The 144,179-nt window shown below is 43.3% G+C and overlaps 1 protein-coding gene across 1 annotated transcript; it reads right to left on the bottom strand.

Annotated features, from left to right (window-relative positions):
- Positions 1–31,295: 31,295 nt before the first annotated feature.
- Positions 31,296–100,206, bottom strand: LOC122939530 (highly reducing polyketide synthase PKS6-like). Its single transcript, XM_044295597.1, is given in 8 exon segments — positions 31,296–36,488; positions 36,491–36,925; positions 37,723–37,904; positions 57,924–58,127; positions 66,717–66,877; positions 74,074–74,227; positions 95,488–95,549; positions 98,462–100,206. Coding segments are annotated over 8 exon segments (7,980 nt in total). The 3' UTR covers positions 31,296–31,451.
- Between the last annotated feature and the right edge of the window lie 43,973 nt (positions 100,207–144,179).

Below are 144,179 nucleotides of genomic sequence, written 5' to 3'. Positions count from 1 at the left end.
ATGACTGTATTTCAAATGCCTTATTCAAACCCCTGTATGTAGAGGTGGTATCTCACAGGGCCTGAACCTCTGTAGGCCTGAAGTAAATATATTTTTGCACAAAATGGCTGTATTTCAAAAAGCTCTATTTCAAATGCCTAATTCAAACCCCTGTATGTAGAGGTAGTATCTCAGAGGGCCTGAACCTGTGTAGGCCTGCAGTAAATATATCTTTGCACAAAATGGCTGTATTTCAAATGGCTGTATTTCAAATGCCTAATTCAAACCCCTGTATGTAGAGGTAGTATCTCACAGGGCCTGAACCAGTGTAGGCCTGAATTTATAATTGGTGCACCAAATGGCGGTATTTAAAATCTCTGAGTGTAACCCAAATGTACAGTATTAACCACCTCCGGACCGCCTAACGCACATGTGCGTTCCGGAGGTGGCAGGGCTGCGCACAGTCACGCATATACGCGTCATCTCTCTATACGCGAGATTTCCTGTGAACGCGCGCACACAGGCGCGCGCGCTCACAGGAACTGAAGGTAAGCGAGTGGATCTCCAGCCTGCCAGCGGCGATCGCTCGCTGGCAGGCTGGAGATCCGAATTTTTTAACCCCTAACAGGTATATTAGACGCTGTTTTCATAACAGCGTCTAATATACCTCCTACCTGGTCCTCTGGTGGTCCCTTTTGTTTGGATCGACCACCAGAGGACTCAGGTAGGTCAGTACAGTCGCACCAAACACCACACTACACTACACCCCCCCCCCCGTCACTTATTAACCCCTTATAAACCCCTGATCACCCATGATCACCCCATATAAACTCCCTGATCACCCCCCTGTCATTGATCACCGCCCTGTCATTGATCATCCCCCTGTCAGGCTCCGTTCAGACATCCGCATGATTTTTACGGATCCGATCCATGTATCCATGGATCCGTAAAAATCATGCGGAAGTCTGAATGGAGCCTTACAGGGGGGTGATCAATGACAGGCGGGTGATCACCCATATACACTCCCTGATCACCCCCTGTCATTGATCACCCCCCTGTCACTGATCACCCCCCCTGTAAGGCTCCATTCAGACGTCCGCATGATTTTTACGGATCCGATCCATGTATCCATGGATCCGTAAAAATCATGCGGACGTCTGAATGGAGCCTTACAGGGGGGGTGATCAGTGACAGGGGGGTGATCACCCTGATTACCCTGATCACCCCCTGTCATTGATAACCCCCCTGTCAGGCTCCATTCAGACGTCCGCATGATTTTTACGGATCCGATCCATGTATCCATGGATCCGTAAAAATCATGCGGACGTCTGAATGGAGCCTTACAGGGGGGGTGATCAGTGACAGGGGGGTGATCACCCTGATTACCCTGATCACCCCCTGTCATTGATAACCCCCCTGTAAGGCTCCATTCAGATGTCCGCATGCGTTCTGTGGATCCGATACATGTATCCATGGATCCGTAAAAAATCATGCGGATGTCTGAATGGAGCCTTACAGGGGGGGTGATCAGTGACAGGGGGGTGATCACCCTGATTACCCTGATCACCCCCTGTCATTGATAACCCCCCTGTAAGGCTCCATTCAGATGTCCGCATGCGTTCTGTGGATCCGATACATGTATCCATGGATCCGTAAAAAATCATGCGGATGTCTGAATGGAGCCTTACAGGGGGGGTGATCAGTGACAGGGGGGTGATCACCCTGATTACCCTGATCACCCCCTGTCATTGATAACCCCCCTGTAAGGCTCCATTCAGACGTCCGCATGCGTTCTGTGGATCCGATCCATGTATCCATGGATCCGTAAAAAATCATGCGGATGTCTGAATGGAGCCTTACAGGGGGGGTGATCAGTGACAGGGGGGTGATCACCCTGATTACCCTGATCACCCCCTGTCATTGATAACCCCCCTGTAAGGCTCCATTCAGACGTCCGCATGCGTTCTGTGGATCCGATACATGTATCCATGGATCCGTAAAAAATCATGCGGATGTCTGAATGGAGCCTTACAGGGGGGGTGATCAGTGACAGGGGGGTGATCACCCTGATTACCCTGATCACCCCCTGTCATTGATAACCCCCCTGTAAGGCTCCATTCAGACGTCCGCATGCGTTCTGTGGATCCGATACATGTATCCATGGATCCGTAAAAAATCATGCGGATGTCTGAATGGAGCCTTACAGGGGGGGTGATCAATGACAGGGGGGTGATCAGGGAGTCTATATGGGTGATCACCCCCCTGTCATTGATCACCCCCCTGTCATTGATCACTCCCCCCCTGGTAAGGCTCCATTCAGCCATTTTTTTTGGCACAAGTTAGTGGAAATTTTTTGTCTGTTTTTGTTTTCGTTTTTTCTTACTTAGGCCTCTTTCACACGACCGTTTTTTTTTTCCGTTTTGCGGGCCGTTTTTTGCGGTCCGTATACGGTCCGTATACGGAACCATTCATTTCAATGGTTCCGCAAAAAAAACGGAATGTACTCCGTGTGCATTCCGTTTCCGTATTTCCGTTTTTCCGTTCCGTTTAAAGATAGAACATGTCCTATATTTGGCCGCAAATCACGTTCCGTGGCTCCATTAAAGTCTATGGGTCCGCAAAAAAACGGAATGCATACGGAAATGCATCCGTATGTCTTCCGTATCCGTTCCGTTTTTTGCGGAACCATCTATTGAAAAAGTTATGCCCAGCCCAATTTTTTATATGAAATTACTGTATACTGTATTTGCCATACGGAAAAACGGAACGGAACAACGGAACGGAAACGGAACCACAACGGAAGCAAAAAACGGAACAACGGATCCGTGAAAAACGGACCGCAAAACACTGAAATGGACATACTGTCGTGTGAAAGAGGCCTAAGTCTCATATTCCACTAACTTGTGTCAAAAAATAAAATCTCACATGGACTCACCATACCCCTCACGGAATCCAAATGCGTAAACATTTTTAGACATTTATATTCCAGACTTCTTCTCACGCTTTAGGGCCCCTAAAAAGCCAGGGCAGTATAAATACCCCACATGTGACCCCATTTCGGAAAGAAGACACCCCAAGGTATTCCGTGAGGGGCATATTGAGTCCATGAAAGATTTAAATTTTTGTCCTAAGTTAGCGGAAAGTGAGACTTTGTGAGAAAAAAAACAAAAAAAAATCAATATCCGCTAACTTATGCAAAAAAAAAAAAAATTCTAGGAACTCGCCATGCCCCTCATTGAATACCTCGGGGTGTCTTCTTTCCAAAGTGGGGTCACATGTGGGGTATTTATACTGCCCTGGATTTTTAGGGGCCCTAAAGCATGAGAAGAAGTCTGGGATCCAAATGTCTAAAAATGCCCTCCTAAAAGGAATTTGGGCCCCTTTGCGCATCTAGGCTGCAAAAAAGTGTGACACATCTGGTATCGCCGTACTCAGGAGAAGTTGGGGAATGTGTTTTGGGGTGTCATTTTACATATACCCATGCTGGGTGAGAAAAATATCTTGGTCAAATGCCAACTTTGTATAAAAAAATGGGAAAAGTTGTCTTTTGCCAAGATATTTCTCTCACCCAGCATGGTTATATGTAAAATGACCCCCCAAAACACATTCCCCAACTTCTCCTGAGTACGGCGATACCAGATGTGTCACACTTTTTTGCAGCCAAGGTGGGCAAAGGGGCACCTTTCAGATTTCGCAGGCCATTTTTTACACATTTTGATTTCAAGGTACTTCTTACACATTTGGGCCCCTAAATTGCCAGGGCAGTATAACTATGCCACAAGTGACCCCATTTTGGAAAGAAGACACCCCAAGGTATTCCGTGGGGGGCACGGTGAGTTCCTAGAATTTTTAATTTTTTGTCACAATTTAGCGGAAAATGCTGATTTTTCTTTTTTTTTCTTTTTTCCTTACAAAGTCTCATATTCCACTAACTTGCGACAAAAAATAAAAAATTCTAGGAACTCGCCATGCCCCTCACGGAATACCTTGGGGTGTCTTCTTTCCAAAATGGGGTCACTTGTGGGGTAGTTATACTGCCCTGGCAATTTAGGGGCCCAAATGTGTGAGAAGAACTTTGCAATCAAAATGTGTAAAAAATGCCCTGCAAAATCCGAAAGGTGCACTTTGGAATATGTGCCCCTTTGCCCACCTTGGCAGCAAAAAAGTGTGACACCTCTGGTATCGCCGTACTCAGGAGAAGTTGGGCAATGTGTTTTGGGGTGTCATTTTACATATACCCATGCTGGGTGAGAAAAATATCTTGGTCAAATGCCAACTTTGTATAAAAAAATTGGAAAAGTTGTCTTTTGCCAAGATATTTCTCTCACCCAGCATGGGTATATGTAAAATGACAGCCCAAAACACATTCCCCAACTTCTCCTGAGTACGGCGATACCAGATGTGTGACACTTTTTTGATGCCAAGGTGGGCAAAGGGGCACATATTCCAAAGTGCACCTTTCGGATTTCACCGGTCATTTTTTACAGATTTTGATTGCAAAGTACTTCTCACACATTTGGGCCCCTAAATTGCCAGGGCAGTATAACTACGCCACAAGTGACCCCATTTTGGAAAGAAGACACCCCAAGGTATTCCGTGAGGGGCATGGCGAGTTCCTAGAATTTTTTATTTTTTGTCGCAAGTTAGTGGAATATGAGACTTTGTAAGGAAAAAAGAGAAAAAAAAAAAAATCATCATTTTCCGCTAACTTGTGACAAAAAATAAAAAATTCTAGGAACTCGCAGTGCCCCTCACGGAATACCTTAGGGTGTCTTCTTTCCAAAATGGGGTCACTTGTGGCGTAGTTATACTGCCCTGGCAATTTAGGGGCCCAAATGTGTGAGAAGAACTTTGCAATCAAAATGTGTAAAAAATGCCCTGCAAAATCCGAAAGGTGCACTTTGGAATATGTGCCCCTTTGCCCACCTTGGCAGCAAAAAAGTGTGACACATCTGGTATCGCCGTACTCAGGAGAAGTTGGGCAATGTGTTTTGGGGTGTCATTTTACATATACCCATGCTGGGTGAGAAAAATATCTTGGTCAAATGCCAACTTTGTATAAAAAAATGGGAAAAGTTGTCTTTTGCCAAGATATTTCTCTCACCCAGCATGGGTATATGTAAAATGACACCCCAAAACACATTCCCCAACTTCTCCTGAGTACGGCGATACCACATGTGTGACACTTTTTTGCTGCCAAGGTGGGCAAAGGGGCGCATATTCCAAAGTGCACCTTTCGGATTTCACCGGTCATTTCTTACACATTTTGATTGCAAAGTTCTTCTCACACATTTGGGCCCCTAAATTGCCAGGGCAGTATAACTACCCCACAAGTGACCCCATTTTGGAAAGAAGACACCCCAAGGTATTCTGTGAGGGGCATGGTGAGTTCCTAGAATTTTTTATTTTTTGTCGCAAGTTAGTGGAATACGAGACTTTGTAAGAAAAAAAATAAAATAAAAATCATCATAATTTTCCGCTAACTTGTGACAAAAAATAAAAAGTTCTATGAACTCACTATGCCCATCAGCGAATACCTTAGGGTGTCTACTTTCCGAAATGGGGTCATTTGTGGGGTGTTTGTACTGTCTGGGCATTGTAGAACCTCAGGAAACATGACAGGTGCTCAGAAAATCAGAGCCGTTTCAAAAAGCGGAAATTCACATTTTTGTACCATAGTTTGTAAATGCTATAACTTTTACCCAAACCATTTTTTTTTTGCCCAAACATTTTTTTTTTATCAAAGACATGTAGAACTATAAATTTAGCGAAAAATTTATATATGGATGTCGTTTTTTTTGCAAAATTTCACAGCTGAAAGTGAAAAATGTCATTTTTTTGCAAAAAAATCGTTACATTTTGATTAATAACAAAAAAAGTAAAAATGTCAGCAGCAATAAAATACCACCAAATGAAAGCTCCATTAGTGAGAAGAAAAGGAGGTAAAATTCATTTGGGTGGTAAGTTGCATGACCGAGCGATAAACGGTGAAATTAGTGTAGTGCCGAAGTGTAAAAAGTGGCCTGGTCATGAAGGGGGTTTCACCTAGCGGGGCTGAAGTGGTTAAGGGTGTATCTCCCAATGACATCTGCATCAAAGGCTGCCAACTAAATTTTTTGTGCCCAAATGAGTGTTTGTTTAAAAACTGAATTTGACAGCAGTATATAAGCCTGTAATTTCACACGTGCTGATGCTGCAAGGCCTGAAAATAGTGTTTTTTGTCAAAAGAGTGTGTTTTTCAAACTCCAGAAAATGATGGGTGTATTTCTACCTTAAATTGCACACTGACTAATCCAGATGTTGTAGATTGCCAAAAAAGTCTTTTTTTGCTAACAGAATATGAAAGCTGTATATATTAAACTTGAATTTAACACTTGCAGTTCTAGAAAATACAGTTTTAAAAAAAAAAAAATAGTGTGTTTTTCAAACCCCAGAAAATGATGGGTGTATTTCTACTTTAAATTACACACTGACTAATCCAGATGTTGTAGATTGCCCAAAAAGTCTTTTTTTGCTAACAGAATATGAAAGCTGTATATATTAAACTTGAATTTAACAGTTGCAGATCTGGAAAATACTGTTTTTGGGAAAAGAAAGTGTGTTTTGCAAACCCCGAAAAATAATGGGTGTATTTCTAGCCTAAATTGCACACTGACTAATCCAGATGTTGTAGATTGCCCAAAAAGTATTTTTTTGCTAACAGAATATGAAAGCTGTATATATTTAACTTGAATTTAACACTTGCAGATCTGGAAAATACAGTTTTTTGAAAAAAAAGTGTGTTTTTCAAACCCCAGAAAATGATGGGTGTATTTCTACTTTAAATTGCTCACTGACTAATCCAGATGTTGTAGTTTGCCCCCCAAAAAGTGGTGATTTGCAATGTCTCAAAAGCTCAGATGCAGTGCTGGTGCACTGAGCATGTATAAAATGGCTGCGGCCGCTGCCGCCGCCACCCACCTAACTAACTGAATTCTAAAAGTTAGTATTTTTTGGTCAATGAGCTCAGGGCAGGGTAAAACGATAGTGCCCTGCACTCACACAACTATTTGTCTGTAGATCACTAAGTTAGATTCTCTCTTATTCTCTCCCTGAAATCACAAGTCCAGCAGCATCCTCTCCCTACACTTGTAACAGCAGAGTGACGTGCAGCGCTATGTGACTCAAGCTTATATAGAGCCTGGGTCACATGCTGCTCTGGCCAATCACAGCCATGCCATTAGTAGGCATGGCTGTGATGGCCTCTTGGGGAAAGTAGTATGACGCTTGTTGATTGGCTGCTGTGCAGCATTTCAAAAAGCGCCAAGAAAGCGCCTAACACCAAACCCGAACCCAAACTTTTACGGAAATGTTTGGGTTCGGGTCCGGGGTCCAAAAATCCTAAAGTTCGGGTTCGCTTAACCCTACTCACTTACTCTCTTCTGAATCACCAACTCTTATTATGGGTGATTGTAATATCCCCATTGATGATCCTATCTCCCCCTCAGCCGCTCACTTTCTTTCTTTAACCTCCTCTCTTGGCCTATCACAGCTCACTTCCTCTGCCATGCATGAATAGGGCAATATATTTGATCTAGTATTCTTCAGTCACTGCTCAGTCTCAAACTTTAGTAACCTATCCTTCCTACTTTCTGACCACAATCTTCTTTCATTTACCATAAAAACCTCTCACTTTTCTCATGACAATCCTGCTTTTCACAAAACCTACACACCATTAACTGCCAGCAACTTATTAACACCTTACAACTATCTCTTACCCCAATCACTTCCCTCCCCTGTCCAGACTTGGCTGCCAATCATTACAACCAGACTCTCAAAACCACCCTAGATGAAGTTGCTCCAATATCAATCCGACCCTCTCGACACAGAACACGGCAACCCTGGCACACATTCACCTGTAGCTAATCATAGTAATCTGACTGGGTATTTCAGGGCGATAGTCGCAGATATTACTCTGGACTGCATCTATTCAGTTGGGCCATCAAGATATAGCGATTTCGCATCGAGACGTATTTTTATCATTTTTGTATCCCCTGATGAATCTGGTAACATAGCTTATCAGAGGAAACGCGTCGGGACTAACATTAAACATTTGGCTATGCAGGCACTGGGAGATTTGTCTATAGGGTGAGAATAACAGGGTCAGTCACCGATAAGTGGGGTCGCTCCCTTGGGGGTGATTCTCCCGCATATAGGCGGGAGACCTTTCCGCTTTCAGGCAGGGCTCAAATAGTTGGTTAGGGATATATCTCCCCTTTACCTACCCTTCTTTTACAAAAAGAGCCAGTTACCATTTATTTGGATCATATTTACAGCGGATAAAGCAATACCAGCGGACTCAACCAGACTACCTTGCTGCAAATACGTCCACCCGCCTTGGCATCAAAACCTCCACAATACCGTACATCAAACCGTGAGTGGTGAGCATAAGGTGTAAGCTGTACTCTCATCTGTTTATTCAGTGCCGTATACCTTTGTATATTTGTGCATAAGCCTAATTTATCATATGCAGTCATCTACAATTACTTTGTGGGACTTATTTTAACAAATGACTAATATAAAAGTTAAGTTTTAGTAGGATAACTAATCAGTGATTTACAACCCTGGCACACACCTGAAACATGTTTTCTCCAGCGCTGCTCCAGATGTGCAGAACGCTTATGGAGAAAATCGCAAATATCAGCAGACTTCCTCTATTATAAATTTATGCTCAAAACATATATAATTCGGCTCTCAACATTGCCAAACAAAAGTACTTTACCTCTCTCATTTCCTCACTCTCAAATAACCCAAAATGACTTTTTGACACTTTTCACTTTTTTCTAAGCTCTAAAGTTCCTGAACCAGTCACTGACCTCTGCGCTGATGGCATGGCCACTTACTTCAGAGACAAGATTGTCAGTATCCGGCAGGAAATAATCTCCCAGTCCCCAAATAATTTCAATCCTCCTCCCTCCAATTCCTCCACATGCTCTCTCTCAGAAGTTTCCAGGCTTCTCTCTTCTTCTCGACCCACGACCTGTAGCAGTGATCCTATTCCATCACACCTCCTCCAGTCCCTCTCCCCAGCTGTCATCACTCACCTAACTAAAATTTTTAACCTCTCTCTCTTCTGGTTTCTTTCCCTCCTCTTTCAAACACTCTATTATAACCCTACTACTAAAGAAACCATCTCTTGATCCGACCTGTGCTGCTAACTACCGACCTGTTTCTAACCTCCCCTTCATCTCTAAACTCCTTGAACGTCTTGTCTACTCTCGCTTAATAAGGGGTCTCTTCTTGACCCCTTACAATCTGCCTTCCGCCCTCTTCACTCTACAGAAACTGCCCTTACTAAAGTGTCCAACGATCTCCTAACAGCAAAAAGAAATGGTGACTATTCTCTACTGATTCTGTTGGATCTCTCTGCAGCATTCGATACCGTAGACCATACACTTCTCCTCACCATGCTCCACTCAATTGGCCTTAAGGACACTGCTCTCTCTTGGTTCTCTTCCTATCTCTCTGGCCGCTCCTTTAGTGTATCATTTGCTGGCTCTTCTTCTTCTCCTCTTCCTCTTGATGTTGGAGTTCCTCAGGGCTCAGTACTAGGTCCTCTACTCTTCTCCCTCTATACAGCCCCCATCGGACAGACTATCGGTAGATTTGGCTTTCGATACCATCTCTATGCTGATGACACCCAACTATACACTTCGTCCCTTGACATCACCCCTGCTTTACTCCAAAACACCAGTAATTGTCTGGCAGCTGTCTCTAACATCATGTCCTCTCTGTATCTAAAAATGAACCTCTCAAAAACTGAACTTCTTGTCTTTTCCCCATCTACTCACCTAAACTTGATATCTCAATTTCGGTCTGTGGCACTATCATAACTCCTGTGCAACATGCCCGCTGTCTTGGGGCCACATTTGACTCCAATCTCTTCTTTGTTCCCCATATTCATTCACTTGAACGCTCTTGTCGTCTGCACCTCAAGAATATCGCCAGAACCCACCCTTTTCTTACGGTGGAAACGGCAAAAACTCTTGTTGTTGCCTTGATTCATTCTCGTCTTGACTACTGCATTGCATTAATAATCGGTCTCCCTCTCACTAAACTCTCCCCCCTTCAGTCTGTTCTAAATGCTGCAGCTAGGCTCATCTATCCATCCAACCGCTACACTGATGCTACTCGTCTGTGCCAGTCACTTCACTGGTTGCCCATCCACCACAGAATACAGTTCAAACTTCTCACCATCACCCACAAAGCTCTCCACAGTGCTGCACCTCCATACATCTCCTCCCTCATCTCCATCTACCACCCTACTCGTGCTCTCCTTTTCTGTTAGCGACCTAAGATTAATACCCTCCATAATTCGTACCTCTCACTCCCTTCTTCAAGACTTTTCTCGAGCTGCACCTACTCTCTGGAATACTCTGCCCCGGAATACTAGGTCAATCCACAAATTCTCCACCTTCAAATGTGCCGTAAAAACACACCTTTTTAGGCAGGCTTATCAAGCTACCTAAACTGACTATTCCCCGACTAAACCTCCCGCCACCAACTCCTCTGGCCTAAACTCGATCTTCTAGTAGTCCCAAACCCAAAGCAGATCGGCCAGCACCACTCCTGTCAGTTCAATAATGGCTCAAATCCTACTTATCACAAACAACTACCTTATGTGTCACCCCCAATTCCTCATAGATTGTAAGCTCTTGAGAGCAGGGCCCTGACTCCTAGTGTTTCAGTTGCATAGTATCCAGTTATTTTTGTTTTGTATATGAACCCTATGAACTTGTAAAGCGCTGCAGAATATTGTGGCGCTATATAATTTTTTTTAATTATTATTATTATGGCTCTAGGAAGGCTGGGAGTAAAAAATGCCCAATTGCCCTGAAATTGATATATAACACACTCTAGTCTCCTAGGGCTCAGATTTCTTTTTAGGAAAATGGTATCTTTTTGTTAATTCTTTTTACACATTTTTGCTCTCTCCCCCCACCCTAAGCTCTTGAACGCAATGACAGCAATAGCAAATAATGTCAGAGTGACACTGACAAAAATAGCTGTGGGTAAACACATGTTTGACAGTGTTGGCAAAAAGACAGTGGCTTGTTGGGACCAAGCATCCAATTATTCATACATTAATGTCAGAAGTAAGAGTGGCGGTAGGGGTGTGTGTGGTTGGGGTCGTGTTTAGATGCCAAGCAACACCTGCCCAGCACCAGATGGAAGACCTTCCTCCAACCTCCTCACCAGATCAGCATTCTGCTAAGTCCATGGCTGAGTTCCCCTAGGTCCCCAGTCGGCTATCCCCTGCAACAGATGTCTTTAGGCTGGCAGCGGCCTCACGCCCCATGGATCCTCAACCCCTGGAGATTCAACCGCTTCCCGCCAAACCACAGTAGTGGGGCTCAGGTACTCCCAATAAGACCACATGGGCCCCCTCTTCACCCCATCTGCAGATTGACCAACAGCCATTAACCACCCAGGCATGCTGGGCAGACCTCCCTTAAGGCATCCCACCCATCCTGTTGTGAGATGATTCCATGGCATCCCCTACCATAAGCTCATGGGCCAGCTCTACTGGTTCTCCTCCTGCCTCATCGGGTCAAGTCCCTCCCTGGGCTGTATACTTTAATCAATTTCCTACAAAAGAGGACTTTAAGGCTTTGATTTCTGAAGTGAAAGAGACCTGTAGAGCTGAAATTGAAACTGTTCATACTGATATTGCGGAAAGAGTGTAGTTTCACAGGGCCCTGAAACCTAAAGGTTCAATTGCACGTCCTCATGACATTATTTGCTGTGTGCATAACTATTCCCTGAAGGAGAATATTATGACAAAAGCTAAGACTATATGTAATTTTCTGAGTTTGATGGGACACCCCTTCTTATTTACCCGGAACTGTCTTGGGTCACACTGCAAAAGAGGGGCCACCTACTGCCCCTGCTGAAACTTCTTCAAGATCTCCAGATTGCTTATAGGTGCAGTTTCCCATTTGCCCTCTCAGTACGTCATCACGGCCAAGTGTTGACTCTGCGCCTCCTCTACCCAGGTCTGGACCCTGGTTCAACAGAAAAGGAAGATTTGTTATTCATCAGGGTCATCTGCATCCTCCAGGATACAACCATCTTCCCGTAATCGTCCCCCAGATTGATCATGGGACACTCTACAAGTCATGAGCACTGCAACTTGTCATGGACCTTAGTTAGGGTCTAGGGGGTAGTTCATTGGCTCTGCATAACCCATTTTCCCATTAGCATTCTTTTTTCTTTTGTTCTACATAAGTGCCATTTATTTAGTTAGCTATGGTGCTTTTGTTTTCTCTATTTATAACATTTTAGGCAGTTATTATGCACTTAACTAATGTATGATGCAAGCCAGGATGTGTATTTGCCACCATTATCTACTTTGATTCTACTGTAGTTTTTTTCTTTTGCTCCTTGCTGGTTGGAGTCCAACACTCCGACCCTTACTGAGGCTTGTATCTTTCTCTTCCCTTGCGCTAGGCCGCAGGGAGACTTATATTTGGTATAGTCGTATTGCCTTGACTTAGTGTCACGAGGGTGTCAAGAGCCACGCCTGACTCCGTTGTACCCGGGGTCAGGAGGTCGCAGCGGTTGGCTGCACGCTCTATTTAAGATAGGGATGTTTCCTTATTGTAGCTTTCTGGTTTGCTTTGCGAACCCTTTTGGCTCACTCAGGGATCCGTAGCTCCTTCTCTCAGCTATTCCTTGTCCAGCACTCCCAATCCTCCTTATATTCCCCTCTCACACTTCTCTGGTTGCCAGATATAGAGCTTCCTGCCTGGACATCTATTCTGACCCACTGGAGCTGTGTTGCTGCGTTCTCTGGTAGTTGATCCAGAACGCTACCCTCCGGATCCCTGTTGGACCTTTGTGGACAGTTGTTGTCGTCCACCTGGGTGTTTGTGTTTGTCTGTGTTTGTCTGTCCTCTCCCTGGTGTTTCCCTCTTAGTGTCAGTGGTGAGGACTAGCGATCCCACCGGCCCGTTCATTATCTAGGGTTCATTTCAGGGAAAGCCAGGGTTTAGGCACGTGATCGCCGCACGGGTGAGGAACCCGTCTAGGGACGTCAGGGCAGTCAGGTGCCAGCCGCAAGGAGAGTTAGGGGTCACCACCTTTCCCTCTCCCTTGGGCAGGACTTTCCCTTTTTCCTCCCTGTGCGTGTTGCCGGTCATTACATTATATCTGGCCCTTATTTTTGTGTAGGTAAAAAAAAAATTTTTTTTTACCTACTTAGAATCCAGTATGGATCAAATTGCTGCTCTGTCTGAACAATCTCATGGCCTGTCTTTGGAGGTGGCAGGATTGAAGGCGTCGGTCCTCCAGCAACAGCAGCAATTACAACAGACCGCAAGTCCAGCGGTTGCTACTGGTAACCAGGTTGCTGCGGAACCCAAGGTCCCTCTCCCTGACAGATTTTCTGGGGGAAGGGACAAGTTTTTGATTTTCCGTGAGGCCTGTAAATTATACTTTAAGCTGCGCCCTTACTCCTCCGGTAATGAAGAACAGCGGGTGGGGGTTGTTATTTCCCTGCTGCAGGGGGACCCGCAGTCCTGGGCGTTCTCTTTACCTACTGATTCTCAGGCGTTTCGGTCAGTGGATGAGTTTTTCCGGGCCTTGGGTCTCATATATGACGACCCTGACCGAGTCGCACTGGCTGAATCAAAATTACGGAGACTCCTACAAGGAGAGCGGCCGGTAGAGGAGTATTGCTCTGACTTCCGTAGATGGGCTACGGATACCCAATGGAACGACCCGGCTCTCAGGAGTCAGTTCTGCTCTGGGTTATCCGAAAGGGTTAAGGATGCGCTTGCATTGTATGAGACCCCCTTTTCCCTTGATGCAGTTATGTCCCTTTCTATCCGTATAGATAGACGTCTTAGGGACAGGTTGAAAAAACGGGAGCCATTGGTAACCCCTCCCAAGCAGCAGTTAGTCTGTACGGACTTAGACGAGCCAATGCAGCTAGGAGGAACTACTCGTCAGGTCCGTCCTCCTGAGGTTCGCCGTAGGCGTGGGGTTTGTTTTTTTTTGTGGGGAGAGGGGTCATTTCATTAATGTCTGTCCTTCTTTCCTCAGAAACAAAAAAACCGTCGGAAAACTACTAACCCCAGGCTGTGTGGAGGATGTCAGCCGGGGGGTATACGTTTCCTCCATACGTACATCACAATTTGTGTTGCCAGCGGTTATTGTTTTTGGTGATAAGACAGAGACTATTTCTTTCTTTCTAGACAGTGGAGCAGGGGTAAATTTGATAGATGCCCATTTTGCCTGCACTATGGGTTTGTCTCTCTGTATACTACAGAGACCTATTCCCATATTTGCTATAGATTCTGCTCCTCTGTCTCAGAGAAATCTCACCCACATTGTTCATAAGTTACACCTTCGGGTAGGGGACCACCATAACGAGATGCTCTCATGTTATGTTCTGGAGGGGCTTCCCACTCCGTGCAGAGAAAATTGCTTAAATAGCAATTGCTTAGTCGCCTCCATAGCTACCCTACCTACTTTTGTTTATATAATCTTTCAGGTCCAGAGAGACAAGCCATGAAGGATTATATCTCCGAGAGTTTGGCTAAGGGACACATCAGACCCTCTTCTTCACCCGTGGCTGCAGGGTTTTTCTTCGTTAAAAAGAAAGATGGGGGCCTGCGTCCTTGCCTAGATTTTCGTGAATTAAATCGGATAACCATCCGAGACCCATACCCTCTTCCTCTCATTCCTGACCTGTTTAACCAGATTGCGGGTGCTAGGTGGTTCTCCAAACTCGATCTTAGGGGGGCCTACAATCTGATTCGTATTAAAGAGGGGGATGAGTGGAAAACAGCTTTTAACACCCCTGAGGGGCATTATGAAAATCTAGTTATGCCTTTCGGCCTGACCAATGCTCCTGCCGTCTTCCAACATTTCGTTAATGACATTTTTAGTCATCTAATCGGCAGGTTTGTGGTAATATACCTAGATGATATCTTAATTTATTCATCTCATCTGAGAACACATGAGGAGCATGTCAGACAAGTACTACAGGTCCTACGGACGAATGAATTATATGCTAAAATTGAAAAATGTGTTTTTGCCGTTCAGGAGATACAATTCCTAGGTTATTATTTATCTGCGTCAGGTTTCCGTATGGATCCTAGGAAGGTCCAGGCAATTTTAGATTGGGATCTTCCTGAGAACCTCAAAGCATTACAACGGTTCTTGGGCTTCGCGAATTTCTATAGGAAATTCATTAAAAATTATTCGGTGATCGTAAAACCCCTTACTGACATGACTAGGAAGGGGACTGATTTTTCTAAATGGTCTGACGCCGCTAAAGTTGCTTTTTCCTCTCTAAAAGAGAGGTTTACCTCGGCACCTGTACTAGTCCAACCTGATGTCTCCCAGCCTTTTATTGTTGAAGTCGATGCATCAGAGGTGGGAGTGGGGGCTGTACTGTCTCAGGGTCCGTCTCCTGGCAAATGGCGTCCTTGCGCTTTCTTTTCTAAAAAACTATCTGCAGCAGAACAGAACTACGATATTGGCAATAGGGAACTGTTAGCTATTAAACTTGCGTTTGAGGAGTGGCGTCACTTCTTAGAGGGGGCAGTCCACCCCGTCACTGTGTTTACGGACCACAAAAATCTGCTGTACCTCGAATCAGCTAAGCGTCTCACCCCTAGACAGGCTAGGTGGTCGCTATTTTTTACCAGGTTTAACTTTGTGATTACCTATCGTCCTGGGGCAAAGAATACCAAGGCTGATGCACTATCTCGTTGTTTCCCTGGAGGGGGTAATGTGAGTGATCCGGTGCCCATTCTTCAAAGAGGAGTGGTTGTCTCTGCGGTACACTCTGCTTTGGAGGGGAAGGTGTTAGAGGCCCAGGGGGACGCCCCGGTCTCTTGCCCCTCAGAGAAATTGTTTGTACCGTTGAACCTACGTCTCGAATTATTAAAGGAACATCATAATTCGGCACTTGCTGGGCACCCGGGTGGTAAAGCAACCTTGGAGCTATTGTCACGTTGTTTTAGGTGGCCAAGGTTGCGTCAGGATGTATTGGATTTTGTGTCTTCTTGTTCTACCTGTGCGCGCGCAAAAGTTTCACATACACGTCCTGCAGGGTCTCTATTACCACTCGTCATTCCCAATAGACCATGGACACATCTGTCTATTGATTTTATCACTGACTTACCTTTGTCTGCAGGTAAAACAGTTATTTTGGTAGTAGTGGACAGTTTTAGCAAAATGGCACACTTCATTGCGTTACCCGCACTACCTAATGCTAAAACTCTTGCTCAGGTATTCGTCAGTGAGATCGTGAAGCTTCACGGGGTCCCCTCCGATGTTGTTTCGGATCGGGGAACCCAGTTTATTTCTAAATTTTGGAAAGCTTTTTGTTCCTGTTTGGGGGTTCACTTGTCCTTTTTTTCTCAGCTTTCCATCCTCAGTCGAATGGACAGACTGAGCGTACCAACCAAAACCTGGAGACATATCTAAGATGTTTTGTGTCTGAAAACCAAGAGTTGTGGTCGTCATATTTACCCTTAGCTGAGTTTGCCATAAATAATCGTTGTCAGGAATCCACTGGCAAGTCACCATTTCTTGGTGCATATGGTTTTCATCCCCAATTTTGTACTTTCAAAGAGGGGGGGTCTTCTGGGGTTCCCGAAGAGGAACGGTTTTCGTCATCTCTTTGATCGGTATGGCAGAAGGTGCAAGCTAACTTGAAAAATATGGGAGGTAAATACAAATGCATGGCTGATAAGAGACGGTCGCCAGGTCCGGACCTAGGAGTGAATGACTATGTTTGGTTATCTACTAGGAATATCAAATTGAAGGTTCCCTCTTGGAAACTGGGTCCTAGGTTTATTGGTCCGTACAAGATTGTAGCCATCATCAACCCCGTGGCTTTTCGCCTGGAGTTGCCTCAAACTTTTAAAATCCATAATGTCTTTCATAAGTCGTTACTCAAAAAATATGTTCCACCTCTAGAACCGTCACCGCTGCCACCCCCTCCTGTTGTCGTGGATGGTAATTTAGAATTTCAGATATCCAAAATTATTAATTCTCGTCGGGTCCGCCGCTCTCTCCAATATCTGGTGCACTGGAGAGGTTACGGTCCCGAGGAAAGAATGTGGGTTCCTGCGTCTGAGGTAAACGCCGACAGGCTGGTTCGGATTTTTCATGCCTCTCATCCTGAGAGACCTGGCCCTGAGTGTCCAGAGGCCCCTCGTAGAGAGGGGGGTACTGTCACGAGGGTGTCAAGAGCCACGCCTGACTCCGTTGTACCCGGGGTCAGGAGGTCGCAGCGGTTGGCTGCACGCTCTATTTAAGATAGGGATGTTTCCTTATTGTAGCTTTCTGGTTTGCTTTGCGAACCCTTTTGGCTCACTCAGGGATCCGTAGCTCCTTCTCTCAGCTGTTCCTTGTCCAGCACTCCCAATCCTCCTTATATTCCCCTCTCACACTTCTCTGGTTGCCAGATATAGAGCTTCCTGCCTGGACATCTATTCTGACCCACTGGAGCTGTGTTGCTGCGTTCTCTGGTAGTTGATCCAGAACGCTACCCTCCGGATCCCTGTTGGACCTTTGTGGACAGTTGTTGTCGTCCACCTGGGTGTTTGTGTTTGTCTGTGTTTGTCTGTCCTCTCCCTGGTGTTTCCCTCTTAGTGTCAGTGGTGAGGACTAGCGATCCCACCGGCCCGTTCATTATCTAGGGTTCATTTCAGGGAAAGCCAGGGTTTAGGCACGTGATCGCCGCACGGGTGAGGAACCCGTCTAGGGACGTCAGGGCAGTCAGGTGCCAGCCGCAAGGAGAGTTAGGGGTCACCACCTTTCCCTCTCCCTTGGGCAGGACTTTCCCTTTTTCCTCCCTGTGCGTGTTGCCGGTCATTACACTTAGACTTTACCTAATGTCTCACGCAGTGATGTGCTTCTCTGGGAATATTTTGAATAGTACTGTTATAGTGCTATCTTGTTTCTTTTCTGTTTTGTCCCTCCTTCCTCTTGTTTTTGCCTTCCTTCTCAGGTTCAATATGCTTGTCAGCCATATCCCCATTGGGACCAGTTCTCAGCAAGATGAGGGATCTCATATTTGCGTATCCTAGTTTATCAAATAAAATATTCTATCAGGAAACTCATTTTGATGATAAGGGCTATTTTAATTTTGCAGCAGGACTTTATCCTATCGTCTTTTCAGCCACACATCGCAGTAGCAATTTTTCTCTCCTCCTGATGTCCAATTAGAATCTTCAACAATCGATCCGCAGAGAGGAGATATGTTATATTGAGGGGCTACCTGGCAGGTTGCCCAATTACCTTATTCAACCTGTATGCGGCTAACATGTCTTAGATACACTTTCTGAGCAGGGTGTTTCGGAAGCTCTTGGGGGGTCTGACTCATCAGTCCTTTTGGGCAGTGACTTTAACCTTATATTTTCTGACTCAATGGATAGGCTAGCCTTGCCTGAACGCTTCCCTCCTTCTAATCAGCAGCGAGCCTCTAGGGAACTGTGCAAACTAATTCATCGGTACTCTCTAAATGGTTTGTGGAGAATTAATCACCCCACAGACAATTCCTTTTCTTTTTTTTCCTCTCCACATGGCACCCATACTAGAATTTATTACATCTTTGGGACGACACTCACCCTGAGAGCACTCCTCTATGGGTCTCATCACATGGTCGGACCACACCCCGGTTGAAGTAACCTTAAATCTCTAAACAGGACTTTGTTTTCCATTAAAAACGGCACAAGGCCTCTGTGACTCCTGTTCGTTCTATGCACAGATATACGGGAGTAATGTTTTTTTTTTTTTTTTTATTAAATATTTTTCTTTTCTTTTTCATCATATAAAAATTCAAGACAACAGGAAAACAAACAGAAAAACAGAAAGCACAGGCAATAAAAAATTCTAAAATATACACAGGCATTTGTTACATAATTATCATTAATCATATCAAGAATCTATCCTTATCCTGTTTCTTTTCTTCTATAAAAAAATAAATATAAAGGCAAATTATAACCGGGGGTAATGGTTAAAGATAAAGAGTTTAAGATATCGTTGTTTGCGGATGATGTCCTGCTAACTCTGACCAGGCCCCATATTTCCCTCCCCAATCTTCATTCTTTTCTACAGGACTTTAGGAGGCTATTGGGATATAAAGTTAATACACATAAGACAGAGACTGTCCCCATTAATCTCCCTCAGGCAGTTGTCTGTTTATTACAGACTAATTACCTGTATAATTGGAAACCGGCTTCCCTCAAGTATTTGGGCGTCAATCTGACCCCCAGCTATACCGGTCTAAATTTCGAGTTATATATGGGGGGATCAGGGAGTTGCTTAACAAGTGGAATACGCTCCCTTTGTCACAAATGGGTAAAATGACAATCTTACCGAAGTTGTACCTTTTTGAAACCTTCAGAGACCTTAAAGAGGACCTTTCACTCGTATACAAACTAAAAACTAACTCTATCTGTGGGCAGAACGGTGCCCAGGGGTCCCCCTGCACTTACTAGTATGCCTTGGCGCCGCTCCGTTCGCCCGGTATAGGCTCTGGTGTCTCAGCTCCGTCTGTTGTATTGGACTGATTTTTTGTAGGAGGCGTGTCCCTTGCTGCAGTGCTGGCCAATCGCAGCACACAGCTCATAGACTGGCTATATATTTGTTTTTTCAAATATTCAAATGAATATAGAGCAATTTAGCTAATATAGTGCTATAATCTTTTTTTCAATAGTTGTAATTTTTTTCCAATCTGAACTTCAGATCAGAAAAAATTACAACTATTAGACAAAGAATATTATAGCTCTATATTAGCAAAATTGCTCTACATTCGTTTTTTTTTCAAATATTCGCTATATTGCTATATATTCTTGTTTTAGAATATTACGAATATTCGAAAAAACGAATATATTCGATATAGTGCTATATATTAGTTTTTAGAATATTCATCATTTTTCCCATTTAAAGTCATGATTCCTCCCTGCTTCTTGCTTGTCTTACTGATGACCTATCCTATGGGGCTAAGCTGCTCTTTGGTCATGTGACCTCATGATGTCATGTGGCTTAGGAAAAACTGGAGAAAGCAGTGGTGGTACCGGGAGCTCCACTGCCTTCTCAAACAGCTGATTGGTGGTGTTCCCGGGTTTTGGACCCTCACCGATTAGATCGGTTAGATCAATCATAAAAATCATAAAAAAAAAAAACATACCCTACTTATTGATACAATTTCAACACCCTGCTAAATTCTAGATTGTCAGTTTTCTCTTAAACTCGTTTAAATTTTTATTTAATTCTTTTTTTTATATTTAACAATTTTTATTGTTTTTGAGAACAATCACCAAATAGATAAAATGCACATATCATCAGGTATGTAGACATTGTGTATGCAAAATGAGACAACAATGTTAGATCAACATCGGTGATGTCTGGGTTACAAAAAAAAAGGGCATGATTAAGGAGAAGCGAGCTACGTTGCCACAGATAGGACATATTAGATTATTCAGTCAGTTTGAGACATGATGGTAAGCAAAGATACAGGAATGGGTCAGTGGAACCCTCTATATTGTTTCCAAGAGGACCAAATGGCCAGAAAAGAGGACCGGGAACGGAGCTCCCAGTGAGAGAGTTCTTCTAACCTATAGATCTGGTCCACTTTTTGGACCCACTTTGCCACATCTGGGACTTCAGGGGAGAGACAAGAAGATGCTACCAGAAGTCTGGCTGCAGCTAAAAGAATAAGAAAGAGAGATCTTCGCCATTTGTTCAAACCTCTAAGTCCCAGGCTGAGGAGAGTTAGGTCTGGGGTGCAGGTAAGGGTCGTCTGGTATATGTGGTTGCAGGTTTTTACTATTGTGCGCCACCAGTCATTAATGGATTTACACTTCCACCAAATATGGAAAAAGGAGCCTTTAGAAGTCTGACATCTCCAGCATAAGTTAGAGCAGTGTTTCCCAACCAGTGTGCCTCCAGCTGTTGCAAAACTACAACTCCCCGCATGCCCGCACAGCCAAAGGCTATCCAAGCATGCTGGGAGTTGTAGTTTTGCAACAGCTGGAGGCACACTGGTTGGGAAACACTGAGTTAGAGCTATTTGTAAAGTAAAGCGAGATTGACTCAGGAGTCTTGTACCATCTCTTCAAAATTTTGTAGCCATTCTCTTGGATACGTACACATCTAGATATTTTGTGTGGGGTCGAAAAGGCCATAGAAATCTCTGTGGGAGTCAAAGGACTCGCTCCCAAATTCCAATTATTGCTGGTTTGATGGGAGATACAGGAGTTTTCAAGCGGCTATATAAAGCTGAGATGACTCTTTTGGGAGGGTGTTTTGCACCAAGTGTTATGTTAAACCAGGAGGACAGGGGCTGAAAAGGGGATGACAAAGGACCTTTCATCTGGCAAAAAATTGTGAACTAAGTGTCATGATCTGTACAGCGGCGCCCAGGGATCTCACTACACTTACTATTATCCCTGGGCGCCGCTCTGTTCTCCTGCTATGCCCTCCGGTATGTTCGGTCACTTGGTTATAGTAGGAGGAGACTGTCCTTGTTCTCCTGGGCGTCTCCTTCTCCTAGGCTGTAGCACTGGCCAATCACAGCACACAGCTCACAGCCTGGGAGAAAAAAACCTTGGCCAGCGCTACAGCCTGGGAGAATGAGATGTCCAGGAGAACAAGGGCAGTCTCCTCCTACTATAACCAAGTCCCCTAAGTCCCCGCCTACTATAACCAAGTGACCGAACATACCGGAGGGCATAGCGGGAGAATGGAGCGTCGCCCAGGGATAATAGTAAGTGCAGTGAGATCCCTGGGCGCCGCTCTACAGATCATGACACAATTTTTTGCCAGATGAAAGGTCCTCTTTAAGGAGGGAGAGAATTTCTGAGTTAAGGAAACCCTGTAGAAAAGTGAGAGTTATGGGGTTTCCTGAACCGTCACTGAAATCTGACAGAGATCTAACACATCCTTCGTTATCTAATAACTCTTATAAGGGTGTAGATAAGAGTCTAATTGAGAGAGGGCAACTCTCCTTTAGAGCACTAGGGGCTACATCAATAATATCTCTAAGAGTGAGAAGGGGTGAGGGCGTTGTGAACTGCTTATTGCGTGAGGAGAACCAATCCCAGACTGATAGCGTGCTCTGTATCAAAGGGTTCGGGACCTTATGTGATAATGGGAGGGTCTTACCAGATAGAAGGAGAGCACGAGAGGAGGAAGGGAGAAAAGTATTCTCCATGTGGATCCATGCCTTGTGAGGGGGGGAATCTGATCCAATCCACCACTCTGGCTAGATGTATGTGTCTTATGTACATTTCTGGGTCGGGTAAGCCAATTCCCCCTATTCGTTTAGGCTTGGTTAAAGTGTCAAAAGACGTTCTAGTCTTCCCCTCCAAATAAATTTACGAATAATTCTATTAAAAGAAATGAAAGGATTTCGGAATATTAATTGGCAGAGATTGCATTAGGTAGGTCAGTCTGGGCAGTACCAGCGCAGATACCATATTTCTTTGCCGAACCAGGAGAGGTACGGGAGGTCCAATGAGTCCATCTGGGCAACAATAAAGTGTAAGAGTGGCAAGTAGTTAAGTTTATATAAGTCTGCAGTGTTAGGGGAGAGATTCACGCCTAAGTATGTTAGCTGTTGGGTGGTCCAGTTGAACGGGGATTGAGATTGGAGGGACCTAAGGGCAGCCAGAGTAAAACCCCTATGAAGGAGTTGGGATTTAGCAGGATTGACTTTAAAACTAGAGAGTGAACCAAAGAGGTCCAAAAGGGAAAGGATAGCGGGCAGGGACTTTTTCGGGTTTGTCGTGAGGATCAGGAGGTCGTCGGCAAAGGCCGCAAGTTTTAATCTCTCGATCCCCAACACAAAGACCTACAATTTCTTTTTGTTGTCTTAAGGCTTGCAACAGCGTCTCCATGACCAATACGAAAATAAGGAGAGAGAGGGGACAGCCCAGACTAGTGCAGTTCTTAATACGGAAGCAGGGAGATAAAATGCCATTCATTGACACAGACGTTGAGGAAGAATGATACATAGCCAAAACCGCATTTGAGAACTGCACTGGGATATTAAACTTGGCTAAAGTAATATACGTCCTGTCAATTCTGTCAAAAGCTTTCTCTGCGTCTGTGCTAAGCATGACCAATGAAATCGTCTTGTGGGATGAAAAATAAAGGGCATTTAAAATTTTCATTACATTGTCTTTCCCCTCTCTTCCCTTCATAAATCCCACCTGGTCCAGATGGATTAAAGAAGGGAGTAGTGGTTGCAGCCTATTAGCCAGCATTTTGGCCAACAGCTCGAGGTTGGTGTTTAGTAAAGAACAGGATGTTGGGTCTTTCCCGGGTTTAGGAATAATCGTTATGGTGGCTCTAGTCATGTCAGCTGAAGCAGGATTGTTTAGCAAAGCAAGGTTACAGACGGGGAGAAAATGGGGTAGAAGTATATCTGAAAAGGGGCGGTAATAAGGCAGTGGTAGACCATCCGGTCCTGGACATTTCCCTGTAGGGGAGGATTTGAGTGAAGCTGCCAAGTCTGACAAGGTAAATGGGGCTGCAAGCGCAGCTTGTTGAACTGGCGAAAGAGACGGGAGGTTTAATGTTTTGAGAAAGGAAGAAATGTTATGTTCTTTATCATAACGAGGGTCAGATAGGGGGGGAGGAGGAAGATTGTAGAGGTATTCATAATAGAGCTTAAATTGCTCTGCAATATCTTCTGATCTAAATAATGAGGAGCCTGAAGGAGCCGTGATGCTTTGGACATAGTTCACAAGTCTTCTACGCTTGATTCTCTGCATTTGAAATTTAGTGGCTTTGTCTCCGTGGGCAAAAAACTTTTGTTGGGAGGATAGATAGAACCTAGCAGAACATTCATTAAGAAGGTTCTTCAGTTCCGATTTAAGGGATGTCAGTTCAGACATCTGCTGAAGCAGAGAAACATTGTGGGCTTTTTCTAAAGAGTTAGTCCGTGAGAGAAGGGAGGTTAGCTTTTTTTGGGATTCTCTTTTTAGAAAGGAGCAGAGACTGATAATTTGACCCCTGATATAAACTTTATGAGCATCCCAAAGTACATTGGGGGAAACAGAGGGGGACTGGTTAAGGGTGAAATATTATTTCAAGAGGGAAGATAATCGATTTTTGTGATGTTCATTACCCAGAATGGACTCATTGAGCCTCCAGCAAGACGATTTCAGGGGGAGGACAAAGGGAGCAAAAGATAGGTGCATGGTCGGAAAGCATCATAACACCGATTCTGGCAGAGGAACAGAGTTGCAGATGCTCCTTCGACATCAGTATATAGTCAATTCTGCTGTAAGAGTTGTTAGCTGGGGAGTAAAAGGAATAGTCAATGACATTTGGATTCAAACATCTCCATACATCAATTAACCCAAGATTGAACAATTTAGCCAGAGTAGCTCGGATCGCCCTAGAAGATATGGCAGACTTCTTCGAGGAGGTGTCAATCAGAGGATTAAAAGCTAAATTCAAATCACCTGCTGAAATAAGGATACCTTCCATATGTACCTCCACCAAGTAAAGAAGGTCAGCAATCCATCGGGGTTGATCAGTATTGGGTGCATAGACATTGACAAAGGTGCAAAGCGTCTGGCCTACACGTCCTTTTAGGATAATATAATGACCATCCGGGTCTTGAATATGGTTCAGATATGTGATGGGAATGCCTCTACGAAACCCAATACTGACTTCCCGCGAAGCTGCGCCATTTGAACCGCAATGGTACCATGTTGGAAATTTAGAAAAGGAGAGGTTGGGGTAGTTGTCATGTTTTTAGTGGGTCTCTTGGAGGAACACCACCGAGCATTTTTCCTTCCACAGTAGGGAGAATATTTGGCATCATTTAGAGGGAGACCTCAGACCTTTTACATCGTAAGAAACCACATTTAAATCAGCCATATCGCATCTGATCAAAGGCAATAATCAATGCTGAGTACATGTATCATGGCAAATATAGAAAGCCCAACACTCTAACTAAGAAAAAATCAACCGGAACTTATAACCATGATGAAAGGTTCAGTATCATGATAAGTAGTTGTACAAGAAGTAATGGAAGATTAGGAGGTGGGGGGGGTAAAAGGTAGTTCACATGAAACCTGCAGTAAAGTGGGGGATTATAAGCACAAGGGACAACAGATCACAGAGTGGGGGTTAGAAGAGGAAAGGTGGGTAATAAGAAACAAAAAGTGGACATAAGTGGAAAGAAGTGTTGAGGGGACAGAAAGGAGAGGAGGAAAGGGACCAGGATGGACAGAGTATGTAGGGTAAGACAGATACACAGTCAGATGGTTACCTGGCACAAATAGTGAAAGGATGCGAGCTGAGGTAGAATCGAATCAGAGACCCCTGAGGGGTTCAAACAGTGGTTTGGATGAAGAAAAGTCAGGAGTCATCATGTGAATTAGGTGGCTTCTTAGGGGTCACAGAGTCCTTGCTTTTCTTGGTCATTTGTTTCTTTGGGGTAACGGAGAGTTCCCAGGGTTGAAGAACTGGAAGAGATGGCAATGTGGTGATGTCTTGCACTTTGTCCCAGTCTATTAGATCCAGCGGAGCAACCAGCACGTTGTAGGCTTCTGGGAGATCCGAAAATGAAGAGATGTTAATCCTCTTACCGGAGACATTAAACAAAAGTCCGATTGGAAAGGTCCATCTATAAGGAATATGTCTCTCCTTGAGGAGGGAAGTAAGGGGTCGCAGGGCTCTTCTCTTTTGAAGAGTGGACGGAGATAGGTCCTGGTAGATCTGGATAGGGGTTTCGTCCAAGAGGATGGATGGCGCTGATCTAGCCGCTTTGCGTATTGCCTCCTTGTCCTGGAAGTTCAGGAAGCGACAGATAATATCCCTTGGTGGATCAGTGTCCTTAGGGCGCGGGCGTAATTCTCGGTGAGCCCTTTCTATGATTAGCATGGAGGGATCAAAATCCCCTAGTGAAGAGGCAACTATCTTCATGATCGCTGACGGGATGTCTGCGGCTGAGACCAATTCGGGGACGCCTCTGAACCGGAGGTTGTTCCGCCTGCCAAAGGGATGTGTAAAGCTGGTTAATATGCTCTTGGCACAGTGAAAGGGATTGCTTGACCGCTGCACTGTGGTCTATGGTAGCGGCTTATGCAGTTTCCAGCGAGTCTACCCTGTGGCCTATCTGCTGGATGCCGTGGGCCACCTCCTGTAGCTTGGAGTATATAGGGTTTAGAGCCTCTTCCAGGGCTTGTTTAATAAAGCGGCGGGAGATCAGGAGGTTTGTGACTCACTGGCCTCTCCGAAGTCGTCCTCGCAGTCAGATTGTCCCGAAGCGTGGGAGCCCGCGATGCTGTTGAGAGTGGCGGCCATCTTGGGATCTTTAGTTGATCCGGCTGCATGTTGTTTTTTTAGATATTTGGTCATGTCCGCCACAGCAGGGGTCACTTTGGCTTGAGGGGCAGGTTACCCGTGCTTGGGTCCACCGTACTTGACCATTCTGTGAATCGTCAGCTCATAAATGCCGTCCCCACAGCAGGTTGAAAGCAGGAGCTTCAGCCAGACGCAGCCATTCAGCACAGGCGCTAGCTCTGCCCCCCTCAATTTTTATTTAATTCTTATTCATGTTATGTCATCTTTCACATAAAAATTAGTTTTATTTATTTTTATATATTATGGTGTTTTTTTTAAGTGTATTACTATTATACAAATTATTATTGTTGATTGTTTTACCTGCTTCAATGGTACCAGGTCCGCCTCTTCTCTGTCGTTCATGTTCATGTGTATATATACATCCATATTTAGACTTGGCTTTGTTAGCACCTGACGAAGCCAACAGTCTGTTTTTTTAATTAATATATTATTTTATAGTGGATTGACAGTGCCCCCCCCCCATTTATTTTTTTTTGCTTTGTTGCACTTTTGCTGTGACCGCCACTCTTACAAGGTTACTCAGAGGGAGCAGCAGCCATCCTCTACACTACACATGAGACTCCAACTACGGGAGAGATCTCTGTGAGTATTCTTATTGCCTGTTCATTCATAAATTTGGTAAGCGCATACTGGTTCTCCTACGAGAGATCTAGCTAGTTACAGGAAATGCTTTCAGAGTTCCTCCTTGTGAGGGAAAGCTAATTGGTAAGTAAGCACCAACGCTTTCAATGGAATGAAAATCACTTTGTTGCCACACATTTCATTAAATGGGTTTTCTGAGATTCTGATATTGATGACCTGTTCTCAGGATATGTCATCAATATCATATAGGTGGGGCTCCAACAATCCGGACCCCCTGATAAGCTGTTTGAGGAGGCTGTGGCGCACCAGTGAATGCCGTGGCCTTCTCACAGTTTAACAAGCACAGTACTCAATATTGAAAAGTAATTGTGCTTTGTATTGCAGCTCAGCCCCCTTCACTTGAATGGGACAGAGCTGCACCTAGACCATGCGACCGATGAATGTGATGTCACTGACCTAGGAAGAAACTGCAGGGTTCACCAGATTTAAACAGCTGATCATTGGAGTTGTCTGGAGTCTGACCCCTGCCGATCTGTGAGTAAAGAGTCTGACGTTCCATTATGTTTCCCTGAGTTAAGAGGGAAATGTAAAAGTATTGTTTCCTCATTTAGCCATTGGATACAAAACAACCCAAGGGTGGCCTAATCTAAGCGACATAAAAAAAGTATTGATTGGTCATTCAAGAGTATGATTAGTTAATAAGGCTATGATTTGTGAATTAAACATGAGATGCAAGAAAAGGATTATCAGTATTAGCTATCATTAGAGGGACCAACCAGGAAATAATTTCTCCAGTGCTTACAACACTGGAAAAAGAAAAGATGTTAATGTAGATTTGCATGCATATTTTGCCAAATTTATTAGAGTTCTGCTTGTGGCATAATATATTTGGCACAACTTGCTAAGCATGTAGAACATACTGTATCTATAGATTTCCATGTGACTGATAATTTTGGTGTCACTGGACCTTTCGTTTGAGGTGGTTTTGTGAATGAGAAACCTGAAATTGTACAGAATGGAACCCTATTGTCTTTATAGATGAATCTAGGTTCTGTTTGGGATCCAATGGCGATCGAGTTTGAGTATGGGGGGGTGAGTACTTTATTCCTGCCCCAACTGTTGTTGTGATGATCTAGGGAGACATTGCATTCGACAGTTCTTTACTCCTAGTAGTCATGCGAGGGACCCTAACAGATTACCAATATGTGCAGGACATCCTGCAGCCACATGTGTTACCTCTTATGGCAGGGCTTCCAACTAGCATTTTTAAGCAAGATAATGCTCACCCCCACAATCAAGGTCTTCCCAGAAATGTCTTCTCCAGATTGCAACACTTCACTTGCCTGCCATGTCGCTAGATTTATCGACGGTTGAGTACTTATGGGACCAGCTGTGACACCAGGTTAGGCAACCTACAAATGTGTAGGATCGACAGGACCAGCTGCAACATCTGTGGGCAAATGTGCTGGAGGATACCATAAAGAACCTACATGCCTCCATGCAGCACAACAGAGTACTACAGTCTCCTTTCAATTATACAATTTCCCCAATAAATGTATCCTTTGCCTCTAATATTGTAATCACTTACACATATCATCATTGCATTCACACATAGAAAGTTTCAGTCAATTCCAAATACTCCTTCTTGGTGCATTATTTTTTAATCAATGAGTATAGTACATATACAACTAGCCTACATATAAACAGAATGTGACTACAACAAATCATAAGACAACTATATACAGTAAATCAAAACATTATGGATGTTTTCTTCATTGTTTTTTTATTGAATAAAAAATAAAAATATCTACTCTCTGGCTTAGGATGGAAAGACATCCCTGTCACCAACTTTCCTTTCTTAGTTTTTACTTTGTTTCTTTCTTTGCCTCTATTTTTCTCTATTTCTCTTTCCTTATTCTCGCTATACATTTTTGTTATATCAGTTTCCAAGCATCTCTTCGTAATGATCCATGAAACACAGTGTTCCAGCTGTAATTTTCACTGACCTATAGACTATAATGGGTGTGCTGGATCCATGAACACGGACAAAATAGAGCATACAACCATGCTAAAAACATCGACCCACGGACCGTGGTAATAACTGATGTGTAAATACATGCATTAAAATGAATCTGTACATGTGCTCATGGAACACTGACGTATCAGTGAGGCTTTATGAAATCTCTCCAGAGAATATAATTAATTTCAGCACTTCTTCCTAATTGTGCATTTTAGGAAATTCAGGGTTACCAAAAAGGAACATTGATTGCCATTTCTTATTTTTTATAAGTTGTATTTTTGGTGTACAATGAAGAATTTTAATGTACCGTATTTTTTGCCCCATAAGACGGGTCTTATGGGGCGAATGCTGAAATTTTTACACTGCTAACACTGATACATAACCAGCTGCGATTTTTCAGCGGTTTGGGATGAGGGGCTGGAGGTGGGCAACTTGCGGCGAGGCACGGTGCAGTCACTGTACTCTAATACACCGGGCCCCGCACACACCAGTATTCATATGTAAACTGTAGGCAATCGATATGTAAACTGTAGGCAATACATATGTAAACTGTAGCGCAATCCACATAGTACTCACTATGAAACGCCGTACTAGCAGGCAGGCTGGCCAGTCACTCAATTCCTCACGCACATGCTCCTCCCACTTTATTAATGAAGCAAGCGGAGCAGGCGCGTGAGGAAGTGAGTGACCGTCCAGCCTCCAGTGCCTGTTAGTACGGGAGTTTCATAGAGAGTACTATGTGGATTGCACTACCTTGCAGTTTACATATGGATTGCCTACAGTTTACATATGAATACTGGTGTGTGCGGGGCCCGGTGTAAATGAGTACAGTGATTGCTTCGGGCCCCGCCGAGATTTCAACACCAGTTGCCAGCCTTCACGCCCTGTATCGGGGTCACTATTTATGTACACAGGGACACTGTTATGGGGGATATCTATGGATGACACATATATAGCATAATATGCTATATATGGTATTTGTCATCTGCAGATTCCCCCCATAACAGTGTCATCCACAGATGCCCTCATAACAGTGTCATCCACAGATGCCCTCATAACAGTGCCATCCACAGATGCCCCATAAAGGTGCCTTCCACAGATCCCCCCAACAGTGCCATCCACAGATCCCCCATAACAGTGCCATCCACAGATTCCCCCCATAATAGTGCCATCCAAAGATCCTCCCCCATAACAGTGCCATCCAAAGATCCCCATAACAGTGCGTCATCCACAGATCCCCATAACAGTGCGTCATCCACAGATCCCCCATAATAGTGTCATCCACAGACCACCATTAGTTCAAAACCCACCAAAAGCACACCTTTTGGTGTAAAATATTTTTTTTCTTATTATTTTCCTCCTGAAAGGGATTCTGTTACCTGGATTTTAGTGACAGAGCTTTTAACATCATCACATCAGTCTGCTCGTTTTGTATTAAAATATACTAGTATTACTACCCTAAGTGTTGTCCTTTGTCTAGAAAATCGCTTTTATTAATATGGTAATTACCTGAGTAAGGTGCCCAAGGAGCTGTCCCTCCGGCCGTTGGTGCCCAGCCACGCCCTTTCTCCTGGAGCCCAGCACCGCCCCACTGCTAATTTATTCACTCCTCATTGCCGTCTGGCGCATGTGCAGTGCGTCCTGTGAGGCCGATTCCAGGCGCTGACATGTGTATCCATAAGCTCGCGCATGTGCCGTGGATACACGTCAGCGCCTGGAATCGGCCTCACAGGACGCACTGCACATACACCAGACGGCAATGAGGAGTGAATAAATTAGCAGTGGGGTGGTGCTGGGCTACAGGAGAAGGGGTGTGGCGGGGCACCAACGGCCAGAGGGACAGCCCCTTGGGCACCTTACTCAGGTAATTACCATATTAAAAAAAGAGATTTTCTAGACGAAGGACAACACTTAGGGTAGTAATACTAGTATATTTTAATACAAAACGGGCAGAATGATGTGATGATGTTAAAAGCTCTGTCACTAAAATCCAGGTGACAAAATCCCTTTAAATACCTAAGTGCGCCTTATGGGGAGGTGCATCTTAAAGGGCGAAAAATACTGTATTTTATACAAAATCTGTTAAGCTTTGGTAAAAAAAAAAAAAAAAAAGATTAAACATGAAAATCTGTGTTTACAAGCTTAAAATTGCAAATACTTTACTTAGTTTGCTCTAGTTGTCTGCCACTGGTTTTGCGTGCCCCCACTGCTATCATTGCTACTTTGTCAGCTGGTGTGACATCCATAGTGGCACCAAGTCAGGTGCCAGCTGAACCAATAGAAGATGATGTTACTATGGACAGACTATCATCTTAACTGTAACTCTACTATAATTAAAGAAATTATCAGAATAAAAAATAAATTTTGCATGATAACAAAAACACTATGCATTGCCATCTGTTGAAAAAAGTACACAAAATGCCATAACGAACAGTCCTTGAATTCATAGGGTTCATTGTTGATGAATTTTCCCATATCACAGAATAGTTTCCTCTATTATCTCGCTTCCAATCTCTTTTTTATCTAAAGTTTCTTTAACCAGGGATACCAACGTTGAGACTGCTGTTTTGGGATCAAGTAGTTTTAGCAGGGGTATCCTCATGTTCTTCTCTTTGAGGATTCGACTCTGTAATGTCATAGCTGACATCGAGTCAATCCCTAGAGAACTGAGAAGAGTACTCATAGTGATGTCACTTGGGCTGACTCCTGTGAGTTCAGTAATTACTAACAAAATATAATCTTCACATGTTTCATTGTTACTATTGGAAGAATGGTTTTCTTTTGATGTTTGCTCCCAACTACTCATGTCTCCTATTATCACACTGTAGAATCGTTTTTTTACTGCTGGAATTTGAGACATCTGGTTTTCATACATGGTTTTAAAGTTAAATTTGGCTATTGCTTGACTTGAATTATTTAGTTGAAGACATGTCTTCAGATGCTCATGAATTTCCACAATGCTAAAAAGAAGTGCTCCCTTTGCTTCTAAGATTTTATGCACATGAAGCTGATTGGTAAGTACTCCAAGATTGAGGCCACCCCAACTGATCGATTGTCCACAAAGGCCCATATTCCTTCTATATTGGCAGAAGATATCTAGGAAGGAGTTGGCAGCAGCATAATTTGCTTGACCTGCATTTCCAACAAATGAAGCAGTAGACGAATAGCAAACAAAATAGTCAAGTTTCATGTTTAATGTGGCAAGGTGAAGATTCACAACTCCATTGACTTTGGGGCTAAGAACTTTCTCAAACAGGGACAAGTTTAGATTCTGCAAAATCCTATCATTATAAACAACAGCACTGTGAAAGATGCCTCTCACTGGGACATTTGGAAATATTAATTTTATGAAATCAATGGCTTTTTTTACTTCTGAGTAATGGGAAATGTCACATTGTATATTGATTATCTTGGTACTTTCTGTTTGATTCTGAATTTCTGCTAACTGCTGTTCTGTTTCAGAGGGTGGTTTTCTTCTGGACAGGATCACTATGTGGCCCCCACCATTATTCCCAATAAATTTCACAGTTTCAAATCCAAGACCAGTCAGACCACCCGTGACAATGTAAACAGCTTTATATTTGAAGAGCATTGGATTGGGTGCTGATATTGGTATCAATGAGACAGTACTATTGTCTAGCTCAATTATAGGTAAGGACTGGGTGGTAAAGTAGCTGGTTTCTCCACTAAAACAGCCAGATTCTTTCCTTGATAGTTGGATCAAATGTTTTGGAATGATAATGGTGTTTAATGAAGTAATGGAATAAAGCCACTTATGCAGATTTTTTGCATGCTTTTGTAAATATGCCTTCCGGAAAATGGCAGAAATATCAAGCAAGTGGACATAAAAATCTTGACTGCTAAGAATTATATTTTGCCAGTTCTTAAAATTCTTATGATCAGTTATAGAAACCACATCTTTGAGGAGTGGTAGTGCATTAAGAACCTCTCTAGAGACATCTCCTACTGTCGGAAGAATAACCATTGAAGTGCACTGCTTATCAACCTCCCTACTTCCAACAGATATTACAGTTTCCCATCCACTCTGTTTTGCTGTCTTGGACAAAACTCTGCATAAGACTGAGTTTACATCAGATGTTAAAATAGCGAGTTTAGACTTATTCTTTGCACGTGGTAGTTGATTGTGCAAAATTTCCCAGGCTAAGACAAAGAATGAGATGCAAGGAGCACTTTTTATCACTGGAGCTTTTTTGACTAAGTAGCAAACATTTTCTGAAAGAGTGACTTTAGAGGTTGCTGTTATTGGATAGCATGCGGCAACTCGATCACCAACTTGAATTTTTTTAACACATTTGCCAACGGCAGTCACAATACCAGCAAAATCCAGAGCAACAAGCTCATGCTTATCACTAGTCAAAGAGTTCCAGTACAAAGCATTCCCATATTTCCAACTTGAAAGGCTAATAGGAAAATAATCATCTGTGTGGATGCAAATTTTATCAACACAAATCTCCAAGTCTTTGCTTTTAAGGTCAGATAATTTGCGATTAGACTGTTCAGCAGAAATGTTAGTTACCGTATAAGGCTCTGAAGTGTAAAGGGTGAAATTATCAGTTTTCTCTAAAGAATCTATCTTTCGTGTTCTCTTTTCAGTCTCAGTGAAAATTATTTCATTGTCATAAACAGAGCCTTCATTAATCCAGATCTCTGGATGGTCCTCTGGATTATAATTATGAAGAACCTGGGCTAGTGCCTTAACATCTTGGGGACTTGTGGAGCTAATGTCAATCAGCTGAAATGTTATGTCAGGCATTTCAAAGAGACAAGCTCTTGTCATTCCAACAAATGCAAATCCAGGGTTAATATTATCCACCGTGCTGTCTACTGTTCTGAATGTCACTGTACGGATAGAAGGCATAGAGGACTTTTTTCTCACTGCTAAAATCAGCTGTCTATAGATGTCACAGCATTTTGCTAGATATTGTGTAAGGTTACTTGAAATATCGTCAGATAACCTTTGGATTCCCCACATAAACACAACATCAGTGCAGTCACTATTGAGAAGCTTTTGTGCCTGAAAATCTGAATCCCAGCTGTTGAACATAATATAGTTAGGTTCATTTGGCATATACTTTGATACTTTTTCACCTATTCCAATAGTGTCAGAAAAAATTAACATTTTTGGCTCATTTTCTGGAATATGACTGGGTTGTGAACATTGTGTCCATTTAACTTGGTAAAAAGTTTTCACTTGTTTGTTCTCTGTTTGTTTTAGAAATGACAACTTAGCACTTTTTATTTCTACTAAAATTGAACCAGTGTTGTCTGCAAAACATCCACAAAACTCAATGTACTTCTCTGTTGTTTTTATTGTTTTCATGTAGATGATCATTTCTTCTTGAAGAGGCTGTAGAATCGTTAAACTTCCAATGGATGATGGGAAGATCACTGATTCTTTTGTTCTCGATCCCACACAAACTCCCATTTGAAGAAAGCAGTCTAAAATGACTGGATGGATGTGGTACTCATACATTGCTTCTCTGACTTCTTCACTCACTTTCAGTCTGGCAATCCCTTCTTTGAGATCATTTCCATAATGAACATCACCCAGATGCTTGTAACTTTTCCCGTATTCAAATCCAAGTGTAGAGAGCTGCTCATAAATCCTTTCAGTTTTGAAAATAGAGGTACATCTACTAAATATCTGTTCAACTGAGATCCTTTTTACTGTGTTTGCTATAGAGTTATGCTTTAGGAGTTGCCCACTTGCAAAAATGTGTGATGTTAGAACTTCAAAATGAGTTACTTTGCCTTCTTGGTGTAGCTTGATTTTCAGGTCAACAGAGTCTTGGTGAAGAACACAAGGGTTGGAAAATGTTACACTGATTTCTAAAGAACTTAAAGGGGGTTTAGGTTTGAAGCTCATAGATGCAGCTGCTAATCCAAGTTCTACATAGAATGCACCTGGAATGAGGGCAGAACCCCAGTTTGTATGTTCATAGACATAGGGTGTACTGGTTTTAGATACTGTACATTGGAAGTCGGTGAAATCCTCACTCAAGCTACGAATTAATGGGTGGTTAGGACTGGATGCTGTTTGATTCCCCTGTCTAATTTTTTCATATCTGATATCTTGTTTGATGTGATCAAATTGATATCTTGGAATTATAGATGGAGATGATTTATATGCGTCAAAAACATTACACCACTCAGGATTGTATCCTTGTGTAAAAAGTGCAATCAGCATGGAAAAGATGGTCTCATACTCTTTATTGGGCTGTAAAGCAGGTAATACTGTTGTGTTGGGGCCTAACGTTTCAATTATGTTCCTTTGTAGTGCTCTCCGAGGGCCTATTTCAATAAAAAGAGTGTTTTCTTTATCTCTTGCTGAAGCTTCTATAGCTTGTTGAAAGGCAACTGATTCACGAATATTTTTAGCCCAGTAATCACCAGTGGTGAAATCTCCTTTGGATGCAGGCTTTCCGGTCACTGTTGATATAATATCAACATGAATATCTTTTCCCTGTAAATCTTTCAACATCTCTTTTATCTCATTCAATATAGGATCCATCATGTGGCTGTGGTATGCAGCAGGGACATCAAGTATATGCAGAAATATATTATTTTCATTGTATTTCTTGGTCAGTTCCCCTTGCAGATGTTTTATTGAAAAAGTGTCACCTGACAATGTGCATGAAGTAGGACTGTTATAAGCAGCAATACATACTTTTCCCTTGTATAACTGAATTATTTTTGATATTTCCATCACGAGTATATTTCCAACTACCAACATAAGTCCCCCAACAGCTTTGCATTGCAGTGTGCTCCTATAATATATAATTTTTACAGCATCTTCAAGTGAAATAAGTCCAGAACAATGTGCTGCCGCAACTTCTCCAACTGAATGGCCCACAGTGCAGTTTGGCCTTACCCCCCAGTGTTTTAGGAGAGCTACTAATGACACCTGAATTGTAAAGAGCAACAACTGTGCCACATCTGGTCTTGAGAAATCATCAAACTCTTCCTGTAACAACTGCAAAACAGAAATGGAGGTGTAAGACTGAATCAACTTATCAACTGCCATACATGTTGTCCTGAACACTGGCTCATGTTCAAGTAACATCTTACACATCCCTTTATAAAGGACTCCATTACCACAGAATACAAACACAATATGAGGGCTGGATGTAGCTATAAGGGGGTATTTGCTCACAGTTTGTAACTGTTGATGCAAATGAGTTAATGAAGAGGCCATAAATCCTATTCTGTTGTTGTAATTTAAATGACTTCTCCTGCAAGCTGCTGTGTAGACCAGGTTCTCCAGAGTTAAGGATGTTGTGCTGCCTAATGCTATTTTTGTGTCTTCGATACACAGTTGAAGGGATTTGCTTGAGGCTGCAGATAATATAAATATGTCAACTGATCGTTTTGAGTGATATTTGGGATATTCTTGCTTATTTTGTTTGATAACAACATGAACATTAGTTCCTCCAAACCCAAAACAATTTATTCCTGCCATTCTTCCAAATTTGATGTCCTCCTGCCACTTTTTTAAGTTCTGGTTGGAATTTCTAGTTTTGATTCACCAATCATTTTGATGCCATTTTCTTTAGAATAATGTAGAGATGGAGGGATTATTTCATAATGCATCATGAGAAGAACCTTTATTAAGCCAGCAACTCCAGCAGCAGATTCAGTGTGACCTATGTTTCCTTTAACGGATCCAATCTTTAGGGGCTTCATTCCATTCCTTTTTTTCCCAATGATATTTCCTAAGCTGGCAGCTTCTGTTGGGTCACCAATTCTTGTTCCAGTACCATGAGCCTCAATGTGTTGCACAGAACATGGATCTATCTTGCTATAGATGTGTTGCAATACATATTCCTGCTGATCTTGAGATGGCCTTGTGATGGGTGATACTGAGTGTCCATCTTGGTTTATTGCACTTGCACTTATAAGTCCCCAGACTTTACAGTATTCTTCTTTAGCCTATGAAATGTTAAAATGAAGGAGATGTTACCAAGTGTTAAACAAAATATTCACAGCCAAATAGAAATGCGGACACGGATAATAGCATGTGCACCAAATGTCCAGTGAACATGATGAAAACAGGTGTCAAACCAAAACATTGGTTACTGTAGGGAAAGCAGTCATGATAAAGCATTATTTCAAGAGTAACTGCCATTTTAGGTCGTTTTTCAGATATTTTTAGCATGACTTTCCTCTGGAATCTTCCTGTAATTGTCATCTTTTTCAGGGGTTGTGGGCCGAGACTAGCTGGTTTAATGTATGTCCAGACATAGGAGGTGCTGAAACAGGAAAATCTTTTCCCTTACACTCTGCAGCGCAACCTCAAAATCCGCAGCAGTAATGAAGGACAATACATACCAGAACTAGCAGTATAAATGTGAATGCAGCAGTTAAGACAGTAAATCACTTACAAACCTGCAATACTCTGCAGCATCCCCTCCCTTCTCTTCCCCCTCCTCCATTCTTTCTCCATAGACGTCTATTTAATCTGATCTTCCAGTGAGCAAGCAGCCTTTCTTCACTGAAGATAGGTCTGAACAGTGAATTATAGAATTAGGAAAAGAAGAGGGAAGCAGGATAAGAGCCTGATAAGAGAAGGAAGTAACTTTTCTATGAAATAATAATTAAATAAAAATTACTTCATTTAAAGTGACGCGTAGGTGAAACGTTAGAGTCAGGAGTCAAGTGGTGGAGCTCAATAAAAGTGATCTTGCTGAAGACTTGTAGAAAATATTGAGTCAGCCAACAATCCATACCTTTTTGAAAGGTTTTAGTAGAACAATGCCGCATCCTTCTCCTCTTCCGTATCCATCTGCTCTATTAGAGAAAGGTTTACTGGTTCCATCAGCGGATAGCATCTTTGCCTTACAAAGGGAAACGAAGATGCGAGGTTCGATGATACAGCTGACACCACCACATATCGCCATCTCACAATCACCTTTTAAATGTACAGAAAGAAATACATGTATGAATTAAATCCTGTTGAAAAATAAATATACATATGAACAATACTGTCCTTATTTGTCACACTGAAGTGTTTCTGATCTTTAAAGTAAATGACCACTGACTTTAGGTGAGGCTAGAAAGAATGTTTTATGAAATCCTGAATGAGTAGCTAAATGGTCATGTGAGGTAGTTAGGTACTTGCACATAACTATAAATGTCCACATATTTCCACAGCAATTCAAGATAAAAAGAAAATAAAGTTCTAATTCTAATCATGCTGCATCACATTGTGGACCTATTGACTTCAGTGGGTCTGTGGTCTCCGCATGTTGCAGGGAAGTATAATAAGTTCTATATTTTGGATCATAGCCATGTGGTTTGCCAACTGTGAAATATTAACAATTGTGAGAATGCCCCCGAATTGCCTCTTGCATTCTCTAAGTGCAAAAGTACGGCCCATACAAGGTAGAATTTTCACCTTACCCTAGCAATATTCGTAGCCATGGTAAAATCTGCTTTTAACACACAGTCATCGTACACTGTGCTGTAGATCTGCCATTGATTCCACCCTGACAACCCGCACTCCCACGATCAGCTGTGTCAGTGTAGCTTCGACCAGGGGCAGACTGGCCTTAACCTTACAGGAAAATTTCTCTTTGGGCCAGTGCCTAGTGGGCCACCGAGCCCTCCTCCTGGCTACAGCTGGTTACCTAACAATCTGATGCTCTCAGTAGTAATTAATGCTTGGGGCATCCGGTACTGTACTTATGAGCATTGCTGGTAACTGCAGATACCCTCTTGAATTGAACTGTACTGCACTGAGATAGCATTATTTTGTGCTGCACTGTGGTATTTGATTCTGCTGGGGTGGCATTGTGTTCTGCACTACGGTATTGCTGGCCTCAACTACTTCGGCTGACCCTGCCTACTTCTGTGGAACCTCTGTCAATTTGGTCATGCCTACAACAAAGATCCTCTTTTAGTGTTTTTTCTGTGGCCACTTTAAGCTTCCAATCCCCCATTGGCTCAAGTACAGGAAGTCAGTGCTGGAACTACACAATTCTGTCCACACTCCTCTGCATGGTGCTTGTAACTTCAGCTCTGCTACTATTCACTTCAATGGGAGCAGCGCTACAGTAACCAGCTCTGCCCACTTTTTAAGGATGGAGCTGTGTAGTTCAGACTCCGGTGCTACTCTGAAATAGCTGACTGTCTTGGGTGTGTGGTGTTGGACCCCTGGTGATCTGATATTGAGGATATATGCTGAGGATAGGCAATCAATAGTAAAGGAGTAGGCAAACCCCTTTAGGCTTTTACATACAAAATAATAGCAGGCACTCCCCCACCTGAAATAACCCGGTGCAGTACAGGGCAGTAAAAATCTCAATGATTTATTAGTAAAAAAATAAATACAATATATAATGTCAGCAGGGCCCTTTCTGTTATTAATTAATAAAAATACATGAAACAATTAATAATTTGTTCATAAAACACTTATTGTGAGATATATCATATCAGTTCACTGTTCCCTAGGTAGTCAATGCTGGGTGAACTGATAGTTCACAGCTATTTAGACCAGGAGGCTGCTTTCATATAAATCACACAATGTTTCCACTTGATGAAGTAGTATATAACAAGTCACATAAGAGCAATTAACTTTTACCACTTCCCATACAGAAGACCGCTTTGAAGTAGATTTTCTTTTATGACCGGCTGTTAGTCAATGGATACAAACTTGCGGCTGATACGGTGTCTCCCCCCTCCAGGCACGCCACGTGTTTTCCTCACTTAGCTCAGGGACCTCCAAGGCCAGTTCACAGATGGAAGCACAGAGATATGCAAGTGCTGCTAACAGTTGGCAATGCACAGATATTTACGTGCAAGCCATGCTGATCAGATGCGGATCACACTCAGTATTCAGGGGGTGGATTTGCACGGGTATATTTAATCTATTTCATTTAATGCTTGTGTGTGTTGTTAAAAGATATCGACAGTTTCTACTATAACAGTGACATCTACAGCACCCCACCCCTTAACACTGAGCCCCCCACAGTGCCCTTTCCCTTAAAATGGGACCTCCACAGCAGCCCACCCCCTTAACAGTGACATCCACAGCCCCCACCCTTAACACTGAGCCCCCCACAGTGCCCTTTGCCTTAAAATGGGACCTCCACAGCAGCCCACCCCCTTAACTTTGACCTTAAGCAGCCTGCCCCTTTAACAGGGAGTTACACAGCACCCCACCCCCTTGACAGTGACGTCCACAGGGGCCCGCCCCCATAACAGTGACCTCTACAACACCCTCCCCTTAACACTGACCAGAGACTTAGGCTACAGTCCCCTTAACTGACCACCATTCCCAGCCCCTTTAACAGTGACTGCCACAGTACCCCGTTCCCTTAACAGTGACCTACACTGTACCCTGCCCCTTTAACAGTGACCTCCACAGAGCTCTGTTCCCTTAAAATGTGACTTCCAAAACACCCCACCCCTTTAACTGTGATCTCTACAGCACCCCACCCCTTAGCCCCTTAAGGACTCAGCCCTATTTCACCTTAAGGACTTATCCAGGCCATTCTGAGATTGTTTTTTCGTCACATATTGTACCTCATGACACTGGTAAAATGAAGTCAAAAAATTAATTTTTTTGCATAAAAAAATACCTAATTTACCAAAAATGTTGAAAGATTTGCAAATTTCAAAGTTTCAGTTTCTCTACTTCTGTAATACATAGTAATACCCCAAAAAATTGTGATGACTTTACATTCCCCATATGTCTACTTCATGTTTGAATTATTTTGGTAATGATATTTTTTTGGGGGGGGATGTTACAAGGCTTAGAAGTTTAGAAGCAAATCTTGAAATTTTTCAGAAATTTGCAAAAAAACAATTTTTAGGGACCAGTTCAGGTCTGAAGTCACTTTGCGAGGCTTACATAATAGAAACCGCCCAAAAATGACCCCATTCTGTAAACTACACCCCTCAAGGTATTCAAAACTAATTTTACAAACTTCGTTAACCCTTTAGGTGTTGCACAAGAGTTATTGGCAAATGGGGATGAAATTTGAGAATTTCATTTTTTTGCCTAATTTTCCATTTTAACCCATTTTTTCCACTAACAAAGCAAGGGTTAACAGCCTTGTATCTTTATTGCCCTGACTCTGCCGTTTACAGAAACACCCCATATGTGGCCGTAAACTACTGTACGGCTACACAGCCGTATGGTTTTTGGAAGCCAGATTTTGCTGGACTGGTTTTTTTACACCATGTCCCATTTGAAGCCCCCCCTGATGCACCCCTAGAGTAGAAACTCCATAAAAGTGACCCCATGTAAGAAACTACACCCCTTAAGGTATTCAAAACTTATTTTACAAACTTTGTTAACCCATTAGGTGTTGCACAAGATTTAATGGAAAATAGAGATACAATTTCAAAATTTAACTTTTTGGGCAGATTTTCCATTTTAATATTTTTTTTCCAGTTACAAAGCAAGGGTTAACAGCCAAACAAAACTCGTTATTTATGGCCCTGATTCTGTAGTTTACAGAAACACCCCATATGTGGTCGTAAACTGCTATATGGGCACACGACAGGGCACAGAAGGAAAGGAATGCCATAAGGTTTTTGGAAGGCAGATTTTGCTGGACTGAATTTTTTTTGACACCATGTCCCATTTGAAGCCCCCTGATGGACCCCTAGAGTAGAAACTCCAAAAAAGTTACCCTATTTTAGAAACTACGGGATAGGGTGGCAGTTTTGTTGGTACTAGTTTAGGGTGCATATGATTTTTGGTTGCTCTATATTACACTTTTTGTGCGGCAAAGTAACAAGAAATAGCTTTTTGGGCACTTTTTTTGTTATTTACAACATTAATCTGACAGGTTAGATCGGTGATACCTAATATGTATACAATTTTTTTTATTTATGTAAGTTTTATACAATGACTTCATTTTTAAAATCAAAAAAATGTTTTAGTGTCTCCATAGTCTAAGAGCCATAGTTTTTTTTAGTTTTTGGGCGATTATCTTAAGTAGGGTCTCATTTTTTGTGGGATAAGATGACGGTTTGATTGGCACTATTTTGGGGTGCATATGACTTTTTGATCGCTTGCTATTACACTTTTTGTGATGTAAGATGACAAAAAATTGCTTTTTTTACACCGTTTAAATTTTTTTACGGTGGTCACCTGAGGGGTTAGGTCATGTGATATTTTTATATTTTTTTCAGTTTTTGGGCGATTATCTTGGGTAGGGTATGATTTTTGCGGGATGAGATGACAGTTTTATTGGTACTATTTTGGCGTACATGTGACTTTTTTTATCACTTTTATTACCTTTTTTGGGAAGTAAGGTGGGCAAAATTTCAATTTTCTCATAGTTTTTTTTTTATGGCGTTCACCGTGCGGGGAAAGTAACATGACCGTTTTATAGATCAGGTCGTTACGGACGCGGCGATACCTAATATGTGTAGTGAATTTTATTTTTTTCATTTTTATTCAGTGATAAATGTGTTTTTTTATTTTAACTTTTTCACTTTTTTTGAATTTTTTTTGACCCAGTACCCTATATAGTGTTTTGTACTGTATTTTACTTACACATAGATCTGTTCAGCACCATGGACAGCAGGATGCCTGAGAAGGCGTCCTGTTGCCATGGGAACCTTCCCCGTCTGCTCAGTTGTGGCCACAACTTCGCAGACGGGGAAGGGTAAGGAGGGGGGCTCCCTACCTCTGTCACCCCATCCTGTCTGGGGGCTGCAAAGGCACATTCAGGGGGTGGATTTGCACGGGTATATTTAATCTATTTCATTTAATGCTTGTATGTGTTGTTAAAAGATATCAACAGTTTCTACTATAACAGTGACATCTACAGCACCCCACCCCTTAACACTGAGCCCCCCACAGTGCCCTTTCCCTTAAAATGGGACCTCCACAGCAGCCTACCCCCTTAACAGTGACATCCACAGCCCCCACCCTTAACACTGAGCCCCCCACAGTGCCCTTTGCCTTAAAATGGGACCTCCACAGCAGCCCACCCCCTTAACTTTGACCTTAAGCAGCCTGCCCCTTTAACAGGGAGTTACACAGCACCCCACCCCCTTGACAGTGACGTCCACAGGGGCCCGCCCCCATAACAGTGACCTCTACAACACCCTCCCCTTAACACTGACCAGAGACTTAGGCTACAGTCCCCTTAACTGACCACCATTCCCAGCCCCTTTAACAGTGACTGCCACAGTACCCCGTTCCCTTAACAGTGACCTACACTGTACCCTGCCCCTTTAACAGTGACCTCCACAGAGCTCTGTTCCCTTAAAATGTGACTTCCAAAACACCCCACCCCTTTAACTGTGATCTCTACAGCACCCCACCCCTTAGCCCCTTAAGGACTCAGCCCTATTTCACCTTAAGGACTTATCCAGGCCATTCTGAGATTGTTTTTTCGTCACATATTGTACCTCATGACACTGGTAAAATGAAGTCAAAAAATTAATTTTTTTGCATAAAAAAATACCTAATTTACCAAAAATGTTGAAAGATTTGCAAATTTCAAAGTTTCAGTTTCTCTACTTCTGTAATACCCCAAAAAATTGTGATGACTTTACATTCCCCATATGTCTACTTCATGTTTGTATTATTTTGGTAATGATATTTTTTTTGGGGGGGATGTTACAAGGCTTAGAAGTTTAGAAGCAAATCTTGAAATTTTACCAGATGCCTGAGAAGGCGTCCTGTTGCCATGGGAACCTTCCCCGTCTGCTCAGTTGTGGCCACAACTTTGCAGACGGGGAAGGGTAAGGAGGGGGGCTCCCTACCTCTGTCACCCCATCCTGTCTGGGGGCTGCAAAGGCACAGCAGCCCCCCGATGGGAGAGGGAGGGAGCTCCATGACCCTGACAGTTAACCTTTTCGGTATGGAAAGGGTTAAACGGCTGACATCTGCACAGATGTCAGCCGTTTATACCAGAGTGTCAGCAATGTGCTGACACCCTGGTATACCCACTGAACACCAATGAATTTTCAAGAGGAGGCGGGCGGGGGATCGCGATCCCACCTGCCGCACCGCCCGCCTCCCGCACCGCCCCCGCCGCCCACAACCCCCTCCTGCACCACCCGCCGGCATAAAATTATGCAGGGGGCGTGCAAAATCTATATTTTGGGCACACTAAAGTTTCTGATCCCCGCGGTCAGGGACCGCGGGGTTTGGAAACTGCAGAAAGCGAAGCAAACCGAAGGTCTGAATTGACCTGCGGTTTGCGGTGATCGCTGATATGGGGGGGTCATATGACCCCCCTGGCATTGTGACAGGATGCCGGCTGAATGATTTCAGATGGCATCCTGTTCGGATTAACCCCCGGGGCGCCGCAATAGCGATTTAAACTTAGGATGTACCGGTACGCCCTGAGTCCTTAAGGATTTGGGAAATAGGGCCGCCCTACATCCTTAAGGGGTTAATATACTGACCTCCATAGTGGGCCGTCCCCTTAGCTGTGACCTCACCATTCCCTGCCCCCTTAACAGAGATCTCCACAGTGCCTGCCCCTTTAACAGTGACCTCCACAGCATTCAGCCCCTTAACACTGACCTGCACAGTGGCCACCCCTTTATTAGTGACCTCCACAGTACCCCATCTCCTTAAAAGTGATTTCCACAACACCCCGCTCCCTTAACAGTGGCCTCTACAGCAATCTGCCCTTAACACTGACCTCCATAGCGGACCGTCCTCTTAAATGTGACCTCCACAGCAGCCTGCCCCTAGGGTAGCAGTCCGGTTTTAGGCTGGACAGTCCGGCTTTCAGACTCCCTATCCTCCGTCCAGCGCAGGGCCTGGACAGACACAGGGATGTCCTTTTGAACAGCTCACTCTCAGACAGCAGCACTGTGCTGTCTGAGCGAGAGCTGCAGGGAGAAAGTCACCCTCCCTCCTACCCCTCCAGCTGACAGAAGTTGATTTTTACCTTAATTTTTTCAATCTGCATGGGCTGCTGAGTGGGAGGGGTGTGGTCTAACCGAATCAGAGGTGTGGTGTAACAGGACCTGGGGGCGGGGTTTTTAAGTCCGTCTTTTGAGGGTGGCCTGAATTGCCACCCTACCGGCCCCCTGAACTGTTACCTCCAGAGCACTCCGCTTCCTTAACAGTGTCATCCACAGTGCCCTGCACCTTCAAAGCTGAACTACAGCAGTATAGAAAAATGGCTGGGCTGTTATGGAAACCTGGTGTAAAACTGTATGTATGTGGAGACTAAGGACCTGCGAGATTCTATTGGCTGATAAGGCTCATGTGACTGTGTGTATGGCAGTTGGGATATGAGTGAAAGGCCTCCAGGCTTCTATTGGCTAATGTAGGTCATGTGATGTGCCATATTTGCATTTTTTGGGAATATCTCAGGAACGGTACGTGCTAGAGAGCTGAGACCTGATCTAAAACCTTAATGGGCAACCTGATGTACCTGATGTAAAATGTATCTTAAAGTGCGGATTCCTTTAGCGGACATACACACACACACTCAGCCTATATTAGATTCCAGCCAGTTGTGTTTCGAATGGTAACTAGCTTCTTCCTTAGTGGCCATAGTATGGTTGTAATTTCCTAGTGGTCATTTATAGTATTTGTCCTCAGACTGTGGACTGGGTCCTTTTTGCAGAAAACTCAAAGATATGGGCTGGATTGCAGATTCAGCCAACAAAAAAGTATGATAGAAAACATTGTGATCAGAATAACTTAAATTGTATGGCAATACTAATCATAATAAATAATTTATGAACAAACTTGCATATATTAGCATGCTTTTTCATATGCATTTTCTATGTGTTATCTATGCTTTTTTTGTGCACAATGCGTAATTTCCTCTTATTGCATTTATTATGTATATGGGTTATTCTTGTAAACTTTACATTGTCTAACACTATTTTAAATTAATTATGTAAAATAAACTGAAATATATATATACACTGAAATAATAATAGAAATATAAGCTTTTTTTTTATCACCTACCACTTATAAATGTATCCATGTAGAACTCCCTATTGCCTTATGGACGATCTTATGATAATACTACAAACTAGTGAATTGTAGATATATTATTGTGCAATCATTGTACATAATTCATTGTACACAATTATTGAGCATGGACTGGGAACAGCGGCAGTACAATAATGGGAGAAAATAGACAAATATTGAAAAAAATATATATACATTGTAATGGAGGGTATTACGTTTATTTAGACACATAATTTTTATTTGCAAAAGAGGGGCACTGCCATATATACCAGGTTCTCCCTCAGTTATGCCAACTTATTTGTGGTACAGTGGGACCAAGCAGTCATCACCTGGTACTCTGGTGTCCTTATATAGACAATATATTTTTTATTTGGCAGAAATCTGGAATATTTTTCCTGAAGGATTAAATGATAACACCACGCAACAAAAAAAATAAAAAATGATCTGCTAATGGACAAAAACCATTTGTTGTATACTAAATCGAGTGTGCAAATTACAAATTCGAAGTCAGAATTGTTGTAACACATCATGAAATTTTGCTATGCATAAGTATGCCTAAATGAATGAAGCACTTGGAAAGCATTGAATAATTTTGAACAGAACGAGTTTTACTCCAACAATTACCTGATCTACATCAAAGTTTGCGTAGTAAACTGTGTATGAAAATGTAATGGAATAACAAAATTTCAAAAAGTCTTGTTTTTCTGTTTAAAAGTCTTACTCGAGCAAGGCCCAGTACTGTTAAAAGTGCTTCAGGCATCTGCTTTTGAATTTGTGAACGGTCATATTTTCACATTGCAAAAACCAGCAGTAGTCCCCCATCATGTTGGGATTCCAGCGGCCTTGATATCTGTTCTACATTGTAGAAATATCTTTATGGAACCGCTCTCCATGTTCGTCACTTTTGTGTCCCAAATTTGGTGGGAAAAAGTCAAGATGGGAATGTAAGAAATGCACTTTCAATGACATTCGGCAGCCAAGTTGTTCATATGCTGTAAGCATGTTGTCTACTAATTCAGCATAGTTTGCAGCTCGTCTGTTTCCAAGGAAGTTCTGTAGTACTAGCACAAATGCATCCCAAGCTGCAAGATGCACTCGCTTTGTCAGATTCTTGCGCTGATCACAAGTAGTGTATTTGCCACATATGTAGCAGAAATTGTCTGGATCGTTAACAGATTTGCGTTTATCCATCTTAAGTTTCAAAAATGATAGCACTATAACATATCACTTTATCAAAATCTGTCCAGCTTGCCTTATATACTTACTGCTGACATCAGCCTGAGTGCGTCCGAACAGGTCTGGACATGTCCATTGGAATATGTCCAATATAATGCATTAATATTATAACTGAATAGGCTTTGCATGTATAAATTAAAATCTAGACGTGTCAGGCAAATTCAGAGTTCATATTTGGAATCAGCGCACTAATTTTAGTATAAATCACATGTTTTTCTCTCAGTAGCAAAATCATTGTTGCGCGGTGTAATGTACGAAATTTAAAGTTTACTCCACATATTAGTAGAACTCAAGTGGAATTCCTAGATCTCCTCATTTCAGTTAAAGAATCAAAAATCATCTGTAGTACGTATACAAAAACCTGTAGCTAGGAACAGCTGTATCTTTACTCAAGCTGCCACCTTCCGAGGTGGTGTCACGGCTGAGGATGGGGAAAACCCTCAGCCGTGCGATGACGGAAGATGTTAGTGGCTGCTCGGCCAGGAAGACAGAATTAGGGAGCAGGTCACCTCCTAACGCATCCCTAATCCGACCCTAACTCCTAGCTGCATGAGCCGACCTTGAAGGTAGGAGGGCCCATGCTCAGGAACCTCGGATCTCTACTCACCCTCCGCCGATCCCTGAACTAGGAGCTGGGTAGACCACCTGTTCCTCCTGAATGCGGAGAAACAGGAGTCTAAACTGGCCGAGCTGCAATGGGATGTAACCATAAACAGGCTATGAATATGGCAGGAGAGTGAAAGACTTCCACCTCTACCTGCCACAGACACACTGACTGGATCCCTGGACACAAGTGCTGGCTGTCCACACACAAACATAAAAGGACACAGCACACATAAACACACAGGGACCCAGAACCATAGCTGCAATAATAACAGACACCACATAGACATAAACTTAACATCACATAAACATATAGTATCACAATTTATGACCACAAGGATGTCCCTCACTGGCAGATGGTATATGGGACCAGGAGAGTGCCTCCAGCTACTACAAGGCTGGAGTACCCCCCAGAACTCAGGTCTCAACTGAGGTTAAATAGCCCATGTAGCCACACCCACACAGACACACCCAGTGCACACACACTAGGAAGGGAATTAACCCTTCACACACCAGGGAAGGGAAGACAGCAACTAAAAGGGGAATACACACAATAAACCACCACACAGACAAGGAAAGTGCACACATATAAACCCACGTTGCCAAGTGCAACCGCATGCACTTACAGCACAGCTCAGGCTGCTATACTGTCACGTACAAAGATGTTGCCAGCGGCAACCACATGTGAGGCAACAATCCAGCCGCCCTCACAATGTGATTGACAAAAACCAAACCGCAGGCAACTGCATGCGGATCAGGAGTCACGACCATGACCATGGTCGTGACAGGTGGTTAGTGAATATACCAACTAGCCAGTTCCAACAGTTAAAACGTAACTGTACAGTCAATTCTCAATTTAAGGAGGAAGTGAAAAAACTAACTAATCCATTTATTGAGAAAAACTACCCTGTAGAGGTCATGAATTCAGTAATGGAGAAAGTACACTCAATAGATAGATCAACCTTCTTTGATAGTAAAAAGTTATGTGGGACCAATACAGCAAAATTGGGTACTATTCATTCTACCCTTCGACCCAAAACTCATAGAAAAGAATATAAAAAAATATTGGCATCATTTATGTAGGGATACGATTATAGGACCTCTGTTACAGAAAATCCTACGACTTACATACACAAAAGCCTCCAGTTTAGGTCTAAAGGTTGCACCCTCTGTTAAAACTCTAGAAAAGAACAATAACACAATATCAACATGGTTAGGTCTTAAAGTTTATTTTCATTGTGGTAGTTGCAACAATTGTAAAATCACAAAGTTCCAAAAAAAACAATTTCAAACAGTACCACAACAGTTACCCCACAGGTCTAATTTTTGAAGCACTAGAGAAGTGCTTCTGGGAGGTTTAAATGCAGATATTGAATTATTTGGTTTCCTGTAGGTTGACTGGAGGTGGGTGGACTCCCCTCACTGATGGAGAATGCTTACTCCCTTGTTGGGTGGCTATCCCAGTGGGCTATCTCTAAGGGTTCATTGGTGATGGGTGAGCGCCTCATTCCGATGGAGCTCCGAAATCAGGCTATTACCCAGGACTGTTGCTCCCTTGGGGGATGGCCCCTACTCATCCGAAAATATTCATAATATAATCTATATTATCTAAAATTCACTAGTTTGTAGTATTATCATATGATCGACCATAAGGCAGTAATAATGAGGGAGTTCTAAATTGATATGGGGTGGGTTATAAAATAAGCTTAGATTTCTACAGTAGTATTATTTCAGTGTATTTTTTATTTTATATTAGTGTTAGGCAATGTGAAGGTTACAAGTATTGTTGAGCGAATCGAAGTATCCGAAGTGGATACTATGAAGCAGAATTTCCTTATGCTTGAGGAAATTCGGCTTTGAGGTAAATAGAATTTTCCCTGAAATTCGGATCAAAGTTCACTAAGGTAAGTAACATTTTTTTTAATGATTAACCCCTGAAAGACCTTAATAAAAATCTCAGATGCAGCGATCAGCGATGAACGCGGCATCTGAGAGGTTAAATGATGAAGGGCGGCACAATCGCCGTTCCCCGTCATTGCGCCCGATACTTAGAAAGAAATGCGCTTTGTGACGAAGCAAATCATAACGGAGCAAATTTTTGGGTAAAATTCGGCAAAGCAGCCTAATTGAATTTTAAGAACTTCGCTCATCTCTAGTTACAAGAATAACCCATAAGAAATAGGTATAATAAGAGGAAATTATATAAAGAAAAAAAATGCATAGAAAACAATCATGCTAATACAGTATATGCAAGTTTGTTCATAAATGATTTATTATGATGATTAGTATTGCCATTCAATTTATGTTTTTCTGATCACAATGTTTTCTGTAACGAGGCGCTGAAGGCGCACTCGGTCTCCCATCAGCCGCAGACCTGCTGCTTAGCTTCGGGAGCGAGGATCTGTGTTTGGCCTTGTTCCCAGGGCGGCTTTGCTAGCTGGGAGGCTCCCTGCTCCTAGGTCTGCCTTGAGCGCCGAGCTGATCACTCGGTGCTCGACTTGTCTGTCTGTCGGTCATGTGACGCTGGCCACGTCACATGACCCTCACTCCCCACTATAAATACAGGCAGGTTGCCTGTGATTTTGGTCCCTTAGGCTGTGTATTATTATTGTTATTTAGCTTACCTTTGGATTTGACCCTTGATCTGCTTCCTGACACCTCTTCTGCCTACTCCCTGAACCTTGACGCTACCTCTCAGATTTTGACCTTGGCTTGCTTTTGGATTTTATCTTTGCCTCTTCTCTTGTACTGACGTGACCTCCTGGACTGACCCCGGCCCGCCTCGCCCTTCCGTTTTTGGTGGTACCTTGCTTGTTCCACCTCTCTGTCCACTCGAGTGCTACCTCTCATTGGCTGTCCGCTTCCCTGCTGTCTCTATCTCTCTGCTTGCACTTACTCAGGTCAGGGACTGTCGCCCAGTTGCGCCCCGTCACCTAGGGCGGGTGGTGCAAGTAGGCAGGGACAGGGGACCGGGAGGCAGCTCAGGGGGTGCACCTCCGCTCTATATTTATACCCGTGACGCTACTCCGTGACAGTTTTCTATTATACTTTTTTGTTGGCTGAATCTGCAATCCAACCCATATCTTTGAGTTTAAGGACAAACAGTCCAGAGTTTGAGGGCAAATACTATACTGCCTTAGATCTGGTAGCATTAGAGGCAGAGCTTGTTAAGAGCTCATTTGCATAACTACTTTCCAGAATTCCAAAGGAGCATGTATGGCCTATAAGTTTCCACACGCCGATTAAGGTGATCTCCCCAAGGAGAGACAGTACCCCCCAAATCCTGACTTTCACCCAGTTAAGACAGTACTCTATGCTCTGTACTGATAAGAAGCAATCACCCATCTGTGGATGAGGTGCTGGCTTATTTAATATTTTATCTCATGTCTCAAGGCCTATTTAAAGGGTTGAACATTGAATTATAGGATAGCTGCCTTACATCTGGTGTCATTAGAGGCATAGCTTGTTAACAGATAATTTGCATCTGTTTCTGATCTATCGCACAATCAGTGTTTTATTATCTAATTATGAATTGTTTTATGTATTTCTAGTATTCATAACATAACAGCAAGGGCCCTGCTGACATTATATATTGTATATATTTTTAGTAATAAATCATTGAGATTTTTACTACCCTGTACTGCACCAGGTTATTTCAGGTGGGAAAGTGACTCATATTGTATCCTGTTTACTGCATTACTGTACAGAATGCCCATAGGTCAAGATTCAGTGGCTTCTCATGTCTCAGATCATTACTAGAGATGAGCGAATAAAAAAAAAAATTGTTTCGGCCGTTTCGCTGAATTTAGGAATTTTTTTTGGTTTGATCAGAATTTATTCGTGGCGAATTGCATTAAAAAACTGGTATTTCCTGGCTGAGGAGAGCCTTTACAGTGGTGTAGAACACTGCCTTGCAGGGACTCTGCTTTGGTAGTGAAACAATACTGTGAGTCAGTATGACATGCAGATGACAGGCGTCGCTCTTAGAATCACTGCACACTTCACTTATTTGGGCAGTTACAGGGCCAAAACTCACCAAATAACTCAAGTATGAACTCAACCTTGCAGGTCAATGTTAGCGTCAAGAAGAAGTGCACTCCTTTTACACCGTCGGCAGCTGATTTCACATAGATGTCTATAGAACCTGTTCTATTAAATGCTTATACAAGTAGAGCCCCCCGACAGAGTGGAGAGGGTGTCAGCAGTAAGTTTGTGTTGACTTCGCTGATTATTTTGACCTTCCGCAGTTCCGTCAGAACAATAACCCCCCAAAAACGGATCCTGTCTGTGGAGCATCCGCCTTTATTCGGTCAGCATTTGGTCAGTAATCCATCAGTATTGCTAAAGCCCAAAAAAAAACAGAAGTGGATCCAAAACAGAGATGACACGCGAATGGAATATTTGCATGTCGTCTGTATTTTATACCCATATATACTATACTGCTTTTGGCTACCATATTCATAAGCCAATTCTGATGCAAAATAGGGACCATGTCATGCAGGTCTTACAGCTGTTACATAGACAGGATCCGTTGTGCGTCTCATTTTTCCTTCCATCTGACAGATCAGAAGAAGGGTCAAATAAATGATGATGTCAGCCAGGCCGAAAGGCAAAATAGTGGCCCAGTCATGAAGTGGGGAGGGTGGGAACAGCATGAGAAGTCCACAGAGTGGCCCTATGACATAGTGTGGAGGTGGCAGCAGCATCCAGAGGCCACAGAGTGGCACAATGACAGAGTGTGGAGGAGGCGGCAGCGCAACATCAGGAGGAGGTCACAGGGTGGCACAATGACAGTGTGAACGTGGCAGCAGCATCAGGAGGAGGCCACAGGGTGGCACAATGACAGAGTGTGGAGGAGGCGGCAGCGCAACATCAGGAGGAGGTCACAGGGTGGCACAATGACAGTGTGAACGTGGCAGCAGCATCAGGAGGCCACAGAGTGGCACAATGACAGAGTGTGGAGGTGGCAGCAGCAGCATCGGGAGGCCACAGAGTGCCAAGGTGACATAGTGTTGAGGTAGCAGCATCAGGAGTCCACAGAGTGGCAAGGTGACATAGTGTGGAGGTGTAAGCAGCATTAGGAGACCACAGAGTGGCAAGGTGACATAGTGTGGATGTGGCGGCAGCAGCATCAGGTGACCACAGAGTGACCCGGTGACAGAGTGAGGAGGTGGGTTGCAATACCAGTACCAGCTGAAGATGGTGGGTGAAAGAAGGAGCACTTGGCATCAGATGTGTGGCATCAGGGGGGTGGCAGCATCTTTTGTCAAAGTGTTGGTGTGGCACCATGGATGATCTAGTCTGATGCATCAGGCACTGGTGGGTGGAAATCCTGGCTGATCCACAACTGATTCATATTGACAAAGGTCAGTCTCCCCACATTTTGGGTGGACAGGTGAGTTCTTCTTGGGGTAAGTATGGCCCCCGCCGCACTAAACACCCGCTCTGATGCCACACTACTGGCTGGGCAGTACAGCTTTTCCAGGGCAAACTCGGCCAGTTGCGGCCACAAATCCAGTTTGACTGCCCTGTAGTCCAGCGGATCTTCAATATGGGGTGGCAGAGTACACCACCACCTGCTGGTTCAGGTCCTGCTCCAGGTCTAGCTGCTGCTGCTGCTGCTGCTGGTGAGTAGTTTCTAGACTCAAGTTGCTGCTGATGGAGCTGAAACTGCTCCTACCCCCCCCCCCCACTCTGCCAAAGCAGCCATGGCAGAGGAACGTGAGCACAGAGGGCCCCCCTAGTCAGACCTGCAAGAGGATGGACGATGGCACAGATAGGCAGCGGACAACGGACTACATAGGATGTCTTTATAGTAGTTCAGTTTGTCCTCCCTCTCAGTGGGTGTAAATAAGGCCCTGATTTTGGACCGGTAGCAAGGGTCCAACAAGGTGGAGAACCAGAAGTCATCCCTCTGCCGAATGCTGACAATTCGGCTATCACTATGCAAGCAAGTGAGCATGTATCGGGCCATTTGTGCAAGTGACTCGGAGGGACTCCTTGCCTCCATCTCCACTGCATACTGCGACAGTGTGTCTGGGTCCTCTGCCTCATCTTCCTCATCGCCGTGTAGCTCCTCTGGCTGCTCCTGCTCTTCCTCTCCTGTCACCTGTTTAGAGAAACCACCCATTTCGCTATACATTGCTTGTGCTCCAATGTCCTCCTCCTCCAGATCAGCCCCCACAGGGCTCACGTGGCCGTGAGATGTAGGCGCCATGTCTCCAGTCCCCTGACTAGCCAGATTACCAAGCATCTGTTCCAGGACATAAAGCAGTGGAATGATGTTGTTCATCCCGTAGTCCTGGCGACTGACAAATAGCGTGACCTCCTCAAAGGGCCTGAGCAAACAGCAGGTGTCACGCATGAACTGCCACTGGCTGACATCGAAGTTACACAGGGGAGTACTCCTGTCCGCTTGGATCATCAAGAAATTGTTTATGGCCTTTCTCTGTTCGTATAGTAGGTAGGTCTAACATATGGAGGGTGGAATTCCAACGGGTGGAAACATTGCATATTAGCCTATGTTGGGGCATGACGTTCTGCCTCTGCAGCTTAAGGACGGTGTTATTTGCTTTGCTGTGTCTGAGTGGCTGAAGTGCATGCAAATTTTCATGGCCATTTTTAGGATGTCTTGCAGATGGGTGGAAGACTTCAGGAACCGCTTGACAACTAGATTGAACACGTGTGCCATGCAAGGCTCATGGCTCAGCCCTCCTTGATGCAGCGTCAACACCATGTTCTTTCTGTTGTCGCACACCATGGTTCCGATTTTGAGTTGTCGCAGAGAAAGCCAGGATTCGATTTCTTGATGAAGGACACGGAGCAGTTCCTCCCCTGTGTGACTCCGTTCGCCCAGGCAAACGAGGTACAGAACAGCGTGATACCGCCGTGCCATGCACATGTGGTATGCTGGAGGGGCACAGTGAGTTGTCCCTGCATTGCAGGCTGAAGACACAGTGGAGGATGAGGAGGCAGAGGCGGACATTGTCGCAGGACCAATGGCGTGAGAATGTGGAGGCAGAAGTGGCGTCACCTGGCTAAGTTGGGCCATAAAGGACATGTATTGTCCCTGACTGTAGTTACAGCTCCACACGTCGGCGCTGGTGTGCACTTTGGCAGCCACCAACAGGCTCAAGGACTGGCCCACCTTCTGTTCTACATATGTTTGCAGGGCTGGTACTGCCTTTTTGGCAAAGAAATGATGGCTTGGGAATCTCCACCTCGGCTTGGCACAAGCCATCAGTTCTCAGAACGGTGCAGAGTCCTCCACTTGGAAAGGGAGGGATTGCAGCACCAGCAGCTTGGCCAGGAGCATGTTTATCTTCTGCTCAGTTGGATGAGTGCATGCATACTGTTGTCTCTTGGCAATCGCTTTGGTGATCGATTTCTGACTGAATGATTGACGAGAAGTAGGAGGACGAGGAGCAGGAGCATCAGGACAATTAGATGATGGGAAGGACAGACAGCCCACTTCGGCTGAGGTGGTGGAGCCTTGACTGGCTGAAACCGGGTGCGTGCCACTGGGTGATGCAGTGGTTGCTGTCGCAGGCTGGTCCACCACATTGGAGCCACGGTTCTCTCAGGCCACTTTATGGTGAGACTGAATATGTTGACGCAGGGCTGTGGTGCCAACATTGGCACCCTGGCCACGCTTCACCTTCTGCCCATAGATTCTACAAATGGGAATGTTCACCTCTTCCAGCGGCTTAACAGAAAACTGCCACACCGCCGAGTAGGTGGTGACTGACTGCTACCGCCGCTGCCACCACTACTTTACAGGCTGGTAGGCTTCTGCAAAGTGTGTGGTCTACCACGGGCACGTTTGGCTCCCGACCTTCCACTGATGCCACCCTGCTGACTTCCGGCTATACTAGTTGACTGTCCTCTAGCAGCTCGTCCTCGCTGTATAGTGGAGCTGAGCCCACAGCATATAATACTTCTCTGGCTGAGGGAACAGAAAAGGACAGAGACAGGTTGAGTACAGGTGAGGGCACAGGGCCTGCTCCTGGGCCATGCCAACTAAGGTTTGTGTCTGATGAACCCACCGACTCTTGGCTGGGGGTGTCTGATGTCACTAGGCCCTTTTTTTTTCCTCTTATACACGCCACAAAAGGCTTTAGAACATATAACTGCACCGCTGAATGGCAAATATATATTTTTTTGCCACTATTACACGCCAAAAAGGGCTTTAGAACATATAACTGCACCGCTAAATGGCAAATATATATATAATTTTACCACTAATACACACCAAAAGGGCTTTAGAACATATAACTGCACCACTGAATGGCAAATATGCCTTTATTTTTTTCCACTCATACACACCACAAAAGGCTTTAGAACATATAACTGCACCGCTGTACGGCAAATAGGCCCTTACTTTTTTTCAATTATACACTCCACAAAGGCTTTAGAACATATAATTGCACCACTAAACGGCAAATTTTTTATTTATTTTTTGCCACTAATACAAATAATATATATTTTTAGCCACTAATACATGCCAAAAAGATTTTTAGAACATATAACTGCACCACTGAACGGCAAATATGCCCTTATTTTTTTTTTTTCACTTATACATGCCACAAAAGGCTTTAGAACATATAACTACACAGCTGAATGGCAAATAATATATATATTTTTGCCACTAATACATGGCAAAAATGGCTTTAGAACATATAACTGCACCACTGAACGGCAAATAATATTTTTTTTTTGCCACTAATATATGCCAAAAAGAGCTTTAGACCATATAACTGCACCGCTAAACGGCAAATATATATTTTTTTGCCACTAATACATGCCAAAAAGGGCTTTAGAAAATATAACTGCACCGCTGAACAGCAAATAGGCTCTTTTCCACAATTTTTCCACTTATAGAGGCCACAAAAGGCTTTAGACCATATAACTGCACTGCTGAATGGCAAACATATATATATTTTTGCCACTAATACACGCCAAAAAGGGCTTTAGAACATATAACTGCACTGCTGAACAGCTAATAGGATTTAATTTTTTTCCACTTATACAGGCCACAAAAGGATTTAGACCATATAACTGCACCGCTGAAAGGCAAATAATATATATTTTTTGCCACTAATAAATGCCAAAAAGGGCTTTAGAACATATAACTGCACCGCTGAATGGCAAATAATATATATTTTTTTGCCACTAATACACGCCAAAAAGGGCTTTAGAACATATAACTGCATCGCTGAACAGCAAATAATATATATATTTTTCCCACTTATACACGCCACAAAAGACTTTAGAACATATAACTACACTGCTGAACAGCAAATAATATATATTTTTTGCCGCAAATACACACCAAAAAGGGCTTTAGAACATATAGCTGCACCACTGAACGGCAAATATATATATTTTTTTTGCCACTAATACACGCCAAAAATGGCTGTAATTTTCTCAATTCACCACACAGCGGCTAATAAGCCCTTTTTTTCCCCACTTATACAAGCCAAAAAATGCTTTCGAACATATAACTGCACCGCACAAGGGCAAATAAGATGTATAAATATTTCCTTGTAATAAACCCCGTAAATGGCTGTATCAAAAAGCCCTTGCACCCCGATAACAAGAACGGTTTGCTGGAATTACAGCGCTGTATAATGGCAATTTGGATCCCCAGTCAGTGCAGCAAGGTGTAATAGAATTGTTCATATTACCCAGGCTGTAAACTCCCCTACTGAATACTGTTCTGCTTCAATACTGTGGAATGATTCATCCCTATCCTTTCCCTGAATGTCTATAGAGCAAAATAAAAGTTTTAAAGTCTTTTCTACCACTGTCCCTAGCGCCTGGAAAATGGCAGAATCCAAGATAACTGAGGCTATTTATAGGGCTGTGACATCACAGGGCTGGCTGGCTGGCTGGCTGCTGGTTGGCTGCATGCATGGCATTGTTGGCGATTCCTCTTTCCCAGAGTTCCTTGCTCCATGTCCAAACACGTGCAGCAGCCATTTTAGGAAAAAATGCGTCTGATTCAGTGAAAATCAAATTATTTTTGAAATTCGGATCGAATTCCACTTCATCAACCTCGATTCGCTCATCTCTAATCATTACATGAAGAAGAAGCTGCATGACTAGGGTGATCTATACTTATAAAAGACAAAGAAAGATCAGTCTAGTTTCACACTAATGAATTGTTTTTACCTTGCCTGATAGCGTGACAAGCATAGTGTAAAGCAACCAAGGATGAAGAGCAGGCAGTGTCAATTGATAGGGAAGGTCCCGTCAGATTAAAGCAGTAGGATATCCTGTTGGCAGCTATGCTTGTTGCTGTCCCAGTGCCATTAAAATGATTGATGTTTTCTGGAGAATTATTATAAATATAGTCGGCATCTCTGTTCATGAGACCTGTAAATGTATAAAATAGAACATTTTATACATTATAATATAGAGAGGGAATTTTTTATTTTTTTATGTAAAATTCATAAAGAACATTAAAAAAATGCTAAATGCAGAATATTTTAATAATAGACTAACTGCAGTGTAGTTAATAGAGGACAAAACAGTAATACTGATGGCATGTAAGATAGTGACATCATAGTTGGAAACAGTCTTGAATTTAAATTTTCAGAGTGGGCGGTCCTGGGTAGGTTTGGGGGCATTCCTGGGGTGGGCCTTGTATGCCCTGAATTTTCCAACTGTAATGTTGATAAGTTTGAGTGACATAGGAGTGTGTAGATTATTTGGTATTACGATTTTAACAAGTGCCATTAGGTGAGAATATTCGTCTGGGGCGGAAAGATACCCTTATCCCCTGAATTTTTTTTGATATTTATTAAGTGAATGAATATACTGTATATTGAATATATACAGTACAGACCAAAAGTTTGGACACACCTTCTCATTCAAAGAGTTTTATTTATTTTCATGACTATAAAAATTGTAGATTCACACTGAAGGCATTAAAACTATGAATTAACACATGTGGAGTTATATACATAACAAAAAAGTGTGAAACAACTGAAAATATGTCATATTCTAGGTTCTTCAAAGTAGCCACCTTTTGCTTTGATTACTGCTTTGCACACTCTTGCCATTCTCTTGATGAGCTTCAAGAGGTAGTCACCTGAAATGGTCTTCCAACAGTCTTGAAGGAGTTCCCAGAGATGCTTAGCACTTGTTGGCCCTTTTGCCTTCACTTTGCGGTCCAGCTCACCCCAAACCATCTCGATTGGGTTTAGGTCCGGTGACTGTGGTGGCCAGGTCATCTGGCGCAGCACCCCATCACTCTCCTTCATGGTCAAATAGCCCTTTCACAGCCAAAGGTGTGTTTGGGGTCATTGTCCTGATGAAAAATAAATGATGGTCCAACTAATCGCAAACCAGATGGAATAGCATGCCGCTGCAAGATGCTGTGGTATTTATGCTGGTTCAGTATGCCTTCAATTTTGAATAAATCCCCAACAGTGTCACCAGCAAAGCACCCCCACACCATCACACCTCCTCCTCCATGCTTCACGGTGGGAACCAGGCATGTAGAGTCCATCCGTTCACCTTTTCTGCGTCGCACAAAGACACGGTGGTTGGAACCAAAGATCTCAAATTTGGACTCATCAGACCAAAGCACAGATTTCCACTGGTCTAATGTCCATTCCCTGTGTTCTTTAGCCCAAACAAGTCTCTTCTGCTTGTTGCCTGTCCTTAGCAGTGGTTTCCTAGCAGATATTCTACCATGAAGGCCTGATTCACACAGTCTCCTCTTAAAGGGATTCTGTCACCTCTCATAACACAAATTCAGATTTTAAACCAGTCATGCTCCACAGATTAAGATAACAATGAAAAGTCAGTCCTGTGTCCCAACACGGACGATTACTTGCGCTGCTGCTGGTTCCGGAGTAGTGTGGTAGGTAATTCACACTGGAGATGCAGATAATGAAAGTTTTGGAACCGCGCTGCTTGAGACTATGTTCCCCGGTCAACAGTGAATAGCACAGGGCACCGGCCCCTCTCCTCTTCACCCAAAAAGATCCGATCTTCCACAGACCTTCTCCTCTACAGGGTTTAAGAAGATTGGCAGAATAGTGAAGCACCCTTTTGCAAGATGGTTTAAAAAGTTTTATTCTACTCACAAGAGTTGGTAGACAAAAGGCATATAGTAATATTAAGACCGTCACGTTCCTGCCCGACCCGGGTTTCGCTGCCTCGCTTCTTCAGGGGCGACAACTGCGCATGTCCGCAGTGGGGCCCTTTAAATAGCCCAGCTTATCTCATTATATGAGCCGATATTTATCCGGATCATATCCCAAAAATACAAAGCAATGTTTTCAAATCATACATATTACAAATACAGCCGTGATCTTATTATACCTTCAGATTAAAAGTCTCTTGCTGTTATAAACAGCATAAACCGCATAAACACTTGTTCACATATTCACCCTTTCGGTTTACCGCAGTCCTGTTTAATAAGTGTAGTTCTCCGACCCCCTACTACACATGACGGTCTTAATATTACTATATGCCTTTTGTCTACCAACTCTTGTGAGTAGAATAAAACTTTTTAAATCATCTTGCAAAAGGGTGCTTCACTATTCTGCCAATCTTCTTAAACCCTGTAGAGGAGAAGGTCTGTGGAAGATCGGATCTTTTTGGGTGAAGAGGAGAGGGGCCGGTGCCCTGTGCTATTCACTGTTGACCGGGGAACATAGTCTCAAGCAGCGCGGTTCCAAAACTTTCATTATCTGCATGCTCCACAGATTACCTTGAATCGGCTTTGCTGTTCTATACTGTAATCCGTCTAGCAGTTTTGCTGAAAAACGACTTTTATAATTATGCTAATTAATCCTGAAGGTGCCCAGAGGGGCGTTATGTTCCACTTTGTGTGCCCAGTAACGCCCCCCTGCAGTGCCCAAAACGCCTTCCTCCCGAATCCCTAACCGCCCACAGCGTCTCATCCCTCCCCTCCCCCTCCCTAACGGCCGAGCGAAGTCTTGCGCAGACGCAGTACCCACTGAGGGCTGCACCAGTGCGATTTGCTGGAGACTGAGGGCAGGAGCTTCATCGTCGTCACTGGGCATGCGCCGAACCCAGTGACGTCCGATGCTCGCTCTTCCTTCAGTCTCCAGCAAATCGCACTGGCGCAGCCCCCAGTGGGTACTGCATCTGCGCAAGACTTCGCTTGGCCGTCAGGGAGGGGGAGGACAGGGATGAGACTCTGTTGGCGGTTAGGGATTCAGGAGGAAGGCGTTTTGGGCACTGCAGGGGGGCGTTACTGGGCACACAAAGTGGAACATAACGCCCCTCTGGGCACCTTCAGGATTAATTAGCATAATTATAAAAGTCGTTTTTCAGCAAAACTACTGGACGGATTACAGTATAGAACAGCAAAGCCAATTCAAGGTAATCTGTGGAGCATGACTGGTTTAAAGTCTGAATTTGTGTTATGAGAGGTGACTAGTGATGAGCGGGAGGTGCCATATTCGATTTCGCGATATTTCGCGAATATTCGAATGAATATTCGTGTTATATTCGTCGAAATCGAATATTCGTAATTATTCCAATTATCGCGAAAAATATGCGATTAATTTTTTTCGCGTATTGCGATTATTTATCTTGATAGTATAAGGCAACGTTCCTATGCTAATTGACTATGGCTAGGCTAATATGTGTATTTTACGAAATTTCGTGATATTGCTATAACTTCATCTCTTAGAATATTACGAATATTCTAAAAGACGAAGTTAGAGCAATATTACGAAATTTCGTAAAATACACATATAGATTGTAATTTAGCTAATATAGTGCTATAATCCCTTTTTTTTCCTCTAATTTATTTTTGCCTCTTCTGAACTTAAGTTTTGTAAAATATGTACACTATTAAAAAATATTACTATAGCAGTGTATTAGCTTAAATACAATCTATGTGTATTTTACGAAATTTCGTAATATTGCTCTAACTTCGTCTTTTAGAATATTCGTAATATTCTAAAAGACGAAGTTAGAGCAATATTAAGAACATTTGCAAAAGCCGAAATTGCGATGCGAGTAGCGATGCGAGTAATATAATACGAAATAATCGCATGAAGATTTCAACTTAGCACTGCTATATTCCATATTCTAGCCTAATATGGAATATAGCTGTGCTAAGTTAGCACTGCTATATTCCATATTAGGCTAGAATATGGAATATAGCAGTGCTAAGTTGAAATCTTCATGCGATTATTTCGTATTATATTACTCGCATCGCAATTTCGGCTTTTGCAAATGTTCTTAATATTGCTCTAACTTCGTCTTTTAGAATATTACGAATATTCTGAAAGACGAAGTTAGAGCAATATTACGAATATTCTAAAAGACGAAGTTAGAGCAATATTACGAAATTTCGTAAAATACACATAGATTGTATTTAAGCTAATATACTGCTATAGTAATATTTTTTAATAGTGTACATATTTTACAAAACTTAAGTCCAGAAGAGGCAAAAATAAATTAGAGGAAAAAAAAGGGATTATAGCACTATATTAGCTAAATTACAATCTATATGTGTATTTTACGAAATTTCGTAATATTGCTCTAACTTCGTCTTTTAGAATATTCGTAATATTACTCTAACTTCGTCTTTCAGAATATTACGAATATTCTAAAAGACGAAGTTAGAGCAATATTAAGAACATTTGCAAAAGTCGAAATTGCGATACGAGTAATATAACACGAAATAATCGCATGAAGATTTCAACTTTGCACTGCTATATTCCATATTCTAGCCTAATATGGAATATAGCAGTGCTAACTTAGCACAGCTATATTCCATATTAGGCGAGAATATGGAATATAGCAGTGCTAAATTGAAATCTTCATGCAATTATTTCGTGTTATATTACTCGCATCGCAATTTCGACTATTGCGAAATTTCGTAAAATACACATATAGATTAGATTGTAATTTAGCTAATATGGAATATAGCAGTAAGTTGAAAACGCCACTGGCTGGAGCAGCCAGGAAGCCAGGAATCCAAAGGACAGGTAAGAACAACTTTAGAGAAGTGGGAAAGAAAAAAATATAATAATAAAAAAAATAAAAAATAATGAATATTCGAATTCGCGAATATATAGAACGATATTCTAAATATTCGCGAAATCTCAAAATTGCGATATTCGAGAAAAAAAATCGCAATTTGAATATTCGCGCTCAACACTAGAGGTGACAGAATCCCTTTAACAGTTGTTCTAGAGATGTGTCTGCTGCTAGAACTCTGTGTGGCATTGACCTGGTCTTTAATCTGAGCTGCTGTTAACCTGCGATTTCTGAGGCTGGTGACTCGGATGAACTTATCCTCCGAAGCAGAGTTGACTCTTGGTCTTCCTTTCCTGGGGCGGTCCGCATGTGAGCCAGTTTCTTTGTAGCGCTTGATGGTTTTTGTGACTGCACTTGGGGACACTTTCAACGTTTTCCCAATTTTTTGATCTTAAAGTAATGATGGCCACTCGTTTTTCTTTACTTAGCTGCTTTTTTATTGCCATAATACAAATTCTAACAGTCTATTCAGTAGGACTATCAGCTGTGTATCCACCTGACACACCAGCCCAGGACCTCCACATCCAGCATGTTCACCTCCATGATAGTCTGGGACCAGCCACCCGGACAGCTGCAGCAACAATCGGTTTACATAACCAAAGAATTTCTGCACAAACTGTCAAACCGTCTCAGGGAAGCTCAGCTGCATGCTCATCGTCTTCATCGGGGCCTGGACCTGACTGCAGTTCGTCATCGTAACCGACTTGAGTGGGTAAATGCTCACATTCGATGGTGTCTGGCACATTGGAGAGGCGTTCTGTTGATGGATGAGTCCCGGTTTTCACTGTTCAGGGCAGATGGCATACAGCGTGTGTGGCGTTGTGTGGGTGATTGGTTTGCTGACGTCAACGTTGTGGATCGAGTGGTGGTGGTGGGGTTATGGTATGGGCAGGCGTATGTTATGGACAACAAACACAGGTGCATTTTATTGATGGAATTTTGAATGCACAGAGATACCGTGACGAGATCCTGAGGCCCATTGTTGTGCCATTTATCCATGACCATCACCTCATGTTGCAGCATGATAAAGCATGGCCCAATATTGCAAGGATCTGTACACAATTCCTGGAAGCTAAAAACATCCCAGTTCTTGCATGGCCAGCATACTCACCGGACATGTCACCCATTGAGCTTGTTTGGGATGCTCTGGATCGGCGTATACGACAGCGTGTTCCAGTTCCTGCCAATATTCTGCAACTTCGCACAGCTATTGAAGAGGAGTGAACCAACATTCCACAGGCCACAATCAACAACCTGATCAACTCTATGGGACGAAGATGTGTTGCACTGCGTGAGGCAAATGGTGGCCACACCAGATACTGACTGGTTTTCTGACCCCCCCCCCCAGTAAGGCAAAACTGTGCATTAACATTTCAGAGTGGCCTTTTACGGTGTGGAGTCTAGGGCACACCTGTGCAATATTCATGCTGTCTAATCATCACCTTGATATGCCACACCTATGAGGTGGGATGAATTATCGCGTCAAAGTAGAAGTACTCACTAACACAGATTTGTGAACAATATTTGAGAGTAATGGGTCTTTTGTGTATGTAGAAAATGTTTCAGATCTTTGACCTCAGCATGTAAAATGGGAGCAAAACCAAAAGCGTTTATATTTTTGTTCAGTGTATATTGAGTAATGTATGTTGTAAATATGATAACAAAATGTCATCTATGGATTGATACTATTAACCATCTAACTGTTTTGCCCGAGTCCAGCTCCAGCAGTGGGAAAAGTAGCTAACTGGAGGAACGAGAGCTGCTTTAGATGCTGCTATCTCCTAATTGGTAGCAGCTAGAAACATGCAATTGGTCTTGTTTAAAAGCGCCTCAAGAGAAATTGTACAATTGATGACACATTTGTAAAAGAGGCTGAAACCCTAAAACAGCAGTTTATAGATAAGAACTATCCAAATGACTCTATTGAAGGGGCTTTAAATAAGGTTAAAAACCTGGTCCGCAAATAATTTTTTGTGGAGAAAGTGACAGAACCCCTAAAATGATTTGATGCAACATGAAGGGTTACAGATTGTGTTACCTTTTAACACTCAATATAAGAAAGTTGAAGATATCATCATCAAACATTGGCCCTTCGTATTAAAAGATAAGGTTATAGGGCCCGTGTTACCAACAAAACCTAAAATAGTATATACACGCGCAGATAATCTGGGCATAAAGATAGCTCCCACAGTTAAAAGATCGAACCAATTGAAAGACAAACATTGGCTTTGTTTTGAGGGTTTCTATAGATGTAACTCCTGCCCCAATTGCAAGATAACAAGCTTTCCTAAAAAAAACTGTGAAAGCCATTTCGAATAGCAATGGCTACTCACATGAAATGTCACCTGTAACTGTAACAATTATGTATTACACTGGTATTTGTATTTCTAATTCATGTGCACTTATAAATAATTTTCTTGTAACTATTCAAAGATACACTATATACTGAATATTGTGGTATACATACACAATGTATTATATGTATATTTATATGTCTATAATTGGCATTATATCATTTTAGGTGAATTTATATATTTTTTGGGAGTCTCTATATAGTATATCAATGAGTGTTTATGTATATTTCACTGTTAGGAATAGTGTAGATCTGTACTGACGTGCAATCTTAAGAACAGTCTGGGGACATGAAGTAATATTTATTAAGGGAGATATTGTGCCCATACACATGTGAAGGTAATATTTAGGACAGTGGACACATTGATTGAGAGAGGATTTGTGATGGTTACTTTCCCTCACCCAATATGGCGCTCGTAGTGCGCGCGTCCTTCTGCGCAGCCGCGGGCGTGCTGACGCGGTCTTGGCTCTGACGTGGGACGCCCTGTGCTCTGTTGAGCGCGGCCGTCCTACGTCATCGCTGCGACCGCGTACGTGGGCACCGTTGGTGCGCGGCGGTTCGTGCGCCACAGCATACGATGCAAGTGATTTCTGACTATACAGGTGAGGAGTTTTGGTACCCTGCCCTCTCATCAACGTATCTTTAGTCCATTGGTTATATGGAGATTGTTCCGCCCACCCCAGTGACGATATATACCCGGCTATTAAGTGTTTGTCATTACCCCTTGAAAAAGCTGACGGCGAAACGCGCGTCGGGGCACGGACTGTAGGTGCTGTGGTGGATACGTGGTCAGTATGCTTTACTCCCTGTTTATTGTATTAAGTCTGAATACAGCATAGTGTGAGTTGATGTCCATATGGTCCTGGGTCTATAATTGGACCTTGTGATAAATACATTGTAGGACTGGACAATACTCTTGTTAGGCACTGACTGTACCTTTTTGGTTTGTATATATGTAGGCACTTGCACTTTACTAATATGTACTGTAATTACCACACATCTGCAGTCTGAGTGACATTTTAAGTGTTCTTAATGTCTGTGTGGCCAGAAATGGTTACAACTCTATATGTACCAATAAAAACTCTTGATTTTGTATAAAGTCATGTGTTAGAGTTGTAATTTGTGATTTAAATTAGATCCATATATCGATTATTGGTTACGCTATAGGTGATATTGGGTCACTTACATAGTAAGGATAAGGGAAACAGTTTTTGGTTTATGTATTCTATAATAGTGCTCAAGCATGAGTGCTCTACTCAACCATAATGAATTAAAAATATACTGTTTTCTTCTCTTCTTATGAAGGCACTGTGATATATTTCTTATCTGTAAATGTTGTATAATTTTATGGTTTAGCAATGAACTGTTTGAACTCTTTTTTATATGACTGTAGTACCTTTCCTCCATATGTATATTGCCAAAACTAGGAATTCGGAAGATCTATTTTGAATTTTTATTCCACTTATCCAATTTATAGTTAAAAAAAGAAGAAAAACTGCGCTACCTTAGTTTTCTGCTCCCCTGATCCCTGCCCATATACATTATAATATGGTTTGTTATATTGATTTTCTTACCTATGAACACTCCAATTTTCCTTCCACGAACATTTTCAGAGGGATAGCCTGCATCTTCCAGAGCTCTATATGTGCATTCAAGCAGTAATTTGTGTTGTGGATCCATATTGGCAGTTTCCGAATTATTCATTCCAAATACTTTAATATCAAATTCATTAATCCTTAAAAAAGAAAAAAGCATTTTTTGTTTTGAATTTAGAGATGTGCATTCACTGGACCAACCTGGATAAGGTAACCTAGCGGCCTATCCAAAAGACTTCCTATTTTGGGAAGGCCACCTCCAATAAAGAGCAGATTTCCCAAGATAGGCTTTGGATTCACCATGCATTATGAATATTGGCCATCTTATTTAACCCCTTTAGGACCGGAACAATTTTTGTGTTGTCATTTTTTTTCTCCCTACCTTCCAAGTGCCGCAACTTTTTTAGTTTTCGGTTCACATAGCCATTTGAGGGATTTTTGTTTGCAGGACAAGTTGTATTCTTTAATGGCAACATTTAATTTACCATGTTATATTGGACAACAGGAAAATAAATCTTTCTGGGGTAAAATTGAAAAACCCACAATTCCGAAATGGCTTTAGGGTTTTGTTTTCACAGTGTTCACTGTGCGTTAAAAATGACACAACGACCTTATTCTGCTGGTCAGTACAATTATGGTGATACCTAAATTATGCACTATGCTGTGTGTTTTTTTAACCAAAAAAAATATAGAAACCTTTGCATCGCTATATACAGACACCCAGAGCTTTTTGAGGGCATGTTTTTTGCAGGACGAATTGTATTTTTATTTTTTTATCATTTTGGGATACATGACTTTTTAATCACTTTTATCAATTTCCTTTTTTGGGAAGGAGGGCCTGGTGACAAAAAAAATCAGCCAATCGTGACTATAGATATTTTAATATTTTAATAGTTCAGACATTTTGGTAATACCTATTATGTTTTTTTTACTGTTAATTTATTTTTATATGCAAAGTTTAAACTAAGGACTGGGGGAGGGTAATTACGTTATAGGATGGGAAGATTGTGCAGATAGAGAGGGGGGGCAAGGTAATGTGACCGGAAGAGGAATGGAAGGAGGAATTAGAACAGTTCAGAAGGAAAGGTGTAGAGTAAAAAATATACATAAACCTCTTAATTGTATGTATACTAATGCCAGAAGCCTGACTAATAACATTGGTGAATTGGAAGTAGTGATGTGTGAGGAGGACTATGACATAGTGGGAATAACTGAGACATGGCTGGATGATAGCTATGACTGGGCAGTTAATGTACAGGGTTACATTCTGTTTAGAAAGGATTGCAAAAACCGGAGAAGGGGAGGGGTCTGCCTTTACATAAAGTCCTGTCTAAAGCCCACAGTCTGAGAAGATATAAGTGAAGGACATGATCATGTTGAGTCATGTGGGTAGAAATACATGGAGGCAAAAACAATAATAAAATACTAATAGGAGTTTATTATAAACCACCTAATATACCCCCAAAAAATTCTATGATTTACATAATTATATTTGCTCCGTTTTGTGTAGGATGCTTTTGTGGTGCATGTGGACCGCGCCGGCATCCTCCATTGTACGCATTTTTTGCTGGGGATGGTCGTTTGCTGTGGTCCACATGCGGTGGGACTGCTCCCTCAATGAGAAACACGCTACAGTGTTTGGGGTTTGAGCAGTTCCCCCATATTTGCCACTATATTTATGTGATTTTGTTTTATATGTATTGCATGTGCCGTTACCTGGCATTTAAACATTTTTTTGCACCTGGTAACCTCCATCACACTGTCTGATATGGGTGTGGCTTACAGTCTGGCTTTATTCACATTGCATTAATTGTCCTGCTATGCGGTTGTGTGGAAGCTTGGCTGCGAGCTGTATTTCTTCACCTTTAGACCGTGTTCACACCATAGTTAGCATAGTGGTAGGACCCTTGCCATGCTGAGAGACCGTGACGTGGTGCATAAGGGGCTCCGATGTGTTCCTGACAGGAATATATTGACAAAAGTCTCAGCTTTTAATATCTGCTTGTATGACTAGCTAGTATAGTCAGTGGCATATCTGTTTGGTACATTTTTTTCTGTGATTTATATAATTATATTTTAATCCGCACAATGCTCCATTTTGTGTTGGATGCCTTTGTGGTGCATGTGGACCGCGCCGGCATCCTCCATTGTACGCATTTTTTGCTGGGGATGGTCATTTGCTGTGGTCCACATGCGGTGGGACTGCTCGCCCAATGAGAAACACGCTACAGTGTTTGGGGTTTGAGCAGTTTTCCCATATTGGGAAGTATATTTTGTAATATACCAGAGTCCACAGAAAATCTGCTACTAAACAAGATAGACGAGGTGGCAGATCATAGTGAGGTAGTTATTATGGGGTACTTCAACTACCCAGATATAGACTGGGAAACTGAAACCTGTATATCTCATAAAGGAAACAGGTTCTTGGCAATTACCAAAGGCAATTACCTTTCCCCACTGGTTCAGGACACGACTAGAGGGACAGCTATACTGGACTTAGTATTAACCAATAGACCTGACAGAACAACAGATGTGCAGGTTGGGGCGACACCTGGGAAATAGTGATCATAAAGTATTAACCTTCCAATTGTCATTCAAAAGACTGTTTCTTCAGGGAGGAATAAAAATACCAAACTTCAAAAAATCTAAATTTAGCCAACTAAGAGAGGCCATAGGCCTAACTAACTGGGACAAAGTCCTCAAAAATAAAAATACAGCCACAAAATAGGATATTTTTAAAAGCATCCTAAAATCTAATTGTGAGTGTTACATACCTTCTGGGAATAAAAGCTTAAGGAACAAGAAAAAAACTATGTGGATAAATAGAACTGTAAAGAAAGCAATAAATGACAAAAAAAAGCATTTAAATCACTAAAACAGGAGAATGGCGAGGAAGCACTGAAAAACTATAAGGAAAAAATAGAATATGTAAAAAACAAATAAAAGCAGACAAACTAGAGACCGAGAGATTAATTGCCAAAGAGCGCAAAACTAACCCTAAAATGTTCTTCAATTATATAAATGGTAAAAAGTATAACTCTGAAGGTGTCGGCCCTCTACAGAGTAATGAGGGGGGAGTTGCAGAGAGCGATGAGGAGAAAGCAAAGCTATTAAATATTTTTTTCTACACTGTATTCACTGAGGAAAATAAACTGTCAGATGAAATGCAGAATGTAAAAGTAAATTCCCCATTTAAAGTGCCTCGTCTGACCCAGGCAGGAAGAAGTTCAATGGCGTCTTAAAAAGATTAAAATAGACAAATCGCCAGGACCAGATGGCATACACCCCTGTATCCTAAGAAAATTAAGTAATGTCATAGCCAGACCCTTATTTCTGATACTTAAGGATCTATACTGACAGGGAATGTTCCACAGGATTGGCGCATAGCAAATGTGGTGTCAATATTCAAAAAGGGTCCAAAAACAGAGCCCGGAAACTATAGGCCGGTAAGTTTAACGTGGGTAAACTGTTTGAAGGTTTTCTAAGAGATGCTATCTTGGAGTACCTCAATGAAAATAAGCAAATAACGCCATATCAGCATGGCTTCATGAGGGATCGGTCATGTCATTAAATGGTACACACTCAGATTGGGTCACTGTCACTAGTGGAGTACCTCAGGGGTCAGTATTGGACCCTATTCTCTTCAATATATTTATTAATGATCTTGTAGAAGGCTTGCACAGTAAAATATAAATTTTTGCAGATGACCTTAAACTGTGTAAAGTAATTAATACGGAAGAAGACAGTATACTGCTATAGAAGGATATGGATATATTGGAGGCTTGGGCAGATAAGTGGCAGATGAGGTTTACCGCCGACAAATGTAAGGTTATGCACATGATAAAGAACAATGCAAGTCACCCATACATACTAAATGGTAAAACACTGGGTAACACTGACATGGAAAAGGACCTACGAATTTTAGTGAACAGCAAACTAAGCTGTAAAAACCAGTGTCAGGCAGCTGCTGCCAAGGCCAATAAGATAATGGGTTGCATCAAAAAGGGCATAGATGCCAGTGATGAGAACATAGTCCTACCACTTTACAAATCACTAGTCAGACCACACATGGAGTACTGTGTACAGTTCTGGGCTCCTGTGAACAAGTCAGACATAGCAGAGCTGGAGACGGTTCAGAGGAGGGCAACTAATAACTGGAATGGGGGGACTACAGTACCCTTAAAGATTATCAAAATTAGGGTTATTCACTATAGAAAAAAAGATGAGGGAGGGGAGATCTAAAAACTATGTATACATATATCAGGGGTCAGTACAGAGATCTCTCCCATCATCTATTTATCCCCAGGACTGTGACTGTGACAAGATGACATCCTCTGCGTCTGGAAGAAAGAAGGTTTGTACACAAACATAGAAGAGGATTCTTTACTGTAAGAGCAGTGAGACTATGGAACTCTCTGCCTGAGGAGGTGTTGATGGTGAGTTCACTAAAAGAGTTCAAGAGGGGCCTGGCTGTATTTCTGATAATATTACAGGCTATAGCTACTAGATATGTGCCGTTGATCCAGGGAGTTATTCTGATTGCCTGATTGAAGTCGGTAAGGAATTTTTTTTCCCTTAAGTGGGGAAAATTGGCTTCTACCTCACAGTTTTTTTTTTGCCTTCTTCTGGGATAACAGGCCAAACTGGATGGACAGATGTCTTTTTTCAGCCTTATAAACTATGTTACTAAAGTTGGGAAATAGGGAGTTGAAGTTTTAATATTTTAGTGTTTTTTATTATTTCAAAAACTTTTTTACTATATTTTGTAGTCCACTTAGGGGACTTGTTCATTTGCTCTTCTATGGGATTTTTATAGGACTTATGTGATGGCCTCCAACTGGTACAGCTTTGCAGGTAGCTTATCATGATATTCCTGGGAGTCTTGGCAATGCCCAAGGCTTTCATAATAACTGATTAAAACCCAGCAATTTTGGTGCATGGGCTCTGATTGGAGGCCAAACCTTTTGTCGAACTGCTCAGAAGTGCAGTCTCTATTAACCGCAGCTTCTGAAAAATTAAACTACCAGGTTCAGAGTTATCTCTGATCCTGGTCGATGCAGCCAGGTGTCTGCTGTATTATACAGCAGGCTCCTGATGTATATGGTGCAGGCTCAGCTCCTTAGTCTGCCCCATACATCCCCTGCAGCTAATGCCATACATGTACAATATGTGTGTTAAGGGTTTAAGATGACCATCCACCCACCTAGATGACTACATTTTAATGCTTGCATTGTAGATCTGAGCAGAGTCTTTGAAAATAGTAAATATCATAATCCTATGTGCCCTTTTCTATAGTTTTGCCAACTGTCCAAGTACTAGAGCTTTCTTCTTGGGAGTGAATTCACTACACAACACCATACTAAGCGTGATGTTTTAGACAGCATTTTTCGGCAATTTTGAGCCATGTTCATAAGTAGGTTGGAAGGGAATGAGAAATTTAAAGGATATACTTATACTTCTTCCTGCTGGATCCACTTCTAACATTGGCTCAATGAAATTGAATCAAAAACTGGCACAATAATCTAGGCATTACAACACCCTAAGGCCTCATGCACACAACAGTGTTTTTTCACTGTCAGTGATTTGGCTTCAGTGGTCCGTGTCCGATTTTGCTTCAATTGTGTTTCCTTGTGACTTCCTTCTTTTTTTGTCTGACAGGGGAAAAAAAAGGAAGGTTAATGAAAAGTGTAATTTTATTGCACCAAGGTTTTGTAGAAAAAACGGACACGGACGCGGACACGATGACATACCAGTTGTGCATCCGTTTTTTTTGACGAACCCTTTGACTTGAATGGGTCCGTTCTCCGTTTTCCACTGACAAGAATAGGACAGGTTATATTTTTTTGATGGACTGGAATCACGGATCACCAACGCGGAGAAAAAACTGAGAACTATCAGTTTTTTTTCACAGCTCCATAGAAATGAATTGGACCTCCGCTAAACTGTGAAAAATGACAGAACGGACGCGGATGCACACAACGGTCGTGTGCAGGAGGCCTTAAGGTGATGCCCACTTTGGTTACTGGGAATGAACTGATCACAGGGTGTTCCTCTGCTACAGTAGAAACCCAGAGATTGACTATAATCTATGAGAGAACCCAGCATAGCCATTCCCCTGCAATGCCACCACAGTGGATATGAAGCGTTTGTGCAAGCATTCTAAAAATGGCATATAATAAATAGGAGCTTTTCTTGAATTGCTGTGCAGAGTCAATCATAGTTCATTCTCTGTGTCCAATCATAGAGCAAGTCAGGGTATTTAAATCAGCTGTTCCCAATCATCAGTGCCTGGTATTTTGTTTGTCTAGGCTCTATAATTTGGCATTACTATTGCTTTCTGGTTTTGACCTGCTCTTGTCTTTGGATTATCCTTTACTGCTGATTCAGCTCAAATTGACTCTCCTAGAAACAGGATTTTCTTTTGTTTGCTTACAGACAACTCTATAAATGTTCTGCAGTGGCTCAGCCAGGGCCCTCACTTGAACCCAAAAACAACTATAGAGAAAAGGAAGAAACCTAAAAATGGCCGTCCGCCAACGGTTCCCATCCAACTTGACAAAGCTTGAGAGGAGCTGCATAGAAGAATGGCAGAAAATCCACAAACCAACAAATCTTGTGGCATCATACCTAAGAAGACTGGAGGTGGCAATCGCTGCCAAAGATGTTTCAACTAAGTACTGAGTAAAGGGTCTGAATACTTATGTCAATGCAAGATTTTAGTTTCTCCTTTGTAATATATTGGCAAAGACTTCTAACATTCTGCTTTCACATTGTCATTATGAGGTATTGAGTGCAGTTGAGAAAAACTTGATTATTCTATTTTTATTTTATTTTAGCACAAGGCTGCAACATAAAATGTCAAAAGGGTCTGAAGACTTTCCAAATGCATTGTATATTAAATTTTTTATTTTTTTTTACAAATTCATTAAACCTCAAAACAATCCTTGTTGTCTATCAAGTAATCATAGTGCAGTTTTCACGTTTCTAGAGCAGTTTTAAAAATGACAGCTAAGCTTGGATTGGTTGCTATGTGCAGCATTTTTTTTTCTTTTGATAGATGGTTTTGATAAGTGAAATCCACTTGCTTACAATTATTAAGCAGTGTACACCATGTGTACAGAAAACATTCAACATTTTGGGAGTAAAATTTGTGAGAATAGCAATTGTGGTCATCAAAGAAAACAAGGCTACATCGAGGAAATGGCGCACATTTTGAGGCAAATCTACACTTGCTCACAAACAGGCATAAAATCGATGTGTGGAAGTCTAATAATTTTATAGGTACTGTTTTAATGATTATTTTCCTTATATAACAGAAAGAAACATAGTTACTTACCCATCTACAAATGCGGCCCGACTGGTGTACATTTTGCCTGGTTTGGTATGATCAGAATCGTACCATTTTTTCAGGTCAAATCTTTCTTCTGGTATTTCCGTTGTACAATTTCTTCCGTCAAAAATAACTTTCCAGAAATTTTCTATGCCTTCACCTATTGAATGATCATTTCGTATGCATATTACACAAAAATAATCTAGAACTCATACCATTCCTATATTTATAGTTACACTGACGAGCAAAAGGGTAGCAATGTTTTGATATTTTGACTTTCAGGCTCCATATCTCACCATCCACTACAGCTTCGAACCATCATTTTTATAGACAATTATCTTGGCTATCTCATACATAAATTGGACTTACAACTATTTAGCATATGATTAGTTATGCAGAATCTTGTCTTGTAACTGCATTGTTACTGTTTTGCTCCTGGTGGTGGAACAATCTTTTTCTTCTTGTATGCTACAAATTACAACCTGTTCTCACATTCCCCTAATAGCTCAGTGTGTTATTAGGTTGATTCCCAAGCAAAAGGAGACTGGTTGGAATCCATGAGCAGTCATTAAGAATTATCCAGCTCATCGATAGCAGTATCTGGGCTAAGAAAATTGCCAAATTGCATCATGTGAGTGCCATGACAGTTGGCTGAATATGAAATTAAGCCTGTCCATTCATTCCAAAGCCAAGAGGTGGGCGCCCAGGCAAAATATCAGAGTCAAGAAGTCAGCCCATCACAAGGTCTATCAGTTCTGGTGTGACAGACACAGCGGTGAAGGTGGCTCATATGCTCGTAATGGTGAGATCACAGACACCCTTGCAAGAGACACGCATTACACAAGTCTGGAATGGTTGCCCAAAAAAGGGTGAAGAAGCCTTAACTTTACTATCGTCATAAGAAGCATCGGCTCCAGTTTGCAAAACAGTACAGTGGACAGTAGCAGATTGGAAATGTGTTATGCAGAACGATAAGATGAAAAGATGAAAATCATTAGACAGGGCTCTGATTGGTGCAAATGCGTCTGGAAGAAACAAGGGAAAAGAGGGCTAACAGATTGAGAAATGGAAGAAACTGTAAAGTTCGGTGGAGGAAGCCTGATGATATGGTTTTTTTTCACAGCCAAGGTGTTGGATACTTGACCAGGCTTGATGGTGGTCTCAATGCTGAGCTATTTGTGAGTTACTTTGTACACTCTAGTACTATGGGTATGAAAAGGACGACATAGTGTTCCAGCAGGACAACGACCCAAAGTATACATCAAGATTGGTGAATAAATGGTTCAATTACAATGAAGTAGAGGTGCTGGATTGGCCCCCACAGTTCCCAGACCTCAACCCTATCGAAGAAAAAGCTGTATTGGTACCCAAGTGAGTTGACCAGTATGCACCAAAGTTGGGAATGTGTAGAAGAGACCTGGGAATATGCTTGAATTAGATTGAGGGCATGCCCAGAAGGATTCAGGTAGTGTTGAAAGCCAAAGGTGGATTTACAAAATACTACCAAAATACAAAAAAAAAAAAATTTTGCATTTTAGGAGCAAAACAGTAGCAATGCAGTTACATGACAAGAATCTGCATAACTAATAATATGCTAAATATTTGCAGGTCCAATTTATGTATGAGATAGCCAAGATGATTGTCTATAAAATGCTGGTAGTCTTATGTTCGAAGCTGTAGTGGATGGTGAGATACTGTATGGAGCCTGAAAGTCAAAGGTTCTAAACATTGTTACCCCTTGTACTCGGCAATGTAAAGTTCTCTGAAGTAATTTTATCTTAAAATAAATCAGTAGTACCCCACATTAACAAGATAAACCAATATGACAAAACATAAAAGTCGCCTTTATTATAAAATGTCAGGAAACCCAGCATTCTTGCAACTTTCAATCATTCAAAGCTTTATTGTATATTCTTTCATTCCTGGTGTCTTTTGATGTCTTCCTCTGCCTCTTTGGAGCTGCTCTAGAAAATGGCTGTGAGAGCATCAGTGACTTCTCATGTTCTTAAAACGAACTGTAACTAACACCTCTGGTTCTACAGGCAGGTTCCTTCTATTCAGTACAGTCAGCCCTGGGAAAAAGACCCCAGGGTTGTCTTTTCAGGAATCCTGATGTTAGTGCACTCTAGTGTTGCTCTAACTGCAGCCTGTACCTTTAAGTTACAGAGCATAATGTATTTGCAAGAGTATGATAATACATTATGAGGATAAATAAAGTTACAAATAATTAGAATGATTTTAAAATGTAAGAAAAAGCTGTCCATAAAAAGTATTATTATGCCCAAATTATTTACACAAATCCTATATAGATTAGATGAACAGGACATTTGGTGTGAAATGGGAACAATACAAAAATAAAAACAAAACAATAAAATATGATGGCTGCTGAAATGTAGAGGTTTAAGAACAGGGGCATAGCTGTAGTGGATGCGGAGGAAGCTGCTACATGGCCTGAACTCAGAAGGAGCCCACCCAAGAGGAGGACTAAAATATGTTATTGTCAGGGCCCCCTCAACAGTATTATACAATGACATTATATACAGTGACAATATATACAGTGACATAACATACAGTATATACGTGTAGGAAACAGACGGCTGCTGGGCCTGGTCTGAGAGAGAGATCTTGGCTAGCCACAGGAGTGTAGGTTGCGAATAAGTTGCTGGGGGGTGGGGGTCGTTCCAAAATTTACTGTGAGACCCATTCATTTCTAGTTACACCTCGGTTTATGAACAAACTTGGTTCAAAATATGCAAGAGTTTGAGGTGTCTTGTAAACCTCATTTTAATGCTGGCAGCATGTTCTTAACAGTAAACTCCCATAATTGTATTATTACATACTGTTTTAAAGTCACTCCACAACAGTGGCGTCTCTAGCTTTCAAATTTTGGGGGGGCACACTGGGGGCCAGGACAAAAGTAGGGGGGGCAGCTATAACAACGATACATTTACACAAGTACACTTAGAAATGCTGCGATACTTTACCCAATACCTAAAACCGCAACAGGGAAGAAAAGTCCAGCTGTCTGTGGATGACACTGCTATGGGGGGGATCTGTGGATGCCACATACCGTGTAATGTATAGCATCTTATGCTATATGTGTCATCCACAGATCCACCCCATGACAGTGTCATCCCCATTTCCCCCTCCATAACAGTGTCATCCACAGATCCCCCTCCCTATAACAGTGTCATCCACAGATCCCCCTCCCCGCCACTCACAGGAGTGTACATTTGACATTTCTAAACCGTAATCCATATCCTGCAGTAACTTTAACTTTAAATCAGGATTAAGCGGCCGCTCATCTCTACTAGTACCTTAACCTTACACCACTCGGCTAGCTTCGGAAACAGGGCCAGGCTACAGCCTACAGGTACTGCCTGTTAGTTCTTATCGAGCGAGTGCTGATTTCTGCAGGTCAGAGGATACGGATTACAGTTTAGAACAGGCATGTCCAAACTGCGGCCCTCCAGCTGTTGCAAAACTACAACTCCCAGCATGCCCTAATAGCTGTAAGCTATCCAGGCATGCTGGGAGTTGTAGTTTTGCAACAGCTGGAGGGCCGCAGTTTGGACATGCCTGGTTTAGAAGAAATGTACACTCCTGGGAGCGGTCCAGACCAGTGGCGGATCCAGAGCCTGGTCTCGGGAGGGGCACTTCCAGATTATTTTCTGTCCACCGCCACAGAACAAGGGTGCTTATAGAACAGACTCCACAGTGTACCGGTATACTATATATTGTGGGGCACAGCGTGGCGGTATACTGTATATTGTGGGGCACAGTGTAGGCTATATGTGTATAACAAACATATTTGACATGAAGACTTACAGTTACTTGGCTTGGCCCTTGGGGGTCTCGGACGCCACTTCCACACTTTGGCCGGGGGCTCGGCGGAGCTGATGTGTTTTATCCTAATGAGAAAGATTTCATAATAAGGATTTGGAGAAGAGGCAGAGGAATAGCAGAGCAGGGAGAGGCTGGTGCTGCTACTAGGGGTCATACCATGTGGGAGTAATAAAGCCCACCATAATGCCCCCCGGTAGTAATAATTCTCCTTATAATGTGACAATGCAAAAAATACCCCCTTATGCCCCCAGTTGAGCTAATGTCCCCCATAATGTGCCAGTATAAAATACCCCTATATAGTGCCCCCAGTAAATGCCCCATAGTGCTCCTCTCCCCCTTCCTCCTAGTGCCCCCATAATGTACCAGTATAAAATGCCCCAGTAGATGCCCTCAATGTCCCCCATAATTTTGCAAGTATAAATTACCCCTTCTTAGTGCCCCCGTAGATGACTCCACGTGCCAGTAATAAGACCCACATTACGTGCCAGTAATAAGCCCCCCCATCATGTGCCAGTAATAAGCCCCCCATCATGTGCCAGTATTAGGTCCCCCCATCATGTGCCAGTATTAGGTCCCCCCCATCATGTGCCAGTATTAAGCCCCCCCATCATGTGCCAGTATTAAGGCCCCCCCATCATGTGCCATTATTAAGTAAGTACCCCCCCCTTCATGTGCCATTATTAAGTAAGTCCCCCCCAATGTGCCATCATTAAGTAAGTCCCCCCCAATGTGCCATTATTAAGTAAGCCCCCCCATCATGTGCCATTATTAGGTAAGTCCCCCCCCCCCCCCCAAGTATCACTATTGTAAAAAAAAAAAAAATTATACTTACCTCAGTGTCAGCGATGCGATGCAGGCCTCTTCTGGCCTGTGTCCCACGCTGTATGGCTCAGGCGGCGCGATGACGTCATCGCGCGCCTGCGCCGGCCTCTGATAGGCTGCCGGTCTAGTGCCTGCAGCCTATCAGAGCAAGGGGAAGGGACACGCCTCTCCCTCCCCTGCACCGCCGCATTAGTGATGGGAAGTTCGGATCTTTTAGGTGAATCGGTTCATTTGAATCAGCTCATTCAAATGAACCAATTCATGAATCGGATATTCGGTTCACTTGGTGAGTCAGACTGCTGAGCTGACTCGCAAGTGAACCGAAGACTCTAGGTGCCGGTGCGCATGCGCAGATGCTTGATACATTCGATTCACTCACTACTTGCTGCGCTGCTGACTCAGTGCAGTCGGCTCGTCTTCTTCAGCTCTCTCTGAACTCTGATTACTAGTATTGAGTGAGTCAGGAAGAGTGATTTATTATAGTAAAGGGAAGCTGAGGCTGACGCCGGACAGGAGGAGTCAGGAGTCAGACAGGAGTCAGAAGCTGTCACTGTGGTGTGCAATGTGAATTGTTGTCTGTTGTGCATTGTTACCCACAGTGACAACAGTCTGACACTGACAGTACAATCCATAAAGGTGATGTGAACCCACCCTTAGGCCCCTTTCACACTTGCGTTGTCCGGATCCGGCATAGAGTTCCGTCGTCGGGGCTCTATGCCGGAAGAATCCTGATCAGGATTATACCCATGCATTCTGAATGGAGAGAAATCCATTCAGGATGCATCAGGAGGTCTTCCGTTCCGGAACGGAACGTTTTTTGGCTGGAGAAAATACCGCAGAATGCAGTACTTTTTGCTCCGGCCAAAAATCCTGAAGACTTGCTGCAAGGCCGGATCCGGAATTAATGCCCATTGAAAGGCATTGATCCGGATCCGGCCTTAAGCTAAACGTCGTTTCGGCGCATTGCCGGATACGACGTTTAGCTTTTTCTGAATGGTTACCATGGATGCCGGGACGCTAAAGTCCTGGCAGCCATGGTAAAGTGCAGCGGGGAGCGGCATACTTACCGTCCGTGCGGCTCCCGGGGCGCTCCAGAGTGACGTCAGGGCGCCCCAGGCGCATGGATGACGTGATCGCATGTACACATCATCCATGCGCATGGGGCGCTCTGACGTCATTCTGGAGCGCCCCGGGAGCCGCACGGACTGTAAGTATACCGCTCCCCCGCTCCTCACTACTACTATGGCAACCGGGACTTTAATAGCGTCCTGGCTGCCATAGTAACACTGAAAGCATTTTGAAGACGGATCCGTCTTCAAATGCTTTCAGCACACTTGCGTTTTTCCGGATCCGGCGTGTACCTCCGGCAAGTGGAGTACACGCCGGATCCGGACAGCGCAAGTGTGAAAGAGCCCTTAGTTATATAGCTACTGAATGAGATGCCTTTAACATATATATCTCCTGAGAAGCCAATTTGATTCTAAAGGGTTAATTTAATTCAACCTGTAATCTAAACTCTTGTGTCATCTGTCACTTCTCCTGTCCCTTAATCTTATCACTGCTGCAACAAAAGCAGCCTCAGCCTCAGTGTAAGGCTACTTTCACACTAGCGTTCGTCGGTCCGCTCGTGAGCTCCGTTTGAAGGGGCTCACGAGCGGACCCGAACGCCTCCGTCCAGCCCTGATGCAGTCTGAATGGAGCGGATCCGCTCAGACTGCATCAGTCTGGCGGCGTTCAGCCTCCGCTCCGCTCGCCTCCGCACGGACAGGCGGACAGCTGAACGCTGCTTGCAGCGCTCAGCTGTCCGCCTGGCCGTGCGGAGGCGAGCGGATCCGTTCAGACTTACAATGTAAGTCAATGGGAACGGATCCGCTTGAAGAGGTCACCATATGGCTCAATCTTCAAGCGGATCCGTCCCCCATTGACTTTACATTGAAAGTCTGAACGGATCCGCTCAGGCTGCTTTCACACTTAGAATTTTTTCTAAGTTATTAATGCAGACGGATCCGTACTGAACGGAGCCTCCGTCTGCATTAATATGATCGGATCCGTTCAGAACGGATCCGATCAAGCGCAAGTGTGAAAGTAGCCTTAGGCTACTTTCACACTAGCGTTCGATCGGATCCGTTCTGAACGGATCCGATCGTAATAATGCAGACGGAGGCTCCGTTCAGAACGGATCCGTCTGCATTATATTAGCTAAAAAAAGCTAAGTGTGAAAATAGCCTGGGACGGATCCGTCCAGACTTTCAATGTAAAGTCAATGGGGGACGGATCCGCTTGAAGATTGAGCCATATTGTGGCATCTTCAAACGGATCCGTCCCCATTGACTTACATTGTAAGTCTGGACGGATCCGCATGCCTCCGCACGGCCAGGCGGACACCCGAACGCTGCAAGCAGCGTTCAGCTGTCCGCCTGTCCGTGCGGAGGCGAGCGGAGCGGAGGCTGAACGCCGCCAGACTGATGCAGTCTGAGCGGATCCGCTCCATTCAGACTGCATCAGGGCTGGACGGCTGCGTTCGGGTCCGCTCGTGAGCTCCTTCAAACGGAGCTCACGAGCGGACCAGCGAACGCTAGTGTGAAAGGAGCCTTACCTGTTCTACAGCTTGACTCACTGCTCTTTTAACTCAATGAATCGAATGAGTCACAAACTAAGTCGGATCTTTAGATTCTTTTAACTTGTGACTCATTCGATTCCTTTCTATTCTTAGACTCCCTGCACTTACTTGTGTGACTCTGGCAGCTCTCTGAATCGAGTCGTCTGTGTGCTTGCCTTGCCCCCTCAGCTCTGGTCGGTGATTGGTTGGTGGGCGGGGAGGGGTGGGGCTGGCAGGAGCAGCCTCCACTCTGAGATCATATTACGCCCCTCCCCGTCCCTCCCTCAGGCTTCGGCTCCCTGCGTCCTGCTGCCAGCAGCGTGAGGTGAGAGAGAGACTGTGACTGAGCTGAGCTGAACTCGGATCAGTCAAGTGAATGCTGCTGGCAGCAGGGACGGGGGGGGGGGCGCATTTTAGTTGGGGGGGCACATGGGGGGGCCCAGCATGATGTTGGGGGGGCCGTGGCCCCCTCTGGCCCCCCCCTGGCGACGCCACTGCTCCACAACTTAGTGACTCAGTTAGATCATCACACATTACACTGATAAGGATAATGGTCTTCTTTTTTTTATTTTTTATCTACGACTGTCAAGACAACAATAGAGCTGTCATGTAGTTATCCCAATTTTATACGTACTATTATGATGAGGATTACCCTTCACATAACATTTTCTGACATCAGCAGTAAAATGATAATGAATAACCTATCTACATAGGAGGTTTTAGCATTTTTGTTGACTGCTACAGAAGGACAGTAATATGTACAGTAAGTATTTAATTTCCAATGGCATAGTACTACTGAAACAAAAAAGCAAAACAGCCAAAAATGTTAAAACATTTCTATGAATTTCAATGAATATTGAGTTTAGCCCCTTCCCAACAAGCAGCGGGATGTGACTAGCTATCCAGCACGCCCGCTTGATCAGTGGCAGGGGCACAGCTGTTGCTGATGTATTGTAATGAATTGTAGAGGAAATCAGACCCCCAAAAGTTGAAGTAAGAAAATAAAGTGTACATAGTAAAAAATTTAAGTTTCAATTAAGTCATATAAAATTGTATAAAATAGGAAAAAAAAAGAAAAATATACATATTAGCCGTCTGTAATGACTGGCTTTATAAAAATATCACATGATCTTTTCTGTCAAGTGAATGCCGTAAAAAAAGTTAATAAAAACGATGCAATTTTTTGATCACCTTGCCTCACAAAAAGCATAGTACCAAGCGATCAAAAAGTACCCCAATTTCCAATCAAAATATCTTCTCATCCTACAAAAAAGAGCCCCTAGATAAGACATTTGCCTGAAAAAAATATATATAATATATGGCTTTCAGAAAATGGCAACAAAAAACAAGATTAAAAAAAAAAAAACTTTTACTATATAAAATAAAAAATAAAAAAAAGACATATTAGGTATCACCACATCCATAACAGCCTTCTCAAAAAAAATATCACATAATCTACCAAGCCAGGTGAAAGCTTTAAAAATAAATAATTAAAAACTTTGTAAGAACAGTCATTTTTTGTCACGTCACCTTACAAAATGCTTAATATCGAGCGATCAAAAAGTCGTATGAACCCAAAAAAGGTGCCAATGAAAATGTCACCTCATCCTACAAAAAAATTTGCCCCTACAGAAGACAATAAAAAAATAAAAATTATGGCTTTCAGAAAATGGCAATGATGTGGTGATAGTGGTAAATGTCAAAGTGGTTAAAGGTAAAAAAAAAAAAATCTCTGTAATCAAGCAGATGGGGGATCGAGTGGAAATATGGAAAAAATTATTGAAGTGCAAATATGGGAGAAATTATTGAAGCACAAATGTGGGACAAATTATTGAAGCGCAAATGTGGGAAAAATTATTAAAGCGCAAATGTGGGACATCTTGTTCAAGTTTAAGCATTGAATGAAAGGAGGTGGGGGGCATCAATTAAAGAAGAATTTCTGAAATTCTATTCCCTGTCACTTATGCAGAGCAGGGGTTTATTCACGTCCAAAATGGTAAAATGTCAACCCATGAATGTAATTATTGAAATGTATCAACCTGTCTACTTGGTAGAGCAGGGGTCTATGACAGAAAAAACATTGTTTAATGTCACCCGAAAATGTAAAAGAAAAATTTGTGAAATTTTTTAAGCTGTCAACTAGGTAGCTGAGGGGTATATTACATCCAAAAATTTCTGAATTTCACCTGAAAATGTAACAGACAAATAGTGATTTTTTTTTACCCGTCTACTAGGTATAGCAGTGGTACATCACACCCAAATTTTTTTGTGAATTTCACCCGAAAATGTAACAGACAAATTTGTGAATTTTTTTAACCTGTCTACTAGGTATAGCAGTGGTACATCACACCCAAAAATTTGTGAATTTAACCCAAAAAATGTAACAGACAAATTAGTGATTTTTTTTTAACCTGTCTACTAGGTATGGTAGTGGTACATCACACCCCAAAATTTGTGAATTTCACTGGAAAATGTAAAATAAATTTGTGATTTTTTTTTTACCTGTTTACTAGGTATAGCAGTGGTATATCACACCCAAAAATTTGTGAATATCACCTGAAAATGTAACAGACAAATTAGTGAATTTTTTTACCTGTCTACTAGGTATAGCAGTAGTATATCACAGCACAAAATTAGTGAATCTCACCCGAAAATGTAATAGACAAAGTAGTGAAATGACATAAAATAAAATAAAATACAATACATACAAATAAAAAAAAAAAATATATTTATGAGGTGGAGGTCCATATGGAGTAGGAGTTTGAGGAGGCGGTGGACGTAGTGGTGTAGGTGGAAGCAGTGGTGGAGGAGGACGAGCTAACCAACACTAGTTTTTGGTTTTAATTTTAATTTTTTATTTATTAGGGTACACTCCAAAAGAGTGTGAAATATCCAAAATACAAGAATGAGCAATTGCGCTGTAGTATAACAATGGCTGGTTAAGGCCGGTATACATGTCTATTCTGCACAAGGTGCCGACAAGTCCTGTGGGATCCATGCCTGGTTCATTTTAATGAACGTGAGCTTGTCCTCATTGGCTGTGGACAGGCGGCTGCTCTTGTCTGTGATAACGCCCCCTGCCGTGCTAAACACACGTTCAGATAATACACTGGCTGCAGGGCAGGCCAGCACCTCACAGGCGCAAAGGGCAAGCTCAGGCCATGTGCCCAATTTGGAGACCCAGAAATTATAGGGGGCAGACCCGTCATTAAGTACGTGTAGGCGTGTGCACACATACTGCTCCACCATGTTGGTGAAATGCTGTCTCCTGCTAAAACGTTCCATATCAGCTGGTGGTGCAGGTTGTTGTGGAGTGCTGACAAAGCTTTTTCACATTTTGGCCATGCTAACCCTGCCTTCTGAGGTGCTGGCGGTGCCCCTGCTGCGTTGGCGACCTCCTCCTTTGCCTTCGCCTTGTGCTTCCACTGTGCCCCCGCTGTCAGGTGGGAATGCCACCAGCAGCGCGTCTACCAGCATGCGCTGGTACTCGCACATCTTACGATCACCCCCCAGCGAGGGAATTAAGGACGGTATGTTGTCCTTGTAACGGGGATCCAGCAGCGTGGCCACCCAGTAATCAGCACAAGTTAAAATGTGGGCAACTCAGCGGTCATTGCGAAGACACTGCAGCATGTAATTGCTCATGTGTGCCAGGCTGCCCAGAGGCAACGAAAAGCTGTCCTCTGTGGGAGGTGTATTGTCTGTGTCCTCTGTATCCCCCCCGCCACGCACCAGTGATGGCCATGAGCTGGTCTGGGTGCCACCATGCTGTGAACAAGGTTCCTCCTCATCCTCCACCTTGTCATCCTCCAGAACTTTGTCCTGGCTTGACAATTGTGTACCTGGCGTTTGTGGGTGTAGGAACCCACCCTCAGAGCCACTTGTGAATGACTGTCCGGAAACCCTATGAAATGATCCCTCTTCCTCATCATCCTCCTGTGCCACATCCTCTTACATCATCGCCAGGAGCGTGTTTTCAAGAAGGCATAGAAGTGGGATAGTAACGCTGAGAACGACGTTATTGGCACTGGCCATGTTGGTGGAGTACTCAAAACAGCGCAACAAGGAACACAGGTCTCGCATGGAGGCCCAATCATTGGTGGTGAAGTGGTGCTGTTCCGCAGAGCGACTCACCCGTGCGTGCTGCAGCTGAAACTCCATTATCGCCTGCTGCTGCTCGCACAGTCTGGCCAGCATGTGCAAGGTGGAGTTTCACCTTGTGGGCACATTGCATATGAGGCGGTGAGCGGGAAGGCCGAAGTTACGCTGCAACGCTGACAGGCGAGCAGCAGCAGGGTGAGAACGCTGAAAGCGCACACAGACGGCCTACACTTTATGCAGCAGCTCTGACATATCGGGGTAATTTTTAAGGAATCTCTGCACCACCAAATTCAGCACATGCGCCAGGCAAGGGATGTGCGTCAAACCGGCTAGTCCCAGAGCTGCTACAAGATTTCGTCCATTATAGCACACTACCAGGCCGCCAAACAGATTAGTTTTAAAACTGCCGCTGTCGTTTACCCCTGGCTGTGCTGAAGTTGGTGGTGATGGTGTTACGCTGACTGGATGAGGAGCCGGTAGAGGAGGAGGAAGTGGAGTAGGAGGAGAAAGCAACAGGAGGCAAACTGAAGCGCCCTGCTATACTCAGTGGTGGAAGGACATGCGCCAAACAGCTATCCACCTCAGGCCCAGCCGCCACTGCATTTACCCAGTGTGCTGTTATGGGCTTACTGGTCAGGGCCGGCGTTAGCACCCGGCATACCCGGGCAAGTGCCGGGGCCCACTGTTCCTTAGGGGGCCCACTAGTTTCCGCGGCCCCTTTAAACATTTTGACGTACAGTACTTTAACTTTTATGCTGCTGCTGCGCTGCCATATCATAGGATCTCCAGCAGATCGGAAGAGGACTGGAGGAACAAGCACGTGATCACAGCAGGGGCGGAGCTGATCAGCAGCGGGAGCGCAGCTGAAGACACAGCCGAGCGCTGAAGAAACCAGGACTCCTGGTACAGTACACCCGTGCATACTGTGATGTGGTTTACATCACAAACTCTGATCTACAGTCCCTGTTATATGGACAGATCAAAGAATCGTTTCTTCAGTTGTGGTTCCTAAGATGGAGCTGACTTGTAAGAGTTTCTTTAATATCGACATTACCAGATTGTATTACATGCAGTACATTATAGGTCAGACACACAGTGACTTCCCATTCCCTATTCTTCACCCAGGGCAGCAGTCAGTGTGAGATGTGAGTCCTGTGACGTGTGACTGACACCACACCCCAGTAACATGAGGGGGTGGCTGCAGGGCTAATGCATGGTGTTGACCCCCCAGTATACCTAACCTCAGGCTACCACATATAATGTAATGTATATGGATGAGAAATACACAGCAAGCAGTAAAGCAAATATTCCTAAAGGCTTAGCAGCATGTCCAGCCTCAGTCAGCAGTGAGTTACTGATAACTTATCACGGAAGTTATCAGTAATGATAGACTCACTCACTGCTGATTGAGGCTGGACATGCTGCTGACTGAGCCTTTAGGAAAATTAGCTTTACTGCTTGCTGTGCATTTCTTTTCCTCATCCATATACATGTACAGAGGCGTATCTATCACGAGGCAAACAAGGCATTTGCCTGGGGCGGCACTTGCCAATGGGGTGGCAAAATGCCTTGTTTGCCTAGGTTAGTTAACGTACACAAATACGCCAATTTTTTTTCCCCTTGCTTTGTCCGATGCTTGCCGATCCGATCCTTCACTATGCATCGCCGGTGCCACATAGTGAAGGAGTGACTTACTTCCTCCTCCCTCCTCCTCCCGACCCCAGGTGTTTCCGGAATTTTCACCTACCCGGCCTTGCTACCCACGTCACTTCTAGTAGTGACGTGGGAGGTGCGTCTCTTCCCTCGGCTCCTGATTGGCTCTGCTGGGGGTTTGTCGGCGCCGGCGCGGAGTATTCCCACGTAGCAGAATATTCCGGCCCACTGCGTATGCGCGAAGAAGACAGCTCGGCGCAAGCGCAGTAGGAGCCGAAGGTAGCATAAAATTCCGGCTCCTACTGCGCCTGCGCCGAGTCATCTTTTTTGCTCATGCGCAGTGGGTCAAAACACAAGCGGCAGCCACAGCCAGCCGGGAAAAGTCTGTTCAGACCGGCTCCCTCCTCACACACCGACACTGTCCGTCCGTCATAGAACAGAGTTGGCCACTTTGCCTCACTCCCGGCCTACCCTGCGAGGAGTGTCCAGGACCAGGTCCAGGCAGAGGAACAAACAGGAGTGAGTGAGACGTGAGAGTTAAAAAGCAAATAGTGCACGTGCACAGTGAGAGTGAGACTCATAAATAAAGGTGGTATGATGTCAGACTGTCTATGGTGGCCCTGGCCTCTCCTTGAGGCTGCCCCATACAGACTGTATGGGGCAGCCTCAAGGAGAGGCCAGGGCCACCATAGACAGTCTGACATACATACCTCCTTTATTTTTTGGGGCAGTCACAAGGAGACACTAAACTGTATGGGGGATGCCACAAGCAAATAGTGCACTATGCACTGTGTCATAAATAAATGTGGTATGTGTGTCAGATTGTCTATGGTGGCCCTGGCCTCTCCTTGAGGCTGCCCCATACAGTCTGTATGGGGCAGCCTCAAGGAGAGGCCAGTGCCACCATAGACAGTCTGACACACATACCATATTTATTTATGACACAGTGCAGAGTGCACTATTTGCTTGTGGCTGCCCCCATACAGTTTAGTGTCTCCTTGTGGCTGCCCCCGTCCCCGCCCCCCATACAGTATAACACAGTATAACGTCTCCTTATGTCTGCCCCCCATACAGTATGTATAATGTCTCCTTGTGGCTGCCCCTGCCCCCCATATAGTGTATCATCTCCTTGAGGCTGCCCCCATACAGTATAACGTCTTGTTGAGGCTGCCCCATACAGTATAACATCTCGTTGAGGCTGCCCCAATACAGTATAACATCTCGTTGAGGCTGCCCCATACAGTATAACATCTCCTTGAGGCTGCCCCATACAGTATAACGTCTCCTTGAGGCTGCCCCCATACAGTATAACATCTCCTTGAGGCTGCCCCATACAGTATAACGTCTCGTTGAGGCTGCCCCCATACAGTATAACGTCTCGTTGAGGCTGCCCCATACAGTATAACGTCTCCTTGAGGCTGCCCCATACAGTATAACGTCCCCTTGTGTTTTTTTCTTTAAACTGGTATTTATTGCAAAATATATACCGTTATCGCAATACATTTCTTAATATTGTTATGCAAAACAGAAAAGGGTGGAGCCTAAAGAGGAAGGGGTGGGGTTTACAGAGGAAGGGGTTTGGCCGTGACAGGAAGGGGTGGGTCAAATTTATATTAGGGGGGTGCCCGAATTTAGTCTCGCCTAGGGCAGCACAAAACCAAGATACACCACTGTACATGTATATACATAATGTGACAGCCCCACTCACTATGCGGTGCTGAGACAATGGATAGAGCGGACTGTGGCGGTGAGCCTACCCCATACACAGCAGGTGCTGTGACGATCTTACCATCGTAGAAGTGTCTGTCCCTGTATGTGTGTGTCTGTCTCTCCCTGTGTGTGTCACCATCACCATGCCCACAGTGTTCCTATATCTTGACGCAGCTGCATCGGGACGCTCTGTGTGGGGCAAGAAGAAGGAAGAAGAGGCAGCGCCACCAGCATGGAGGCACTTTATGGACGTAGGGAGAGGCAAAGGGAGGCACATTATGGACGTAGGTAACACTACTGCATGATCTACACTAGTGTTATCTGTGGTTTTACATAGGACTGCAGGTAATACTACCACATTATCAGAACTAGTGTTATCTGTGGTTTTACATCGAACTGCAAGTAACACTACTACATTTCTGTACTCAGGTAGCCATCACTGTGTTATTTGTGGTTTTACATAGGACTGCAGGTGATATGGAATACTTTGTCTGTACTCAAAGAGTTATCACTATATAAGGGGGCCCACTGAGACTTTATCTCCACATGAACCTGGAGCCGGCCCTGTTACTGGTCCACCTATCCGTAGTGAGGTGCACCTTGACACAGATGGCGCTGCGCAGTGCACACCTGATTTTGTCCCCCACTTGGTTGTGCAGGGAAGGGATGGCTCGCCTGGAAAAGTAGTGGCGGCTAAGCACAACATACTGTGGGACAGCCACAGCCATAAGGACTTAAAAGTCTCCGTCTCCACCAAACAGAATGACAGCATTTCAAAGGCTAGTAATTTTTAAATTCTGGCATTCAGGGCCAGGGATCGCAAGTGGGTAGGGGGGTACTTCCTCTTTGCGGGGTGGCAGGTGGCACTGTCACTCCAGAGGTGGATGAAGAGGCCGAGACTGCAGCAGAAGAGCAAGCAGGAGAAGCCAGAGACCTTTCTTGGTTTTTGAGGTGTCTACCCCACTGCAGCTCGTGCTTTGCACTTTAATGCCTGGTCATGCAGGCTGTGCTCAGGTTGAGAAAATGTATGCCTCACTTCAGGCTCTGATTGCACAGCGTGCAAACCACTCGTGTCTTGTCGTCAGCACATTGTCTGAATGGCTTTGGTGTGCTCGGTCCCTTGCTGCGGTGGGCGGTAGCAGGCGTACTGTCTAGGGGACGGCCGCTCCACTTTTGCACCCTGCTCTCTCTTCTGCTGTGCTGGTGGCTCTGTGCGACCACGCTTTTCCTCTGAACTACATAGGTTACTCGCAGATCCTTGATTCCATGTGGGGTCGAGGACCTCATCGTCCTCCACATCATCTTCCACCCAGTCTTCACCCCTGCCCTCCTTGTCAGTCTGAACACTTTCGAAAGCCCCAGCAGTTGGCACCTGTGTTTCGTCATCATCTGAGACGTGCTGCGATGGTCCTCCCATGTACTCATCTTGAAACATAAGTGGTTGTGCATCGGTGCACTCAATCTCTTCCACTTCTAACAGAGTCATCAAAAAGCAGAAGAGACTGCTGCATGACTCAGATTGCTTGGCTGATTTGCAAGGGGGTGAGGTAAAAGACTGATGGACATCGTCTGCAGGTGCGAACTCTGATCTTTCAGCAGCAGACTGGGTGGGAGACAATGTGAAGGAACTTGGGGCACCGTCAGCAACCCAATCTACTATCGCCTGTACTTGTTCTGGCCTCACCATTCGTAGAGCCGCATCCGGCCCGACCAAATACCGCGCAGGTTCTGTCGCCTACTCGCACCTGAGGAAGGGGTTTCACTTGTGCATGTAGCTGGCACAGATCGACCACGTCCTCTCCCTGCAACAGGAGCTCCACCAGCAGCACCACGACCTGGGCCACATCCCTTATTTGAAGCTCTCATATTTCTCAAATTTAGGATCTTGCCTTAAATGGGTGTTTAATTAATAGCAGAATAGAACGACAGTATGTAAAGGTTGTATCTCACACGTACAGATGCAGACTAGGCCACAATTAAAGTTTTTTGTCCAAAATGGCTGTTTTACAAATAACTGAATAGAACCACAGTATCTAAAGTGTGTATCTCACAATGACATATGCAGTAAAGGCTGCAAAATTAAGTTTTTTGCCCAAAATGGGTTTTTGTTTAATAACTGAATATGACAGCAGTATATAACCCTTGAATTTATCACATGCTGATGCACCCAAAAAGGGTGTTTTATTAATAGAAGAATATAACCACAGTATCTAAAGTGTGTATCTTACACGTACAGACCCAGACTAGGCCGCAATTTAGTAGTTTTTTGACCAAACTGGGTATTTCTAGCTTAAATTGCACACTGACTAATCCTGCAAAGGTACCAGATGTTGGATATTGCCTAAAATTTGTGTTTTTTCAAAGTCAGAAAATTATTGAAGTTTTTAAAACTTGTTTTTAACAATCACAGATGCAGCAAGGCCTGCAATATTAAGTATTTTGCCCAAAAAAGGGTGTTTTTTTAGTAACAGAATATGAAAGCTGTATATAACGCCTGAATTTCACATGTGCAGATGCTGCAAGGGCTGTAAAATAGTGTATTTTGCCCAAAAAGGGTGTTTTTAAAAACCCAGAAAATTATAGCTGTATTTCTAGCTTAAATTGTACACTAACTAATCCTGCAAAGGCACCAGATGTTGGATATTGCCAAAAATGGGTGTATTTTTTTTAAAGCCAGATATCGCTGAAAGCCGAACCCAAACTTTTACTGAAATGTTCGGGTTCTGGTCTGGGGTCCAAAAATCCTAAAGTTCGGTACGAACCCAAACTTTACAGATCGGGTTCGCTCAACCCTATTCAAAATATGTACTGCAAAAGCCATATGGCGCTCCTTACCTTCTGAGTTCTGCAGTGTGCCCCTTTAACAGTTTACAATCACATATGGGGTGTTGCTGTATTCAGGAGCAAATGGGTTAAAAACTATGGGGTGCATTTTCTCCTATTACCCCTTGTGAAAATGAAGAATTTGGGTCTGTTTTCCATTTTCACAGCCAAGTGTTTCTAAATTCAGTAAAATGCTTGTGAGGTCAAAATGCTCAGTACACCCCTTATTAAATTCCTTGGGGGTTTTCACTGTATTGGTAGCTCAGGGTCTCTTCAAATACTTACTGTTCATATAGGTGGGACATAGGTCCAGTGGGTCCACACAACCGCCTTGGTTGCGGGTTGTTGTGTGTGGAATACCTCCTGGTCACTACCCACCATACTTATGTCACTCTAGTAATTGCCATGCTGTATATTGGGACTCAGGCTAATTGTATTTATGTTCATTCATTGCTGTGATACTTTTTGCTGACACTCTAGAGCTGGGATGGCGTCTGTGCTCCCTACTTCCCTTGTTTTATGGTATTTTATCATCCACTGATTGTGTAATTAATGAAGTATATTATTTTTCACCATTGGACATTTATGAGCTTCAGTTTCTTTGTTTTTTCCTTGTATATTGTCCAGTTACATTGGAATATTGGGAAGTCTATTCTCCATATAAGCCGCACCTTTGTGTGCATACCTAATTGGCTATTGACTCCCATGGTTGTGTTTTGTTTTCTCTTCAAATACTGCATAGTGCCCAAAAACTATAAAAAAAAATCTGCCCTCCAAAAACCATATGGCGCTGCTTCCTTTTTGACCACTGCCATGTGCCCATAGAGCAGCTTATGACCACATATAAGGGTGTTTCTGTAAACTGCAGAATCAGGGTAATAAATATTGATGTTTATTTTGCTTTTAAACCTTGGTGTGTTGCAGAAAAATGGATTAAAAAAACATAGAAAATCTTCAAAAAAGTGAAAAAAAAAAAAACAAACTTTTGAGATGTCACTTTCAATTTCCTTTAGCTGTTCTGAAACAACTCAAGAGTTAACAAAGTTTGTAACATCAGTTTTGAATAATTTGAGGGTTGTAGTTTCTAAAATGGGATAATTTATGGGTGGTTACTATTACGTAAGCCCCTCAAAATCACTTTTGAACTGAATTGGTGCTTTAAAAAAAAAAGGTTTGGGAAATTTTCTTACAAATATGAAAAATTGCTTAGAAAATTCTAAGCCTTCTAATGTAATTTAAAAAAATGTAATGACATTTTAAAAATGATACCAACATAAAGTAGACATATGGGGAATGTTGACTGATAACTTTTTAATGAGGTATTACTATCTGTCTTAATAGTAGAGAAATTCAAATTTAGAAAATTGTGAATTGTTCCAAATTTTGGGTAAATTTAGAATTTTATTTATAAATAAAGGAAAATAAATATTGACTCAAATTTGCTGTTAACATTAAGTACAATGTGTCACCAGAAAAACTGTCTCAGAATATATTAGACAAGTAAAACCAAGCATATACAATAAAACTTTACATTTTAAAGTGAAGGAGTGCTGGCTTTTTTCATATTCTGGATTTGTTTTACTTTGCAGGCCCATCAGATGTCTGTACACCAAGAAAAATGTATTGACGTAGCTGATAATAATTCAAAAGGATCAGGAAACACATAAGGGGTTTTGCGGTTTTATTATATATTGAATATATTCTTTTACACCGATGGATTAATTTATTTTTAATGCTGAATATAAAATAAGTGAGTATTCTAATCTTAAAACGACCCTGTGGTTAAAGAAAAAAAATTCACATGAACTAGAGAGTGAACAGTGTACTTTCATGGTGGCTTTTCATCTTTTCAACTACAGATACGCCAATTCCCAGTCTTCTCTTCTGTCATCCCAGATAACCACACTTCATCTAATACACTACCTAATGCACACTGTGCATTTGGTAATCCAAGACACTTCCTTATTGTCCAGCACTGCTTTCGAATTGGCCACCTCTGCTCTCATGAGCAGTTCTGGCCAATCTGAGGGCAGCAGGAAGTGTCTTGGATTACAGGTAGTCTGTGAAGCATTTTAGCCATCTTAAATGACAGAAGATGAGGCTGGAAATTGGTGAATCTGCAGCTAAAAGATGAAAAGGAGTTAAGTATTCAGTTTGGTATGTATTAGTGTTGGTAGATTCAGATTCATCCTTTTTATTTTGGTGCTTTCACTAAACAATATAAATTCCTGATTGCCGTACCTTCATTACACAGTATTGGCTCCACTGTGGTCAAATGAAGATGGCCGCCAGTAACGCAAGGCTATGTGAGTCTCGCCCATGAGCTGTTACTGTAAGTAGCAGTGCATGCCGAACAGTCAAAGAATCCAGGTTCAAATTCATTCTGCAATACAGTTTGGCATGTACTTACAGTAACAGTGCATGTGCAAGACTCACATAGTCTCTTTTTACTGGTGGCCATCTTCATTCGGCCGTAGTGGAGCCAGTGCTGTATAATGAAGGTACAGTGATCAGGAACTCATAATGTTTAGTGAAAGCACCAACAACATTCTGATTCGTCCAAAGCAGGTTGAACCAGAATCTACTAACACTAGTATGTACACATGCATACCATTATGACAGGTTTGATGAGTGCATTAATTTGTCTCTAATATGTGCTCAAAGAAAGGTGTCATAGTAATAAAACCCATGAACCCACAAAGATTGTGAATACAGCATCCTAAAAGAGAGTCATAAAATGTGATTCACCAAGATCGTGGCATCTAAGATCAATATTTTAGAGTTTGATCATATATAAAAAAAAAAAATTGTACTTGCTTCATCCATTTGAATGCGAAGAGTCCACCATGGTCACCTTGCTTGAAGATACAGCGCGGAATCTTGTGCGGGGCATGATGACATCATCACGTCGGCTGGCATGGTGACGTCATATGTCATTGCACACAAGATTTCACGCTGGTTCTTCAAGCAAGATGGCCAGGGCATTGCAGCAAATCGAAATTTTCCTGAAATTTGAATCGAAGTCCACTTTGTTAACTTTAATTAGCTCAACCCTATTTATAAAGTATAAATAAGTGTTGCTAGGGGTCATTTCTTTGGGGATAAATCAAACTGAGGACTTGCCCTGGTTTCTTTCTTTATCAGGTACCAGATACGATACCAAAATGCCTGAGTGCTAGGCTTCTAGTTTATCGAGAAATTGTTCTGCATTATAGTACTATATGTCATTTGGTGTCTTTTTCTATTATTCAAGCATTCTGACATTTTTGTTATACTAAACTATGTTTAATAAGTTCTGTCTTGTGTCCTTAAACTAATTAATGTGCCAAACTTGGCACATATAATGCTACCTGTTAAGGCAGATAATTGTCCACATAACATTATTCTATTAAAGGGGTTATCCTATAATTAATGTAAAAAGTGAAAATCAGACATCATATAGTAGATGAGAACCTCTTTATAACAAAGCTAGAGCCAGCCCTGTACCTCACATGGATCCAGAGATCTCCACATTAATTTTTCCAGTTGTGCTGCTAGATGTACATCATGCTGGCAGGTCAGGGGCATGCCCTTTCTGCTGCCATCATAGGGTGTGTCCTTTCTGCTGCAGCTCTCTCCCTATTACAGCTCAAGAGGCAGTTGAAGGACGGAACTTAGCATGTGCTTCCACCACAGCGAGAACGACACTACATTTTTAATTACATACAATTACAAAAGTATTCAGATCCAGGTGCTAGTTTGAAAACGGCAGAATAGTTTTCATTGGACAACACCTTTAATGGAAAATCTTGTACGTGAAGATTAGTGAGAGACTAACTGAAGTTTGTTTTCTTTATTAATACGTGCACCATGGTTATAACACTCACCTCCAGGAAATTTGCATCCTATGCCAACTATGGCTATTTGATCTTCTTCCATTCTGACAATCCTTTACCTCTGAAAGATAAATAAGTAGTTGGTGGGCATGTACTCTGATGAAAAATTAAATTTAACATCTTTTTAAGGTTGAACATTCTGTGCTTATTCATATCATTCACATAGCTCAGTTTTTTTGGATACAAAGCTCCAAATCTGGTCACAAACATGCGCTTTCTAGATAAAATAGATTGCCATCTAAGTAGAAAGTAGTGAACTGTCTCTTGTCAAAAGATAAAACTTTATAATTTATCATGAAAGATATGTGTCACAAACATTTTGGTTGATTTAGGTTTGATCTTCTGTTGGGTTATTCAATATGGCATCAAAATGTGCACATTTATCTAGTTCACCTGCTGCGCCATTTATACTTAATCTGCTCTGTTATACAAACACTTACTGTCCATCAGACTAGCGTCAACAGGCAGTCGAATATATAGGCTCCTTTACCTAGTTCATCTGCTGCGCCATTTACACTTAATCTTTTCTGTTATACATAGACTTACTGTACATCAGACTCATCGTCAACAGGCAGTCTAATATATAGGTGTGCTTGTCTAGTTCACCTGCTGCACCACTTATACTTAATCTGTTCTATTATACATAGACTTAATGTGCATCCGACTCAGCGTCAACAGGCAGTCTAATATATAGGCATGTTTATCTAGTTCAACTGCTGCGCTATTCATACCTAGTTACATTACTGATTCAATTACTGTACACTATGGCCAACAGACAGTTGCCTGGGCCCTCAAAAGGAAAAGGCAATGGCCACAATGTTGTTGTAGCCGAAACAATTAGCAGTAGAAGAAGAGGTGGTGAGAGCTTGAGCAACAGGCCAGAGCTGCCACTGTACTGGAATGGTTGACTCACTCTTCAACATCATCTCAGGTCACAACAGATACAAACAGCCAGGAATCAGTGGGTTCATCTAACACCACACTTAGTTAGCATGGCCCAGGAACAACCTTTGTGCCGTTACCTCGTCCTCTTGCTTTTGGTGCACCTTCTGCTCAGGATCTAATGCATGCTGTCGGCTCTGCTCCACTTTTCAGTGAGAACAAGCTTGGGCCAGCACAGACTTGGTGGAGAGGTCCACTGTGTTCCCCCTTAGGGGTGCAACTAGTGATGATGACATTCGAGTGGAAGCATGTGTTGCCAGTGGTTAGGGACATGGCCATGAGACTGGTGAGGATGATATAAGTGAAGAACAGACAGTAGAGGATGATGATGTAAGCAATTGCACGTGTGAGCTGGGTGAAGAGTGGGCATCATCATCATCTTCATCAGGTGGTGAGGGTGTCAGCTGACCCGTAAGACAGCAGCAGGGTGGCAGCGTTCCGAAGAGCCAGCACAATTGAAGCAGTGGGAGATCTGCAGCCAAATGTGCCTGGGGTAGGCCGCCTACTACTAAGTTGCCTACCTGTCAGGAAACAACTATCGGTGAACAGGTTAAAAAAGGCAGTGGCAGGCAGTCAGCATGGCTGTTGGGGTAAAATACCATACTCTGCAATGTGGGATTTTTTTATCAAGTCGCTGGAGGATGTTAGCGTGGCAGTATGCAGGATATATGGGCAAAAGGTGAAGCTCGGTCAGGGTGCTAATGTTGGCACATTAGCCCTGTGCAGCAACCGCTGTGTTTACCAGTGGCCTGCACCCCTTCTCCAGCAGTCAGGGCTCCTCAACCCCAGCAGAATTAAGCAGTCGTTTCTTTCCTTTTGTCTATTGGTCCTGATTAGAGTTGAGCTAATTTTTCAAAAGTCCGAACGGGCCGGTTCGCCGATTAAAAAAAATAAATCTGAATTTATTTGCGACGAATCGCATAAAAAAACTGCTATTTCCTGGGTGCAGAGAGCCTTTATAGTGGTGTAGAACACTGAGTTGCAGTAACATGCATAGGGAGTCTGCTTTGGTAGTGAAATAATACTGTGAGTCAGTATGACATGTAGATGACAGGCGTTGCTCTTAGAATCACTGCACACTTCACTTATTTGGGCAGTCATGGGGCCAAAACTGACCAAATAAGAGTAGTAGGAAGTTTGAACTCAGCCTTACAATTCCATGTTAGCGACAAGAAGAAGCACACTCCTTTTACACCGTCATTAGCTGATTCCACATAGATGTCTACAGAACCTGTTCTATTAAACTCTTATACAAGTCGAGCCCGCCAACAGAGTTTGTGTTGACGTCACTGATTATTTTGCCCTTCCTCTGATCTGTCAGAACAATAACCCACAAAAAATGGATCCTGTCTGTGGAGCATCCGCCTTTACTCGGTCAGCATTTGGTCAGTAATCCATCAGTATTGCTAATGCCAAACAAAACAGGAGTGGATCCAAAACAGAGATGACACGTGAATGGAATATTTGCATGTCTTCTGTGTTTTATACCCACTCCTGCATTTGGCTACCTAATCACAAGCCAATTCTGATGGGGCCATACAGGCCTTACAGCTGCTAAATAGACAGGATCCGTTGTGCGTCTCATTTTTCCTTCCTTCTGACAGATCCGAAGAAGGGTCAAATAAATGATGATGTCAGCCAAGCCGAAAGGCAAAATAGTGGACCAGTCATGAAGTGGAGAGGGTGGGAACAGCATGAGAAGTCAACAGAGTGGCTGTATGACATAGTGATGAGGAGGAAGCAGCATGAGTAGACCACAGAGTGGCCCAATGACAATGTGGAGGTGGCAGCAGCATCAGGAGGCCACAGAGTGGCACAATGCCATAAAGTAAAGGTGGCGGCAACAGCCGCATTAGGAGGAGGCCACAGAGTGGCACAATGACAGTGTGGAGGTAAAATCAGCATCAGGAGGCCACATAGTGGCACAATGACTTTGTGGAGTTGACTGCAGGATCAGGAGGCCACAGAGCGGCAAGGTGACAGAGTGTGGAGGTGGCAGCAGCATGAGGAAATTTTCACAAACCTCCGGTAGTACCCGTCGATGCCTAAGAATGCCCTGACCTGTTTCTTTGTCAGAGGTTGGGGCCATTTTTGAATGGCATCCACCTTATTCAATTCGGGCTTAATCAATCCCCAACCAATAATGTATCCCAGGTACCTGGCTTCCTCTAATCCTAAGGCACATTTCTCGGGGTTGATGGTTAGCCCTGCGTCACTTATAGAGTCCAGAACTTTTTGCACCTTTTTTAAGTGACTCTGACAATCTGCGCTATAAATGACCACATCGTCCAGATATGCCGCCGCGTATCCTCGATGTGGTCGCAGGATTCTATCCATCAATCTCTGGAAAGTAACTGGAACCCCGTGTAACCCAAACGGCATTGCCACATACTGGAATAAACCCTCTGGGGTTAGGAATGCTGTTTTCTCTTTCGCCTCTGGTGTTAATGGGATCTGCCAATAACCTTTGGTAAGGTCTAAGGTTGTAATGAATCTAGCCCTCCCTAGATTTTCAATTAGTTCATCCACCCTAGGCATGGGGTATGCATCGATTTTTGAAATTTCATTAAGTTTCCTGAAGTCATTACAAAACCTCCAGGTCTCATTGGGTTTTGGGATTAAGACAATAGGACTGGCCCACGCACTCCTAGATTCTTCTATCACTCCCAACTCCAACATTCTCTTTACCTCCTCTGACACAGCCTTCCTACGGGCTTCCGGGATACGGTAAGGTTTTAAGTTTACGATCTTACTGGGTTTAGTGATAATCTGATGGCTAATCAGATGGGTTCGTCCTGGTAGATCAGAAAATTTCTCCCTATTGTGTTGCAAAAACTCTTTTGCCTCTTGTTGTTGTTTCCCCGCCAGGGTCTCACCTATTTTCACAGGAGGAATGGGGTGGGATTCCTTCTCTATTTTTTTGGGAACTTTTGCCAATAGGGATTTCCTATCCTTCCGGGGTTTAAGAAGGTTAATATGATACACCTGGAAAGGCTTTCTTTTCCCCGACTGATGCATCTTATAGTTAACGTCACTTATTTTTTCTACTACTTCATAGGGACCTTGCCATTTGGCGAGAAACCTACTTTCCACTGTGGGAACTAATACCAAGACCCTATCCCCAGGGTTGAAACTCCTAATCCTTGCAGAGCGATTATACACCCTACTTTGGGAGGCTTGGGCCTTCTGCAAATGCTCTTTCACTAAGGGCATTACTGTCTCAATATGCTCTTGCATATGGGTTATATGCTCAATAACACTTTTGAAAGGGGTAGTCTCGGTTTCCCATGTTTCTTTGGCTATGTCAAGAAGTCCCCGGGGATGTCGGCCATAAACTAACTCAAATGGGGAAAACCCTGTGGAGGCTTGGGGTACTTCCCGGATTGCGAACATGAGGTAGGGTAGTAGGCAATCCCAATCTCTACCATCCTTCTCTACCGCTTTCTTCAACATCTGTTTTAGAGTCTTATTAAATCTTTCGACTAAGCCATCAGTCTGTGGGCGATACACCGAAGTAAGTAATTGTGTAATTTTGAATAGCCTGTACATATCCTTCATAACCATAGACATAAAGGGAGTTCCTTGATCGGAAAGGATCTCCTTGGGGAATCTGGTCCTAGAGAACATAAAAAATAGCTCTCTGGCAATGGTTTTTGAGGCAGTGTTTCTTAGGGAGACAGCTTCCGGATAACGAGTGGCATAGTCAACCACAACTAAAATATATTGATGTCCCCTAGCAGATTTTATTACCGACCCTACGAGATCCATAGCGACTCTCTCGAATGGAATTTCAATAATCTATAGCGGTACCAGGGGACTCCTGAAATGAGACATGGGTGCACTCAATTGACACATGGGACAGGAGTCACAATAATCTTTTACATCTCGATAGAGCCCAGGCCAAAAAAAACGCCAGAGAATTCTCTCCTGGGTTTTCTCTGTCCCCAAATGCCCCGCCATAGCATGACTGTGAGCTAGGTCTAAGACTATGCGTCGGTAGGATCGAGGCACCAAGAGCTGTTCAATAGAGATGACGCGAACATAAAATTTTCCGTTTGCGAACAGTGAACGCAAATTTTCGCAAATGTTCGCGAACGGGCGAACCAGGCGAACCGCCATTGACTTCAATGGGCAGGCGAATTAAAAAAACAACACAGGGACTCTTTCTGGCCACAATAGTGATGGAAAAGTTGTTTCAAGGGGACTAACACCTGGACTGTGGCATGCCGGAGGGGGATCCATGGCAAAACTCCCATGGAAAATTACATAGTTGACGCAGAGTTGGATTTTAATCCATAAAGGGCATAAATCACCTAACAATCCATTTTTTATTTTTTTGAACAACGTGGTTTAAAACATCCAGTGTGTGTATACGATCAGGTATGATGTTGTATCGATCAGGTAGTGTAAGGGTTACGCCCGCTTCACAGACATTGACAGACCAAACTCCCCTTTTAATGCACCGCAAACCACCGCAAACAGTCCATTTTCCCAACCGCAAACATCCCATTTGCACAAGGTTGGATACCAAGCTAGCCATGTCCCGTTGATGTCATTGAAGGTTTCTTCCTCCACCCAGCCACGTACAACACCAAGGGTCCCGGAAATGTGAATTGAATTGATTTTTCGAATGGGGAGATGGTTAAAAAAACGCTGGCTCCCTCCCCTTTGTTTGAATCCACGGTCAGTGCGTCTGTGCCGTGCAATTTACTGTCCCACCCGATATGAGTGCTATTTTCTATAGTTCTCTCTTCTCATCAGTTTAATCCCTGTTACGTCCCCAATCTGGGGTCCATTTATTAAATAGATTTTTCGAACGGGGAGATGGTTAAAAAATTGCTGGCTCCCTCCCCTTTGTTTGAATCCACGCCACGGTCACTGCGTCTGCGCCGTGCAATTTACTGTCACACCCGATATGAGTGCTATTTTCTGTAGTACTATTCTCATCAGTTTAATCCCTGTTACGTCCCATATCAGGGTGGGATTGCCTTTTGTGAAAAAAATTTTAGGCCGGGTATCTTCGACTGCCTTCACAGTGACAGACCAAACTCTGATACACCAAACTGAATTGATTTTAGGAACCGGGAGATGAAAAAAGCAGCTTGGTCGGTCCTCTTACTCCCAAGTTGGGGCACTGCGCGTGCACGGAGCAATGTGCTGTGACACCCTATATGAGTGGTGTCTTAACTAGTCCTATTCCTATCAGTTTAATCCCTGTTACGTCCCCTATCCGGGGACGTGTGTCGAATTGATTAACCATTGTCGAATTAACGAACCATTGCGACATCCTGGAATAATTTAGTTCTGAGCTTTGTACTTGATTTGTATTGGAATTGTTGGGGATTTTTTAAATTTTCTGCATTATTTCTAATAAACTATTAAGAGACTTTATTATGATTTTTCTTATTTTATGTATTAAAAACCCACCCATACAACTTAAAAAAAGATTAAAAAAATAAACAAAAATTTTCTATGAAAAAACATCCAGCCGTCCCGATCGCTTTTGGTCTGATCATAATGAAGCAACGGCCTTATCATCTGGGGTGTGGCAAGATTGCCAACACACTCATAGAGGTGATGATCGCTTCATTGTGATACGCAAGCCTCTTCACCACAACAAGGTAACGATCACGAAAGAGGAATTGACACTTGTATGTGCCTTTTTTTTGTTTTGTTTTTGCAGCCACAGTGCAGCACCAGAGGCCAGAAAAATTAGGCATGTACACATGCCTGAAAAACAAGGTTATTGTTGCAGCCACTGTTGTAGCAGCGTCCGGAAAGATGTTTTCAAGGCAGAAAGGTGACTAAAACATTACGGCTTTAACTCTAGTTGGTGGTGGAGAATTCACGAAAGTCATCCGGTATGCAGACATTAAATACAGCAGCGTGGGGACCATTTTGAGGCCAAGGCATTTCATCAGGCCTTTTGTTAGTTAAACGTATCCCCTACTGTCAGTCCCTTCGGGATCCATGCCTCATTCATCTTAATGAAGGTGAGGTAATCAACACTTTTTTGACCGAGGCGACTTCTTTTGTCAGTGATAATGCCTCCTGCTGCACTGAAGGTCCTTTCTGACAGGACACTTGAAGCGGGGCAGGCCAGAAGTTCTATCGCAAACTGGGATAGCTCAGGCCACAGGTCAAGCCTGCACACCCAGTAGTCAAGGGGTTCATCGCTCCTCAGAGTGTCGATATCTGCAGTTAAGGCGAGGTAGTCTGCCACCTGTCGGTCGAGTCGTTCTCTAAGGCTGGATCCCGAAGGGCTGTGGCGATGTGTAGGACTGAAAAAGCTCTGCATGTCCTCCATCAACAACACATCTGTAAAGCGTCCTGTCCTTGCCGCCGTGGTCGTGGTAGGAGGAGGATTACTTTCACCTCTTCCCCAGTTAGATTCCCGTTGTGCTGTGACATCCCCCTTATAAGCTGTGTAAAGCATATTTTTTAGTTTGGTTTTGAACTGCTGCATCCTTTCTGACTTCCGGTAATTTGGTAACATTTCCGCCACTTTCTGCTTATACCGGGGGTCTAGTAGCGTGGCCACCCAGTACAGGTCGTTCTCCTTCATCCTTTTTATACGAGGGTCCCTCAACAGACATGACAGCATGAAAGACCCCATTTGCACAAGGTTGGATGCCGAGCTACTCATTTCCCGTTCCTCCTCCTCACTGATGTCATTGACGGTCTGTTCTTCCCCCCAGCCACGTACAAGACCACGGGTCCCAGATAGGTGACAACAACGAGCACCCTGGGATGCCTGCTGTGGTTGGTCTTCCTCCTCCTCAAAGCCACATTCCTCCTCTGACTCCTCTTCCTCATACTCCTCTTGCAGCGTTGCCGCAGGTCCGGCAAGCGATGATGACAAGGCTGTTTCTGGTGGTGATGGTGACCACAACTCTTCCTCTTCACGCTCATCTACAGCCTGATCCAGCACTCTTCGCAGGGCACGCTCCAGGAAGAAAACAAATGGGATGAGGTCGCTGATGGTGCCTTCGGTGCGACTGACTAGGTTTGTCACCTCCTCAAAAGGACGCATGAGCCTACAGGCATTGCGCATGAGCGTCCAGTAACGTGGCAAAAAAATTCCCAGCTCCGCAGAGGCTGTCCTAGCACCCCGGTCATACAAATACTCGTTGACGGCTTTTTCTTGTTGGAGCAGGCGGTCGAACATTAGGAGTGTTGAATTCCAACGTGTCGGGCTGTCGCAAATCAAGCGCCTCACTGGCATGTTGTTTCGGCGCTGAATGTCTGCAAAGTGCGCCATGGCCGTGTAGGAACGCCTGAAATGGCCACACACCTTCCTGGCCTGCTTGAGGACGTCCTGTAAGCCTGGGTACTTAGACACAAAGCGTTGTACGATGAGATTCAACACATGTGCCATGCACGGCACATGTGACAACTTGCCCAAATTCAATGCCGCCAACAAATTGCTTCCATTGTCACACACCACTTTGCCGATCTCCAGTTGGTGCGGGGTCAGCCACTGATCCACCTGTGCGTTCAGGGCGGACAGGAGTGCTGGTCCGGTGTGGCTCTCTGCTTTCAGGCAAGTCAACCCCAAGACAGCGTGACACTGTCGTATCCGGGATGTGGAATAGCCCCTGGGGAGCTGGGGGGGTTCAGTTGATGTGCAGCCAGACGCCGCAGCAGAAGAGGACTCAGCCGAGGAGGTTATGGAAGAGGATGGAGTAGGAGGAGTAGAGGAGGTGGCAGTAGGCCTGCCTGCAAGTCGTGGCGGTGTCACCAACTCCGCTGCAGAGCCACGCATTCCATGCTTGGCAGCCGTCAGCAGGTTGACCCAATGCGCAGTGTAGGTGATATACCTGCCCTGACCGTGCTTTGCAGACCAGGTATCAGTGGTCAGATGGACCCTTGCCCCAACACTGTATGCCAGAGATGCCATGACTTCCTTTTCAATCACCGAGTAGAGGTTTGGGATTGCCTTATTAGAAAAAAAAATTAGTCCGGGTACCTTCCACTGTGGTGTCCCAATAGCGACAAATTTTTTGAAGGCCTCAGACTCCACCAGCTGGTATGGTAAAAGCTGGCGGGCTAAGAGTTCCGTCAAGCCAGCTGTCAGACGCCGGGCAAGGGGGTGACTCTGTGACATTGGCTTCTTACGCTCAAACATTTCCTTAACAGACACCTGACTGTGGGCAGATGAGATGGAACTGCTCAAGGTGAGAGGCGGAGTGGCGGGTGGTTGAGAGGGGGCAAGGAGGACAGCAGTGGTTGACGTGGCTGAAGATGCTGGACCAGGAGGAGGATGGTGGCTTTGAGCTTGTGTGCTGCTTCTACTCGTCATCATGTGTTGATCCCATAGGCGTTTGTGATGTGCGATCATGTGCCTTCGCAAAGCAGTTGTACCTAGGTGGGTGTTGGATTTCCCACGACTCAGTTTCTTTTGGCACAGGTTGCAAATGGCATCGCTGTTGTCAGAGGCAGACACACAAAAAAATGCCACACTGCTGAGCTTTGCAATGACGGCATTCTGGTGGTGGCAACAGCATGCGTTGATTGGCGTGCTGTCTGGCTGACCCCGGGTGCCGATACATGCTGTCTGACTGTGCCACTAGCTCCTTGCGACGACCTCCCCCTGCTTCCAACTCGTCTCCTCCTTCTCTCTGTCTCCCCTTCTGAACTTTCCCCCTCTTCTTCTTCTCTTCGAGCAGGCACCCACGTGGCATCCACGGACACATCGTCATCATCAACCGCTTCACTTGTATCTGACACCTCAGCAAAGGAAGCAGCAGCGGGTACAACATCATCATCATCATCACACTGTACGTCCATGTGTGTAATGCTGCCTGACTGAGACATATCCCTGTTATCTACAACCCCTGGCAATAATGGTTGCGCATCACTAATGTCATCCAACTGATGTGTAAATAACTCCTCTGAGGGATCAAGTAAAGCGACTGTGGTGTTAGTGGTGGTGGTGGCGGTGGGCGGGAGAGTGGTGACCAAAGCTGAGCTGGAGGAGGATGGTGCGTCAAGGTTCTTAGCGGAAGCTGTTGAAGATTGGGTGTCCTGCGTAAGCCAGTCAACTATTTTCTCAGAATTTTTTGGGTTCAGGGTACGTGGCCTCTGAACACTGGGCATTATTCCAGCTCCAGTGGAAATCACAGCACCACGAACACGACAGCCCCTGCGGCGTGGCCTGCCTCTGCCTGTCATTTTTTATTAGATAAGTGTTACTTTGCGTGCAAGGTACTGTGCCACTCTATATAAGTGGTGGGCAGTGGGCACAGTACAGTCTGTGTGGGCCTGCCTGACACACACGGGCTTGCAAATATGATTAGATCACAGTTAAATTTTAAATAGAATTTTTTTTTCCTGAAAGGTATTTGGGAGAATGAAACCCTGTAACGGTATGAGTGCAGGCCTAACCAGTGAACACAACAGAGTATGTGTGGGTGCCTGACACACACGGGCTTGCTAATGTGATTAGATCACAGTTAAATTTTAAATAGATTTTTTTTTTCTGCAAGGTATTTGACTGAATGACACCCTGTAACGGTATGAGTGCAGGCCTAGCCACTAGCCAGTGGACACAATACAGTATGTGTGGGCACCTGACACACACGGGCTTGCAAATGTGATTAGATCACAGAAAAATATTAAATAGAATTTATTTTTTATCTGCAAGGTATTTTCTGTCACACCCTGTATGAATGGTGTGCTGTCTATGACTGAGCCTGCAGCCTCTCACACACGGGCAGCCAGGCAACTGCAATATATATATATATGGAAAAAAAAAAGCAGACTGATGTACCAGCCCTGAAAAGGCTTTTGGGGTGCTGTCTGGATGCTGTCCTTACAGCAGATGAGTCTGTGGACACAGAACACTGCCCTAGCTAACGCTTTCCCTATTGAATCAGCAGCAGCTACACTGTCCCTCCTCTCTCTGTGAATTCAGATTCTGAATGAATCTAAAATGGATGCTGTCCTGGAGGTGGGAGGGTCTGGGAGGGAGGGTCTGCTGCTGATTGGCTGGAATGTGTCTGCTGACTGTGAGGTAGAGGGTCAAAGTTTACTCAATGATGATGTATAGGGGGCGGACCGAACATCGCATATGTTCGCCCGCAGCGGCGAACGCGAACAAGCTATGTTCGCCGGGAACTATTCGCCGGCGAATAGTTCGGGACATCACTACTGTTCAACAACCTCTCCATTACTCTGGGTAACTCGGTAAAAAAGATTATTATTCATGGCAAAATAGGGAAATTGTCGATCAGCCCCTGGTTCCTGAGGTACGCCATTGATGACCTTAACACCTTCTCGGGCATGCACAAGGGTGGGATCCCTTAATTGCGCAGTGCCAAAATGTTTACTAGATACTCTTAAGTCAGACAATACTGGCTCAGAGGAGGAGCCTGCCAGTACCTGTAAAGGAAAACTATTCTCCTCAGGCTCTTTTGGCAACAATTCTGGCTATAACGTTGCAGTGTTTTGTTATCCAGTCATGGTATGAGCTATTATCCAATATGGTGGTATTATTTAGTCTCTATATGTTGGTGATTATATAGTCACAAAATCTATTAATATTCGGGGGTAGGGCTAATATCTTTACAGTATTTACTGTAGATTCCAGTACACAATACTATGGAGTGAGCCTTGTAGAATACAGTCCACACCACTGATCACCAGGACCAGGCTATACACTCTGCCACCCTTCTGTACTATAGCATGCAGTACATTGCAGCCTCGCTTCTCTGCCTCTAGTGCTTGGCACTTGGCACTATCATGGCACACTAAGGCCGGTTTCACATCACGTTTTGCCTTTTGTTTAATGTATACATAAAATGTATATGTTAACAAATGCCTCAGACTGACACCATACAGTGGCATCCGTCACCATAGAATCCCATTGTAAAAAAATAATAAAAAATTGCGTTAACGTATGCGTTTTTTTTAAAACAGACTTTGCAGGATACAAAGGCAAAGTGTGCTGCGCTTTTGTATCCCTTTTTTCCAATGTATACATCAAACAGAAGGCAAAAATGTGATGTGAACCCTCCCTTACATATGCACACATACGATGCCAGGATAGTCATGGAGGGGGGGGGGGGGGCATGCAAAATTCTGCTGTGGGGCCCAGTCGGTTCTAGCTATGCCCCTTAGTATCTCTGTAGTTGTGTTGACCCAGAGAATGAAGGTACCAGTTCACTTATGTGGTCATTCACACGACCATATGCCTTGTGCCAGCATTGCTGACCGCAAAGAGCGGGTCCACAATATACAGGTACCAGCTGTGTGCACTTTGTATCACGGATGCAGACCCATTGACTTGAATGGGTTTGCAATTCCTAAGATATGGAGAGGAGGCATGCATTAGAAGCCCATGGAAGCACTATAAAGCTCTATTGTGGGATTTCGGTCCATGCATCCACATTGCAAAAATGTTATCTATTTTTTTTTTTTTGCGATGGGGAATATATCTTTCAAATCACTGACCCATTTAGGGGAATGGGTCCAAAGCTGCAAATGGCATGCACTTAGCCAGTGCCCATTCATAGCAGACTGCTATTTGCGGTCTGCAGCACATGAGCCCTAACCGTTAGCAAAAAAAACAATGCCAGAACTAGCTACAAATAATTGAGATAAAAAATGAAAGCAGAGTAAAATTCCCAAATATTAAATTGTAAATAAATTCATCTTCACAAAAATGATGTGGTCTTTTCTAGAAATAGATGAGAGTGAAGTCTAACGGCAGCAGGGAAAAAATTTAAAAATGAAAATATCTATTCATAATGGACAATAAAATACAGTACCAGATAAACCAGTACCTTCAGTACTTACACGTCTGGGATATGGAATGAATGCTAATAACCCCTTAGCATTCACTCATTTTGTAGTGTTGGTCTGTCTGCCCATCCCTATTTTTGCACAAAAACAATGTACAGTATTAGCAATCATTGTAAGAGTGCTGGAATAGAGCTTACTATGACTCAAGTTTTCAATGCCAAAGGGGAATACCATTATTAGGTTCAGTGATTTTCACTTCCTTGTTGGAATAGATAATTGATTTCTCTAAAGTCATGTTGATTGTCTTTCATTTTGGCATTTACTCCTTCAAATATTGAGAGTTTATGTTTATTTAGACTAATCTCTCTTACTCATAGAATCCACCTAATTTTTAAAAATAGTTTTGACCAAAAGAAAAAAAATTCTTAAAGGGGTATTCCCATCATGAGTTTTCATACTTACCTTGGTCCAGCACGACGTTCACTTCCTGGATTCGGCTGGGCTTGATTGACGTCTTCTCCCGGCCGGGCCAGAAGACTGAAGTTTTTCTCCCGGCCGAGCCGTGCAATGTCCTGAACGCGCACGCCGCCGGGCATGCGCCATGGTGACTTATTCCTGGCCTGTATAGTACAGAGCCAGCGTGCGCGTTCAGTCTTCAGAGGTGGCCGTAACCAGGGGAGACGAAAGACAACAATCAGTTAAGAGGGGACTTATTTTCTCAAAAAGGGTGGGAATTGGGTAATAAATGTATTTACAAAAATGATCACTGTCAAGTCATTAACAGATTTAACAGTGATCATTGTGATGTGAATACCCCTTTAATCCTTCTGACACGCACAGGACAGCTTCCTTGCTGTATTCGCATCAATTGCTAGTTATGTGAAAAGACACTAATAACTTTATGGAGTAAAATTATCCCTGGCAAAGTCCAAATATTCTTATAAATGTAAAAACATCATCAATATAAGTGGACATCAGTGCCGGACTGGGGTGCCTAGGGCCCACCAGGGGAACTGATTTTGGGGGCCCACCCTATACAGGGAGTGCAGAATTATTAGGCAAGTTGTATTTTTGAGGATTAATTTTATTATTGAACAACAACCATGTTCTCAATGAACCCAAAAAACTCATTAATATCAAAGCTGAATATTTTTGGAAGTAGTTTTTAGTTTGTTTTTAGTTTTAGCTATTTTAGGGGGATATCTGTGTGTGCAGGTGACTATTACTGTACATAATTATTAGGCAACTTAACAAAAAACTAATATATACCCATTTCAATTATTTATTTTTACCAGTGAAACCAATATAACATCTTAACATTCACAAATATACATTTCTGACATTCAAAAACAAAACAAAAACAAATCAGTGACCAATATAGCCACCTTTCTTTGCAAGGACACTCAAAAGCCTGCCATCCATGGATTCTGTCAGTGTTTTGATCTGTTCACCATCAACATTGCGTGCAGCAGCAAACACAGCCTCCCAGACACTGTTCAGAGAGGTGTACTGTTTTCCCTCCTTGTAAATCTCACATTTGATGATGGACCACAGGTTCTCAATGGGGTTCAGATGAGGTGAACAAGGAGGCCATGTCATTAGATTTTCTTCTTTTATACCCTTTCTTGCCAGCCACGTTGTGGAGTACTTGGACGCGTGTGATGGAGCATTGTCCTGCATGAAAATCATGTTTTTCTTACCTTGCAGACTTCTTCCTGTACCACTGCTTGAAGAAGGTGTCTTCCAGAAACTGGCAGTAGGACTGGGAGTTGAGCTTGACTCCATCCTCAACCCAAAAAGGCCCCACAAGCTCATCTTTGATGATACCAGCCCAAACCAGTACTCCACCTCCACCTTGCTGGCGTCTGAGTCGGACTGGAGCTCTCTGCCCTTTACCAATCCAGCCATCTGGCCCATCAAGACTCACTCTCATTTCATCAGTCCATAAAACCTTAGAAAAATCAGTCTTGAGATATTTCTTGGCCCAGTATTGACTTTTTAGCTTGTGTGTCTTGTTCAGTGGTGGTCGTCTTTCAGCCTTTCTTACCTTGGCCATGTCTCTGAATATTGCACACCTTGTGCTTTTGGGCACTCCAGTGATGTTGCAGCTCTGAAATATGGCCAAACTGGTGGCAAGTGGCATCTTGGCAGCTGCACGCTTGACTTTTCTCAGTTCATGGGCAGTTATTTTGCGCCTTGGTTTTTCCACACGCTTCTTGCGACCCTGTTGACTATTTTGAATGAAACGCTTGATTGTTCGATGATCACGCTTCAGAAGCTTTGCAATTTTAAGAGTGCTGCATCCTTCTGCAAGATATCTCACTATTTTTGACTTTTCTGAGCCTGTCAAGTCCTTCTTTTGACCCATTTTGCCAAAGGAAAGGAAGTTGCCTAATAATTATGCACACCTGATATAGAGTGTTGATGTCATTAGACCACACCCCTTCTCATTACAGAGATGCACATCACCTAATATGCTTAATTGGTAGTAGGCTTTCGAGCCTATACAGCTTGGAGTAAGACAACATGCATAAAGAGGATGATGTGGTCAAAATACTCATTTGCCTAATAATTCTGCACGTAGTGTATACATGGAAATATTAGGATACATCATGTCACATAGGACATACATGCTGTAGATTTGTTGCACACAAACATGTGGCTGCAAATCTACAGTGTTTTGCCAGTGGATGCGAATTTTAAACCAACGGTATGATAGGCCTCATGCACACGACCGTTGTGTGCATCCGTGGCCGTTGTGCCGTTTTCCGTTTTTTTTCGCGGACCCATTGACTTTCAATGGGTCCGTGGAAAAATCCGAAAATGCACCGTTTTGCAGCCGAGACCGTGATCCGTGTATCCTGTCCGTCAAAAAAATATGACCTGTCCTATTTTTTTGACGGACAACGGTTCACGGACCCATTCAAGTCAATGGGTCCCTAAAAGAACACGGATGCACACAAGATTGGCATCCGTGTCCGTGATCCGTGGCCGTAGGTTACTTTCATACAGACGGATCCGAAGATCCGTCTGCATAAAAGCTTTTTCAGAGCTGAGTTGAAAACTCAGATCCGACAGTATATTCTAACACAGAGGCGTTCCCATAGTGATGGGTACGCTTCAGGTTAGAATATACTAAAAGAACTGTGTACATGACTGCCCCCTGCTGCCTGCCTGCCCCCCCCCTGTAGTTAACACATTGGTGGCCAGTGCGGCCGCCCCCCCCCTCCCCTGTAGTTAACTCATTAGTAGCCAGTGGGCCCCCCTCCCCTGTAGTTAACTCGTTGGTAGCCAGCCCCCCTCCCTCCACTGTAGTTAACTGGTTGGTAGCCAGCCTCCCCCCCGTAGTTAACTCGTTAGTAGCCAGTGGGCCCCCCCTCCCTCCCCTGTAGTTAACTTGTTGGTGGCCAGACCCCCCTCTCCCTCCCCTGTAGTTAACTCATTGGTGGCCAGTGGGCCCCCTCCTTCCCTGTAGTTAACTCGTTGGTAGCCAGTGAGCCCCCCCCTCCTTCCCCTGTAGTTAACTCATTGGTGGCCAGCCCCCCCTCCCTCCCCTGTGGTTAACTCATTGGTGGTCAGTGGGCCCCCTCTCCCTCCCCTGTAGTTAACTCGTTGGTGGCCAGTGGGCCCTCTCCCCTCCTAATTAAAATCTCCCCCCCTATCATTGGTGGCAGTGGAGAGTACCGATCGGAGTCCCAGTTTAATCGCTGGGGCTCCGATCGGTAACCATGGCAACCGGGACGCTACTGCAGTCCCGGTTGCCATGGCTACTTAGCAATTTGTAGAAACATCATACTTACCTGCGAGCTGAGATGTCTGTGTCCGGCCGGGAGCTCCTCCTACTGGTAAGTGACAGATCATTAGGCAATGCACCGCACAGACCTGTCACTTACCAGTAGGAAGAGCTCCCGGCCGGACACAGACATCGCAGCTCGCAGGTAAGTATGATGCTTCTACAAATTGCTAAGTAACCATGGCAACCGGGACTGCAGTAGCGTCCCGGTTGCCATGGTTACCGATCGGCCCACTGGCCACCAACGAGTTAACTACAGGGGAGGGAGGGGGGGGGCCCACTGGCCACCAACGAGTTAACTACAGGGGAGGGAGGGGGGCCCACTGGCTACCAACGAGTTAACTACAGGGGAGGGATCCGATGGTATAAAAGGGACTCCTGACTTTACATTAAAAGTCAATGGGGACGGATCCGTTTGCAATTGCACCATATTGTGTAAACGTCAAACGGATCCGTCCCCATTGACTTGCATTGTAATTCAGGACGGATCCGTTTGGCTCCGCACGGCTAGGCGGACACCAAAACAACTTTTTTTTCATGTCTGTGGATCCTCCAAAACTCAACGAAGACCCGCGGACGAAAAAACAGTCACGGATCACGGACCTACGGACCCCGTTTTTGCGGACCGTGAAAAAAATACTGTCGTGTGCATGAGGCCATATGCTGTGGATTTTGCTGCTACAAATTTACAAAAGGACGGAACCTCACCTGTTAATTTTTCAGGACGGTATTGTGCACTACCATACAGTACACCATTATTGTACGGTGGGGATCAGCACTCCAACTTTTCTATTTATTTAGAATTTTTTTTAAATTAATTTTAAAATAACAAAAGTACAAACAGCAGGTACCAATGCATTTAAAATTCTGCATAGAATACAATTAAATAAGGCCATAATAGACATCAGCACAAGATGAAATACAAAATAAAAACAGCTAGTGCTAGGCAAAGGCTTCAAACCACAGCAAAGTCAGAGAGAAAAAGATGGGGGAAAAAAGGAAATTGACAAATCAAAGTCAAGGGAATGAAAACCTTGGAAAGATTTCCACAGCTTCCAGATTTTAGCAAACTTAGAAGGTATGTGGAGTTCCCATTGAACCAGCTATTCCAGATGGTAAAGCTGATCACCTCTATTTAGCCAGTACTAGATTGCTGGAGGATCAGACTGTTTCCAACAGGTAGCTATCAACAATCGAGCTGCAGCAATCAATATCTGGCATAGGGTGCGGACATGTGAGGGGCCTTTAATATCCGAAGTTATACCTAGAGGACATAATTTTGGGGTCACTGAGACTTTGCAGGCCTAAGACAATAAATCGCATACTTCTCATCAGAAGGGAGTAATACAAGGACACTGACACCATTTATGTAAGTAAGTACCCACCAACCTCCCAGACCTCCAACATAAAGGACTGGGAAAAGACTGTGAAGATGCTGTAGCATGTAATGCCAGCAGGTTAGTACTTTAGGCTAGGTCTACACGACGACTTTTGTCACGCGACAATAAGTCGCGTGACAGATAGGGCGCAACATTGAATGGATTTTCTGCGTCGCAGCATGTTGCATGTTGCAGTGCGACACCATAGACTGCCATTATAAAAATTGTCGCGCGGCATTAGTGCAACAAAATGTTGCGCGACAAATGTCGTCGTGTGGACCTAGCCTTATAGCTGGTTTCTTGCAGTTTGACACATCTGGACTAGAACTACATAACAGAAACTTTACTTCTTGATCTAAAAAGATAAACCCCGTTCCCGTTCCCATAGAGAAATAAAATAATATTTGGACAGGCAAGTCTGGATCAGTATATTGTACAATATAGACACCTTTCTTTTTAGTTCCATCTTCCGCGATGTTAAGATTTCAAAAGCAGAGAGTGCTGTAGAGGTGGAGTTTAAAACATTATAAGATCTAAAATGATGCAAATTAAAAGTGGATAAGCATGATAAGGATGGATGACTAGAAAGATCTGCAAAGGAATCCTCACCATCCTGACAAAGGGATAGGAGTACAGTATTCAGTTTCTGAGCCCTCGCTGACAATGTCAGCCATAAGGCAGGAGAGGAGGCACAAAAGACATCTCAAAAGTTGGAGAAGGACAGGGTAATTTGGGGTCAAGTTAGTGACATATTTAGAGTCTAGACAAGTATTAATTGCATATTTGATCAATGAATTTTTAGTAAGATGTAATTTATGAACTTGACCCTGTCTAAAAGTAAAAGAGAGCATAGAGGAACATTAGACAAAGACTTAGAGTTAAGTCAAACCTAACTGGTGGAGAATAAAGCCAATCCAGACAACGTGCACAAATAATTGCTCTGTGATAAATATAGAGATCTGGCAGGCGAATACCCCCACGTTTGGTATGTTAAACCAAATAATTATGAGAAAGTCTGAGTCTACTTCTTCTCCACTGGAAGTCTAAGAAAATAGATTGCGGGTGTGTAAAAAATGTTTGAGGAATGGTTATGGGCAGAGCTTATAAATAATACAGCACCATGGGAAGTAAAACAGACTTGAGTAAATTCTTACGTCCAAACCACAAGGTATATGGCAAATCCCAAGAAGACAGTAAATCCTCCAAAGTCTTCAGCAAAGCCCAGAAATTTGCTGAGTTTAAAGAAGGAGAGAGACTAATGCCTACGTGATCGACTTGTAGTCCACTGAAAAGAGGTTGATTGTTGGAGGGAAGCTTGGCGTTGGGAATCTACTGAAACATTAAGAACCTGGGATTTTGCATAATTTACCTCAAAGTTGGACTGGGTAGTCCACTGAAAAGGGGTTGATTGTTGGAGGGAAGCTTGGCGTTGGGAATCTTTTGAAACATTAAGAACCTGGGATTTAGCATAATTTACCTCAAAGTTGGAAAAAGATCAGAAGACCTGGAGAACGTCCATAACTGCTGGGAAAGCCGTAGCCAAGTTAGCAATAAACAATAAAACATTGTCTGCAAAGTCTGCCAACTGATGTAATGTGGTCCCTATACTAATCCCTTCCAACCTATCATCTTAGCAGAAAGCCTACAGTAAAGTTTAAATAGGATGATAAGCAAGGGAGTGCCATTCATTATTGGAAAGGGTGGCTAAAGGGCAGGCTTGGACTGGCCCACAGGAGTACAGGTGAATCCCCTGGTGGGCCCCTGAGCAAGGTGGGCCCCTTGTCTTCTAAACCTTGCACAAGTGGCACATAACACAGTAGACTTACTGCACTACATACAGTCGTGGCCAAAAGTTTTGAGAATAACATAATGTGTGGGGTTGCTTCTCATCCAAGGGAGTGGGCTCACTCACAATTTTGCCCAAAAACACAGCCATAAATAAAGAATGGTACCAAAACACCCTCCAACAGCAACTTGTTCCAACAATCCAACAACAGTTTGGTGAAGGACAATGCATTTTCCAGCACGATGGAGCACAGTGCCATAAGGCAAAAGTAATAACTAAGTGGCTCGGGGACCAAAACGTTTACATTTTGGGTCCATGGCCTGGAAATTCCCCAGATCTTAATCCCATTGAGAACTTGTGGTCAATCCTCAAGAGGCGGGTGGACAAAAACCCCCCCACTAATTCTGACAAACTCCAAGAAGTGATTATGAAAGAACGGGTTTCTATCAGTCAGGAATTGGCCCAGAAGTTGATTGAGAGCATGCCCAGTCGAATTGCAGAGGTCCTGAAAAAGAAGGGCCAACACTGCAAATACTGACTCTTTGCATAAATGTCATGTAATTGTTGATAAAAGCCTTTGAAACGTATGAAGTGCGTGTAATTATATTTCACTACATCACAGAAACAATGAAACAAAGAACTAAAAGCAGTTTAGCAGCAAACTTTGTGAAAACTAATATTTGTGTCATTCTCAAAACTTTTGGCCACGACTGTACATATATTCAATGTACAGCACCTTAACCAGCCAATGTTCATATTAAAAACTCCCCAGTTTCTTTTTATAGACACAATCAGAGCTGAGATGACTTCTAGGTAAAGAGGAAATATATATTATATTAATATATTCTATCATCTGGTAACATCTTGCTGCTGTATGAGCAGGTAATATTTGGATGCATCCATACAGTGGGCCCCTCAAATAAATCTTACTGGTGTCCACTGTTCCTGCTGTGACCACATCCGGAGGTAGTCTATTCCACAGATTCACAGTTCTTACAGTAAGGAATCCTTGACGCTTCTGGAGACTGAACTTTTTCTTCTCCAGACAGCGGCAGTGCCCCCTTGTCTTTTGAGGGGACTTTACAAACCGCTTTTTTGCCATATTTTTTGTATGGCCCATTTATATATTTCCATAGGTTAATCATGATCCCCCTTAGATATCTCTTCTCAAGACTAATTAAATTTAATTATTTTAATCTTTCCTTATAACTAAAGGCTATATTAGACTGCCAGAAAAGAAAAAAAAAAACTTTCCCCATAAAAAAAATAAGGAAAATAAAGTATGCATATTAAGAATGGCCGAGTCCATATCGACCGGCTCTATAAAAATATCACATGATCCAGGTCAGGTGAACGCCGTAAAAAAATAAAAATAAAAAGAGTGGCAAAACAGCCATTTTCTCATCATCTTGCCTCACAAAAAGTGTAATACCAAGCAATGAAAAAGTAAAATGTACCCCAAAATGGTACCAATCAAACCATCATCTCATCCTAAAGAAAATGAGACCCTACAAAGGACAATCTCTCAAAAAGATGTTTTTCTTTTCACAAATGCTTTTACCGTGTAAAACGTAACAAAAATAAGAATCATATACATATTAGGTATTACCACATCTGTAACCACCTGCTCTACAAAAATATCACATGATGTACCCCCTCAGGTGAATGCTATAAAAAAAAACTGTGCCAAAACAGTCATTTTTTGTTACCCTGCCTCATAAAACGTGTAACACCAAGTAATCAAAAAGTCCTATGTAACCCTAAAAGGTACCAATCAAACTATCATCTCATCCAGCAAAAAATTAGACCCTTCCTTACACAATCAGAAAAATAAAAACAATATGGCTCTCAGAAAATGCCAACACAAAAACAAGATATTTTTCTTGTCAAAAATGCTTTTACTGTGTAAAACTTAACAAAAATAAGAATAATAAACATATTATGTATCGCCGCATCTGTAACAACCTGCTCTATAAAAATATCACATGATATGCCCTGTCAGGTGAACGCTGTAAGAATAAATAAATAAAAACTGTGCCAGAGCAGTTTTTTTTGTCACCTTGCATTACAAAATGTGCAATATCGAGTGATCAAAATGTACCCCAAAATGATACCAATGAAAACATCACCTCATTCCGAAAAAAATAAACTTCCACATAAGACAATCGCTCCAAAAATAAAAACCAATACTGCCTGTAAACCAATCTATCAAAATCTGCGCTGCAAAAGTCATATGACGCTCCTTCCCTGATGAGTCCTGCTATGTGCCCCACCACATATGGAGTATTGCTATATTCAGGAGAAAATGGATAACAAATTATGGGGTGCTTTTTCTCCTGATACCCCTTGTGAAAATGAAATCATTTGGGGTTAAAGCAACATTGTTAAAGCAAGTGAATTCCGTAAAACGCTTATGGGGTCAAAGTGCTCAGTACCCCCCTTAATAAATTCTTTGAGGGGTGTAGTTTCCAAAATGGGGGTCACTTTTTGAGTGTTTCCACTGTAGAGGTACAGTACATCGGGGTCTCTTCAAATACAAAATAGTGCCCAAAAACCGTTCTAGCAAAATCTGCCTCCAAAAACCACATGGCGCTCCTTTCCTTCTGGCCACTACCATGTGCCCCTACAGCAGTTTACCACAACATATAGGTTATTTCTGTAAACTACAGAATCAGAGTAATGCATATTTAGGTTTATTTTGCTGTTAACCATTCCTGTGTTGAATAACTATGAAAAAAAAAATGACATTTTGAAATTTCACCTATATTTTTCTTTAATTCTTGTGGAACACCTAAGGCCCCTTTAACATGAGCGAGTTTTCCGCGCGTGTGCAATGCGTGACATGAACGCATAGCACCCGCACTGAATCCTGAGCCATTCATTTCAATAGGGCTGTGTACATGAGCGTTGTTTTTCACGCATCAGTTCTGCGTTGCGTGAAAATCGCAGCATGTTCTATATTCTGCATTTTTCACGCAGTCCTGGCCCCATAGAAGTGAATAGGGCTGCGTGAAAAACGCATTGCATCCGCAATCAAGTGCGGGTGCGATGCGTTTTTCACTGATGGTTGCTAAGAGATGTTGTTTGTAAACCTTAAGTTTTTTATCACGCAAGTGAAAAACGCATCAAAACGCATTGCACCCACACGGAAAAAACTGAACAACTGCACGCAATCGCAGACAAAACTGACTGAATTTGCTTGCAAAATAGTGCGAGTTTTACTGAACGCACCCTGAACGCATCCGGACCTAATCCATCACGCTCGTGTGAAAGAGGCCTAAAGGGTTAAAAAAGTTTGTAATATCAGTTTTGAATAATTTGAGGGGTGTAGTTTCTTAAATGGGGTCATTTATGGGTGGTTTCCATTATGTAACCAACTCAAAATCACTTTATAAGGGCGAGTTCACACAACCGTGTGTGATCCGTGGCCGTATTGCAGCCCACAAATTGCGGGCCGCAATACACGGCCTCAGTTCCGTGTGCATTCCGCATCACGGATGCGGACCCATTTACTTCAATGGGTCTGCAAATCCGAAATTGCGGAACGGCCGCACGGAACGGGACCCTCGGAAGCACTACGGAGTGCTTCCGTGGTGTTTCGTCCCGTACTTCCGTTTCGCTAAAAGATAGAACATGTCCTATCTTTTTGCGGAACGGGCGGATCGCGGACCTATTAAAGAGAATGGGTCCGCGATCCGATGCGGCTGACCTATGGCCGGCGATCGTGCATTGCGGCCCGCAGCACGGGCATGGGTCACACATGTTCGTGTGAACTCGCCCTAACTGAATTGGTGCTTAAAAAAATGGTTTGGGAAATTTTCTTGAAAATTAGAAAAATTGCTTCTAAAATTCTAAGCCATCTAACTTCCTAAAAAAATAAAATGACATTTACAAAATGATGCCAACATAAATTATACATATGGGAAAAGATGACTGATAACTATTTTATGAGGCATTATTTAGCTGTCCTATAAGGAGACAAATTCAAAGTTAGAAAAGTGTGAATTACTCCAAATTTTTGGTAAATTTGGGATTTTTTTTGTACATAAATATATATAGGTGAATAGGTATATACATTTATACATAGGTAAAATATATTGACTCAGATTTACCACTGTCCTGAAGTACAATGTGTCACGAGAAAACAGTCTCAGAATGGCTTGTAATAAAAATGTTCCAAAGTTATTACCACATAAAGTGACACATGTCAGATTTGCAAAAAATAGCCTGGCCAGAAAGGTGAAAACTGGCCCTGGGTAGAAGGGGCTAACCAAAACAAACAAAACAAACAACTGTCTGTGTATACCAGGTTTATACCTTTCAGATACTCCTCTAGTGTGTAGCACACATGTCTCTGAGGAAAGCACTCAGGAACATGACCTCAGCACAGTGAGGATTGGGTATGCTATCTAACTATCTCACACGAACAAGATACTATATTGTACGTTCACTAAATATATAAATATCACTGCCTGAAGAACGTATTAAAAGAAAATAATAAAGTATTTATTAAACTCTGGTTAAAAAACGGGAAAGACTGTATATCACTTTCCGTGACTATCAGGCTTCCAGACTCAGGTGATGTAGTGCAGGAGTTTGATTGGATCCACCACACAGCCTAAAGTCTGGACTAGATCCATATCCAGCTAGCACATTGGTGCCAATAAATACTGGGGAGGGAATCAGGACACAGTTCTCATATTTGAACCAGGCACAGGTGCGTTATTTGAGCAGTCCTACCTAGCATGAATTGTAGAACAGATTCGAGTGGGTAATGATCTGGGTGCCAAGGCAGTCCAGCAAATAGCATCCACCCAGTATAGTTAGAAATGTGGACTCTCACTCAGCTGCCTACAACAGCCTACCCATTCATGCCGTATCACACTGGGTCTCGGTATCAGACCGCATACATACTCACAAGTCAGCTGTCACGCTGCTTGACAATCAATCTACACCCTGCCTGCAGAGCCGTGTCCTAATGCAATATCAACAGCTCAACGCGTTTCAATGTGGAACCATAAGCCACATATCATCAGGAGCGAGAGTTTCTTAATACATAGAAGTAGCCTGTAGAGCAGAAGTAGCCTAACACTTTTGCGTGTCAAGGCTCCGGCGCTATGATGGCCGTGCGCGGCCGCTCAAACGCTGAGAAGATATCAGGTAAGCCCCGCCTATAATGGGTGTGTGTGCTGGCTCCGCGCAAATCATCCAGAGGCGCGTCATCTGACATTCGCCCCCTGCTCCGCCCAGAGCCCACGTCACTGCACACACCTCCTAGTCAGCGCAACAAGCGCTCATGTATACGGGGGAATCAAAGCTTGCGGCTCAATCTATATCACATAAACGCCTCGCTCCTTTGTCGGTATAACAGGGGATCAAAGCAGATGACAGAATAGTATACATATGTATCGATCATAGAACCATAACCAGGAAAACACAAACCTAAAAATGAACACTGTGTCGCCCATATTCACCCTGCATGTCAATCACCATACCTGTATACTGTGGTTAAAACTATTCACCATGAACCAGGTAGAAATATAGGGATAGAAAAGTAAAGGGGGATAACAACACACTTCAGTATGTGTATGAATGCAAATATCCATGGATATATCCGTAAATGTGTAATACATCTGGGCTAGATGAAGCAAGCATATGAAATTGCTTCATTCAGTCCTCTTGGCTGGATGGTTTGTAATTTAAAGATCCACATTGCTTCTTTGCGGAGTAGTGGTGCATCCACATCTCCGCCACGTGTGGATCTATTATGCACAGCAATACCTTGAACACGCAACACATCTGGATTCCCGTCATGTGTCTCACGCACATGACGAAAGACCGTGGTATCCCGTGCATTGCGGATGTCTGATAGGTGTTCGCCAAATCTCCTCCTAAGCTCACGCTTGGTCTTGCCTACATATTGTAGGCCACATTTGCAAGTGATCAAATACACTAGACCCACCGAGGAACATCTAATAAAAGGACCGAATATTATATTTCTCTCCAGTAGAAGAACTGGTAAAGAAAGCTCCTTTATTGATGTACTTGCATATAATGCAAGAACCACAGGGGAAGTTGCCCTTTGCTGTGTTTTTAAGCCAAGTTTCAGGCGTAGGACAAGTATAAAGGCTGTGCACCAGTCGATCATGTAGATTGGAGCCACGTCTATACGTAACCGAAGGACGGTCAGATATAGATGATCCGATGTCTGGATCCGACTGGAGAATAAACCAGTGGTTTTCCAGAATTTCGCGGACCTGACGGTGGGCCTTGTCAAAATTAGCTAGGATACGCGGGGCAGAATCAATATTAGTTCTAATTTTAGGGACCAGCAATTCATTCCGATTCGCACTCATGGTGTGATGATATGCCTTTTTCAAAGTGTGTTCTGGGTAGCCTCTATTTTTAAACCTACATCTTAGGTCCGATGCTGCGGCCTTAAACTCACCAAGCTCTGAACAATTCCTCCTGGCCCTGAGGTACTGTCCTTTCGGAATACCACTTCTCAAGGCCAGGGGGTGTCCACTCTCCCAATGTAGGAGACTATTAGTGGAAGTTTGTTTTCTGAAGAGCTTGGTGGTAATTCTCCTGTCCCTACCTAGAGAAATGGTCAGGTCCAGAAACGTTATCTGGCTCTCTTGCATTTCAGATGTGAAGAAAAGGCCGACCCTATTGGTATTCAGGGTTTCCACAAATTCCAAAAATCCAGTTTTAGTACCATTCCACAGTATCAATACATCATCCAGATATCTAATCCATAACTGGATACAGGATGTGTATTGTTCCATCGTGTCCGTAAACACCACCTCCTTCTCCCACCAGCCCAGGAAGAGGTTTGCGAATGTTGGGGCACAGGGACTGCCCATCGCAACCCCCCTGAGCTGGTGGTAGATACGTTGATCAAAGAGGAAGATATTTTGTGTCAGAATGAAATTCAAGAGTTGCATAATGAAGGCATTATGGTGACGACAATGATCACCCCTCTGTAGGAGGAAGGTCACCACAGCCTCACATCCCAAATCATGGGGTATGGAGGTGTACAGGGCTTCAACGTCCAAACTCGCCAACCATACTCCCTCATCACAATAGATACCATCCAACCGCTGTAACACATCCATGGTGTCACGGGCATAGGATGGCAGGCTCACTACAAATGGACGCAGAATAATGTCCACATACGTACTAATATTTGCAGTGAGACTGCCGATGCCCGAGACAATAGGTCTGCCTTTCAAAAGGGGGCCTTCTTTGTGTAACTTAGGCAGACTATAGAATGTAGCAAGGACAGGGAATTTAGGTAATAGATATTCATACTCTGCCTTGCTAATCAATCTCTCCTCCATTGCATCACTTAATATTGTCACGAGTTGGGCCTTAAAGGTAGATGTAGGGTCAAAACCCAGAATATTGTAAGTCTTTTTATCCTCCAGGAGTCTGAGACACATCATGCGGTATTTGTCCTGGTCCAAGACAACAATATTGCCACCCTTATCTGAGGGCTTAATGACAATATTGGTGTCCCTCTCCAGTTCTTCTAGAGCAACCCTTTCCTCGTGGTACATATTGTCGTGTCCCATAGATAAACCATCAAGTTTCTGGAGATCACGAGTTACCACACTTAAAAGGTATCAATTGGGGTATTATCATTAAGAGGTGGGAACATTTTTGATGGATTTTTAAGGTCCGTATATGGACCATCACCTATGTTTCTGTCCCCCTCCTCCGATAAACCCACCAGAAGGTTCAGATCCTGGAGCTCCTCAACATCTATCCCCAACTCCTGACACTGTCGTTTATTATGCATGGAGAAAAATTTCTTCCACTTAAGTTTGCGTACATACAATTGTAGATCTTTAATCCATTAAAACAGATTGAACTTTTGAAGAGGTACAAAGGACAAGCCCTTTTGAAGAACCTCTATTTGTAAAGAAGAGAGGTCACATTTGGACAAGTTGACAACCTGAAGTTCATCTACTTGGTAATCCAGATGTGCTGCGGGTTCAGGGGATTGTTATGCATAATAGATCCACACGTGGCGGAGAAGTGAATACACCACTACTCCGCAAAGAAGCAATGTGGATTTTTAAGCTACAAACTATCCAGCCTAGAGGCCTGAATGAAGCGATTTCCTATGCTTGCTTCATTTGAGCCAGATGCATTACACACCATGGATATGTCCACGGATGTTTGCGGTCATACATACTCTGAATTGTGCGGCAGTTCTTTGTTGCTTGTCTTTCCCTTAAATTTTTACCGTGTTCACTGTGAGTAGTGGTAGCTACAGTGTACAGATATGGTGAATGACAAGTGGGGAGAACAAGGGCAACACAGTGTTAATTAATTTTGGTTTGTGTTTTCTTTAGTATGGTTTTACAATTGATGCACATATATACTGTTCTGTCACCTGCTAGGATTCTCTGTTATACCGACACCAGAGCGAGGCGTTTAGGTGACATGTATTGAGCCGCGATCTTCGATTCCCCCTATACATGAACGCTTATTGCGCTGGTAAGGAGGAGTGTGCTGTGACGTGGGTACTGGGCGGATCAGGGGCGAACGTCAGATGATGCGCCTCTGGCTGATTCGCGGAGTGCTAGAACACACCCCCATCATAGGCGGGGCTTATCTGATATCTCCTCGGTGTCTGAGCGGCCGCGTACGGCCATCATAGCGCCGGAGCCTTGAGACGCAAAAGTGTGAGGCTGGTTCTGCTCCATAGGCTACCTTTTTTAATAAGACATTCTCGCTCCTGATGATTTGTGGCTTACAGTGCCATAGTGAAGCGCGTTGAGCCGGTGATCTTTAATTTGGACACGGCTCTCCAGGCAGGGTGCAGACTAAGTGTCAAGCAGCACAACAGCTGACTTGCCAGTGTGTATGCGGTCTGATACCGAGACCCAGTGTGTGACTGCATGAATGGGTAGGCTGGTGTAGGCAGCTGAGTGAGCGTCCACATATATAATAGCACTTTGTGGCTGCTGTATGCTGGATTGCCTCGGCAACCAGCTTAATATTCACTCGAATCTGTTCTACAATTCATGCTAGGTAGGACTGCTCAAATAACGCACCTGTGCCTGGTGCAAATATAAGAACCGTGTCCTGATTCCCTCCCCAGTATTTATTGGCACCAATGTGCTAGCTGGATAGGGATCTAGTCCAGACTTTAGGCTGTGTGGTGGATCCAATCAAACTCCTGCACTACATCACCTGAGTCTGGAAGCCTGATAGTCACGGAAAGTGATATACAGTCTTTCCCGTTTTTTAACCAGAGTTTAATAAATACTTTATTATTTTCTTTTAATGCGTTCTTCAGGCAGTGATATTTTTATGATATCTAACTATCCCTAACTCACTACATTACAAGGAATATGATCTACTATTCTTGTCTGTTTTCTATTCATTTTCAAATGAATGGATCCAAAGAAAAGCGTTCTATTAAACGCTTATAGTAGAGCCCCCTGACAAAGTGGAGAGGGTGTTAGCAGTAAGTTTGTGTTGACGTCACTGATTATTTTGCCCTTCCTATGAACAATCACCTTCAGAACAATAACGCCCTAAAAACGGATCCTGTCTGTTGAGCATCCGCCTTCATTCGGTCAGCATTTAGTCAGTAATTCATCAGTATTGCTAAAGCAAAAAAAAAACAGGAGTGGATCCAAAACAGAGATGACACGTTAATGGAATATTTGCATGTCTTCTGTGTTTTGTACCCACTCATGCTTTTGGATACCAAATCATAAGCCAATTCTGATGAAAAATAGGGACCATGTCATACAGGCCTTACAGCTGCTGCATAGACAGGATCCGTTGTGCATCTCAGTTTCCCTTCCTTCTGACAAGAAGGGTCGAATAAATAATAATGACAACCAGGCCAAAAAGGCAAAATAGTGGCCCAGTCATGGAGTGGGGAGGGTGGGAACAGCTTGATAAGCCCACAGAGTGGCCCAATTAAAAAGTTATGAGGTGACAGCAGCATGAGGAAACCACACAGTGGCCCAGTGACAGAGTGGGGAGGTGGCAGCAGCATGAGGAGACCATAGAGTGGCCCAGTGAAATACTGTTAAGGTGGCAGCAGCATGAGCAGACCACAAAGTGGCCCAGTGACAGAGTGGGGAGGTGGAAGCAGCATGAGGAGACCACAAAGTGGTCCAGTGACATAGTAGTGAGGTGGCAACAGCATGAGGAGACCACAGAGTGGCCCAGTGACATAGTGGTGAGGTAGCAGCAGCATGAGACCACATAATGGGCCAGTGACATAGTGTTGAGGTAGCAGCAGCATGAGGAGACTACAGAGTTGTGAGGTGGGAGCAGAATGAGGAGACCACAGATTGGTGAGGTGACAGCAGCATTAGGAGACCACAGAGTAGTGATATGGCAGCAGCATGAGAAGACCACAGAGTGGCCCAGAGACATAGTGTTGAGGTGGCAGCAGCATGAGGAGACCACAGAGTGGCCTAGTGACATAGTGGTGAGGTGGCAGCAGCATGAAGAGATCGAAGAGTGGTGAGGTGGCAGCAGTATGAGGTGACCACAGAGTAAACCAGTGACAGAGTGGGGAGGTGGCAGCAGCATGAGGAGACCACAGAGTGGTGAGGTAGCAGCAGCATTTGGAGACCACAGAGTGGTGATGCGGCAGCAGCATAAGGGAGATCACAGAGTGGTGAGGTGGCAGCAGCATGAGGAGACCACAGAGTGGTGAGGTGGTAGCAGCTTGAGGAGACCACAGATTGGCCCAGTGACATAGTGTTTAGGTAGCAGCAGCACGAGGAGACCACATAGTGGTGATGTGGCAGCAGCATCAGGGAGACCACAGAGTGGTGAGGTGGCAGCAGCATGAGGAGACCACAGAGTGGTGATGTGGCAGCAGCATGAGGAGACCACAGAATGGTGAGGTGGCAGCAGCATGAGGAGACCACAGAGTGGTGAGGTGGCAGCAGCATGAGGAGACCACAGAGTGGTGAGGTGGCAGCAGCATGAGACCACAGAGTGGTGAGGTGGTAGCAGCATGAGGAGACCACAAAGTGGTCCAGTGACATAGTGATGTCACAATCAGACATCTGAGAAGCTCTGACAGATGCCTTTCAGAACCTCCTCCTTGAGCTTTCTTTGTTTTAGTTTTCAGTTCCTCATCTCGTTAGCCTCTCTCAGCTGTCATGTAGTTGGACTGATTGCATCCCTTTAAATTCCTCCCCATAATGCATTAGTGTGCGGTTTATGCAACTTCCTGGAGTGTGTGTGCATGCTGATCCTATTTCCCAGTCTTCTACAAGATAAGTGTTGTACATTCATTTGTGATTTTCTGTTTGCTGGATCCCAGGTGACCCTGACTCCCTCCGTGTCTAGTGTAGGGAGCCGGTGGTCGTGTCCTCTCACTATTGTAGGGTGTTCAGGTGTTATACAGTCGAGGTACGAGGATATGCGATCATCTACCATTGGGATTTTCGCATAGGCTGAGCAGTCAGGGAGAGTGCCAGGTCTTATGCAGGGGTCCCCCTTTTTGTTCCCTAGTTTTGGATCCAGTGAGTCATATACTCCTTTTGTATTGTCTTGTTTCCTGTACACCTTCCGCTAGAAATACAGCCTTTTTTTTTTGCAAAATACACTATTTTACAGATCTGCACGTGTGAAATTCATGCGTTATATACAGCTTTCATATTCTGTTACTAAAAAAACACACTTTTTTGGCAATATCCAACATCTGGATTAGTCAGTGTGCAATTTAAGCTCGGCCAATCAGTTAGATGCGTGGCTGCGGTCGCCGCTACAGTCCAGAGGATTCAGAAGCCTTACGGTAGCTTCGGGGGCCTTATATTCTGGCGGGGTCTTATTATTGGGGAGGCCTTATTATCTGGGAGGTCTTATTTTCGGGGGATGCCTTATATTACAGTGAGAGGCAAAACTGGAAGTAGGTCTTATTTTCGGGGGATGTCTTATTTTCGGGGAAACACGGTAGTAGACAGGTTTAAGAAAAAGAATATATTTTTCTGTTACATTTTCTGGTGAAATTCAGCAATTTTTGGGTGTGATGTACCACTGCTATACTTAGTAGACAGGTTAAAAAAATAAAAATTTGTCTGTTACATTTTCTGGTGAAATTCACCAAATTTTGGGTGTGATATACCACTGCTATACCTAGTAGATAGGTAAAATAAAATCACTAATTTTCCAGTGAAATTCACCAATATTTGGGTGTAATATACCCCTCCTCTACCAAGTTGACAGCTTAATAAATTCCACTAATTTTTATTTTACATTTTCGGGTGAAATTAAACATTTTTTTTCTGTCATAGACCCCTGCTCTACCAAGTAGACAGGTTAATAAATTTCACTACTTTTTCTGTTACATTCTTGGGTTGACATTTTACAATTTTGGACGTGAATAAACACCTGCTCTGCATAGGTGACAGGGAATAAAATTTCTGAAATTCTTCTTTAATTGATGAGTGCCACCTCTTTTTATTTAATGCTTTAACTTTAACAAGTTGTCCCACATTTGCGCTTCACTAATTTGTCCCACATTTGCGCTTTAATAATGAGTCCCACATTTGCGCTTCAATAATTTGTCCCACATTTGCGCCTCAATAACTATTCCCATATTTCCACTCGATCCCCAAAAAAGTTAATACATTTATCTCCCCTGGATGTGGTCTCTCTTTCTCACGCTCCCTCTCCGGCATGGAACCCTGATTCGCCAAAAACCGTGATCAACATGGTAGGCTCAGAAAAGAACATCGAAAGTTGATAGAGAAGATATCCAGATGGATGGTGGACGTCACGGGGGCTCCTCTGCATAGGTGTCAGGAACATACATTTCAAAAGATCGTCTGTTACATTGTCAGGTGACAATTTTCTAATTTTGCCGGATAGAAACCCCTGCTCTGCATAGGTGACACGTAATAAAATTTCAGAAATTCTTCTTTAATTCTCCTTTAATTCAATGCTTAAACTTTAACAAGTTGTCCCACATTTGCGTTTCAATACTTTGTCCCATATTTCCACTCTATCATATTTAATTTGAAACAATTAAACTCCCTTGGATGTTGTCTCTCTTTCTCACGCTCCCTCTCCAGCGTGGAACACTGATTCGCCGATAACCATGAGCAACATGGTAGGCTCAGAAAAGACCATCGAAAGTTGATAGAGAAGATATCCAAATGGATGGTGGAGTTATCCAGAGTCAACAAAGCGGCAGCATCCTCGTAATCCAGAGTCACTTTGGTAATCCAAAATACCACAGTGACATTCCCTGTCATTTTTAATTAATCATTCAAATAACAGGGCATCTTAAGAGTCCTGTATTGTTATTTATCGTCACTACCTTCCCGAGTCGGGAGTGGGTAATTGCCGCGCGCCCCCTCCTTTACTTAAATTCTTCAGTTTTAATAGCTTTTCCCACATTTTCGCTAGATCACAATTAAATTTCATGCATTGATTTCCCTTGGATGTGGTCTCTCTTTCTCTTACTCCCTCTCCAGCCTTGAACCCTGATTCCCCACCACCTGTGATCACCATTGTAGGCGCAGAAAAGAACATCGAAAGTAAATAGAGCAGATATCAAATTGGATCGTGAACTTCACGAGGATGTGCGACATGGTGGGGCAGTAAGTGTGCACACGCCTACACGAACTGAATGACAGGGGTCAGCCCCTGCAACTTCTGGGTCTCCAAATTGGGCACATGGCCTGAGCTTGCCCTTTACGCCTTGGAGGTGCTGGCCTGCCCTGCAGCCAGTGTATTGTCTGAACGTGTGTTTAGCACGACTGGAGATTATATTTCCCAATGTTTTGGGGTGTACGCTAATTTAAAAAAATAAAAATAAATTTAAAACCAAAAAGCAGTGTAGGCTACCTCCTCCTCCTCCACCGCCGCTTCCACCTACACCACCACATACCCTGCCTACTCAACCTCCTACTCCATATGGACCTCGCAGTGGCTGAAGTGCATGCAAAGTTTCCTGTCTATTTTCAGGATGTCTTGCAGATGGGGTGAAGACTTCAGCAACCGTTTTACAACCAGATTGAACACATGTGCTATACAGGGCGCATGGCTCAGCCCTCCTTGAAGCAGTGCCGACACCATGTTCTTCCGGTTGTCAGTCACAATGGTTACGATTTTGATTTGTCAAGGAGAAAGACAGAATTCAATTTCTTGATGAAGGAAGCAGAAACTAGGTTCAGAACAGCGTGACATCGCCGTGCCCTGCACATGTGGTATGCTGGAAGAGCACTGTGAATTGTTCCTGCAGTAGAGGCTGAGGACATGGTGGAGGATGAGGACGCAGAGGAGGACCTTGTCACAGGAACAACAGTGTGAGAATGTGACGGCCGTAGTGGCATCACCTGGCCAAGTGGGGCAATATATTTTGTCCTTGACCGTAGTTAGAGCTCCACACATCGGTGCTGCCTTGCATTTTGGCAGACACTGACAGGCTCAAGGACTGGCCCACCTTCTGTTCTACATATCTGTGCAGGTACTGGTACTGCTTTTTTCTCAAAGAAATGACGAATTAGGACTCTCCACTTCGGCTCAGTACAAGCCATCAGTTCTCTGAAAGGTTTCACCTTTCAGAGATTCCACCACTTGGAAAGGGAGGGACTGCAGCACCAGCAACTTGGCCAAGAGCACGTTCGGCTTCTGCTCTGTTGGATGAGCACGCATACTGTTGTCTCTTGGCAATCGCTTCGGTGATCAATTTCTGTCAGAATGACTGACGAGGAATAGGAGGAGGAGAAACAAGAGCATCGGGATGATGGGAAGGACAGACAGCTCCCTTCAGCTGATGTAGTGGAGCCTTGACTGCATGAAATTGGGTGCATGCCACTGGGGGATTCAATGCATTGTCATCAATTGCAGAGCTCACCTGTGAGCTTTTTATTGGAAGCACGGAAAAAGGTCCCGGACAACGACCATGTAGCCTTCCACAAAGAAAAATTGAATCCAGCTTCCCATAAAAAAGCTTTATTTCCTTTCATTAAAATCTCCAGACATTAAGTACAAAAAACTTTGTCTATGCGTTTCAGACCTTAGACATAGCTGTCCTTAATCATGACATACATAATAATGAAATCCCTCTTATAGTAAGGGGCTGGGTAACAACTGATTGAGTTCTCCCCACCTGTGCACCTAAAACAAGAGAAAGAAACACTCCTTCTCCAAGACAGAAAAAAACACAGCTATCTGTATTGGAGAACCAAATCATGTTTCTTATTCAGACCACTTGGAAAACAAGTTCCCAATTTAAACATGCAATAGGTTTCTCTGCTTAATCATTTCTGTTTATGATCTCCTCCTCTGATCGGGGCAAACACCTTTTCTATGCTCTGAAACACAAAAGCTGATGCATTTCCTTGTGAACAGTGGCAAAATGTAGTGAGACCGCTGAAACATTTCTAGTTGTGTAATGGGGGATATCAGATAAGTGTTTTCTAATTCTCACTTAAATTTGGTTAGTTGTACAACCCACGTACTGTAGCTGACATTCCCTACAGGGTATAACATATACAGTGAAATCCGTATTGCAATTCAGATAGTGTTGTATTGTATGACTGCTACCGTTTGCCGTAGAGTTAAACGACTGACATACATTCATAAAATTGCAGCACATACATCTGTTGCCGCCGCATTTGTAACATCCTTTGTATGTCAACCATGTAGGTTTTTTAGCAATACAAAGAAGAAAACACAGCCAGCACTACTGAACGCGGTACAGTGCAGATGGCTTGCTCTCAGCGACCATGCAAAAAATCGAGTGGTGCTCTGCCTGAGTGAGTAGCCAAATGTCATCAACAGTAGAAGAAAAAAGAGAAAAAGGTGGCACTCACCGAATCTTTATTAAATCGTAGCTTTATTTGGTTAGAAACATAGCGGGTGCGGGTCACACGTCACAAAAGGAAAGGCAACAGCCGTTTTGTGCAACAATTGCGCTTTGTCAAGCCTACTGTGACGTGAAAGGGGAGCGCCATATATAACTGTCTCCTCCCTGCACGTCACTGCTAAACAAGTGCATCAATCAATCAAATCTTCGGATCACCTTCGTATGCAAATAAAACTTTAAAATCATACAAAGACAGCAAGATCATTCTTGTCATTGAAGCCTAAACCTCCCTTGGCATTAGTTTTGATAATCCATTGTGCTTCTCGTTGCAATAAAATACACTTTCTGTCCCCACCTCTAGCTGGTAGATTAACTCTCTCAATGCCTGCACACTTTAACACTTCTTTATTGCCCTGATGTTCATCTTTAATGTGTTCTATACGGCGCCTAGCTCCAATACCTGTGACGGTGAGTGCCGCCTTTTTCTCTTTTTTCTTCTACCATTGATGACATGTAGGTTTTTTAGTCTTTGTCTCTTGATCAAAAAATACGCTCGGGGTGACCTTCTGGCCAATGGTAGGAGCCCTACGTTCCACACATTTAATTCCTGCCAAAATTACAGTTCCCAATCTTTATCATAATTTAAAATCGGTAAATGTCGCTGTATAATGTTACTGATCTCACTAAATTCCTCACTATATCTTGTGACAAAGGTAATGGGATGTTTTTTTTCCTTCAGCTTGTGCCCCACTGGGTGATGTAGCAGTTGCTGTGGCAGGCTGGACCACTACATCGGAGCCACGGTTCTCCCAGGCCACTTTCTGGAGACGCCGCATGTGTTGATTTTGGACCGTGGTGCTAAAATTGCCACCCTGGTCAGGCTTTACCTTCTGCCCAGAAATTCGGAAAATGGCCATGTTCACCTCTTCTGGCAGCCTAACAAAAAATTGCCACACCAAGCATGGCATTTTCCCACCAACACTCCGTGCTGACTGCCTACTACCGCTGCCTCTGTGAACCCCTGCACCGCTACTTTCTGGGTAGGCTCCTGCGAAGCAGGTGGTCTACCCCGGGCACGTTTGGCTCCCGACCTCCCACTGCTGTCACCCTGCAGACTCACAGCCACACTACTACCCTGCTGGCTCAACCTCTGCCTCATGCACAAGCTGCCACTCTCTTCTCCTGATGATGATGATGAAGCCCCCTCTTCACCCGGCTCCCAAGTGCGATCGGCTACATTATCATTATCCTCTACTGTCTGCATGTCACTGATGTCCCCCTTAATGATCTCAGGGCCAGGAGCCTGACCACTCGCAACAGCTGCTCCCACTCGACTCTCATCATCACTACTTGCCTTCCTACTGGAGGAAGCGATGGATGTCTCCTCCAGATCTTGGCTGGGCAGTAGCTGCTGACTGTCCTATAGTAGCTCGTCTTTGCTGAAAAGTGGAGCCGAACCTTCGGCATATAATACTTCTCACGCTGAGGGAACAGAAAATGACAGAGGCAGGTTGAGGACAGTTGGGGGCACAGGGCCTGCTCCCGAGCTATGCCAACTAAGCGTCATGTCAGAGAAACCCACAAACTCTTGGTTGGGGGTGTCTAATGTCACTTATGACAAAGTCGAAGACCGAGTCAACCATTCAAGCACCGCTGGGTTGCTGGTCAAGACACGACCGCTAGATGACACCGGGAGTTCAGGCCTCTTGCTGTGACTCCTGCTGCCACCCCCCCCCCCCCTTCTTTTGTTGGCTGCAACAGAAACATTTTCGCCACTACCCATTACCTTTGAAGGGCCTGTCACCTGTCTGTCTAACATACTGTGTAATAAAATAATTTAATTTAAATTAAAATAATACCCCCCAAAAAAGGCTGTAGTACAATGTAACTTAACAACAGAAAGGCAATTAAGACATATTTTTTTTTTGATTAATAAACTCTTCCCCCCAAAAAAATAACAATCACAATTCACAGCAGAATGGATAATAGGAAGTAGGTTTATTTCCCTTCAATACACCCCGTAAATGGATACGGCAATTATGACATATATTTTTTCCTTTTTTTATCCTATTAATACACCCCAAAAAAAGAAATATAACAATCACAATTCACTGCAGAAAGGCTAATGGGACATAAGTATATTTATTATTAATACACCCCGTAAATGGCTGTAGTACAATGTAACTTCACCGCAGAATGGCAATTAAGACTTATTATTTTCCCTATTAATACACCCCCCACTAAAAAAAATATAACAATCACAATTCACTGCAGAACGGCTATTGGGAATTACGTATCATTCCTATTAATACACCCCGTAAATGGCTGTAGTACAATGTAACTTCACTGTTGAATGGCAATTATGACATATATTTTTTCCTTTTTTTTGTTCTATAAAAAAATCTATGTCATAGATTAACGCAGAATGGCTAATAAGACGTACATATCTTTTCTATTAATACACCCCCTAAATGGCTGGAATTTACGGGGTGTATTATACTGCTGCTTTTAGGCTGTTTGTACTATATCAGGGATGGGCAAACTGCGGCTCTCCAGCTGTTGTAAAACTGCAAATTGGATTTGTAGTTTTACAAAAGCTGGAGAGCCGCAGTTTGCCCATCCCTGTACTATATGATACATCAGTAATTGCAGGTTTGCTGGAATTAGTGATGTATCATATAGTACAAACAGCCTAAAAGCAGCAGTATAACTGCAATTTAGATTCCCAATGAGTACAGCAAGGTGTAATAGAATCGCTCCTATTACACTCTCCTATTGCACCCTGTTCTCCTTTTATAGTGTAGATGATGCCTCTCTATCCTTTTCCTACACCTGGAATAATCTTTCCCTGAACTTGTAAATTATTTATTCATCACAATGAAGTCTTTCTTAGCACTGTTCCTAGTGCCTGCTGAGGTTTCTCCCTGAACTTAGTACGCTAGAAAATGGCAGAATCCAAGATGGCTCCGGAGATTTATAGGGCTGTGACATCACAGGGGCTGGAGGGCTGCTGATTGGCTACATGCATGACGTTGTGGGTGATCCCTCGTTCCCAGAGTTCTTCGCTCCATGTTCTAACACATGCAGCAGCCATTTTAGGAACAAATGCGATTCGTTACCACGAAGCGTGAGGAAATTCGGCTTTGGTGCGAATCAACTTTTTTCTGAAATTCGGATCGAATTTCACTTCGTCAACTTTGATTCGCTCATCTCTATTTAGAAGTTTAAAAAATTCTAAAAATTCTGCTGAATTAATTACAGTATGTTTGTTTTATTACTCAGTTTCCTATTCACAAAGATTGTATTATTATTGTTTTCAAATCAGTAACTATAGACTTGTGTTAATGATCAGTGATGCGATTTTCTTTTGTTCTGGGAAAATCCCTCACCTAATTTTTGTGATATAAACTGCCCACTCTACCTCCCAAGGTGCCTCTTGTTCCCTTTTTCCAACTGGATTATTTGCCAAAAAAATCTTTCATCTAGACTTGTGCTGTGTTACTATGGCATTTCACTTGTGCCATTGTTCCATGCATGCAGGCACTTGCTTCATGTGGGTTTGAATTTGTACCATTGTGTTAAAGAGTGGTTCATATTACCGCTGTTCCGTGTGCCCTTGCCTCAGTTATCTGTGGTGTGAATTAGTGCCAATATGCTTATATCTCTTCTCAAGTCTGTATTGCAAGGGTTAATCAACTGTAACCAGGCCCCCAAGCTAGTGGTGCAACTCCGAATATGTATCACCGTCCTCTTACGGAAATAGTTACATACTGTGGCGGAGCACAGGAGTGATATCTCCCTGCTCCACTGTTACTTCTGATAGACCTATTGCATTTGGCCTATCAGAGACGACACAGGCAGTGTGATAACGTTATCGTCATTGCGACGCCTGTGCTAGGCAGTATGGTAGCTGGCCAGCTAAGACCTGTCCTAGGCTGCTAATATAGCTTATATTTTATACAGCTAGATCTGCCAATAACCTTAATACAGTTCCTATGTTTGCGTGTTAAAGACAAAACCGTACAGTAACTTCATGTTTGGATGTCATATACTGTAACTGTTATATATTGTGTTCACAGAAGCAGAAAAGATAATATGCCTTTAAGATTCATTATACGAGGTATGCTCAATGACATAGCAGAAACAACAGAAAGCATATAGTTAAACTGTTGTTGCTAGGCAGGAGTCTTGACCAATCACAGCCAGCCTCACACACAGCAGGCGTTTTGACCAATCACAGCCAGCTTTACACACAGCCTGTGTGGGAAATCATTACACCAGAGGAGAGAAGCTGAACAGACATTCACTCCACTAAGAGCTGTGTTTTATAGAATCAGAGAGGCCAAAATAGGTATTTAAAAACAGTTATATAATGTTCCTACTGTTAATATAGTGATTGGAACTGTATTCTGAACCAGTTATATGTGTGTTTATTTACAGTTCCACCAATTGCAAACTACAAAGTTTACAATCCAAATTAATTATGCATACAACCATATCAGATCCTACTCAACCAATCTGCAAATAGTTACTGCTAACAGCATATTGCAAATTGCGATGAAATTCAGCAAGTGAACTATTAGTTACACTTAAGATTTACCTCTCAGAGAGATCATAAAGTGCTTAAATAACCTAAAGTGAGAGTACAGATACTCGAGAGAAATATATCCACCATACTTCATTCAACACATGTTTTGTACATGGACTATCTGCTGCGGAGACGGCAGTGTTTTATGAAGAAAAGTTGAAGTTAATAAATAAGTTATTTCAAGCATTTGGTGTGCTCTTTAAACCTACTGTTTCCATAGAATGGCGCTAGATGAATTACAGAGTAATAGACAGTCTGGTTAGACTAAAAGTCAGAGATATCAAAATTCTTCTAATGCCACAGCGCAAAAGGCACTTCATAGTGCTGCGCCTGCCACAAGCATACAGCTCAGTAAACAGGCCAAAAATGACCTGCACCGCATAGCTGGCAGCCACACTGAGATAAGAATTTAATTTTTTTAAATTTATTTCATTTTGCACCATACTGTTGGGTCACTATGGGGGGCACTATGGGGGCATCTACTGGGTGCACTAAATAGGGGCATTTTGTACTGGCTTGTTTTGGGCAGATGATTAACTTTGCGGTCCACCCCTGGGCAAGATTAGTGCGAGCAATAAAATCTTTTTGAACAAGACCACTGGTTAAAGTAGTTTCTTTTTGGGTAGCACGCATGCCACAATAAGCTATGTCCTACCACACCTGGTCTTTAACTTGGGCAGCCCTTGGGCACTGCTGAGGTTGTCCGTCCTGGCTTTTCTGAACAGCTGATACAGCCTGCACTTAGAGAAGATGGTACTTGAACAGTTCCACATAGTCCAGAAGATGTCCTTCAGTAGAGATGGCCTTGCGGTTCGCCCGGCGGTCATTTCGCGGCTAACTTTGCTTGCTCACGGCGAACATATGTCCACCGGTGCCATATTATTTTACATTGTGAAGAACTTTGACCCATGACACATCCATCAGGTGGTACAGGACAGCCAATTGAGACGTTTCAGCACATGGACATACACCCTACCTTATAAATAAACCCGATCTGCCTGCAATTTTACATTCAGTCTTTTGTCAGTGTAGGGAGAGGTTGCTGTGTGGAGCAGGGACAGACTGTTAGGGACACCAAACGCTAGCTAATAGGGCCACAAAAGTCCTTTTAAGGACTGGTATAGGTGTGCTATCAATAGTTGTGACTTAAAGAGGGATGTGATATACTTATAATATACATTCTAACATAGAAAGTATATTATAGTGCATTTGTAATGTGCAGCAGTTGTGTGCGTTTCTGCAGCGATACTGCAGCTATACAGAGGGACAAACGCTCTTCGAACAAATAATTTCAACTGGTGTGATATACCAGTTGCCCCCCCAAAAAATTGATTGAGGCAGGGGTGTGATATACCAATAATATACTTTTTATATAGTGCATTTGGGCAGTGCAGTATTTTTTTTTGCAGTTCTGTTGCATTACCGCAGCTACACAGAGTGACAAACGCTATTGGAACAAATAATTTCAACTGGTGTGAAATACCAGTTGCCCCCCAAAAAATTGATTGAGGCAGGGGTGTGATATACCATAATATACTTTCTATATAGTCCATTTGGGTAGAGCAGCATTTGTTTGCGGTTCTGCTGCATTACCGCAGCTGCACAGAGTGACAAACGCTATTGTAACAAATAATTTCAACTGGTGTGTTATACCAGTTGCCCCCCATAAAAACTGATTGAAGCAGGGGTGTTATATACCAATAATATACTTTCTATGTAGTGCATTAGGGTAGTGCAGCATTTGTTTGCGGTTCTACTGCGTTACTGTAGCTACACAGAGTGACAAAAGCTATTGGAACAAATAATTTCAACTGGTGTGATATACTAGGTGCCCCCCCAAAAAAGTGATTGAGGGAGGGGTGTGATTTACCAATAATATACTTTCTATATAGTGCATTAGGGTAGTGCAGCATTTGTTTGCGGTTCTGCTGCGTTACCGCAGCTACACAGAGTGACAAACGCTATTGGAACAAATAATTTCAACTGGTTTGATATAACAGTTGCCCCCCAAAAAGTGATTGAGGCAGATGTGTGATATACCAATAATATACTTTCTATATAGTGCATTTGGGTAGTTATCACAGCTACACAGAGTGACAAAGGCTATTGGAACAAATAATTTCAACAGGAGTGATATATCAGTTGCCCCCAAAAAAGTGATTGAGGAAGGGGTGTGATTTACCAATAATATACTTTCTACATAGTGCATTTGGGTAGTGCAGTATTTGTTTGCGGTTCTGCTGCGTTACTGTAGCTACACAGAGTGACAAACGCAATTGGAACAAATAATTTCAACTAGTGTGATATACTAGGTGCCCCCCCAAAAAAGTGATTGAGGGAGGGGTGTGATTTACCAATAATATACTTTCTATATAGTGCATTAGGGTAGTGCAGCATTTGTTTGCGGTTCTGCTGCGTTACCGCAGCTACACAGAGTGACAAACGCTATTGGAACAAATAATTTCAACTGGTTTGATATACCTGTTGCCCCCCCAAAAAGTGATTGAAGCAGGGGTGTGATATACCAATAATATATTTTCTATATAGTGCATTTGGGTAGTGCAGCATTTGTTTGCGGTTTTGCTGCGTTACTGCAGCCACACAGAGTTACAAACGCTATTGGAACAAATAATTTCAACTGGTGTGATATAACAGTTGCCCCCCAAGAAAGTGATTGAGTCAGGGGTGTGATATACCAATAATATACTTTCTATTTAGTGCATTTGGGTAGTTATCGCAGCTACACAGAGTGACAAACGCTATTGGAACAAATAATTTCAACTGGTGTGATATACCAGTTGACCCCCCAAAAAGTGATTGGGGCAGTGATGTGATTTACCAATAATATACTTTCTACATAGTGCATTTGGGTAGTGCAGTATTTGTTTGTGGTTCTGCTGTGTTACCGTAGCTACACAGAGTGACAAACGCTATTGTAACAAATAATTTCAACTGGTGTAATATACCAGTTGCCCCCCCCCCCCAAAAAAAAAAAGTGATTGAGGGAGGGGTGTGAAATACCAATAATATACTTTCTATATAGTGCATTAGGGTAGTGCAGCATTTGTTTGCGGTTCTGCTGCATTACTGCAGCTACACAGAGTGACAAACGCTATTGGAACAAATAATTTCTACTGGTGTGATATACCAGTTGCACCCCCAAAAACTGATTAAGGGAGGGGTGTGATATACCTTCTTCCACAAATACTGCTCTTCTATAGGGACTTTTGTCACAGGGTCTTTGAAAATGACAGGCAGAGGAAAAGGCAGGCCATTCCACAGGGGTGGTAGAGATCGGGCAGGTGCACCAGGCCAGAGCCTAAGTTAGAAGTTGCAGAAGGTGCGTGCAAAGGACGCACCATAGTTGGTTGAGTGGCTCACTTAGACTTCCGCTCCTGTACCCTCCTCATCCTCTCTATCTGCACCCTCTTCACTCTCTGCTGTGTGCACCCCCAAAGACACCACCACCACCATATCCTCTCCGCTCAAGTCAGAGGAATTATTTTCCCATTCATTACAAGACATTACCAATGCGCAGCCATTCTTGGCATAGGATCAGGAAGAGGCGGTATCAGCGGTCGCCACCCAGTAGCTTGATGACAGTACCCAGATCAGCCCAAGGAGGGTGGTCTCCACTGCTGCTGCCTACTCCGAGATTTCTAATTTCAGTGGTGGTGAAGGTGATGATGGACGTCATGTGGGTGCCCACAAAAGAGGAAGAGGAGGGGAGTTTTGTGGGAGAGACGGAGCAGCAGATAGGGAGGAGAAGGAGGAGAAGCAGGCAGAACTTACAGTGCACAGGAGGCAAAAAGCAGACTGCTAATGTCTGGAACAAGCCATCCACCATGCACGATCACATCTAGCGCTCCCAGGACGCCGGAACATAGCTCCGCAGTGTGGGCTTTTTTTAACGTGTCTGCTGCTGACAATAGTGTTGCCATCTGCAGCACCGCCATAAGAAGGCACCTGCCCTCTCATCACCAAAGGCCCCGAAACGCGTTGAGCTGCTCACTCCCCCAAACCCTGGCTTTTGGAATAAAAAAAATAAAAGAAAGAACAAGGACTCGAGAGTGATCTTTGTTCATTTCTAAGACTCTACTGGCCATCCAGGCGCAGGAGGTGTGGTGTGGGAGTCTTGAGCTTTATCCCACATTACCCTCCTGGGTGAAGTGAGTCACTAAAATTTTGATTTTATTTCGATTTTATATTTACAAACCTACCATTGTTTTTACTATTTGTTTTTACTATTTGTTTTATCTTACCTAACAAACATAAATTGCTATCTTTGGGTTGTATACCCCCACTAGAAACATAGAAACATAGAAACATAGAATGTGTCGGCAGATAAGAACCATTTGGCCCATCTAGTCTGCCCAATATATCTGAATCCTATGAATAGCCCCGGCCCTATCTTATATGAAGGATGGCCTTATGCCTATCCCATGCATGCTTAAACTCCTTCACTGTATTTGCAGCTACCACTTCTGCAGGAAGGCTATTCCATGCATCCACTACCCTCTCAGTAAAGTAATACTTCCTTATATTACTTTTAAACCTTTGCCCCTCTAATTTAAAACTGTGTCCTCTTGTGGTAGTTTTTCTTCTTTTAAATATGCTCTCCTCCTTTACCGAGTTGATTCCCTTTATGTATTTAAAAGTTTCTATCATATCCCCTCGGTCTCTTCTTTCTTCCAAGCTATACATATTAAGGTCTTTTAACCTTTCCTGGTAAGTTTTATCCTGCAATCCATGGACCAGTTTAGTAGCTCTTCTCTGAACTCTCTCTAGAGTATCTATATCCTTCTGGAGATATGGCCTCCAGTACTGCGCACAATACTCCAAGTGAGGTCTCACCAGTGTTCTGTACAGCGGCATAAGCACTTCACTCTTTCTACTGCTTATACCTCTCCCTATACATCCAAGCATTCTGCTTGCATTTCGTGCTGCTTTATTACATTGTCTTCCCACCTTTAAGTCTTCTGAAATAATTACTCCTAAATCCCTTTCCTCAGATACTGAGGTCAGGACTGTGTCGAATATTCTATATTCTGCCCTTGGGTTTTTACGCCCCAGGTGCATTATCTTGCACTTATCCACATTAAATTTCAGTTGCCAGAGTTCTGACCATTCTTCTAGTTTTCCTAAGTCCTTTTCCATTTGGCGTTTCCCTCCAGGAACATCAACCCTGTTACATATCTTTGTGTCATCAGCAAAAAGACAAACCTTACCATCGAGGCCTTTTGCAATATCACTTATGAAGATATTAAACAAAATTGGTCCCAGTACAGATCCCTGTGGAACCCCACTGGTAACATGACCTTGTTTTGAATGTTCTCCATTGACTACAACCCTCTGTTGCCTGTCACTCAGCCACTGCCTAATCCACTCAACAATATGGGAGTCCATGCTCAATGACTGCAGTTTATTGATAAGTCTTCTATGTGGGACAGTGTCAAAAGCCTTACTAAAATCTAGATATGCGATGTCTACTGCACCTCCACCGTCTATTATTTTAGTCACCCAGTCAAAAAAATCTATAAGATTTGTTTGACATGATCTCCCTGAAGTAAACCCATGCTGTTTTTCATCTTGCAATCCATGGGATTTTAGATGTTCCACAATCCTATCCTTTAATAGGGTTTCCATTAATTTGCCTACTATTGATGTCAGACTCACTGGTCTATAGTTGCTCGATTCCTCCCTACTACCTTTCTTGTGAATGGGCACGACATTTGCCAATTTCCAATCTTCCGGGATGACTCCTGTTACTAATGATTGGTTAAATAAATCTGTTAACGGTTTTGCCAGCTCACCACTAAGCTCTTTTAATAATTTTGGGTGTATCTCATCAGGCCCCTGTGACTTATTTGTCTTCACTTTAGACAGCAAACTTAGAACATCTTCCTCTGTAAAGACACATGCATCAAACGATTTATTAGTCATCCTTTCTAGTGGAGGTCCTTCTCCTTCTTTTTCTTTTGTAAAAACTGAACAGAAGTATTCATTAAGGCAGTCGGCTAGCCCTTTATTCTCTTCTACATACCTTCCGTCCTTTGTTTTTAATTTAGTTATTCCTTGTTTTAATTTCCTTTTTTCATTTATATATCTGAAGAATGTCTTATCCCCTTTTTTCATAGACTGAGCTAGTTTTTCTTCTGCCTGCGCTTTAGAAGTTCTTATAACTTGCTTGGCCTCTTTCTGCCTAATCTTGTAGATTTCCTTATCTTCATTGCTCTGGGTTTTTTTATAATTACAAAATGCTAGCTTTTTATTTTTAATGATTTGGGCCACTTCTGCCGAGTACCACAGTGGTCTCTTCCTTTTTTTGCTTTTACTGACAAGTCTAATTGCAATTTTCTGTTGCCTTCAATAATGCACCTTTTAAGTAGTCCCATTTCTCCTGGACTCCATGTAATCCGTTCCAGTCTGATAAGGACTCATTTATGACTAATTTCATTTTTGAAAAGTCTGTTTTTCTAAAATCTAAAACTTTTGTTTTTGTGTGGTGGGACTCTTTCACAGTTCTTATATTAAACCACACTGACTGGTGATCACTAGATCCCAAGGTTTCGCCTACAATGACATCATATACCGAATCCCCATTTGTGAATATCAAATCCAAAATGGCCTCCCTCCGGGTTGGCTCCTCAACCATTTGTTGTAGGGATAACCCCAGTAGGGAATTTAGAATATCTGTACTCCTGGTAGAACTTGCTATTTTGGTTTTCCAGTTTATATCTGGAAGATTGAAATCTCCCATAATGATAACTTCTCCTTTCATTGTCATTTTAGCTATTTCTTCAACTAGTAGATCATCTAGTTCTTTAACTTGATCAGGTGGTCTATATATCACACCTACACGAGTTACTGCATGATTAGCAAACTGCAACGTAACCCAAACTGACTCTATGTTGGCCTCACCAACTTGTATTAGGTTAGATTTAATGCTATCTTTCACATACAGGGCCACTCCTCCTCCTTTCTTGCCTTCTCTGTCTCTTCTGTATAAAGAGTACCCTGGTATGGTTATGTCCCAGTCATTTCTTTCATTAAACCATGTCTCCGTAACAGCCACTAAATCTACATTCTCAGATGCCATTATTGACCCAAGTTCATTGATTTTTTTACCTAAACTGCGAGCATTTGTAGAGAGGACTCTGAGCTTATCATTTCTTAACCTCTGTGCATCTGACCTGTTCTGGCATTGTTTCGGGGGGCAATTGGACTCTTTTATTTTCACTCTTTTGCCCCCCCTTCCTAGTTTAAATACTCTTTCGCAAATTCTTGGAGTTGTTCACTAAGTACATTTGTTCCTTTGAGAGAAAGATGCAAACCATCTTTTTTGTACAGTTCCTTTCTGTTCCAAGTAGAGCTATTATGAGAAACAAAGCCAAATCCTTGCTCTTGACACCATTTACCAAGCCATATGTTAAACTCCTTTATGCGCCTCTGCCTATCATTCTGAACATTATGTACAGGCAGAACTTCAGAAAATGAAATGGTGGATGCAAAATCCTGTACGTCATTACCAAGTGTGATAAAAGATTTTTTCACCTCTGACACTTCATTGCAAGCCAGGTCATTTGTCCCTAGATGGACAAGAACATCCACGTCCCCTTCCTGCTTTGCTTGCTTAACAATATTAATAATACGTCTTCTATCTCTTCTAGCAGTAGCCCCAGGGAGACATCTCACAAAACCATTTTCTTTAAGCTCCACACTTCTTATGATTGAATCACCCAGCAACAGCTGCTTCCTTTGAGACTTCACTTTATCTTTTTTGTCCTTGGCTGCAGTCTTGCCTACATTAGTCATAGGAGTCGATGGTTTCTCACCCTCTACGCTTGAGTCCATAACCATGTTGTCCTTACATTCTGAGAGTGCTGCAAATGAATTTTGGAGAATCACCGACTGTGGGACATGTCTTCTATCCACCACTCCAAGTCTTCCAGAACCTACAGTAACCCATCTGCCATTTCTGGGGGTCCTCTGTGGCAGTGGCATTGCAGCAGTCCTAGCTGGAGTTTGTTTAACAGATAATTTAAATATCTCAGATTTTAAAAATGCAATTTCCTGCTGCAGTAAGGAGAACTGTCTACAGATCTGACAGCATCCGAATCTCCAAAGAGTGGAACATGAAATAAATGCACAACAATTCCTGCACTGAACCAAGTCTGCCATTTTAAAGAGGAGAAAAAAAATGAAAAAAGAATAAAAATTTGTCAATTTAAATCAAACAAATCTTACCTTTTTTTGTATTGTTTCCACCTTCCAGCCTACCTCCTGACTATCTCCTGCAATATCTCTTCACTGTACTTAATGTAGTACTTGAAGGTAGAACTTGCAGCTAATGAATTAGGCCAGCTAATGAGTGTGTCTCTATATATACACACACTCCTTCACAAGCTCCTCCCCCAGCAACAAATGTAGCACCTCATTGAGCTAGGCTCATTAGCAAATGCACAATAGCAAACACCTGAATAAATTCCTTACCTCTTCTCAAGCAATGGTTAGCAAAAGAACACACAGATGAGCCAGTTGCAAACTCCAAGCCACTAACTCCACTAACCTAGATACTAGGGATTTTGGCGCCCCCCTGTGGTCCTTTTTCAGCGTCCCCATGCTACCCCACTCCT

Source organism: Bufo gargarizans, chromosome 5, assembly GCF_014858855.1.
Source record: "Bufo gargarizans isolate SCDJY-AF-19 chromosome 5, ASM1485885v1, whole genome shotgun sequence".
NCBI classification, from domain to species: Eukaryota; Metazoa; Chordata; class Amphibia; order Anura; family Bufonidae; genus Bufo; species Bufo gargarizans.
This window is presented reverse-complemented; position numbering and strand designations above follow the sequence as displayed.